This window comes from Lissotriton vulgaris, chromosome 1_1 (assembly GCF_964263255.1).
Source record: "Lissotriton vulgaris chromosome 1_1, aLisVul1.2, whole genome shotgun sequence".
Taxonomy (NCBI): Eukaryota; Metazoa; Chordata; class Amphibia; order Caudata; family Salamandridae; genus Lissotriton; species Lissotriton vulgaris.
Window position 1 is genome coordinate 1,704,814,775 of NC_141685.1, and position 144,179 is coordinate 1,704,958,953.

Consider the following 144,179-nt stretch of genomic DNA (forward strand, 5'->3'; position numbering starts at 1 on the left):
CCGGAAGCCGCAAAGGATTGAAATAACAAAAGTAATTTAGGGAGAAGAAGGGAGGAAAAGTGATTGTAGAACTCAATGGTAAAACCATCGGGCCCAGGTGCTTTACCTCGACGAAGGATAGAGACTGCATGTGAGATTTCAGAAAGGGTAATATCCAAATCTAATGATTGGAAGTCAATATGAGATGAGTCCGGAGAGGGGATATCTTGAAAATATGTAAGAAGATCAATAGGGTCAGGATTAGATTCGGGAGTGTAAAGAGTTTGGTAGAAAGAAACAAATTGAGCTAATATGTCCTTGTCCTTAAATAAAGAAACACCAGCCGGGCCTTGTAAGGATTCAATTTTTGTTCTTTCTTTTCGTATCTTGAGATAATTGGCTAGAAGTTTGCCCATTTTATTCTGTCCACCGTAATAGCGGGAATTGCATTTAAGAAGAGAATTTGAGGCAGCATTGGTGGTATATTTATTAAAATCAAATTTGGCGGATATAAGTTCACGAAGAGAAGATTCAGAGTTAGAATTATAGTAGGCATATTCTAGCTTCTTAATTTTATCTAAAAGTTGAGTTGATTTAGAGATTGATTGCTTTTTCTTTTGAGAAACGAAAGTAATGATAAAGCCCCGTACAGCCGCTTTAAATGAATCCCATACCATGGCAAAGGAAGATTCTGGAAGATGGTTAAGTGTAAAAAATTCAGTGGTAAAATGTTTAAATTGGGTGCAAAAGTTGGAATCAAGGAGTAAGGAGTTATTAAATCTCCAGCGCCCTGAGTGAGGGGAGAAGGGGATAAGGTCAATATCCACAAAAACGGGAGCGTGGTCTGAAATTAAAATGGAGCCTATGTCTGAGTGAATGGCAAGTTGTGCTAAGGGTTTGCTGAGGAAGAGGTAATCAATACGGGATTGGGAGTGATGAGTGGGGGAATAGAAAGTGTACTCTCTGAGGTCCGGATTACATAGCCTCCAAATGTCAACTAGAGCATTGTTCTGTATAGATGTGACAAATTGGGAATGCATTTTGGAAGGAACAAATTTAACTTTTGAATTCCTATCTATAAAGGGATCAAGGACTTGGTTGCAATCACCGCCAAGAATAACATATTGTTCATTGAGGGTAACAAGTTTGTCAGAAATAGCAGGCCAGAACAGTTTATCAACACCTGTAGGAGCATAAATATTGAAAATAACTATAGGTATTTTATCAATAAGAAGATTAATGAGAACCCAACGACCATTAACATCGCATTCTTGAGATATAACTGAAACAGTTAACTTTTTATGACACAATATAATTGTACCATTTTTCTTACCTAAAGCAGGAGAGTGAAAAACGTGACCCACCCAACAACGCTTAAGTTTGGCAGCCTCCGTTTCTGTAAGGTGGGATTCTTGGAGGAGGGCTACATCGGCTTTAAGTCTGGTCAAATGTGTTAAAACTCTTTGACGTTTAATGGGGTTATTTAACCCCTTAACATTCCAGGTAACTACTCGGAATATAAAGTATCAAGAGAATGATATAAAAGAGAAGATGTAGTAGAAAATGAGTCGAGAAGAAAGGAGAGAAGTAGTAAGAATGCAAAAAAGAGTCTGTAAGAGAAATAAATCAAGAGAAAAAGTCGAGAGTAAGGTAAGTGAAAGGTTGAGAAAAGAGTAAAGAGAGAAAATAGTAAGAAAGAACAGTAGAAAAAATAGAAAGAATAGAGAAAATAGAAAGGAGTGGGAAAAAAAGAGAAACATACCAACAAATACAGAAGAAGAAGGAGGGGTGACGACGCCAGAAGAGGACGACATCGACAACGGAAACTCACGCCACCGAACACTTGAGGAGCCAGCATAGGAGCAATTGAAGGGAGCAAAAATACACCAGGGTGAAGAACATGAGGAGAGGATCTGTAGGAAGACAAAAATTGAAAAGGGGATGTTAAAGAGACATAAGAAAAACCAAATATGTAAAATGCACAATACTAGGCACAATAAACTAGGACTAGGTGTAATCACTAGGATGGAAGAAACAAAAACTAGATACGGTAGGATAACAAAGAGATAAACACTTTAGTCAAACAGGGTAAAAACATGAATATTTAAACAGGTCTTGCAGTGTCCATGTTTTCGGCTTCATGATGACGGAGAAATTCTTCAAGGACGCGTGGTTCTTCGAAAGTTGTGGTCTTATCTTTGTAGGTCACCTTGAAGATGCAAGGATGAAGCAAACCAAACCTGGCACCAAGATCCCGAAGTCGTGGACGTAAATCAAGGAACTGCTTCCGACGGTCAGCTGTTACTTTAGCTACATCTTGAGAAAGATATAAACGATGACCTTCCCACATAACTTGTTTTTTAGCTTTTGCTGCTGAAAGTACTTGAAGGAGGTCAGTATATTGCAAGAACAGCATGATGACTCCGCGGGGTTTGGTGGAAACTTTTGGACCAAGTCTATGTGCACGTTGACTGTTGAGTGAAGAAGAAGGAGGAAGATCCAGAATTTTCGGTAAGAAGGTTTGGAAGAAGGCAGTTGGATTTGACACTTCTGTGAGTTCCGGAAGGTTATAAAGGCGTAGGTTATTTCTACGATTTCTATTTTCCAACTCCTCTGTCTGCCTTCTTAAGAGAGAGACATCCTTCTCCAACACCGAAATTTTTGCACAGGAAGTTTGAAGAGACTCTGTAGATTGCTCCACCAAAAGAACCCTTGATTCAAGTGTAGACCATTTGTCATGAAGAAATTGCAAAGTTTTAGTGGTTTTGGCCATGAAGGGTTTAAGCGCACGAAGTTCTTCAAGGATAAGATCCATGGACGCTGAGTGCGACGAGGAACCTGGAGAGGGAGGATCTTTTTTCAGACGTTTCGTAGAGCCAGGTTGCAAAAGCTTGCTGGAAGTAGTAGTTTTAGGAATTGCCCCATGTGTAACATCCGGTTTAAGGGGAACTGGATCATCCATGGTCTGCGTCGTGGAATCAGAGTCTGAGGATTGACGAGGTTTGGTCTCGGAAGCAGTAAGCTTGAGGTTGCGCAGTTTCCCCATATAAGGCAAGGGAGAAATACAGCAGTGCTACCACAGAATCCAAGAAAAAAGGTTATGTAAGGAATGCACTCTTTGAAGTGATATTTTAGAATAACGAACAAAGATTGCGTGAGTCAAGGAACAAAAGTTAGTTGTATCACATAGCCTCTTATTGTAAGAAATCCTCTTCAAAATAAATAAAAGAATAGAGAATGCGCCAAAAGCATGAATGCAGTGAAAAAAGGCGCCAACCAAGATGAGAAGTCATTGAGGTGAGGAGGCAAAGTTAGTGAGAACAGCGTGTGACCTTTAAAACATAGGAGACAAAAATTGCAGCTTTATAGGCATGTTGCATTAATATGAGGCTGATTGAGGAGGAGAATTCACATTACAGTCTCTGTGAAGGGAAAACGAGGCTTGCATAGGCGAAAACCGCTCGTGAAAAGATCGCGGTAAAAGAAAATGGCGGCCGCCGGAATAGCGGACCGCGTCATTTGAAAAAAGAGCGCATTCCGGCGGAATTCAGAGACAGGGAATATGGCGTCCTGCTCACCTCACATTCCGACTGCAGATTCTGTGCTGAGGTCCAGGGAAGTCCCGGTGTATGCCGAGAAAATTGCCGGCGCTCACGTCCTGTCAGCGGAGCCTCGCCGTCAAGCCGCCATCTTGTGCGGCGCTCAAGCCACGCCCCCTCTGCTGTCAGCCATGTCTGGCGAGCGGTTTCGTCCCTCGCCCACTTGTAATTGCGATTGGCTTGCCTCAGTGCCTTTTTGCTTAGTTGGATTATTTTGCACCGTGGACTGGGTTGGCAGCACGCCCTTTCCTTGAGTTCGGGCTGATTCCTGATTCCTGGTTTTGTGTCTACTAGTAAACGGTGATGCTCTGGGACCAGGTTTGACTATTTCGCTGGTATATTCCCTTCAGCGAAGTCGCTATACAGTGCAGGCCAATTCTTTTTCCAAACTGTCAGGCTGGATGTACTGATTTTATTCCGCTTCAGTCGGCTTAGGATTGTATGGATTTCCTCCCGGGTGGATGCACCCAAAGGTGTGATGCAGCTTAGAGTAACCGATTGCAGTGATATAATGGTAAACAGTGGAAGGTGGTCACTAGTTAATTGTACTGCCTTTTGAAAGTCCGCCAGAAAATGTAGTCTATGGTCACTTTGGGTTTTCTCTGGGGGTCTCTCGGCGTGTCGTGGTTTGCGAGTGGTGCCTCTTGCGTGGACCTTAGACTGTAGGTGTTAAGAAATCTGTTAAACAAATTATTGGTGCAGTCCCTAGTACAAGAAGTATCTGTTTCTAGTCCCTGATGATATGCATTGTAGTCACCGACCATTATTATCCCGCTGTTTGGGTAATTATAGAGCAATGCCTCCAGTATATTGACCAGTTCTTCAATCTTGCCGTATCTCAGGCTGTCCTTGCAATTGAAATAGATGTTCAGCAGGAAGATCAATATGGGGGATCCGTTCAGTTTCAGGCCTTGCAAGTATAATGTTTGAACCATGTCCGTACTTATTGGCGATTTGACCGATGTTATAGAGATACCCAGGTTTACAGATATGGATAGGTCCCCTGATGGCCTTCCGAAGACCTTGAACTTTTTTGCTGTATGTAATTCCTGGAATCCTGGTACAATAAGGGGGGCAAGTAACCAAGTTTCCTGGAGACACAGCAGGTCCCCCTTCTGTAGGAATTCAAAAGCGTCCCAGTTCTGTAACATTGTTTTTATGGTTTTGTTGAATCCACTTGCAAGCTCATTGAGACTTTTTGCACTAGGAGCAGTTTGGTTGCTAATTTCTAATTTCTAATTTAAAATATTTCTAGAGCGCAACGTACACCTTGCGGTTTCTTGGCGCTAGGGGGATTGGCAACTGAGGGAGAGAGACCAGAAGAAAGGAAAGGGGGAGGTATTTAGGGGAGTTTAAGAAGGGAAGGCCTGGCTGAAGAGGAACGTTTTCAGATCTCTGCGAAAGGAGAGGTACTGAGTGGCAGAGCGGAGGTGGTCAGGGAGTGAGTTCCAAAAAGTTGGAGCCAGGGTGGAAAAGCTGGCCCCGCCCCACTTTTTACGTGTGAAGCGAGGGGTCTGAAGAAGGGACTTGGAAGAAGACCGAAGTTCTCTTACAGGTACATACGGGTGGATTAATGAGGAGATAAAAGCGGGGGCGGTGCCCTGGCGGGCCTGGAAGGCCATACAGCCGATCTTAAAAAGGGAGCGTTCTTTTACAGGGAGCCAGTGAAGCTCCCTGAGAAGGGGGGTGGAGTGGTGGTAACGAGGGAGGCCATACACCAGCCGGGCTGCCTGGTTTTGAATAATCTGGAGTCTACGCAAGCTGTACGCGGGGATACCATGGTAGAGAGCGTTTGCGTAGTCCAATCGCGATATCACTAATGCGGCCATGATGATCTTAAGTGCCTGGGGGGAAAAGAAACGGGAAATAGAGCGGATAGTGCGGAGGGTGAGGAAACAAGAGGATACCACGGAGCTGATTTGTGAATGAAGAGTGAGCTGGCTGTTTATTTTAACACCGAGTGTTTTGACCGAAGTGGAAGGGGTAGGAGAGGGACCAAGAGAGGGGGGCCAAAAGAGAGAGTTCCAGGGGCTGGATGAACCACCCGTGAGAACCAGCTCGGTTTTATCCGGGTTCAGCTTAAGATGGTTGTGGTTCATCCAGTCCCTGATGAATGTCATAGTTGACTGGAAGTTGGAAACAGAGAGAGGAGAGGGGGACAGATCAAAGATGAGCTGGAGGTCGTCCGCGTAATTATAAACGGTGACCTCCAGCTGCTGGAGTGCGAAGATGAGAGGAAAGATATAGAGATTGAAAAGCAAAGGGGAGAGAGAGGAACCCTGGGGAACACCGCAGGTGACAGGAAGAGGAGTGGCCGTGAAGTCGCCTAGCCGAACCGCCTGAGTGCGGTCCCTCAGAAAGGAGGAGAGCCAGACCAGTGCTGAACCCCCGATACCAGCCGCCTTGACACGGGTAAGTAGGATGGTATGGTCCACCGTGTCAAAGGCGGCGGAGAGATCAAGGAGGACCAGTGCCTGGTGTTTGTTCTCGTCCATACCCTTTCTGAGATTGTCTAAGACCGCGACCACGACTGATTCGGTCGAATGCCTGGGGCGGAACCCGGCTTGGCGGGATGCCAGTCCTCCATTTGCCTCAACATGGGCGCTGAGTGCCGCGGTGACGTGGCGTTCCATCACCTTGCCCAAGAAGGGTAGCAGGGAGATTGGGCGGTAGTTGGCCGAGATGGAAGGGTCCGCGCCAGGTTTTTTCAGGATGGGCACTATTGTAGCTGCCTTTAGCACAGAGGGCACAACGCCCTGTGCCAGAGAACTGTTGAGGAAGGCGATGGGGGGGTCAGGGCAGCTGGAGTAAATTTGCTGCAGGACTCGTGCCGGGCAGACGTCCGCAGGGGACCCTGACTTCACTTTGGGGAGTATCTCCAAAAAAGAATCCTGAGTGAGGGGAGGAATGGAGGTAAAAAGGCATAGGACGGAAGGAGGGGAGGGATCGACGAAGGCAGACGAGGGTGGTGGGATGTTGGTCTTGATAGTAGCAATTTTCTCTACGAAATAGGTGTTGAGTTGATCGCAGAGAGGCTGGGAAGGAGGGATTTGGGACGAGGTTCGGTCTGAGAATGCCAGGTCATTCACTATGCCGAAAATTTCCCTGGTTTTGTTTTCTGCAGAAGTTATTTTTGAGGAGAAGTAGGAGGTTTTTGCATCCAGGATTGCTGTTTTATATTTAGCCAGTGCTGATAGGAAGTGGGTTTTTGATAAGGGGCTGTAATTTTTCCTCCATTGCCTCTCCGCCCGTCGGGCGCTCAGTTTAAGATCTTTTAGGTGGTCATTGAACCATCTGTTGGAGTCCTTAGGTCGGCGGATGGAGATGCGGCGTAAGGGCGCCACTGAGTCGCAGCCTCCAGCCAGCCAGGTGTTAATGGCCTTGGCTTGAGAGGCAGATGGTAAACCAGTGGGAATGGGAGCGGAGTTGCGGAGTGAGGAGGTCAAGGAGGGATAATCCACTCTGTTCCAGTTCCGCGCCCAGGTGTTTTTGGTGTGCGGAGTTTTGGGCATCAGGTTTCGGAGAATGGAAAAGGAAATAAGGGAATGGTCGGACCATGGGCACGGCGAGACAGCAGCCGAGGCCACAGGGAGGTTAAGGGACCAGACCTGGTCCAGTGTGTGCCCATGGGAATGAGTGGGGACGGAAATGTGTGACACGAAATTAAGGGATGAAAGGAAATCGGTAAATTCTTTAGAGACTGAGCACTCATGAGGGTCTGAGGGCAAGTAATTGAAGTCCCCTAGCACCAAGACCGAGGCATAGTTGACCACCAGGTTGGCTAACAGGTCTTGAAATGCCGGCAAAAATAAAGGCGAGGGCTGAGGAGGGCGGTACATAAGGAGGCAAGTGATGGGGGGGGGAAATGAAAGAGAGCGGACTACCAAGAAGTCAGCAGGGGGAATAGGGGAAAAAGGGAGAGGTTGGAAATTCAACTCCGACCGAGCGATTAAGGCGACCCCACCACCAGCCTTGCCTGTCGGCCGGTCGGCCCGCAGGGCCACATAGGAGGGGGGTAGGGTGGCCAGGAGAACAGGAAGGGAAGAATCACAATACCAGGTTTCGGTCAAGAGCAGTATGTCGGGTTTCTCTGAATCGAGTAAGACAAACAGCTTGTGATGGTGCTTGACCGCTGACCTGGTATTGAGTAGGAGGACAGACAATGCCGAAGAGTAGGGGGGAGGGTCAAGGGGTGGGGGACGAGGTGACGGGGGGACGTGCTGCGGGGGATCGGGTGCAATGGGGGAAGAAGGAGCAAGGTCTAGTGAGGAGATCAGACTGCGGATGGGATCCGGGAGTGGCCAATGGCCCTGGAGGGCAGTGAGGTCCTTGGTAGAGTAAAACGTAGGTTTGGCATGGAGTCGTGCCCCTGGCCCCGTCCGGCCGCGGACGGGCGCAGACGGGCTTGCCTTAGGCGCGCCTTCGGCGCGCAAAAGTCGCGCCCGCTGCGCACGTCCGCTGCGCTTCCTGCCAAGACACATGCTTTATGCTGGCGGGTGAGGAAGTTGGGGGGGCGTGGCCAGCCGAGGGGGCGTGTCTCGCCTCGCCCTCGGGAATGGCGGGAGAAGTAAGGGGATCGTTGCAGCGAGTAGCGCTGTTTGTAGCAAGCCAGGAGATGCAGGTAAGTGAAGATGCCTGGTTAAAATACACAATAATCAGTGACAATGAATTTTTAAAATAAATGGCCCTGCTCCCGGCTTTCCGCCTCAGGAGCCAATCAAGAATGCGACGCCTGTCAGCGGCGCGCTCTATTTATAAGTCTGGCGGGGGGCGTGGCCAGCCAAGGTGGCGTGTCTCGCCTGGCCCTCGGGAATGGCGGGAGAAGTAAGGGGATCGTTGCAGCGAGTAGCGCTGTTTGTAGCAAGCCAGGAGATGCAGGTAAGTGAAGATGCCTGGTTAAAATACACAATAATCAGTGACAATGAATTTTTAAAATAAATGGCCCTGCTCCCGGCTTTCCGCCTCAGGAGCCTGCAGTGGCAAGGTTGATACTGCTTTATCCTGGACGTATGTATGCGTTGTTGCTTTTCCTCTTTCTATAACTTTACGTGCAGTAGCTCCTGAAGTAGATGAGGGGTTTATGCTCAAGTCTGAGAATGATATAGGATGGATGGCTTCAGAAGTGCTCCTTAGAACGGATTTTAGCTGTGTGAGGCCACTGGTGGCTGGATGGCTGTGGCTCTGTTGAGCCCCCTTGCCTTCCTTGCCTCCTGGTGAATTCCCCTGCCTTTCTCTCCCACATGCGCAGCGCTCCCACTGCAAGCAAGGACCGGGCACCCAGGGCTACTAGCGCGTGTGGGGGCGTAGAGGTGCAAGAGGCGATGGGGCAAGCAGGCCAGTATGTTGTCTCAGGAAGGAGATCCAGTTACCTACCAGTCTCCCCAAGAGGCCGCTGTTTCTCAATGGGGCTGCAGTACACCAGCAATCACGGAGCCTCCTTCCGCTGCTCCGGACACCTCTGCACTGATGTTTCCTGCTGGGGCATGCAGTCTAAACCAAAGGGGATGAGAGATGGAGTGTTGAACATTGCAAGCACTCACCCCCAGTCAACTGATCTGGGTTTAATCCATCATCATTCTTTAGCTCACTCCACCGCCCCAGTTCAGCCACGGCCATATCCAAATCAGTCTGACCCTGTGCCTCATGGGAACAGTCCAGCCTGAACTGCCTAGCCATGTCTTCTCTGGACTGAAAACAAGCATCCTGGGGCCGGTTTCTGGCTAATCAGCCGTCATCAGCCAGGCTAGCTTGAATCCAGTGGTAAAGTGAGCAAGGGACCCACGTCTGGGCATACCCTGCCAACTTAGGGCGAACAAAGCAAAACCAAAGGGGATGATGGATGGAGTGTTGAACATTGCAAGCACTCAACCCCAGTCAACTGATCTGGGTTTAATCCATCATCATTCTTTAGCTCACTCCGCCACCCCAGTTCAGACATGGCCATATGCAAATCAGTCTGACCCTGTGCCTCATGAGAACAGTCCAGTCCGAACTGCCAAGCCATGTCTTCCCTGGACTGGAAACAAGCATCCTGGCACTGGTTTCTGGCTAATCAGCTGTCATCAGTCAGGCTAGCTTGAATCCAGTGGCAAAGTGAGCAAGGGACCCACCTCTGGGCATACCCTGCCAACTTAGGGCGAACAAAGCAAAACCAAAGGCGATGATGGACAGAGTGTTGAACATTGTTATGTTATGTTATGTTATGTTATAATATGTTTATATAGCGCACGGCTACTCAAAAAGAGTGTCCCGGAGCTTTCCACATGCATTGCAAGCACTCACCCCTGTCCACTTCCCGGAGCCATCTACAAACGCGCTCTGGTGCTCAGGTCTGTGTCAGGGCCTGGAGCAGCGCAGTCCCAGGCAGTCTGCGGTTCTAATCCTGCTGTTCCGCGGCTGCCTCTGTGAGTGAGAGTCAGGAGAGACAACAAGCGCACCTCTCCCGGCCCCCAGCGCTTGACCTCCATCCAGCACCCTGTAAAACAGTGCCAGCAGTGAGGGCCAGGAGAGGGGCCAGCAGTGGGGGCGGGGGCATCCTCTCTGTGCTCTGTGATCCGTCCTCTCCATGCTGCCCGAAGCTGGAGGCACGTTCGCGTCCAATATGCGGCTTGCTGCTCGCTGCCCAGTGTTCCTCCTCAACCAGCTGGGATCAATCGAGTGCTCGCAGAGGTAATCACTGACTGCCATAGGGATTAGCGGATTCCATGGCACTTTGGTGAGCAGATCTCTGGTGATTTAATTAGACCAAAAAATCAAGAGGGGGGAGGTAGAGTGCTGATCCATTCAGTCTCCTTTGTTTAACAGTAAATCATGGGGGAAGGATCACTTGTCCTGCATAACCAGGGTATGCAGGTTGGACCCTCATACACATGTATTTCAGATGATCGTAGAGGTATATGTTGTCTCCCCGCTTTCATACACGTGTGTGCATAATCCTTGGGTCAGTGTTTATGCAACCTCCGCCTGGGGGATTTACCCTTGGTTAAAAACAGTAGTGATCGTGGATAGGTAAGTGCTCGGGAAGTGAGTTAAAATACCCGGACAGCCAGATGTCGGACTTTATTGGGTCTGGATTCGGGTAGCCAAGTAAGGGAGGGTAATTGAGTATTGTGCCGCTTTGGAATGATAAGGAATTCAAGCGCACTGCATGACTGACCGTTCTTTAAAACACATCATGCAGTGCGCTTGAATTCCTTATCATGCCAAAGCGGCACAATACTCAATTACCCTCCCTTACTTGGCTACCCGAATCCAGACCCAATAAAGTCCGACATCTGGCTGTCCGGGTATTTTAACTCACTTCCCGAGCACTTTCCAATCCACGATCACTACTGTTTTTAACCAAGGGTAAATCCTCCAGGCGGAGGTTGCATAAACACTGACCCAAGGATTATGCACACACGTGTATGAAAGCGGGGAGACAACATATACCGCTACGATCATCTGAAATACATGTGTATGAGGGTCTTTTAATTTGTGAGACACCACGTACCAACCTGCATACCCTGGTTATGCAGGACAAGTGATCCTTCCCCCATGATTTACGATTTAATTAGACCACCAGAAAAAAGAGCAGACCCTTGCTCACTGAGCAGACACATGTGCTTTAGAGACCTTGTAAGCATTCGCAAACCCTAAGTAATTGAGCAGTTCCCTTGTTTGCTTATCAAACCCCTCCTAATTAAAATAGGATTTCATCTGTTGTATTAAAATTATGAAGTCGTTTAGTCGATTTTACACTCAGTGTAGGACTTTTAATTCCTTTCATTGATAAGGCATATGATGCTTCTCTCAGGGAGTTATCAGAGTAAGAGGTCGTGGGCTGTCTGTTCCTTGTTCGTAGTTGAGGGGCAAAACTGAAGGTTGTGGGAAAGCAGCCATACCAGGTACCAGGCGTTTCCCCTGGAGGCTGGAATGGTGGGGTCTGGTTTTGTTGTTGGGGGCTGGTTTTGCAGTGGTACTGAAATATCAGCTCCCAGCATCAACTGCACCAAGCAAGTGATTCCAACCTACCGGGTCAGGTTGGGCTTCCCCAGCGGCTGGTCCGAGAATATTGCCAGAGCTGCTTTTGGTTCCCAACCCTGCCCTGTGGAAAAGATGTGATTGAGATGAATAACTTTATTATTATGTAATATAGAATGAGAGAACATTTGCATAACAAGGTAAGATGATAAAAGGTGTTATGTGATTACATAACATATTGCAAAAGTTGTTTTCCTTGGAATGGATGGTTCGTGCTCCAGTGGCGTAACGAAACTTGAGGGGGCCCCCTGCAAACTACATGGAGGGGGCCATCCTTCGTGCCAGCCTAGAGCTCTCAGGCCAGCGACCCGCCATACTGCAGGGCGATTGTTACACCACTGTCACCAATACAGCCGTTATAAGTAACACTGAATGGTGGAGTTAAAGGTTGGGCCTAGTCTGCCAGCAGGCTATCATAGGTGGTGGTCCATTCATTACAGGGTCCCTGCCATCAGTACGCCAGGGAAGTTTGCCTAATTTTAGGTGAGTTTCCTGATGCAGACTCCTGTCATGATATACATCGGGTCCACTAATCGTTCAGTTTTGACAAAAGTGCATCCACTGCTCCTTCTCAGTTCCGTTTTAAAATATTAGACAAAGCGACAATGCAGTATTTCAAAAGCAGATGTAACTACAAAGAGCACATTTTGATAATACATTTTTATGAGTAGACACTAGCAATCTTAAGAGGCATTACATAGCTTCATACACACTATGACCCCAATTCCATCACAGTCTCTCTCTCTCTCTCTTTCTCTCTCTCTCTCTCTCTCTCTCTCTCTCTCTCTCTCTCTCTCTCTCTCTCTCTCTCTCTCTCTCTCTCAATGAGCCAGTCTCACTCTTTCAGTCAGTCAGTCTCTCTCTCTCTCTGTCGTTCAGTCTCTCTCAGTCAGTCAGTCTGTCAGTCAGTCAGTCTGTCAGTCTCTCTCTCTCTGTCAGTCTGTATGTCATACGTTCTCTCTCTCTCTGTCAGTCTCTCTATCTCTCAGTCAGTCAGTCTCTCTCAGTCAGTCAGTCTCTCTCTCTCTCTGTCAGTTTCTCAGCCAGTCAGTCTCTCCGTCAGTCAGTATTCAGACTCTGAGTCAGTCAGTCTCTACTCTCTCTCCACTCTATCTCTCTCTCGACATTCTCTCTCTCAACCCTGTCCACTCTATCTACACTGTCTCTCTCTCCACTGTCTTTCCCTCCACTGTCTTTCCCTCCACTGTCTCTCCCTCCATTGTCTCTCTCTCCACTCTTTCACTCTCTCACTCTCTCTCCAGTCTCTCTCCACTCTCTCTCCACTGTCTCTCTCTTCGCTGCCTCTCACTCACTCCCTTCTCTCTCTCTACTCTCCCTTCTCTCTCTCTACTCTCTCTCCACTCTCTCTGCTCTCTCTCCACTCTCCACTCTCTCTCTCCCCACTGGCTCTCTCCACTGTCTCTCTCTCCACTGTCTCTCACTCTATCTACTCTCTCTCCACTCTCTCTCCACTCTCTTCCTCCACTCTCTCTCTCTCCACTCTCTCTCTCTCTCCACTCTCTCTCCCTCTCCACCCTCTGCACTCTCTCTGTCTCCACTCTCTCTCTTCACTCTCTCTCTCTCCACTCTCTCCACTCTCTCCTCTCTCTCCACTCTCTCCTCTCTCTCCTCTCTCTCTCGCTCCACTCTCTCTCTCCACTCTCTCTCCACTCTCTCTCTCTCCACTCTCTCTCTCTCCACTTTCTCTCTCTCTCCACTCTCTCTCTCTCTACTCTCTCTCGCTCCACCCTCTCTCTCTCTCTCTCTCCACTCTCTCTCTCTCTCCACTCTCTCTCTCCACTCTCTCTCTCCACTCTCTCTCCACTCTCTCTCTCTCTCTCTCTCTCTCTCTCTCTCTCTCCTCTCTCTCCGCTCTTCTCTTCTGTCTCTCCACTCTCTCTCCACTCTCTCTACTCTCTCTCCACTCTCTCTCTCCACTCTCTCTCTCCACTCTCTCTCTCCTCTCTCTATCTCCACTATCTCTCTCCACTCTCTCTCCACTCTCTCTCCACTGTCTCTCTCCACTCTCTCTTTACTCTCTCTCTACTCTATCTCTACTCCCTCTACTCCCTCTACTCTCTCTCTACTCTCTCTAATCTCTCTCCACGTTCTCTCTCTATCCACTCTCTCTCCACTCTCTCTCCACTCTCTCTCTCCACTCTCTCTCTCCACTCTCTCTCCACTGTCTATCTTTCCACTCTCTTTCTCCACCCTTTCTCTCCACTCTCTCTCTCCACTCTCTCTCTCTCCACTCTCTCTCTTGTTACACTCTCTCTCCTGCTCCACTCTCTCTCTCTTGCTCCGCTCTCTCTCTTGCTCCACTCTCTCTCTTGCTCCACTCTCTCTCTTGCTCCACTCTCTCTCACTCCACTCTCTTTTTTACTTCATCACCATCCCCCTTGCACTCTTCTACCCTCTGCCTTGCACCCTTCTCGCCCTCTCCCTTGCACCCTTCTCCCCCTCCCCCTTGCACCCTTCTCCCCCTCCGTCATGCACCCTTTTCTACCTTGCACCATTCTCCCCTCTGCCTTGCACCCTTCTCCCCTCTGCCTTGCTCACTTCTCCCCTCTGCCTTGCACCCCTCTCCCCTCTGCCTTGCACCCTTCTCCCCTCTGCCTTGCACCCTTCTCCCCTCTGCCTTGCACCCTTCTCCCCTCTGCCTTGCACCCTTATCCTCTCTGCCTTGCACCCTTGCACCCTTCTCCTCTCTACCTTGCATCCTTCTCTCCTCTGCCTTGCACCCTTCTCCCCAATGCCTTGCACCCTTCTCCCATCTACCTTGCACCCTTCTCCCCTCTGCCTTTCACCTTTCTCCTCTCTACCTTGCACCCTTCTCCTATCTACCTTGCACCCTTCTCTTCTCTACCTTGCACCCTTCTCCCCTCTACCTTGCACCCTTCTCCCCTCTATGTTGCACCCTTCTCCTCTCTACCTTGCACCCTTCTCCCCTCTGCCTAGCACCCTTCTCCCCTCTATCTTGCACCCTTCTCCCCTCTGCCTTGCACCTTTCTCCCCTCTGCCTTGCACCCTTCTCCTCTCTACCTTGCACCCTTCTCCCCTCTGCCTTGCACCCATCTCCTCTCTGCCTTGCACCCTTCTCCTTTCTACCTTGCACCCTTCTCCCCTCCGCCTTGAACCCATCTCCTCTCTGCCTTGCACCCATCTCCTCTCCACCTTGCACCCTTCTCCTCTCTACCTTGTACCCTTCTCTCTACCTTGCACCCTTCTCCCCTCTACCTTGCACCCTTCTCCTCTCTGCCTTGCACCCTTCTCCCCACTGCTTTGCACCCTTCTCCTCTCTGCCTTGCACCCTTCTCCTCTCTGCCTTGCACCCTTCTCCCCTCTGCCTTGCACCCTTCTTCTCACTGCCTTGCACCCTTCTCCCCTCCGCCTTGCACCCATCTCCTCTCCGCCTTTCACCCATCTCCTCTCTGTGTTGCACCCTTCTCCTCTCTACCTTGCACCCTTCTCCCCTATGCCTTGCACCCTTCTCACCCCCCTTCCCCCCTTGTGAATGCCCACATGGTGCTTCTAACACGAGTGCTTACCTGAGGGCACCATTTTGCTGCCTCATCCCTTCTCATATGAGCTTTGCCCTGGAGAATGCTCTCTCTGGGGGCCCCCACTCCCACCATTGTCAGGGTCCCGAGCAGTGCTCTGTGCTGCCTCCTGCTCTCTCTCTGGGGCCCCCACCCCCGTCCTTGTCAGGGTCCCGAGCAGTGCTCTGTGCTGCCTCCTCTCTCTCTGGGGGCCCCCACCCCCGTCCTTGTCAGGGTCCCGAGCAGTGCTCTTTGCTGCCTCCTCTCTCTCTGGGGGCCCCTACTCCGACCCTTGTCAGGGTCCTGAGCAGTGCTCTGTGCTGCCTCCTGCTCTCTCTCTGGGGCCCCCACCCCCGATCTTGTCAGGGTCCCGAGCAGTGCTCTGTGCTGCCTCCTCTCTCTCTGTGGCCCCTAGCCCCACCCCGTCTTTGTCAGGGTCCTGAGTAGTGCTCTGTGCTGCCTCCTCTATCTCTGGGGCCCCCGACTTTGTCAGGGTCCCGAGCAGTGCTCAGTGCTGCCTCCTGCTCTCTCTCTGGGTCCCCCAGCCCCCGTCCTTGTCAGGGTCCTGAGCAGTTCCCTGTGCTGCCTCCTCTCTCTCTGGGGCCCCCAGACCCCGTCCTTGTCAGGGTCCCGAGCAGTGCCCTGTGCTGCCTCCTCTCTTACTGGGGCCCCCAGCCCCCGTCCTTGTCAGGGTCCGAGCAGTGCTCTGTGCTGCCTCCTCTCTTTCTGGGGCCCCCAGTCCCCATCCTTGTCAGGGTCCTGAGCAGTGCTCTGTGCTGCCTCCTCTCTCTCAGGGGCCCCCAGTCCCCATCCTTGTCAGGGTCCTGAGCAGTGTTCTGTGCTGCCTCCTCTCTCTCTGGTGCCCCCAGCCCCCGTCCTTGTCAGGGTCCCGGGCAGTGCTCGGTGCTGCCTCCTGCTCTCTCTCTGGGGCCCCCTGCCCCGTCCTTGTCAGGGTACCGAGCAGTGCTCTGTGCTGCCTCCTCTCTCTCTGGGGCCCCCAGCCCCGTCCTTGTCAGGGTCCTGAGCAGTGCTTTGTGCTGCCTCCTTTCTCTCTGGGGCCCCCAGCCTCCGTCCTTGTGAGGGTCCCGAGCAGTGCTCTAAGCTGCCTCATATCTCTCTGGGGCCACCAGCCCCCATCCTATTCAGGGTCCCGAGCAGTGCTCGGTGCTGCCTCCTGCTCTCTCTCTGGGGCCTCCAGCCCCCGTCCTTGTCAGGGTCCCGAGCAGTGCTCTGTGTTGCCTCCTCTCTCTCTGGGGCCCCCAGCACCCCCCCTTCCTTGTCAGGGTCCTGAGCAGTGCTCTGTGCTGCCTCCTGCTCTCTGGGGCCCCCACACCATCCTCTTTCCGGGCCTGGCACCTCTGACTGAAGAGAAACTGAAGAGAAACTGAGGGCCATATTACCAAGGGCTAGTATCGCCGCTTTCTCGGCTGAAGAGCTGAGGGGGGAGCGGGCCCCCTTCATTTAATGAAGAGAGTGGGGCCCCCCGCACTGCGGGGCCTGTGGGGGCGTTTGGTACACCCCTGCCGTGCTTGTAGCTTTAATTCAGAAGAAATTGATTGGACAGTGGATCTAAGAGAGACGAGATTTGCTTAGTATCAAGTGGACATCTGGATAAAATATGTATTCTCTGGAAATGATCCAAACATAATCATTAGCACAGTGATAGCATGATTTGAGAAGGCCTTGTGCACACCCAGCAATTAAATACTTAATGTTGTAGTGTTGTTGTACAACAGTGTTGTATTGTTGATTATTTCAGTGATGATGTATATTTAGGTGAGGTCTGAAAGTCACATCATTTGTGACGTAAATAAAAGTGAATAGTAGGCTTATGGCTGCCAAACTAAGCATAATTGGAGAATTTCCATGGTTTTAGGTTTTGAATGTTAATCATATTTTTTCTTCATCTAAGGTAACAATAGTGTTTTGAGAACAAACAGAGAGGTGGAGACTAAATGAAATAGAAGTTAAACCAGTCCAGTGAAAGAAGACCAGGTGGAACTTCTCTGCCACCAATGCTCAAGCACCTATTATCATTTCATCATTCAGGAGATTTTGTTAGGGTATTTGATGTTATGTTATGTAGTTTCATTGTACATCTCGTTCCTATGCCTATGTCAACACACATGTTTCTATGGAGGTTTTGTGAATGTATTTCCTACATCTCTTTATACATATTATGATTGTGTAGCACCCATTAATATAATCTCTGCGACAAAATTATATAATGAATACAGTAGGTAATAAACATATATATTGCATTGAACAGAGAAGTGAAGTCTTTGAGACCCTTGCTACAGTTTCAATGACAATGTTACTTACTATACGGAAGGAGCTACAAATCTGAACTTCAAGTAGGCAACATTAATAAAAATTTGTATTTTCACTATAATTAAACATGAGCTAAATTCTTTCTCTTTAGGGTGGCAATAAATCACCACTGTCCTGAATAAATAACCAAATAAATCTTGGTATCCATATTTTTCTCCACTGCAATTTACTTTCAATCATTGCAGGCTAATATGACCCAAAATATATTGAAACCATTATACAAGACAGCGAATGAGTACATATTTTAGAGTTTTAGCCTAGTTTTTGCAGTTTAAAAAGGGATTCCTTTGGGAATGGAGACTGAGCAATGCCATTGATTTCCCTTGTAATATTTGACATACCTTATCACTAGTCTTGTTGGCTGACGGAGAGCGCGCCTCGGCATGCACAAACGACTGTGTTAATCCATAACGTAGTCTTATCAGTTCTCCGTCCTGTGCATGACTTCTAGAGGTCACTGAAGGCTTTGACACTTTTTGTCCTCAGGATCATTCACCCATGGGCTATATCCCATCTTTGCAGCCTCATCAAGTGTATTCAACCCATTGCAATGATGATCTGAATGCATGAGATGTGCTTTGTCTTTACTGGGTGGTGCACTGTACAGCATTGTTGTTGTGCCCATACAGTACTGTTGGATGCATTACTTACATGCCACCAGACAGGATTATTTAGGGTCCTTCCTGCGTTCTCCTGATACAGTTGTATACTGAGTGCACGAACTCTATGCATGTGCTTATGCAAGGGGTGGGATTTATGAGCTATGTTTAATGTAAGAGTGCCTTGGTGCTTTGTATTGCAAAGGGCGTAGTCAAGCACTCGCTATATCAGCTTAAGTGAGGGTGCCTGGGACAGATTTTACGGCTCTTCATAATTTTTAGCTCGGGCTCACAAATCATTTCTACTCCGAATGAGAAACTAATAAATAATAGAAGAATGAATTGCGCAGCTCTAGGATGGTGGACCAAAGAAGCTTACAATGGTGACAGAGAGAAGTTTTTAAAGTGGGAAAATATAAGGAGGGAAATGAAGTGAGCCAGCACGAAGGAAGGGAAAGAAGAATGTAAATAAGGAAAAAACAAAGCAAAGTTAAAAGGAAACAGGATAGATCATGGATACCAAAAAAGAATAGGCAGAAGTAAAGAAGGATGAAAAAAGGAATATTAAGGGAGAAGGAAGGAAATTAAAAAGTACGTTTGGAAAAAAGGGTAGTAAGAAAAAAAGGAAGGAATAAAAAAGATAAAGAGAAATAAGAAAAGCAGAAAATTAGAATTATGAATGAAGCTGTAAACGTATAATTTTGAAGACTTTCTGCAGACATTCCACAGGGATACAATTCTACAGGCCTTCATATAAAGGGTCAGGATCTTTCGATTTCCTTGTGACATTTCGTGCGGCTTAAAGTGGGGGTCTTGTATTTTTCTGGCCCCTCCCTTGTTGTGTAGTGTATGCACTGTAATATTTCCGACTGGTTAGATAGAGGATGCCTTTGTTTCCTCTTATAGATTAACAATATAGAGCAATGGCTTGGTTTATGAACAACAACAAAGGACAGTAATTGTGTTAGTGAGAGATCATAAAAGGTTCAGAAACCAGGATCCCAGTTCTAAGTTGGTGAGCTCCTGCCCGACGCAACTTGCAGTTCCCAACCCCAAACCATTTAGAGATAGAAACCACAGACTGAGCACCTGTGAAGCCTATACTGGATCCTTCAGTGCAGAGTGATTGGTGGGCAGCCGGTAGGGAACCTGTAGATCCGCCATATTTTCAACAGTTTTCAGGATGCAGATATTCCCTGCCTGGGTCCCACATGAGAGTTCTCGCTTACTCTGACCAGGAAAACCAACAATGGCCTCATGCACATAGAGAAATCTCCCTGAGAGTAAATGCTATTCTTTTTTTAATACATTTTAGAAACAAATTCCCACTTTGAGGCTTTATTTCTGAAAAGTAAAAAGAAATGCTAACCAGGCTACACCAACACGGTGGCCATTTGCTATACACATTTAGTGAATGTACTTCCACCTGGAAGAAGGGAGCACTCACACCAAAACAATGCATGCCTGCCTGCCAAGCAGCTCTCAAAATGGAGGTCCTTCACCAGGAAGGCGCAGATTAGGGAATAGGTGGGGAACTCTGTTAATCAGGCAGTCTAGCACAATGACCACCAGGGTAGATGATCTTCTACTTATTAAACTTTTCAACAGAAAAATTTAATTAGCACTTAACTATTTTCTAAATGAAGTGCAAATATATTTTTAAAGCATTACCATCATGTGTTCTTGTGTAGTGTCGATTATTTCAGTGGTAATGTGACAAGTCATGTCACCAGTGAAGCCATTGATGATGCATTTTAGGATGAGGTCATAAGGAACATCATTTGTGAGGTCACGAGCTGTCAATGTGGTGTTTAAGGCTGCCTAACTAAAAATAATTGATGAATATCCATGGTTTTTGTATTTTGAATGGTAATCACATCCCTTCAACTAAAACTGAGCTGCACCCAGTGAGGTGTCAACTCCGAGCTCAGCTTCCTTTTCCTCCAAAAAAATGTTATATGTTCTCTAGCTATACCCAAGGCTCGGCACATGACCTGGCCATACAATCTATGCCCGACCCACCATAGCAGCTCCGTTGGCGTTACCAATAATGCACATCTCATGTCATCTGTGACATCATTATGAGGTCAAGAGCAGTGCATGGTAGGTTGTTAACCCTACCTGATGCATTTCAGTGGTTTTTAGGTTTTTGCACTGACACCATGGCATCTCATTGGATATTTTAAGGAAATCTCAGTCTTAGCTATATTTCCAGAGGTAGGGCCATAGGGAAAGGTTACGTACACTCACATAGTCTACCAATTTGTGCACATATCTATAGTGGCAATAAAGACTAGAGTAAGTATGTGTCAGAACCCCTTCAGAGGGCCCCTGGGCACGCAGGGGTCCTGGGCCCAATCATGATGGTTAAGACCTCTTACTCCTGATGACACAGGGCCCGATCTAATATGGATCCAGAGCAACTCGGTCAGCTACCCCTTCTGCACTTGACTCTCAGTGGTAGCTGTGGACTAACAGTCAAAGTCCAATCAAAGTCCAGTCAAATATTGTTGTAAGCAATAAAACTATCCCCTTGAGACCGGGTTCTAGTGTTTGTCAGGCAAATCCCTGTCCCACCCTCTTCCTTGTAATGGGGTTGGGAGTTTTCCCCATTCTTTGGTGGCCCCAATCAGGGAATGCTCACTAGTAGGCTGTACTCAAGAGTTCCCCTTTGACTCTTAGGAATTTGCCAAAAGTGGCTATGGCACCTCAGCACCTTCATGCAGCGAGTCCCCTGGGACCCAGCTGGCCCAATTCAAATCTTACTCATTCCTGCAAATACACACAGATAATGGACGGAATGCAGAGTCAATCAAACATTCACCCCAGTCAATAGATCTGAGTTAAATCCATTGTTCTTTTGCTCACTATGCCACCCCAGTTTAGAACCAGCCATATGCAAATCAGTCTTGAGCCTGTGCCTCATGGGGACAGTCCAGACTGAACTGTCAAGCCAGGAAACAAGCATCCTGGCATCACCCCTCATCAGCCAGGCTAGCTGCAGCACGGAAGCATTCATTGTGTCAGCGGGTGCCTTGACTGTGGGCTCTTGAAAGCTCTGATCCTGTTCGGTGAAGTCAGTCAGGTGCAGGCTCTTTCATGCGTGGTGCTTTTGACTTTCCCTAGTGATTCAAGATGCTCACAGTTTGCATAAATGCTGTAAGTCAGTCTTCCCCACATGGGAGGGTTGGTTTTCTAGCTCCTGACCAAAACCCAATGAGGGTGCGACATCTTCCTCTTCACCTTCCAAGGTCCTTGGGGGTCAATCAGATGCAGATCTTGATGCACTGGGCTCAACCAGTAGGTTGCAGCCTCACTTCTGTCCCAGGCAACGGCCCAAACTCTTCCGCATTTAGTACAGGCAACCCCTCTTGGCGTACAGGGTTGCCGCTGTACCTATGGACACAATACAGATTCCTCTGGTGCAATCAGCAACATCACTGTGACCCCACCTTCAATACAGGTTCACCGCTAAAGCATTCATGAGGCCTGGTGTGCTGATCGCACAATTTCTTCAACGGTGGCCCCCTCTGGCATGTAGGCTCACCACAATGAGGCAGTACAGGATTGGAACTCCCGCCCAGTGCCTGATGCATGACTGAGTCCACAGCGGCCCTCTACTGGCATATGGGGGGTCATTGAATCTATCATGCATATTGGCAATGACCCAATCGGTGCAGAGACATATCCTCATACCTGTCACTGCAAGTCCTCTAAGTAGGGCTCTCACTGGAACTCGCTCCCTCAAACTCTCTCTTCTCTTCCTCATAGGGCACACTGGTCTAGGCAAGCATGCCGGCGCTGGTGCTCTAGGCAGGTGGTCTTGGATTCTATTGGTAATGTCCCCTCACCCAGCATGGAGACTTGGCGCTCAGTCCTGATCACAGCCATAAGTCTTGTAGATCTTCCACTTCTCATTCAGCCCGTCTGCTTGCTTGGCAGATAACTAATTGTGTGGTCTCAACCTCCCTTTCTTATTGCCCAATTCCAGACACTAAGGGGCCCACTATGATGTGGTCTATCGGGCAGCATCTTAATGGGCCCTCTTAGTTTCCTTTCTAAACCTCTCCTTATAATGGAGGCGATCGGAGGCGCTCAGAAAAGAAACCAGCCGGTCCTTCCAGCTGGTGGAGAAGAGTGGCTCAGTGGTTAGAGGCGGCAGACCCGGAAGCTGAGATCGGCTGTGGACCAGGGTTCGATTCCCCGCCTCGGCGGGTCTCGGGCTCAAAAATTCCATGGAGTGGTGCCTATTCGACTCACGGGGTCACACTCTGCGACTCTGGGCAATAGCTTGCTTAATCTCCACTACGGCCCCTCGCGGCGGGATGCCTGGCTTTCGCCTTGTGGATACCCGGCTGGGATATCTCACAGGGGAATACCAGGACGGGTTCCCTAAGCAAGCGCCTTGGGACCCCTGGGTTAAAGTGCGCTATATAAATCGAAACACATTTACATTTACATTTACATTCCGGCTGGCATCCAACGGGCTCAGAGAGCCTGTCCGCCAGTCGGAAGCCAGACAGTAATCTCAAGGGTGGGCCTTTACGCCCTTGAGATTACGATGAAGGTTTCCGACATGGTTTCCATGCTAGTCTGTCCGGTATGGAAACCATGTCAGAAAGCATGTTTGGGGTCCACAGAAAGGCCTCCTTTGGTATATGGCTCCCGTTGGAGGCCAAGGGGGCACCTACAGTGCCCCCTTGTTGATCCCTGCACCTTGTAGCAAGCACCTTGCGATGCCTTCCACGGGGTGCAGGGATGAACTGCACCTCCCATTTCACTATAGGAGCATGCATTATGGCCGGTTTATGGCCGTAATGTATGCTCCCATTGTGAAATATAGGAAAGTGACTGAACAGTGTTCGACGGCATCCTAATGAGGCGGTTGGGACCACTGACTTGGTGCCGGTTAGTCCCAGGACCAAGTCTGTGTCAGGCTGAAGGAATTCTGCCATAATCGACAACAGGCCCTAAATGTGTTTTTGAAGTTTTGTGTTGGGATTCTGTTCACTTTTTTCTCTTCTGTCACAGCAGGAAAGACTACGAAGCTGATTGTCCCAGTACACACATGCCATGGAAGTGACTAGAGTTCACACCTGGATGTCAGCCACAATGACATGTGCATCAAAAGGTTAATCCGGGTCTCCCAGACCTACTCTTTCAACCCATCTCCTTCCTAAGATGTATCCATGACCCTTTCTTGTGATCTGTCACTGAATCAACGAACACCATTTTGAAGTGTAAAGGAGAGTCTATTTTCTCCCTTCCTCCTATGTGCCCCACCCAGCTCACAGGAATGCTGCAATACACAAATCTATCTGGGGGATTCCTCGACTCATGTCTTCACCAGGCAGTCCTGGGCTTTCAAAAGTGGAGCCCAGGGTTATCCATGTAATATACCATTGTTTGCACACTTGCACTCATTGGACATACACAATACACATACTGTCCAGCACTGTTACCTCCATGTAATGTGCCACCACAGACACATACATTTAGCACTAATATTCCATCTGCGTGCTCTGTTTAGTACTGTAGCTTTTCTGTATTGTACCAGGGTGTGCTATTTACAAACATACACACTTTCAGCATGTACACTCATCAGGTGTGTGCTGCACAATACTTCATCTTCATCTTCATCTTCTGCACTTTACGCAAGCACATATACACCCACCACATGCTTTCACTGAATACACATGGGACAGCACTACATCTCTCATGGAATATTCCTCACAGGCATACATACATTCTGTAAATGCACTAACCATACATGTACTGCACAGCACTGCTCAATCCCTGTGCTGTACCCTTTCCAAGCACACATCCATCCACTGCAGAGTCACTACTCCTGTTCTGCACAGCATTCTACATCAACCTGATGTGGACCAAAGGTTTATTAAGCACACAGGAGCATAACTTTCATAAGCTGAGTGAGACTGTAAGCCTCGCTCCAGTGGCATAGGGTCAAAAGGACCTGTTCACTACTACTGATTTCTACACAGTATGCTGCGCAATCAAGTTCACGCTGCTTAACTCTTGGAGAAGACAATAGCCTTCCACCGCTATGCGGGTAGTGCTTTGGGGGCCCATCTTGGTTCAGAGGACTTGAATCCATGAGACTGTCCTATGACATGCCTAGGACAGCAAACATCAGCATTAGAGCTCCAGACACCAGTACTGTGGGGCATGTAGGGCAGGGGTACATGTCCTCTACCATGCAGAGGGCTTTTCCATCCCAACAGTATGCATTATGGAGCAAATGTAAAAATACTAAACCACTCTCAGGTTTAAAGAGCTGTAATGAAAGAGTTTTTTTTTACGTAGAAAGCTGGAGATGGAGTACAAAATGAAACAAAATGATTTAAAGCACATCAGCAACACTTTGGTCTTTCAAGGCAAACAATCCATCTGTGTGGGTGTTTCTAACAACTAGATTTCAGGGAACTGTAAGAATTGGGTTGTTGGTTGACTGGGTTATGAGCCCTGGTCAAGCAGCAACCACAATCCTTGCCAGGGTAAGGAACAAGCAAACCCCAAATTAACCTGTGTTCAACCCCCTGGTTGCTTGGCACAGAACAGTCAGGCTTAACTGAGTGACAATGTGTAAAGTATTTTTGAAACACTTCAAACAGTAACACAGTAAAAACACACCACAAAAAGGAGCCCACAGAGTTAGGAGAATAGAGTAATTTTTAATAAATAAATCGAGACCAAAACTCCAATTGGTAGAACCTGAGATATTGGATTTTAAAGGTTTTTAAAGTAAAAAGAAGTGGGAATATGGTGATGTTGGACCGGGACAAAGTCATAACTTCAGGCTGACGGTGATTGAGAGGGGGAAGGGGACGGCTACAGGGATCTAGTTAGGCCAGATGAACAAAAGTATTTTCAATCCTGGTTTGCGAAGCGTTGCGTGGACCCATGCTGAAGATGCATCGAGCAGCTCAGGCGATACGTTGGTTCCGAGATCCATCGAGGCTAGGGTGTGAAGTTCTGTTGCATCGGCGTCCTGGATTCCAGGATTCCATTGATGGGGTTTGCGATGTGAAGTCCAGTGTCAGCGATCCGACACGTAGTCAGGACAATGCATCGGTTCTGAAGAGTTTCAAAGCTGTAATGAGGAGTAAGGTGGTGTTGCTGAGTCTGCTGCGACCAGAGATGCGAGGGCCTGTGCCACAGATGCATCATTCACTGACGGTTCTGAAGGAGATGCTGGCTGTGGTGGATATAAGAGTCTTTGTGATGGGTCCAATCAATGAAGAAGCAGCTATCCGTTGGTCCTGCTCATTTGTGTCATGCAGCAGAAGAGACACGTTGGTTTTTATTGATCCCCAGGCTCGCAGAGCACTTCAGGCCGACTTTCAAGGGTACAGCACTGGGGTGTCACCTCTTGGCAGGTTAGACTCACAGATGGCAGAGTCCAGGAGCAGACGCAAGGTTGCTGTAAGCCTGATATGTTTTAGGCTTCAGATAAGGAGGCCAACCAACTAGCCCTTGGAGTCACTCTGTGTTCTGGTTTCAAGAGATGCAATTCCAATCCTTCTGATCCAGGCAGGAGGGCAGCAGGTCAGCACAGCAAAGCAGGAGTGCAGCAGAATGGCAGTATTTCAACAACAACACAGCAGTGGCTCTTCCTTACTCAGTATACACAAGTCCAGAAGTGTACTGAAGTAGTAGTATTTCTCCGTTATACCCTGGTGCTCATGTGACCAGAGACAGGCTGCAGGCCCCAAATGGTTAAGGCAAGAAAGGCCAACTGTCTAAAGCCCAACTGCCAACTACACCCAGTCATGTGACCAGAGACAGGCTGCAGGCCCCAAATGGCTAAGGCAAGAAAAGGCCAACTGTCTAAAAGTGGTATTGTCAGAATTGCAATTTAAAATCCGACTAAATCATAAATTTGGATTTAAAATTGTGATTCCAGAGACACCAAACATCAAACGGTTAGCTCTTCCCATTTAGAAATTACACTTATAAAATCTAATATGACAACTCCAATGTTATCCTATAGGATAGCTAGACCTTGCAGTAGTAAAATAAAGTACATGTCCTACTTTTTAAATACATTGCACCCTGCCTCCTGGACAGTCCAGAGCCAACCCTAGAAGTGAATTATATGTATTTAAAAGAAAGGTTTGGGCTTCGGAAAAGGTTTACTTTCCCAGTGTTGTGTAGTTCTCACTAATCTGTAGGATCTGCGCATGGGTTGGACAACATAAGCTTTTGTTGAGGTACCTAGACTGATTCCAAGCACCAACATATGCCCTCCTAACCTAGACAAGGAGCTAATGGTTTCTGGCTACCATTGAACATCACAATCCTGACCCCCCAGGATCATGGTAACAGATCAGAACCCTTTCAACTCAGTCACTCATGGTCTTTCTGTTCTCAGAGAAATATACAAAGAATATACAGTAGGATGTTTTAAATCTACTTATTGAACCAACTTTATTCTTTTATAAATATAAAATACATGTGCTGCGATAATCAGTAGACAGAAGCAAATAAAGTGATTACAAGCACCAAAAGAGTAAATAGCAGATATAGTACCACCTTTGTGCTAAGACAGTGAATATATGCAGGAATATATGCAGGCATATAAGACAAGGTAGTCTTATATGCAATCCCTACTCTGTGTGTGTCTACAGTGTGTCTAGGTGTAGAGCCAAGAATCTCCCTCAAGGGATGATCCAACCTCATTACCTGGCGAGAGTAAATGTAGGACCCCGTCCTAGTCACCAACTGGACACCCCTCATGGAGATGTCAGACAACTGCATGGTGAAGTCTCAGCATGCAGGGACCCTGGGTGTCAGATGAAGTGCCTCCTCTGCTAATCTTATGAGATGCTTATTATTTATAATTAAGGCTCCCTGTTTTCCGTTTTTCCTGATTTTTACCGATAAATACAGACAGAAAACCATTATTTTCTTGTCTGTGTTTATTTTTAAATCTGGAAGGATAAAAACGGAAATTGGGTGCTTTTTGAGTGATTCTAAATTCACGTTGCCATGAGTGCCAGACCAATAACTGTGTGGATTGAGAAGTACGCGGTTTAAAAAACAAGAGTTTTATTAAAGAGGCTTAAACAGCAGATATGCACAAGGTTGATACTGAAATGTGCATATTTTCATATAAGTGCATTGATTTATCTTCTGCGGGGGTTCATGTCACTGAAACCTGGCAGGCATTCAAACATGACTGTTTATTTATTAGTTAAATTGATGTGTAAATATACAATTTTCAACTATATATTTTTCACAAAACCCATAATAAATATGGATAAATAGATAAATTCGATAAAAAATTAAATATGGATGAATACAGATGGAAATGTAAAAAAATATAAATATACCATAAAACAGTGAGCCCTATTTATCATAAATAACATCCTTGCGATGTACATATAGATTAGCAATGTTATGGATATGTAGATAGCCCTTTTGCCCCATTGATTAAGATAGTATGACATTTGTACATTGTGCCTACAGGCTTTAAACTTGGTGTTCGAGGCATTGTGATAATTTGATGTGACGCCAGATGTACGAACAGATGAAGTTTCAGAGAAACTAATCCAACATTCTCAAACATGAATATGAGCAAAAGGTCACAGTAGTAATTTATTGTGCAGAAAGAGGACAATGTAAGAAAATGTTCAGCTAAGTTACATGAGCCTAACCTGGGCACAAAACACCAGGTTAAAATGGCAGTTTAAAACTGCACACACGCTCTGCAATGGCAGGCCTGAAATATGTTTAAAAGGCTGCCTAAGTAGGTGGCATAATCAGTTCTGTAGACCCACTGGCAAACTTTTATGTACAGGCCCTGTGCACAGGTATTGCCACCCTACCTGCTTCGTTGCTACCCCCACGGTGCGGAAGAATTCTACGCGTGCGCGGTTCGGATGGCCTCCGCCCATCCTCCACACTAGGGACTTAAAAGTAAATTAAATATAACAATTGTGGCTATGACACTATTACCTCGTTTACAGGAGAAAGTACAAGCACTTTAGCACTTGTGGTAAAGTACGCAAAGTCTTAATGCCAGCAAAACAAGTTCAGAAATAGCGGACGAGGAAGGCAAAAAGTTGAGGTGAAGACCACTCTAAGGCTGATAGGTCTAACTGGTACATTTCAACCACAATAAAGTAGAGTCAAATTTCTCACTAGTAAAGAAACCACATGCGCGTGAGAAGTGAGTTCTAGGTTAATAAGACAGAGACATGAGTAAAAGTACACATGAGGTATGCTTGGTTAGCTGTATACTGCTTCCCACAACAAGTCACAACTACAGAGACTTACCTACTTCGACCAACCTAGACTGCAAATTAAAATGTTTACCTTAATATTTCACAGATCTCAAACTGAACAGCTTCTCATCAAAAACAACATAAAACACTTTCTGCAATGCTATCAGCCCCAGACGTACCATACTCCCATTCACAGAAGCACTTCACCAACAGTTAACAAAGTACAATTATACCCTGTACAGCAAGAAGTCTACCAAGACATCAAGACCCCAAGAAGACCACCTGACACAGATGATATAGGGTGGATGGGGAGTCAAATGGCACTGTAGCGTCTTCTCAGCTGGCCTACCCGCCAATGACACAGAGCTAAGTAATACAAATCTTTATTCGGCTGTGTGTAACTGCGTACTCAACATTCTGTAGCAACTTTCACTGCAATACACTTTATTCATTACGTCATAGCTCTGCAGAGTTCATCAGGAACCAGAAGTGTTCCATAACTGTTAACATGTAAGGCACTACATCTCCCCCTCTGTTAAAACAAAAGGTTACCAATTTTACAAAAGATATACACATGTATATATTTAAGTGTCTTCAAATAATCTCTTTGGTGCTGTAATCTTTAGACGTGACTATGTCGTGCGAAATTGGGACCTGCAACCATCATGATCCAAGATCTGCCGGGATGGTGAAAAGGCAGCAGCGTTCACTGGTGTGGTGTGTTATATCCCTTGTTTTAGTTTTCTCCAAATTTATGTTGCATCTAGAGAAGACAGATCCAGCCTTGTATGTTAAAGAAGATTTATTCTTAAGAACAAGTACAGCTCTCAAACTGCCAGAGTGTCACTCTGTCAAGCTCCAGTCTCAATTGAGCAGCAAGAGCCCCAGCATTCCAATATTGCTAAGCAACAATGACATACATAGGAATGGCCTGTAGCAAAACATCTTAAAAGAAAACACAATATAAACCAGATAAACACTAGGGCAGATAAACTAAAGAAAACTAAAACAAGGGATATAACAGTTTCAGAATCAGTCTCTCCTTCACCATGGAGAACTATGAATCAAACGCCTTAAGTGAGAAGAGTCTCTGGTAATAGACTTCACAGAGCACTGGGCAGTCACCATATGTTCTTTGCTTGACACTACCTGAAAATGTTCTCCATGAAAAGGAGCATCAGATTTTCTTTTCTGCATCTACCATGCGAACACTTTTTCGCATGGAGTCCTTAGTCAGAATACGTTTTCTCCTTTTGTTTCTCAACCAAGTCTCTCGTATGAGTGGCATTCTCATCTCTTTCTCTCTGATTGGTCCACTGGGGTATGTTAGTTGTCATTGCTGCCTTGAATATCAATGTTGCCAGACTTTCACAGGTGGTGGAGTGAGGTGTGGAAGGGTACGCTCGCAATGTAGAGATCATGAGGTGAAGTCTGTTGTCGAGTAGACTGAAACATTAATGGCTATTCTCTCCCATGCATGCTTCGGGTATTCTGACATGTTTAGGGTGTGTTCTGTAACTTATGTAGATAGACAGATGCATAGATGACAGGCCTTTAATTCCTTCTAAACTCACTCATCGAGATATGAAAACCAGACTCAATCTTAGAGAGCCTGTTTTGTGACAATGATTTCCCTTTGTGGGCCACTTCAATCATTTTCTGCCGCAGACTCTCCAGAATCAAGATTCTCGACCCTTGCAATATAACTTCCTCTTGAGTTATAGACTGTTCATCTATGACATTTCTGTATTTTTGATATTCACCCTCAACGGTGAGAGGTTGAAGGTGATGGTTCCACAACTGATGTGTAATTATATCTGCAGCTTTAGCAGGTCACTATAGTGATAATCTGGGCTAACGAAATGCAGCTGAGGTGATTCATTTTACAATTAAGTTGATAGAACCTTCAGCTGACTTGAATGGAGTGCATGACCTTGAATGGGCACTCTGGAAAAGTAGTAAGATTCTTTCCTGGATGATGCTCAATGTTGAAATTGTATTCTTGTAGTCATAGTCCCCAGCGTTCAATGGGAGGAGGCATCTCGGCCTTTGGATTGCCAAATATTGTTAGTAAAGCTTGATGATCAGTCACCAGTGTAAAAGGCTTTCCATACAGGAGCACATGGAAGTGTTCACATGCCCACACCATGGCTAAACTTAGTTTCTCAGGTTGTGAGTAAGCACGTTTTAGTTGGGACAAACTCCTTCTTGAATATGCCGCAATATGCCTTTGAGCATTCGAGTTTCCACAATGCTGTGCAAGGATAGCAGCTAACACAACTGGTCTAGAGTTAAAGACAACTACTGTATGAAGTTTCGGATTGAAATAAGCCATTTCAGTAGAATTTTCAATGGCTTCTTAGATTTTCATAAAATTGTTCTCACAATCATGTGACCACTGAAATGAAACATTCTTTTTCGTCAACTCTCTCAATGGAGCACTTTCAGTGGCAAAGTTTTGTATATATCTAGAACAGTTGTCGGCCATGCCAAGAAATGAACGCACCATGGAAACACCTTGTAGGGGATCACCATTTGAGAGCACTTGTGCTTTAGCAGGATCTGGTGTCATACCCCCATCAGAAAAGAAATGGCCATAAAATTTGAACTTTGCCTAATGAAACTCACATTTATCTGCATTCAAAGTCAAACCTGCTTCAGCAAGTAAATGATATACTTGTGTAACAGCTTTATCATGTTATTTTTGTGTACCTCCAAAAACCAATATGTCATAGCTGTAATTGAATGCATTCATGACAGTCTGTATGATATGTCGAATGATGTCTTGAAACAGTTCTGCAGCTGATGGCACACCAAAAGTTAGTCTTTTATATCAAAACAGAACAATATGTGTAGAAAAGTTTGCAATGTACCTGCAATCGTCTTTGAGTTCCAGCTGATGATAACCTTTATTTAAATCAAGAAGAGAGAAGACATTTGCACCATTTAGTTGCTTTATCATGTTAGAAATGTGGGGATCTGGATGTCCTTCTCATTCAATTGTCTTGTTTGCCTGATGCATGTCAACGCATATGCATAGCGCTCCTTTACTATCCGGGTGCGCTTACGCCGTGCGTGTCACGCGGATGCGGCTACGCGATACGTCACGATCACGTTTTCGTTCGCGATATGGGCGCTAACGGGACGCTCCCCGGTACGCGCCCTGGGGCGCTTCATAATACTACGCTTTCGGGGCGCACCGGGAGCGCTCCGAGAAAAACAATATATATATATATATATATATGTATGAGTGACTATATAGAACTGTTGGTGAATGAGTGGATGTGTATATAGATGGTGGAATTACTGAATTGGTTGTTGTAACTGGTATGGATATATCCACTTTTTTGAAAATGTTAGTTTCTATTTTTGAATATGTGTTTCAAGGGTTACTTTTCATTGAAAGGAGGTCTGCCACTTTGTCACAAGCATAGTGTTATCAGTGATGTCATGAGTGATGTCACTGACCATGTCATGAGTGATGTAATATGTGATGTCATCAGCAGTGCATTACACGCGCAAGTTATAGTGAGTCCAACTAACTATAACGTGGAATTTCATTGGTTTTATGTCAGTAAAATTTCCAGCTAACTATAACTGGTGTGAAACCTATGTTTTTTTCAGTGAATTTATTAGGTTTTTTAATGCTAATTCCTAACTATAACTGGTGTCAAACCTATGGTTTTTTTCAGTGAAAATATATATATATATATATATATATATATATATATATATATATATATATATATATATATATATATATATATATATATATATATATATATATATATATATATATATATTTTTTTTTTTTGGACACGGAGGAGTCTGAAGTTTTGGAAGGGGAGCAAACTGAAGGAATCAAAGAGACAGCAGCAGCAACTGAAAGTCCTTTTTTCGACGAGTTCGAGGTCATCAAGGAAACTCGTCTACGCCCCCAACAAAGGAATCACCCGCCAGCACCCAAACAAAATCAAAGAGGAGGACGCGGAGGGGCAAGAGGGGCAAGAGGTGGTGCTCAACAAGCAACGGCATCCCCGAGGGTCACGAGGAGTGGATTGAACCGCAGGAGATAACAGACAAAGAAGCAAACAACGTAATAAACCTTTCAAAGAGGGAATTGACAAATGACAAAATCTCTATCCTTAAGAAAGGTTTAAGCTTCTGTCCAGCTAGTGATTTCGATCCAGTCAATGTACGGATTGATCTATTCAAGTACATCAGGAAAGTGAAGTTTAAAAAGATCTTTCTTTTACAACCTCCGAAAACTACAACTATAGAACCGAGGACTTTGGTCTCAACAACAAATCAACATGATGTACCCTCATGCGAAGAACTAGCGGATACACTCCTTAGACCCACACAAGAACTATTGAAAACAACCATGAACGCCGAGGTGACGGAACGGATAGTCACCAACCAAAAGAGAGATCCTAGCACGATGAAAAATAAATCCAAAAAGCTGCCAATCACCAATTATGATGCCATTGATCTTGTCAATGAAGCGGTACTAGATGACTTGGATAAAATTTCCATCGGAACAAAAATTAATCAAAAAAGATCGAATATATCTAAAAAAGAGTGGGAGGCAATCAGATCACTCAAAGAGGACAAAACTATTGCAATCAAACCTTCTGATAAAGGAGGAAACATTGTTATCTTTGATCGAGAACATTACCTCTCAGAGGCACATAGACAATTAAGGAATAAAGATTGTTACACTCCCATACAAAAAGCTGAGTACAACAAAAGTATTGCAATATTTCACAACATGCTAGATGAGTGGCAGAGAGACGGTATGTTCAGTATGGAGGAGTACCTTTTCCTAAAATGTGAGGCACCAATCGTAGCAACTTTTTATCACCTTCCAAAGGTGCACAAACATTCCAAGAAACCCCCGGGACGCCCAATTGTGTCCTCCATGGGAAGCCTCCTGGAAAATACTTCTAGATTCATTGACTCATATTTAGCACCCTTCGTGAAAGATCTCCCCTCCTACCTAAAGGACACCCAGGACTTCCTGAGTATCATGGACAATATAACATGGGACTCTGATATGCTACTAATAACGTTAGATGTAGTGAATTTGTACACCTGCATCAACCACGAGGAGGGTCTGATTGCCACTAAGTGGTTTTTAGACCAAAAACCCGAGCATTTCCGTAGTCACAGCGCCATGATTTTGGCCATGATAAAATTCTGCTTATACAACAACAATTTTTTGTTTGATGGGATAATGTACAATCAGAAGAGGGGTACTTCCATGGGTTTATGCTTCTCCCCCAGCTACGCGAACTTGTTCGTGGGCTGGTGGGAGAGGCATGAGGCATGGAAAGATGCCAACAGTGAATGGACGGAAAAGATCCTAATGTGGACCAGATATATAGACGACTTGTTTATTATCTGGCACGGTGATCGTCTAGCTGCAGAGAACTATATTACCATCTTAAATACCAACAATCTAAACCTGAAATTCACCAGCACTATCAGCGCTACCAGTATTAATTATTTGGATCTGGAAGTGTTTGTGCAGAATAACATCCTACATACCCGCCTGTACAGAAAACCAACGGCGGGCAATGCAATTCTGCATGCTGGCTCATACCATCCCAAGAGCTTGGTGAAAAATGTACCATACGGTGAATTTCTCCGCCTAAAGAGAAATTGTTCTTTAGAAGGAGATTATTTGCAGGCTACCATCGAAGCCAAAGAGAGGTTTGAGAGGAGGGGGTACAATAAAAACATTCTCAAACAGGCCAGTGTGAAAGCCTCAGGTATCAATAGGAGGGCTCTCTTAATACCTAAACCAAAAGAAGAGGCACCTGATGAGGTTAGAATGATTATGGAGTTTAACACAAAATCAGGTGAAATTGTGAACATTTTCAAAAAACACTGGCACATACTCACCTCTGATAAGATCCTCAAAAAGAATCTGCCACAAAAACCTTTGATCACGTATAAAAGGTGTCCATCACTGTCTGACCATTTGGTCCGTAGTCATTTCAATAAGGCGACCCAACCCATCAAACTATCCAAGTCAATTGGCTTCTTCCCTTGTCTCAAATGCAAGGCATGCAGATTCAGTAGCAAGGTGTCAGAATATCCAAATCGCACAGGCGAAAGTAAACCCAACATAAAGATCAAACAGTTACTCAACTGCAATTCAGAGTATACTGTGTGTTGTTTAACTTGCCCCTGCAAGCTGCGTTACATTGGCAGCACGATAAAACCTGCAAAACTCAGAATCCTAGAGCATATGCGGGCAATTACCAATAAGGACAAAACATACCCTATTGCCCGCCATTTTGCCGATTGCCATCAAAGTAACTGGGAGAAACTGAGTTTTTATTGCATTGACCAGGTACCTAAACTAGAACGGGGCGGTGATAGAGACAAATCCCTACGCATTTTGGAGTCAAAGTATATCATCAGTCTTAAAACCATGACTCCATGGGGACTCAATAATAATGAAGAACTTTGGGTTCACCTCTGATATCGATGCAAAAACTGACTCCTATTATGTATGACTACATTTAAGAACATCCTAGAGAAACAGTCCATTCTTGTCCTGAACTGCAAGTCACTATCTGTCTGTAAGGGCTGTATATGCAATTGCCCATCCAGGGCTAAATGACGAACATCTTGCTGTAAAAGAAATTAGTTCTTTTACAACTCTGCATCATATAGGGAAAATACCTATTATTGACAATGGTAACATAAATCCCATATGAACTAAAAGAGTACCATAATTGCTTATAATGAGATAAAAGAATTGCTGTGTTTACAAATTATGAAATAATTGATTCACGTTACATGTTTTTAATTGGCACTATGCACTTTATCTTCAGTCACTTTGTTTTAAGCCATGTATTATGATGAAATTTGCACATTATAAGATGGTGTCCATGTTAATAGCCCTTTTTCTATTTCCTTGACATTTTTGATCTGGCTAATGGTTTAAAATGGTGACTGTCATTATGCACGAACGTAACACTGACGAAGCCTGTGAAGGCGAAACGCGTCTGTTGGGGTGAGGTGGGTTTGGTGTGAATAAATTCTGAATTGGGATACCAGAGTGCCAGCCGATTTTTTTCCTTAACCCGTGGATGCAAGGAGAAATGTGCAGCGATATATATATATATATATATATATATATATATATATATATATATATATATATATATATATATATATATATATATATATATATATATTATATACAAAAAGTCGTCACCACCGATCACAAACCCTTTGGCAGGCAAACAATGATGAGGAGTAGACCCAGAATTGCTGGTGCAAAGATTAAAACAAGTTTATTGTGCCCAGCGCGTCTGCCATAACACGTTTCGCTTCAACCAGACGCTTGATCACATGACATTCTACGTGTAGTTCAGAAGGGCTTTTAAAAAGTGACAGTGCATGAAAACAATTGCTCATGTGACACATGACTCCATATATATATATGATTATATAATGTAAAGTGTCAGGAAGATCGCTCAGATGGATAGTAAATCTATCCAAGGTGGGTATATTGAGTACCATCAATAAAATAACAGTAACATCTGAAACTTTACAGTGTTTTACTTAAAGCTAGATATTGTCACTATAACATAACAAAGCAAATATCAAATTATAGTCTAAAAATTGCCACCCTGAAAGACAATCCTGCTGAGTCTTACCCTTTTCGCCCTCAATCACTAATGTTCATATCCTCCTAACTGTTAACTGCACTGCTCACAGATGACAAAAGCAGTGTTCTGAAGGTTGTTTGAATTCTAGCAAGCCAGATTCAGTCTTCCATCCTTTGGAAGTTGGTAAATTGAGTACCATAAATTGGTTAATAATAATATCTCTTGTTTGCAGTACTTACAAACTGTAGATGTGTAGTACAAAGCTCTGTAAAACATGTTATTATTATTGTTGATATTTGTAACCTCATCATTGTTAACATTAATATTGTATTAACCACATCATCCCTAAAAGTAACCCTACACAGTTTGCTACACTTTCCACCTGGATTAGCCTTCTGGGGTAAACAATAACAATGATATTCAACTTGTATCTGTGGAGTAGTAAAATAGATCAAGTCTAACCTCCTAAAATCGTAGATGAGACCTTCAGTTTTTATTTCCAGGCAGTTTGCCAAGTGAGTTGATGATTGTAAAGTAGGGTTCTCACGTAACAGAGCATGGGCCATCTAGGCTATTCACACCACCATATGCAGAGGTCCAGGGTCAAGTGAGCTATCCTACAATGCACCTTACATCTGAAAGTTATGAGTGATATACTGGTTGTCATTTTCATGTATGCTGTCAGTGTGGGCTTCGGTGCTTCCCTCAGGTCAGGTGAGTTGCTCTTTGCCACCCAAAGTGCTCTCCTGTAACTACCTGAGAGGTGCATGAAGCTTCAGGAATATATACATTTACTACGCATGCCTTACATCGCATGCTATTACAACACGGCTGTTACAATGACCGAGTTGTTACAACACAAACCATTGCATCGCAAGTAATTTCAACAACTGGCTGTAGGGGGCGTGCTGGATTTAAGAAAAGCCTAATTTACTATTCCTACTCCAGTTTGTGCTGCAGCAGGGAAGGTGTTGGGTTATAAATCCAACACCTTCTGGCCCCTACAGCAAGTAGTTGTAATGACTTGCGATGTAATGGTTCACATTGTAACAACGCGGTCATTGTAACGACCGCGTTGTAATAGCATACGATGTAAAGCATCTAATCTAAAGGCTGTTTCCCAAGCTTCAGTATGACATGTTGAGAAGAGGTAGTTTATGTTTGGTGTTCTCTGGAAAAGGGTGCAAGGGTTTGAAGTGTGGGGCAAGGACAAGTCAGTCTGTGGTGCTGTTTCCCTCAAGGGTCAGGTTTGAGAGGCCATTGATCACGTGAGGTAGTCAGGTGGTAGTCATTGTCAATATTTGGCAACATGTTTTCAGCTGGCAGAAAGTGCGGGAGTGGTCTGGACCTGTTAAGACTTCAGAGTGCTTGGACACCACTTTTTTCAGGATAATGAAGCTCGGTGACAAATGGGGTTCATAATGGGGGCGTTACAAGGCCTGGGGTCCCCCAGGTAACTTTAGTGGCGGAGTTCACTTGGGATTGGTGATGCATGTGTTAGGTTTTAGGGTACTTAGAGGAAGCATAGTATTAGATTTGCTGAGTGCTGGGATGTGGAACAGGTTAAAATCTCCATTTAGAAAAGCTCACAGTTCATCCCACATCCTGTGGGATTCCCAAGCGTAAACCCGTTCCGCTGACATGAAAACATACGATTTGATGTTTCATATCATGGTAATGGTAACTGGACATGGAATTTCTGGCTTGTGGCATGCTACTACAATGAAACACATGGTTTTCTGGGGTGGAAATGTACTGCTGTCTGGGTAATAAATATATCTTCCCTTCGCACATAGCACTAAATGTGATTAGTTGTATCAGGGGTGGCTGCCATCACCTTTGGACAGCGATAGAGTTATGCTGATGTGCAATTTTTGGGTGCGAGAGTAGTTTTGGGGGGTGCTGTTTGTACTTCAGTGGGATTGGTTTGCATTGCATCCTGTGGAGAGCTTAGAATGTATTCTTGCATGTCTTAGGCTGGTCCATCCTTGTCTCAGCTGCCCTAAGGAAAGGCCTTACAATCTCATTCTGCCGTATTCAGTTGTCTGCAAACATTGTAAGTGTTATGACAGAAGTGAAATTTAGATAAAGTGCTATAATCCTGGGAGTCAGGAAGTCCAGCCATGGGTGACAGGAGAGTTTAGTCAGGGCTGGGAAATTTGGGCTGTCAAGGTCTCAGGGCACCAGCGGGAATGGGGAGTGAAGAAGGACTAGAAGCCAGAGCGAGCCTCTGCTCCTTAAGGGCCCTCCATACTCGCCAACCTTTATTAACCAAAAATTGCATTTCATTGGTCTCAAAACTACTAATTAGCATACTGATGATATCTAAAGAAAAAGTGTATGGTCTCTCTGGTTCAAAAATGACATCAGAATAAATCACAGAATGTTATCTGGATCAGATAATTTGATAATGTCTCTTCTGATCCCGGTAGCATATTGAGCAATATATGACATGACATAAATAAATGAGATTTAACTACTCTGGTTAGGCTTGACTACAGTAATGAGGTGCCACCTCAGTTTCAGCACCAACACCACTGGGTGTATGTATTTTGACCTTATTGGCTCTGGTCAGGTAGGTATCTCAGAGCAGGTAGGATGAAGGCACTTGAATTGAGAAAGGTACTATAGCCGAGCATAAGAGCAAGGGTATCATAAGTGCAGAAATAGTTTTGCCGCTAATTCTCATACCTCTCTGTCACACAAATATGGGCATTGGATTAGGCAAGTCTCACTGGGCACAAGAGGCTGATGGTGGATATGGTGTTTTCATGAGGGTTGATTCTAGATTCACTGCAAGTATATTATCATCAGAGTGTTTTTTGTCCTGGCATGGTTGTACTACTGAATATCAACCCCAAGATTTTTAAGGAGAAACTATTGAGAGGTAAGTGCATATCAGGAAATATAGGGGCTTATTTACAAGGACTTAACGCCACCAATATGTCACTTTTTGAGATGTTCTGCTGGCATTAAGTCCTTAACAACACAAGCAAGGTCACGTAAGGGTATATAAGTCATCACAGACTTGTTTTTTGGGGCGCTTTTTTCAGAGTGTGGGTTATCAAAAGATTCTTACACCGGGATTGGAACAATGACACCACGGCAGACACAACCAAAGGAAGCTAATCTCGCCTTGGGAGTTGTTATGAATCTATGATGAGGACAAAGCACTTGGGGCTTGATTACAATGGCGGATGGACTTTAGGCCGTACGCCATGGTTTCGCATTTGGGACCGCCTGCCTACAATGCGGCGGTCCTACAGGGCAAATTTTGATGTGACCGCCGTTGTGGCAGTCACATTGCCCATGTTTTGTATGGCAGCACCCGCCGCAATACAAAACAGACACCTCACACATATCCCTGCACTACATGGCAGGCACCATGAGGTGCCTGCCATATGGTGCAGGATTATTATTATTATTATTATTATTATTTTTATTATTAAATGAAATTTTTAAAGCGCACTGACACCATGGGTTTCCTGGCGCTATAGAACCGAGGTGATACACAGGCTGGGGGTGTGCAGGGTTTTGCAGGAAGGCGGGAAGGGGAAGGTTTTGAGCTGCCTCCTAAAGTGGAGGAGGGAACTGCTGAGTTAATGATCAAGGGAATAGAGTTCCAGAACTTCGGAGCCGCGAGAGAAAATCTCCGTCTGCCGAATTTGTTGGTTCTGGTTTTGGGTACAACAAGCGAATGAAGATGGGCAGAACGTAGATTGCGATTTGGGCGGTAGGGGTTGATGAGTGAGGTGAGGAAGGCGGGGCTGGTGCAGTGGAGAGCCTTGAACATGAGGCAGCCCACTTTGAAGGCCACCCTCTGTTCTATAGGCAGCCAGTGCAATTTGTGCAGAAGGGGTTTGGCAGATTGCCATTTGGGAGATTTAAAAATGAGGCGGGCTGCCTGATTCTGGACTACCTGAAGGCGGTGAAGAAGAGATTTAGGAAGTCCGTGATAGACAGAGTTGGAGAAATCCAAACGGGAGAGCACAAGAGAAATGATTACCTGAATCAGGGCAGGTGGGGGAGCAAATGGTTGACCTTCCGGATCTACCGGAGTTGGAAGGAGCAGGATGAGATCACGGAGCTGACTTGAGAACGGAGGGAGAGTTCGGCGTCGATGGTCATGCCGAGACTCTTTACAGAATTCGCAGGGGTCGGTGGAAGGCCCAGTTCGGTGGGCCAAAACTGGGTTCCCCAAAAGGAAGGACTGGAACCCGGGAGGAGCTCCGTTTTTCCAGGGTTCAGTTTCAGTTGGTTGGAGTTCATCCAATCCTGGATATGAAGCATGACAGAATGGAAATTGTCTACCGCGTTGGGGGAATTAAGTGGAAAGATGATCTGCAGACCATCCTCATAATTATAAACTGTAATGTCCCAGTTACGGAGCGAGTGGAGAAGGGGGCGGATGTATAGGTTGAACAATAAAGGTGACAAAGAGGAGCCCTGGGGAACTCCACATGACGTGGGGGTTATAGGTGCAGTGTAGGGACCCAGCCGGATGGCTTGAGTTCTGCCAGACAAGAAGGACCAAATCCAGCTGAGGGCAGAGTCCTGAATGCCAGCCTGTTCAACACGGTGAAGCAGGATGTTATGATCAACCGTGTCGAACGCGGCCGATAGGTCCAGGAGTACAAGGGCCTGGGGGGTCCCTGAGTCGGTGTTCTTCCTCAGCGTGTTGAGAACAGCTAGGATAACAGCCTCAGTGGAGAAGGACCTAAAGCCAGCCTGATTAGGCTCCAGATAGCAGGAGGTCTCAATAAAGTTGGAGAGGCATCTAGCAGCGTGCGCTTCGAGTAATTTGGAGAGATAAGGCAGAAGCAATATGGGGCGGTAGTTGGACAGTTCAGCTGGGTCCGCATCCGGTTTCTTCAGTAGCCGGACTATGTAGGGGGACACCATAGGACCCCCCCCAGGTCCAGGGTCTTTGGGCCAGGGGATAAAGAGAGCCCGCTAGAGGCTACCAATGTCCCTTTCCGACAGCCTTTTCATGGAGGGTTCACCACCATGAAAGGGCCGGCGTAAAGGAACATCGTAATGCCTACAGCAGTGAATGGTAGGCCATGCAACAATTGTAGGCAATACTCATCCTCTCTCCTTGAGCCCATCTAATCCGTGGCGGCCGGTCTTTCTGACTGCCACACAGCCGCCTGCCATCCAAATGTGGCGGGCAGTGAAGTTGTTGAAAATGGCGGGGAGTTCGCCGCCAACAGCCTGTCGGTGGCGGTCTCCCCGCCATTGTAATCAGGCCCTTGGTCTTGTTTTTTGTGGGAAAGAAAAAAGTATTTAAGATATACCACGAGGTATACTCAAAATATTGCTTTATTTGTTGAGTACCTCCGGTGTGTTTAAAAACCTTAGAAGGATGTTGGTCAATTGGTGAGTTGCAATGAATCACTTGACCTGAGATCTTTCCATTACCAACATGTTTCAACCACTATTCAAGCCTAAAAAGATCTAGGGTTTTTTCAGGGAAATCAAGCTATGGTATGATTCAGACCATGCCACAAGGGTAAAAAGTGTAACCCTACCAATCCCTCTGCCGATTCAGTTACACCTGCAGAGAAGGAAAGAAACAAGTGTGAGGGACAAGTTAACAATCGATGTGACCCTCTGTTGTACAGATGCATCTTTTATTAACTGAAAGTATTTATTGGATATTAATTTTTAAATAAAATTTGAACCCATCTTAGAGCACTCACCGATCTTATGACTATATATGGGGAGATCACCTAGACTATTTCCAGGGGAACCTCATAACACTATTTGTTAGTACTGGCCCCTGAGGTAGATGATGAAAACGGTGCAGGGACAGAATATCGACATGGAAATATTGATTTACATGAATATCGAGTCACAAAAAACAAACAGTATTTGCAAAGCGCAAACTACCCACACTTACGGGTCTCAAGGCTCTGTTGGCTGTTGTGCAAATTAAGTGACCTATTGCCCAGAGTCACATGGTGCTGAGCTGATCTGCCACCGGAGCCAGGGATCGAACCCTGAGCCCTAATTTCTGAAGTCAGCTGCCCTGGCCACTGCACCACCTCGATTTTGTAAATATCGATGCAAATATATACTTTGATTATATCGATTTTTTTTGTTTAATGTTGGTTTTCTTTTTTGTTTATTTTGTGTTAGTTATTTTAGATTTTTTTATTTCTTTTTTTATGTTAAAATGTTTGTATTTATTGTTTTTTAATTAAGTTGTACTAGCGGGATGTTTGGTTTATAGGGGATAAGAAGGGGGAGTAAATTAAAATAATTTATTAAAAATTTAAAAAAAAATGTAATTTGCGGATCAGGATGTTGGGTTTATAGGAGATTTATTTTCGTATGGATTTGTCTTTTGATTTATCTACTATGAATTTATTGGTTTTCCAGGATCATCTACTGCTACATAATTGTAGGTTATTTGTATTATTGTGGGTGAGAAATGTTTTTTGTTACATTGGTTTATTTGTTTCTTTTTTCTTTTAATAATTATATTTTGTCATATATTTTTGTGTTCGTTTTTGAATTTTAAGTGACATAATTATAATTATTTCTTTAAAAAAGAGTAGTGCTGTGTTTTTTAAATGTTTTGTCATTTAAAATGTTTATGATGTTTACTACTGTTTTTATTTAATGTATGGTTTTAGCTATTATGTCTAGGTGTTCTAGCCCTTTGGTGTTTGGAAATAGTTGAGTTTTGTGTTGTAGGTACATTGTTTTAGTTTGTTTACTGAGCTTAGGGACGCATTTAGTTAGGGATTGCTCTAGTCTTAGCTCTTGATAGCTCTGTTCTTTTTTGATAGCTTCTATACGTTTATGTAGGGTTGGTTGTCCTCTTCCTATTGTGGCTTGGAAGGCATTATGCCATCCCTCCACTGCGTTATTCAGTCAATTTATCTTTATTCGACTTAATAAAAAAGTCATACAAAGAAATTTAAAAAAACATAGCATACAGGGAATTTTTAGGAACATTTCATAGATATTGAGATGTGACAATAAAAATTAATTACATTTCATACATATTAAAATACATCCATAAAAACAAACACAGGCATACAAAAGTTAAAAGGAATAACAAAGGAGCTAGTGAATATGTTTTTTATCCTAGCTGCAGCTGCCAGGAAGTTCGCTATACAGAAAGTAATGCGCGGGTTAGTCATTGATTGTAGAAAGAGCAAGGCAGGTCTCACTTGCGTGAAGCCTGCCTCCTTCAGGACTGGAACCAAATATTTTTTCCTTGGCTCTGAATAAAACCCGCAAAACATAACAAAATGCATAGTATCTTGGTCTGCAAAATTATCACATCTGCAGGGAGGAGCTAGTTCCGGTTTTCCCCATGTTTTAAAAGAGCCTAAATGAAAATGTAACAAATTAAACCTAAATTTTGTTAAAAGAAACCTATGGAATGGGATTGTAACAAAACCAAGGTAGGGAGCTAAGGAAAATGAGTTAACAAGTAAATAATAGCCCCTAACTGCTGGTTTCACTAACTCCCTTTCCTCTCGGGATGCACGTGCCCTCCCCCAAAAATTATTTTTAACGAATTCAATGTCTTGGGCCTTAATTTCTTGGGGGGCAATAAAGAGCTCTGGGCGCCCCAATTCTGTGAATGCCTTCTGCAAATAGGCCAACCAAGGTATCTTTTTAAAGTGGTCTAAAGACAAAACATCAGACATGATCTTATGATTCAACGGGAGATCCTCGTTTAGCCACGTCTTTAACCAAAAAATCAAGGGGGCCATGTTCTAACCATCAGATAGAAAATCTAAGCCTACCTCCGTATGTATAGAGTAGGTTGGAGTTGACTGTGGCACGGAGAGGAGTGACCGAATAAATCTGTTCTCCGCTCTCTGGATTGGGTCCACGTTGACATAACCCCAAAGTGGGGAACCATATGAGGCAATGGCAACTGATTTGCTCTTGTAGATTTTTAGCAACGCTTCCATTGGCCTGGCCCCCAACCTGCCCGCGAAACCCAGGAGGGCAGACGATGATCTAATAACCGCCAACCGCTTCGCCCTCACCTGGGGGCCCCACGTTCCTCTCTGGTCAAATAGGACCCCCAAGTAGGGGAACGTTGGGACTCTAGAAACCATGTCCCCTCTGCACGTAAAGGTTTTTGATCTCCTCTTACTACTTGCTCGACCCACAACCATGGTATGTGACTTGGTAACGTTTATTTTTAAGTCGAGCTGATCCATGAATGTGCCAAACGCGTTTAGGAGGCGTTGGAGGCCGACACCCGTGCGAGCAATTAGCACGGCGTCGTCCGCGTACAGGAGCGCTGGAATCTTAACTGCTCCTGCACGCGGAACATCTGCTTCCTCCTCCTCCAGATGTGCGCCCAAACCGTTGATATAAATGGTAAAGAGTAAGGGGGCTAGGATGCAGCCCTGCCTAACCCCCTTAAGGGAATTGAAAAGGGCCGTGCACCTACCCTCATTTGTGACCCGTACGGCCGCAAAGAGCTCCTGATGTAGGGAAGCCATGAATCGTACCAATGCCTCGTCAATCCCCATACTCAGCAGTGTCGTCCATAGCTTAGCCCTATTCACCAAATCGAAGGCCGAGGAGAGGTCCATAAATGCTAGAAATAAGGACCCCTCCTTGGCCACCGTATACTTTGCTATGAGCAGGTGCAAATTAGAGCATTGTTCGATTGTGCCTTTCCTTTCTCTAAACCCATACTGGATCTCTGACAACCCTCCACAGCTCTCCACATTATCCCTCAACCTGGACAAAAGGACTGTGCCTAAGATCTTCACTGAGGAGTCCAAGAGCGATATGGGCCTATAACACCCGGGGTCATCCCGCTGACCCTTTTTAAAGATAGGGACAATAGTTGAAATGTTCCAGGAAGGTGGTGTAGGGTTGTTATTAACAGCAGAAAAAACATTAGTCAGCACCTCTGCCCACAACTTTGGGGAGTGTAAGAAGAAGTCTGCTGGCACCCCATCAGGGCCCGGGGCCTTATGCTAGGTTGTGGCCAGAATGGCTTTCTCCACTTCTGTGCTAAGAAAGTGTATTGGGGTAGCGTCCAGGGATGCCAACGGGGCGGCTTGGATTACCAGGCCGTTATCCCCATACACATTTTTAAAATGAGACAACCACTTGTCATCTGTAATGACACAGTCCATGGCCTCATTACTTTGATCAGAAAAGAATGGTTGTTTGATTATCTCCCAAAATTTCCGGCTGTCCTTCAGGACAGCCGTAGATAGGAGAATTTCCCACGCTTCCCGTTTAATACTGTCCTTTCTAGTTTTAATGGCTGACTTGTAGATTTTCCTTAGTCTAGCGATATCGCCCTTTGCCCTTGTCACTTTTTTCAGGGCTACCATCAGCGACCTTTGTGCGTTGGAGCATGCAGTATCAAACCAGCGCTTCTTGGTCGGTGCTCCTTTCACTGGCTTCGCCGTGAGGTCCAGCGCCACCTGTCCACAAATTAACTCAAAGGCCCCTATTATCTCACGCCCCGGGGTACGCGGATTCTGACACATCTCTACCTGTTCCTTAATTTTTGGGTAGATCTCCGCATAAAAGTTATCTGGGGCCACCTTGGCCCACTTAACCCTCCTACCCTGATCGGTGGTGCGCAAAGTGTGATCCGATCTCGCTTTCCCCGGGTTAGGCCCCATATAGTCTCCCCAAGCCACCTCAAGTACAACAGGGTTGTGATCACTGTGGTGAGATGGCACGGTGCTATAGGAGATCACCTGGTTTAAAATTCCTTGCGTTATGAAGATATAATCAATTATAGTTCCTGGGCTAGTGCCAGTGAAAGTAGCCGTTCTTAATCCACCCTCTAATTCAAACAAACCAAAATTTGCCAAAAAATCTTCCAGCTCCTCTCCTTCTACTGTATGTTCAAAGTGAGGTCCCTCAAAACCTTCACCCCATTCCTTATTTTTTGAACTGCATGCTAACGTGCAGGGATGAATGTTAAAATCACCTAATAAAATATACTCTGTGTTAGACTGTATGTTCTGACTGCCTGACCCCAGTATAATATCTAGGATGGCAATATTACTACCATTATTGTCCCTATTCCCTGAATTATAAAAATTAATGTATAGAGACCTCCTAGTAGGGCTGATCTCTCTCTCTACAAGGAGGATATTATGCGAGTCTGTATTAATCTGTTTTAAGGAGCCCTTCAGATCTAGGGAAAATAACATTAGCAGGCCTCCCTTGGCTCTGCCAGCGCGGCTAGGAATAGCTGCCTTGGCAAAACTAGTGAAGCCATCCCACCAGAAGTTAGTAGTGGTATCCCAGGTTTCCTGGAGGGCGATAATATTATGACTTACAACAAAACTTGACCACTCCTTATCGTTACGTTTGGAATTGAGACCTGCTACATTCCAACTTAAAATCTTGCAAGTTTCTACAGTATTCTTCGCCACATATGCAGTCAAGGGTACCCCCTCCACTACTCTTAGATGCGGGCTTCCATCAGCCAGTGGCTTATCCACTATCTCTGCTACCTTTGTATGGTCATTGAAGATACTAATATTCTTATTAAGGACGCCACCAATGACCTCGTCAAGGATTTGATCAGGAACTATTTCCCTTTCAGTGACGGCTCGAATTGTACAGCCTTCCACCCTTATATCCTCATTCCTTTTTATATCATTGCTGAGCCCTCTGTCCCTATTTCGCAAGATGTTGAAAGACGATGAAACTACAGAATTCACGTGGTGATGGAAATGAAGTTTGTCATCGAATATAACTCCCAAGTTTCTCACTTTGCTGACTGGTTCAGGTGGAGTTATCATTAGCGTTACTTGTTATACATATGTCCCTTATTCCATTTGATGTCATGTTTGGGCAGCCCGTGCGTCAATCGCAATCGTTTAAGTTTGCCAGGACCCCAAACCTATTTGCTGAGCCAAACCCCCAATTGTAAACTGGTGCCCCTGATCCCCAACCATTTGTTACTGCATTCCACCCAGGTAGTGGTGTTCTGGGGCGCATTGGGAAATGCTCGTCAGCCAACCAGGCTCCAAACCCATTCCCATAATTCCCACAGTCATTCACCTGATCACCCGGGCCCCACCTATTTGTTGTATTCCAGTGTAATCTAGGGGACCTAGCAAATAGCACATTCTGGTGGTCACCTGGCCCTGTGCCAACTCTATTCACTGGGCCTATGCCATAGTCATCATACAAGGCTCTAAAACCCCCACCCCTTCTGTGATTTCTTGTGGTCCACCATGATCTTAGGCCATTTGGCTGGATCGCATTTTGCTGTTCACTATAAAAGAATTTAAGGGTAAGAGGGATTATAGAGCCACTTCTTTGTTGGGGTGGCAAAATGTTTGACAGGACATTTGGGAGCACATCTGCGTTTGAAAAATTTAACACTACGCAGCCCCCTTTAAACTTATTTTGCCTGTTCCCTATCCATGTCATCCTCCTCGCCATTACAATTTCCCCTGCCAACTGGTCTTTCCCGTGATATGTCGTCTTCGTGTTGTTTGTCAACCAATATAACGCCTTACTTGTTAGGGATAGAATAGATTCTGTCTGACCGGGGATAAAGTGGGTACATTAGCTAGAACCAGTACCAAAGGTGATGCTTCCATTATAAATTGTGAAGGATCATCTCCTAGTGGTGGCGGTGTTGGAACAGTAGGTGGGAGTATGGGAGCCTCACTCACTACTTCTTGGGTGAGTGCAGCTGTAGATACCTGCCCAGGCGGGATGGTCTCTGCCAGCCCTTCCTCTGCTACCATCGCGCCCCCATTAATTCCTATCATAGTGTCTGCTGGTTTAGAAACAAGGGTTACAACATTCTCTAGTTCTTCTACCACCTTACGTTGCTCCCCTCCCATCCTTTTCACTTCAGCAGTAAGCTTATCAATTTTCCCGATCAGAGGTTTAATGATGGTCTTTATCTTTTGATCTATCATGTCCGCAATCCTATTAAATAGGTCGTCGTCTATGATTTGTCTAAGTTTATCTTCCTCATGTTCCAGATTTTTTCCCTTAGACTTTTGTGGGGAGGCAGTCCTTTTCCTCCCAGTGCGTGGCCACCCCGTTCGGCTGAATTTTCCTGCAGGTTCTCATCGCCCTAGTCACTGGCGCGGGGGGTGAGAGTTCCTCTGCTGTAAGTTCCGGTTGAGGCTCGTGGTTGGACTCAGCATTAGCCTCCGCGTCAGCCAACAATTCAACACTTAGATCTTGAATTCCATTGTCAGTAAGGTTGGTATTTAGGGTATTCATACTAAGATCTTGCAAGGGTATGTCCGACATTTGTGTGCTAGTTGAGGGGCTCGCTGTGAGAAGGACGGGGGATTGACTCAAGCCCAAAGATTGCCTCCTTTCGCTGTTCATTTTATTTACCACTTGGACCATATAATTGTCCATGGTGTTAAGCGACTCTGGAGGTACATTAGCCTTCTTCTTTGACATCTTCACGGATAAATTTGAGCGCTAAAAAACAACACAGACTAGTAGCAACCTGATAGGAAAACGCTGCTTACAGTATCAGAGTAACAAACTTTTTATAATGAGTAGTATGATCTTACTTCAGACAGCTTGCATTAGATGTAACATGGACAGAGTGGCTGGCCCAGTCCAGTCACGGCCAGTCTCGGACTGCCTAAGACTGTCCTGCCCTTGTCCCGGGCTTCTCCCGGGCACTTCCAGCGCGCTCCCGCGCAGCGGGGCTAAGCCGTTTAATTTGTATGGTCCAAGGAAGGAGAGGGAGGAGCCTGCAGGGAGAGCTGCCCAGGTGGCTTCAATGAGGGCGGGCAGGCGCTCCTGGGACAGGTAGTCCTGCGCCTCCGCCTGCTCGCAGCCCTGTAGGTTTGGTGAGCGATATTCTCCTCCGGATACAAGCTGTGTTAAGGTGACTTTCCACACGACGCAGGACCCGCCTAGCGGGTACCGCAAGTTGCTGACACAAACGAGAGGGAGAAAGGTCAGTTCCGCTGCCACAAACACGCTGCTGCCGGGAAAATGATTCACAAGGTTTCCCTGCGTTATTGTTTTTATCTTTTTGAGTTAGTGTGCTATTGTAGACGTTCCACCAGGGGAATTGGAACTTGGTTTGTCTACGGTGCCCTGACTTATGTAGCCTTCCAACCCAAGTGTCTTCAAAGTGGCCTAAGACGGAAGTTAGTTTAGTTTGCCTGATAGAAAGGGCTTTCAAGAAGTATGTAATAATGGTTGGCTACTTCACTTGATGGTACATAGGCCAGGGCATTTAATTTTTTTATTTGGTAGGCAAACTTGCTATTGATGGCGTAATCTATACATAAAGTACATTTTTGTAGGTATCTCCAGATACTTTGGTTAAAGTGGTAATAGCAACCTTGTATTGCAGTGTGTGGGTATATTTTTTTAATTAATTGAATCATTGCTTTTTCAAAGTCAATGATTATTTTTTGTGGAAAGTAGTTGTCAGTGTATTGTTTAATTATTGTTAGGAGCGCAATGTAGGTGGTGTTTTGTTTATAAGGGAGTAGTGCGTATATGAAGGGGGTGTTAGTTTCTTTATTTTTGCTGTGGATGGTATATAATTGATAAAAATGCTTGGGACAAACGTTGAATGTGCGATCCATCATTCACGTTTCAGTTTTTTAGTTTTGGTAAATTGTTGGTGGTGGCAAAGATGATAATTCTTTTTTTCATGACTTTTATTGTTATAAAGAAGGAATTTTTCATATTTTTGGGTGATGGTGTATTCTGGTAACATTTCTATTTCTGCAAAGGTTTGGGAGTGGGTGGGATTTGAACTGTAGCTCTTTTAGTTCTGGCTATTAATCTTTTCAGAATGGGGATAGATGATAGTTGCCCTGTGACATGTTCAGGTACCCTAGTTAACACGTTTTTGAGTATTTGGGTGCTGGTCTGTTGGGAGCTGGTACTTGCTTCTCTTATTGTTTCTAGGACATCTCTGACTTCGATTTCAGTCACATTGGGTGGATGGTAGGTGTAGCCCATGTAGCACAGAAGTAGTTTTCCCATTTGTGAAGTAATGAATTTTACTCCTTCTGTCATTTTATGTGAATCTGTGAATATATGTTTATATATATCTGTTAATTATACCATTTTAAATAGTAAACATGTTTTATTATTATTATATTTGAAATGATACTTACATTTGTCTTGCTTTAATTTTCTTGATTGTGGATGTGTATTCACCTGCTTTTTTTCTGTTGGTTGAAAAGCAAAATGTTATTTTTAATAAAATGTTACATTGATGTTATTCCGTTTATTTTGTTTTTAATTTTAATTAGTTGAGAAAAAATACTTACTATTTTGAGTCAATAAAGTTTTTTGTTGATGTTGTATTTTGTAGTTTGTAGTAGATGTGGAGAAAAAAATATTTGTTAGTTATATTTTTTTTTCATTTTCTTATAATTTTTATTAGCTTGTTATATATGTTGGTTAATTTACCTACTTACTTTGATTCATATTTTTCTTTAAAGGTGTTTTTGTCTTTCTTTTCAATGTTAATCCTTGATTTGACTTTTTAAGGTGGAGTTCTGTTGAAGTGTAATCTGTGAAATGTGAAATAAATGGTTATAGTTTTAGTATATTTGTTTATATTATTGTTTTGGTTTCTTAATTTATTTAATTGAAGAAAAGTAAAATACTTACTAATTGTAGTTGATGAAGTTTATTTTGTTGATGTTCTTGTATGCTAAAGTCTGTAAAAGCTGGGAAGAGAAAAGTATTTGTTAGTAATATTTTTTTTAATTTAATTTATATTTTTTTGAATAGGTAGCTCTATTTGTTGGTTAATGTATATACTTACTTAGTATCATATTTTTTTATGTTGATTTTGTACTTGTTTTCTAAATTAATATTCGTTTTGAGTTTTTTTGGTGGAGATATTGTGAAGTATATTTTGTGAAACATAAAAGAAAAAGTTATAGTTTTGGCTAATTGGATTATTTTTATTATTTAGTCTCTATTTTTTATTTGTAAATAAAAAATATACTTACTTTTTTAAGTTGATGAAGTGTCTTTTGTTGATGTTGTAGTTAAGTTGATTAATGTAAAAGGTGTTAAGAAAAAACATTTGTTAGCTATGTTTTATTTTTTATTATATGAACTACTTTTAAATAGTTTATTTTATTTGTTGGTTAAGTCATATTCTTATTTTCTGATATCTTTTTTTATAATGTTGATTTCATTATCGTTGTATCCATAAATCTTTGTGTTACATTTTCTAGGTGGAATTTTAGTGAAGTTAAATTTGTGATATGTAAAGAAAACCATGTTATAGGTATTTTTAGTACTATTTTAAATTATTTAGTTACAAAGATTTGTGCTTACCTTCATGGAGGGATTTTCGGAATAGCTGTATGTGTAGTTGTTCTTCATTCTGTGGTCTCTCTTGCAGAGGTTCACTCTTTCTTCGTGGTTATCCATTATATGGTACATTTTATGTGAATTAATTGATTGGTTTCATGGTGTTCATTTAACTAGTTAGAGTTTTCTATTGGTTTGTGTTGGTGTAGTGTAAATTTATGGTCGAGATAGCTTTTTTGAATTTTTTAGCTGTTACCATTTCATTTGTTTCACATTTATTATGTTTATTTATTGTTTGTTTTATTTTGTTAATTGTTGGTATTTAAATGATATGTAGATAAATGTGGTACATTATTTATACATGATATATTTGTGTTTATTTTCGGTACTAGTGATATATTTTTAATGTGTATTGTTTGTTTATTTGTTTGTTTTCGGATTTTCAATTTATTTGTTTTAATTAATGTTATTATTTATAATTTATTTCAAATAGTTGGTATATTTTATTTTATTATATTGTGGCAAATGGTATTTTTTTTATGTTTAAATGTAATTTTTTATATAGTTTATATTTATTTTCTCGATGTTTGTGTTGTCGATATTGTTTATATGGATGTTTTCTGATGCAATTTTAATGTTATCAATACTTTTGTTCTCTTTATTTTTGTTATTGATATTTTTGTACTTGAGATTTTTTTAGACAATATTTTTTTTGTGATGTTAGTGTCATTTCTTTTTTTGTCTATTGTGTATCAATATTTTTGTATACAATATTGTTGTCTCAATATTTTTGTAGTGCAATGTATTGGGAGTCGATGTTGTATCAGTGATCCAGTGAAAACACCTTCATTCTAACCAAAGCTATCTGTAGCATTTTTTTTAAAGGAAAGAAGGATAAACAAATGCATATGCCAATGGAGGTGAGGGAATTTATGGTGTGTACTAATATTCAAATATCAATATGAGACTCCTTACTCAAGTGAATATACTGTCTTCCTTTGGGGATTTAGATGTACACCAATTCACTTCTGTTGTGGGTGCATGCAGAGTGGCATAATCACTTACCCTAGTCATATTCAACTGTGGGCTCCATGGCAAGAATGTGGGGGAATCCTCCATAGTCACACGCTGACGATAAACAAATGATAGTAAAAGAGACAAAACATAATTTGTATAATGACATAACAGTTCACAAATGGTATTCCTTCACTCAGGTGCCTTTAAATTTTGTAGTTTAAGGCTCAATTTCCATGAGACTCTTACACAATATTTATAACAACAGTGGCTTTGCTGTGGTGTCTTATCTAGACCCCTTTTAAAACATGCTCAAAAACACACCCAGCCGTCAGTGCTCACTGTGTTGATATGCCAATCACTCATCATTCATACATGATCATGGATGGGGTAACCAACAGGCATGGGTGCAATTTTAGGACAGTGAGTGCAATAATTCAGGTCAAAGGGGCAAAATTCAGGACACAAATTCGTGACAGAAGGTACGTTTGCATACAAATCAGAGGAAGTCGCGCAATAGTGCATAACTATATAGACAACCAACTCAAAATAAGTTTATTTTAGGTTGAGATAACCTTGCACTCACTGTATCTGTTGTGTATGTGAGTTAAACAAACATGTGTTTGCATATTCAAAAAAAAAGAAAAAGACTAAAGCTGATGGCTTCTCAGATCTTACATGACCCTCTCCCCCACTGAAAAAAAGCACCTGATCCCAAATGCTGTCACTGGGCAGAGAGGCCCATTATCATTCTATATGTGATAATTGGGCCAACATTAAGGTGACCAACCGTCTGTAAATTTCACGGACTGCCCATAATTTGGGCCTCTTGTCCGTTGCTCGTAAGGGTTTCTTCCACGTACGCCTTTTGTCCGTAATTTCAGACATTGGCGTGAGCTGCCCCCTGCAAATAGCCTGTAACTCTCACTGCAGGGGCCAGTTCACGCTCCTGCTGTGATCTGTGGCCTGCAGCAGCCCCGCCCCGAAGACTTTTCTATTGTAGACAGTGACATAAGTCTGTCTATATATCGAGCTCCATTGCAGCTTTTTCCAGAAATCTAACTCTACTCAGTGTAATTAATACTGGTGAACCGAGAGGTAAGAGTGGAAACCCCACAGTCGGAGCTCAGTGAGTTAACGTTCTGCCACTGACCCGACTTTGTGGGAACTATCAAGACTTACTTCATCAGAAAGACAAGCGTGTGGATGTCACCTATCGAGCCCCCAATCCACTGCCATAATGTGGGACAGAGGTTCTGCACCAAGGCTGACAATAAATACGAGAGGGCAAGATGATGACTCGTCTCTCGCGCCCATTAGCACTGGGTATTGTAGTTCGCCACCACAACATCCGTAAAAGTGATGATGTTGTGGCGAAAGGAGCTTGAACATATGCCTCAGAGTTTAAAAGAGACATGTTAGTATATTCTTATTTGAGATTGAAAGGATTGATAGCTAGGTGAACAAACAGGGAGAAGGCGAGAAAGATCATGTAATAGAAGAGAGAAAGGCCGTTGGACGGTGAAGAAATGAAGCGACATTTAAGACTGGGAGATTACTGTTTTGTAAAGTTTGAAATGTGTACGCATAGGTTTTGATGTGTTTACGATTCAAGTAATATTTGTTATTCGTTCCTTGGATTTGTATGATACCAGATACTTTTAAAGTGGATTTAAAAAACTTAGGGGCATATTAGCAGCAACTAGTGATATTTATCGCTAAATAAGCTTAGCGAAATTTTGTTTATCGCCGCGCATCGCCGGATTTTATTGCAGAGATAACGTGCTATTAGCAACGTTTATCTCCAAAGCAATAAAATATCCGGTGATAGCGGCGAAATGCGTGAATATCACTGGTAATTCAGCGATATTCAGGCATTATTGCTAATAGGGACTTAACCTGAATATCCACCTCCCATTAGATATACAGGCTAAGAAGTGGTCTGAGCAGACGTTAGGATTTGGCGATATTCCCGCTTAGCGCGAATATTTTAATCGCTACGCCTGCGTTGATAATAGGTGATATGGATGTTAGCAGCTGCTTTCAGTCGCTAACAGGTTGGGTACGCCCACTTTGCATGTCAATAGCGATACATATCGCTGACATGCAAAGCAGGCCCCAAACTGCTCGCTAACACCTAAAAGCTGTCGCTAACTGATGTTAGCGACAGCTTGCTGATAGGGCGATGAAATTATCGCCGCTTTGCGGTCGAAAAATGGCCGCAAAAGCGGCGATAATTTCATTTCGCCAGCCTTGGTAATATGCACCTTAGGTCGCAGGTGATGAATGACTTCCAGCAAAAGGAACGCTAATCTGATCTGATTATAATTTAGCATGTTAAGTAGTTATTGTACAGCACACGAATGTCTTTGCTATGGCCTCATAGCACTCTAGTGCGGTTCATCGTTGTCTTTGTAAATTCACTGGGATCAACACGCCAGACCTTGATGATTTTGCTGCAGCGTGTTGTTTGCTGCATTGTACGGAACGTCGATGTGTTTGAGAGAAATGTCATGCTATTACCCATTGCACAGATATTCGTGCGACTTGCCACTTATCTCAGCGCTATACATTTTTGATGTCTATCCTGTGTGTATGCCTCGTGGTAATGTGGTGCTGTAAATGAAATATGAAAATATGTTACATTTAAGATATACTGCTTCGCGTGTTTCCTTAAATATTTATCCGTTGCCATCTGTCAATCAGCAACCCTGATCAGTTGGAGTCAATTATTAGGACCTCACACTTGTGTATAGGCAATTCTATGGTGCAAGAGGGTAACACCCCTGTACGGATAAATCAACTGAGTATAGAGGGTTTAACTTTACGTCCAGAGCTACCGACTTTGAAACTCTAGAGCCAGGTTCAAGTCTAGGCGTCGGCTCGTCATCCTGTGTTGCTGTGCAAGTCACTTAATCTCCTCGTGCCTAATAAGAAAACGCCCCAAAAAATGAATATGACCGTGTGCAATGTAATTGTCGCTCATGTACAGAAAGGGCTACAATATCTTCGGGTCGAATTACCTGCATAATTACAAAATTGCAAAAAATCTTGTGTTAACCTATAAATCCACTAGAGAGCAGTATAATCCCAAAAATGATACAAATTGAGCCACAGCCTTCTAACCAATATAGTGTTAGGTACTAAACAGAGGATTTGGCGAGGCAATATGTTTTTTTTATTCATCTGGAGATTCAGTATGGGGCGTACAAGGCCGAGGGAAGCAGAGCTACTTACTGTACATCAGAGGCACTATCATGCCGCGATGAACATAATTAAAAAACATTTGTTTTTATACTTTATACTTTTAAGGAACGGCAAAAGCGGCGTAACGCCAAAAAATGCCCCCCCCCCCCCATCCCCCCCTGCAGAATGTGAGGTGGGGCCTCCTAAAGAATTTGATGAGGGCCCTTGATCGTGCGGATATTGGTATTGGGCTCAATGGGGGCATGCAGGTGGGTTCGGACCCCTGGAGGGTGTAGTATTGCTGGCTGTACTTGGCAACACTAATGTCTAGGGGTAGAGTTACGCTCTACGAGTGCAGGCCTAGAAATGATGACGACAGCAGCAAAACTTAAGCGACACATGGGGCCTCATTTATGAGGCCGTGCGTCACTTTTACTTCACGGTGCGTCACTTTTTGTGACGCACCAGCAGCGTAAAAAATGTGCCTCGTTGCACCATATTTACAAAGTGACGCATCTATGTAGATGCGTCACTTTGTAAACCCCTGCGCTACATTATACCTACGCCAGGTATAATGTATGCAGGGGGGGGGGTTCTGACGCAAGACTGGGTCATAGAAGTAACGCAGTGAAATCTATAGGATTTCACTGCGCCACTTCTCGGACACAAATGCGTCAATTTCTTACGCCTGCCTCACAGCAGGTGTAAGACTGACGCAGGCCCTTTCACATGGGGCTTGCCCCATGTGAAAGGACACATTGCTGGAGTTTAGTCACTTTTGTGACACACTCCAGCAATGCGTCACTTTTGCACCATACAGATACGTCAGAAATACTCACGTATCTGTAACTTCTAGCGCCATGATGCGTCATACTGTAAATATGACGCATCATTGATCTCGCAGGGAGGGCACAGTGAAAAGTGACGCATTGCTGTTTTCACGCAGCGATGCGTCACCTTTCATAAATGAGGCCCATGGAGTCAGGGCACAAGTCCTAAAAAAACGTGGGTGGACTAACCAAGTTAGGCAGTATGCAAGTAACATCATGGTGCTTGACATCACAGCATCACAGGACATCTCAACCATGACCTCACAGGAAGTAACATCAGGTCTTAACACTTCACACGTTTCGCATGTCTATAACGAGTACATTTGAGTGCATTATGCAATTTAACACATGGTTTTTGCATCCGGGTTGAGCCAAAAAATTGACGCAATCCGACGCAAAATGTGGACCTCAATTTATACATTGAGGGCCTCATTTACAACTTTTTGGCGCAGCGCCACAAGGCTTCTTGCAGTGCTGCCTTGCTTCAAAAGGAAAGAGCAGGAATGTGCAGGATAAATGAAATCCTGAACATTCCTTTCCTTTCTGCATGTGCAGGTGCACAAATTGGTACCTTGCACCAATGCAGGCACCCTTGAACCATGCTGCACAGATCTTTGTGGGCCCAGTAAATGCCAGGTAAGAAAAATAATGGTAAGAATAACTTTGGAGGATATTGCATTTGCTGGAGAGACCTGTGTTTTCTCTAGTTAAGTTTTGACAAAGTAGGTAGAGGGTTAATCCATATCCCGACAAAGCACGTTATTTAAAATGTAGATGACAGACTTTTATTTTATCTAGCTAGGTGATTTAATGCTTTTACAACAGATACCCTTTAGTTACTTGCACTACATAAATTGTAACCCTTGTAATATAACACAGTGAGCTAGGAAGGACATGTGACGGCTTTACCTTGTAGCCCTCACTGTCTTTTGTAACATATTTTGTACAGTCATTTACACATTTAATGGATTTCATTAATGTATATTGTGCAGGTGTGATGCAAAGTGCTCTGACACCCTTCACTGGAATGAGTAGTGCTATAAATGAAATAAAACAAAATAGTGGTAAATTGTTATTTGTGTACATACTGGAGCTGACCACTACATCTGACTTTCTTGCAGTGCATGCATCAGGACTTGAGCAGCGTAAAAAGCATGTCTCTCAAGTGTTTGTGAAGCGATAATAATCTGTATGCCTTTGTTCTCCCTCCCTTGTATTTGCATCTAAGTGTGAGGCTCAGGTAGCACGGAGTCAGGATAGTGAAACAAAAATAGGCCTGATGACCCTTAAATTCGGCCTTTCATATTGGCCCAGCGGGAGTCTGAAATATGAAAGCCCCCCTCCACGTCTGCTGGTTGCTGCTGGAAATAAAAAAATGACAACATGCAGGTGCTGCTGAATCTGTCCCGGAGGCTGAAAATTACTCTGGGGCAGGTTCATCATAATTGAGTGGGGCCCACTTCTTGCAGGGTGGACAGCGTCCACCCTGTAAATATAGTGGGTGGATGCTGTGGACCTGCGTGTACTCCCGACTTGTGTCCTGCATGGAGGGCTGTCTCAGCTGGCTTGCTCCGCAACTCCTCCACTAGCAACTCCTCCACTAGCCAAGCCTAGCAGTCTCCCTCTCATTTATTACCTATCTCACTTGACCCTGGGGAAATGTTCCACTCTCTGTGGATATCGAGGGGTGCTTTTACAAATAACCTATGGTTGACACATAGGGGCCCATTAGGATGTTGGGCGGATCGCCACCACCATGCGGGCGGTGGCGATCCGCCCGACATCCTTGTCCGCCCGCCACCCATTTCCCCCCGCCATATTACTATGGCGAGGGGACTGCGTGGGTGGAAAGACCGTCCACCGCTTTTCCTCCCCGGTCGCCTTGCGGCTGTGGTGGAAAAGGTTTAATATGGTGGTGGTGTCTATCCGACACCGTTAGCCATATTAGTATGGGCTTGGCGAAATGCCTTTCCGTGGCTGCAATGCCACCACGGAAAGGCAGGCCTTCTTCACTTTGGGGGCCCCCTGCAGGCCCCCATGGTGAAGGCGAGGTGGGGGGTGCACATGGGGGGTACCTGTGGTACCCCCCTGCATTTGCATACTCAATGCGGCAGGCACCGCATGGTGCCTGCTGCTTTGTGTATGCAAATGCAACACATGCATTTTTAGCATTGTGGCAGGGGGTGGCCCGCCACAATGTTAAATATGCAGTATGCGCCCGCCACTGTGGCGGGCGCATCCTAATACCCCCCACGGGACCCCCACCCTTATGGCGGGCGGTCCCATAATCCGATAGGATGGCGGGCGGCCTAAGTCCACCTGTCATCCTAATGACCTCCATAGTGTCTCGGCCCGGCGCTCCAATTACGTCACTGGAGCAACATTGCCTTCCTCCCCAAAAACAAAACAAACTGACAACTTACAAAAACCGATATATCCCACTCTTAGTACTACATTGGTTGACTAATGGGTGTGCAACACATAAATCGTACAGCCGTACAGTGATATTCCTTAATAGAGCCTGACCACCTTCTAGATTATCGGAAAGAAGGAAAGTAAACACAAAAGTGGTCAAATCAATCTCACTTATCTTCCATAGGTACTTATCTGCATTATGATATGATCTCTCAGCATCTTCGATGATCCAGGGTTTTCTCTCAAAAGCGTAACAGGTGAGAGTAGTGCAACTTTCGGGACACTCCGGGGGGCTCAAGCAGTTGCTAGTTTCTCGTGGGGTCAGACTTGGATCACTATCACATGGCTCTGGTGGGGCTGACGCCGGGCTGCCTGACTCCGACATCACGTCTTGCTCAAACAACAGTGGATCAGTGCCACCTTAGTGTTAGGGAATCCTGGTGTCATGATGGAACTGTAAGAACGCCAACACGTTTCTGGGGATTTCTTCTCTTCCCCTCCGAGCGGTGATCTTCGTGCCCACCACCCGTGTGACTGTCCATGGGCGTACCTCAAAGGACATTCTGAACTTGCTCCCCAGGAATCAATGTTTGGAGTTTTCCCCCGCAGGGAGTGACTCGCTTTTTTCATTGGTTTTTCTGCACTTTTCTTGTGCTTGCCGATCGTTGATTGGGGCGGATGTCCACCCGAGGTGATGAGGGAGGGTGTCTCTGATCATTCTAACAATGGACTATTGTCCGGGAGAATGTCCATTTGTGGAGTGTGGGGTTTGACTGTAGTCTCGCAAGAACAAGAAGATAACAAGATCGTTTGTTAGCTGATTGGCCAGAGCGATCCGGATCACCTTGCATAGTGTCCACATGAATCATTCCACTTCTCCATTCGCCTGAGGCCAGCGGGGTGTGATTCGTCCATGGGATATATTTAGTGATTGGAGGTAGGCTGCTACCTCTTGACCTTGCAACGGCGGTCCGTTATCAGTCCTGATTACTTTGATTGGCAATTATTTTTCCTGTTTAGGTATCACTTCACTCGCACTTATGAAGAGATTATCTCTACTTCAGCATAGCATGAGTAATCATCAATCTGACCATGGTGTTGTAGTGTAGTTCCTAGTTTCCCACTAGGCCCTGCGCATTGGAATAACATAGACAGTAGTATCGACGTGGAACTGCGGATATTCCAGGCCTCCACTGACTATGCTAAACTTAATTGGGTTGTGTTACCAACTAGCTCAGAGGTCACTGGAAACTTTCTTCTCTGCATGGGAAGTGATCAGCTTCCCTGGCACAGACAAGAAGGGATTCAGCTTTCCAACAACCGTGCAACATGACAACTTTGCTCCTCAGATCAAGAGTCAATCTCTAGGGTCGTGTGAAACAATAGACATGTATTTCACTCAGTCAGTCTAGTGCAGTTTACTTTCACGAGATGTAGAGAATAGAGAGACGGGCGTTTGTCAATAAAGGTTAACATTTATTGAACAGTCTTTCTTCTCGTACAAGAGAAATGTATTGCCACAATTGCAATAATTGTTATTATAAAAAGTACGTACAGTAAGATAAGTATTGGGAAATAGAACTGTAAAAGCATTGATATGGTTTCTTAGCCATACAATGGTTTAAAAGTAATAAAACATATATGCAGTCATATATACATTAGGCTAACATACTCAACTGGTGCTTCTAACTGTGCCTACCCCAGTGTGCCTGACCTAAGCCTAACACGTGGAAGGGGAGTAAGTAAGTAGCTTTAAGTTAAGTTGGTTTTGCCAAGGTTTGTTTCAAGAATTCTCGTCTAAGGGTTTAGTCAACACCATACCTCTGAATAGAATGATGGAGGATTGGTATCTCCTTCAGGGGTCTCTCTCGATATCCCAGTCACCCGCGAGGGTAGACCGGAAACGCCGGAGCTGGATTTCTCTGCAGGAGAAAGGCAGCGGCTTCTCTTCAGTGCGTCGAGGAAGGAGGGGGGACAGCGTCCGCGGGCAGCTGGAATCTGCTGGATGTCTTCGCAGAGGACGACTGTTCAGCTCCTTAAGCGTACTGCACCATAGTTCGCGCTTTAGCAGCGATAATGGTATCAGCAGCTTCACCACCACAGGGACAGCAGGCTGCAGCAACAGAGTGCTAGATTTACCAACACGGGGTCTTGCAGGCAGCTGGCATCAGCAACAGTAGCTCGCATTGCTTAAGGCAACGTTGGTAATATTTATACCTGACAGGTGCCGGGTTTGACGCAAGTTTGCTGGACATAAGACGTCAATTAAAGATGTCACTAGGAAGTGATAGTTATCAGTTGCTCATTAGAGTTCCATTACTAATCAAAACATAGCAAGCGGGGATTTCCAGGTTTGCTGAGTTTTTATCTTGTTGAAGAACTCGGAGTGTTATCTAGGAATATCAGATAGTGACTACTGCTCTGTCATTCCACTAATTGGTCGCAAAGGAAGTGGCAGAGAGAACTATGCTGGAATGTGGCTCTGTTCGTGTGAGGCCAGAGATGACTTTTCAGAAAATCGCACTTGAACGGTTATGCCAATATAGGGAATAAATGGATTTATAGCCGAATAGGGGCATAAGGTCACAGTATCGATCAGGAACCTAGATAAACACGCAACACCCACTCCTCGGGTTAATGTCCATCAAAATTACTAAAACTAAAGCAATTAGATGTATGTGTAACATTGCCCACCCCAAAATACATAAATGCATTCGAAATAGGCGTACTTGTAATACATGAATTTAGGTACTGTACGTTTTTTAAAGCATAGAAATCATTCAAAAAATTATTGCATATGAAATCAATGAACGATTATGCAAAAGGAATTACACATGAAGTATCTCTGACAGAAGAAGGGCGAGATAAATCATCACATAAAAATGCATTGTAATAACATGTGCTAGAGGCTGGTGTAATGTTGTTATGTCTCTAGATGTGTTTAGAAATAGAAGTGTGAAGCTTCTGTTCTCTAAGAATAGTTTTTACGTTAAGCAAAGAATTGTTCGTGCCAAAAAAGGGTCAATATTAAAAAAATTGTCCAATTCAAAGAAAATAGATTTCCAAAGCTCTTGGCAGTTTTTGTTGATCAAAACTGAAGGCCGAATTCAGAGTTCATGGGAACACTGTGTGTCGGAAAGCTTCTTAAAAGTTATTGTTTCTGTACGGGTGAGAACATCGTATCAGACAGGCTCTCAAAGAATTGGTCTACAAATTCAGGTGATAGTTCAACCAAATTAGATAGCGCTGTAACTTGGCAGGTGTGAGAATGATTGCTGTCATCATAGTCGGGACCAGCAATGCTCACAGAACGTTGTACCTGGATGATGTTGCTTTTGTCACTTGCTCCACTGTTACCACTTGGCTGTAGTACAGGAGTCTCCACGAATGCCGTCATCAGGATTGGTAGCCGCTGGGGACAACACAATGCGTGAGCCGTTATTGGACTGAGCAAAGTATCGACGTCCATTGGTACTGCTGATGGAAGTGAAAGACAGATGTCCAACACGCATTCATCGCCGCAAAGCATACACCGTAGCACAGGTAAAATGCAATTTTGCCATATCGGTCTGAATGAAAGGAACCAGGTCATGTTTAGATCTCTCAGCCTGGCCAATCCAAGGACGTTAGTTATCCTGTCCCGGTAGCGCATTGCTAGGATTGTCTCTTCCATTCCCATGGGAGCTATGTCTGAGCCGAGGCTTGCCATAACGAAGCAGGAGGGTCAAAAATAGAACCCCTGCGACGAGTCCCAAAAATAATGGTATGCCGCAAAAAATGGAGTGCACAAAATTAGAAAAGATTCCCAAAATTACCTGGAAGGGTGTTAGCAGTCCCGTAAAGACTGTCTGAAATATGCCTGGGATGCTTGTTGCACTAGACATGTTAAGGAGTTGGCTGAACATTTCTACGAAATGCACGGGGCAATTTGTTGATAAAAGGTCATGAACTTCAGTAGCTGTCCTTGCAACTAGAAGATCATACATCTCTTTAGATGACGTTATAGGCACTGTTGTCTGTAAAAGTACAGATTTCATTTTGCTTAATGTATCAATTCGTATAGAATAGAGATTCAGACGAGGCCAGATGGGAGTCACTATGTCTGGAGGCCCACTCGGAAACAATGCTTGCATACAGCATTTGACCATGGATGTTACTTCTACTAGATAACTTTTCCCTGGCACGAGGCCACAACATCTGTGATCCGTTCTAAGAATGTAACTCCTGTTCGCGAGTTGCATAAAGAAGGGCTCTATCTGAGTTGCAGGTGTGACTAGCTGGTGGCATGAAAGGTTGTTTGAATTTCCATCACATGCTCCGTGTAAATTAATACCCTGACACAAAAGTATACCGCTTAGTAAATGTTTACAATTCTCACCACTAAGAAATACATTTTTGTTGCTGTCACTATAGCAAGAATGAGTGTATGGTAATTTCCATTCAGATCTTACATATCCTTTACCCAATTGTTCATACTGGCCAGCAGGTATGTACTCAAGGCACTTTTTAAATCGGAAAGTTGTTATCGGAAATGTGATAATTCCGTGTATTATCCATTCAATGACAGGACTCTCTGACATTGTCAATGGTAATCTCTCGAGTTTTTTGATGCTCAGGATTGTATAGTCTGCTCCTTTCTGTGCCAAACTGATCTGTTTATCAGTAAGGTTAAAACTGGAAAATAATGACGTTGTGTTGATTAAACGCCAAGGCACATAGCCTGAACGAAGATTTTGCAGCGTCCAGCCCAATTCTATAATAGAGCGTATTTGAGATTGGCCATGTTGTAACATTAGCAAATCTCTGTCTATCACATCAAAGGCAGAGGATACAATATTGTCCAACGAATATATTCTGGAAGACAGAGTCATTAACCCATTGTCTACCACAGAAAGTGATTTCTCCAAATTAATACGATAAATTTCTCGTATTTTTTCAGCAGTTTCAATTTGCTTTACTTTCCAAGCCTCGTTGTAAGCAGCATAGATACTGGTCGCTATGAAACGCTTTTGACGCTGTTTGCGTGGTCCAAGAATGAAATCGCGCAAATCAGCACCATCTTTTAGTAAAGACAAGTGTTGCTTAATTTCAGCCAGTGTGGACGAGGTTAGCCATTCAAGGCAGAGTTTCCCTACACTGTATGTTGTTATAATCTCTGGATGTTGTCTCTGGGAGTATCTAGGGTCTAATCTGGTCATTTTTAACCCCTGTGTTTTATTCAGGAATCTATCTTGACAGCTATTTGTGTCTGTAGGCCAGATGAGGTTCTGTGACAATTGTAAGTGGTGTTTTCGACTCGTACGAATATGGTCGAGTCAGGTATCTACGAACCGCAAATGATGAGTTATGTAGGTGTGCGCAGTTTCGCTGTGCTAACTTAAACCGTTCGTTTGCTACGTGGGTTTTTCATCTGTACCCACGGGTTCCATCTTAGATACGGCATCCATTTTGTCTCTTGCCCTCAAGTAGCCAGCGAACGGACGCTGTCCGCTTCGCGACCCTGGGACTCCCAAGATATTTGCGGAAGACACATGTCCTTTGTAAGTGTCTTTATGATGAGGGGGATGATACTGTAAGGCAGATGGCCCCACTTGAGGCTCATCTTGCCGTGCTGGTTTATTGTCTTAGCCGTGCATCTCATTAGGCACGTCCCTTTGATGCCTGTAGCTCGTGTTTCCCGATACCTCCCCTTTTACACCCTTTCCAATCTCCCTACTGTTTCCATCTTCCTCTACACCTGTCCCTGTTCCTATTTCGATCTGTTTTACTGCTGATTGGAATGTACTAATGGTGGGAAGAAGGGTTTTTACAGTTGGGAACCGCCAAATGTTTCCGCACTTATGTTCCGGACCTTATGAGTATCAAAGTGACCAAAGCGACCCCTCTCGGGGATAATTGTGGGAACCGGGTTGTAAACCTTTGTCTGCTATGCAAACCTATGGGAAAATCGTGTATAAAAGGAGCGATCCACAGAACCAATTTGAAGCAGTCTCCCCAAGTTGCACGTGTTGTACTTGTCGTGACTTCTGTGTTCCCTGCAGTAAATAAACCTTGAATCTTTGACGCCGAAGGAAGTGTCCCGTGTCTCTGTCATTCGTACGCCAGAGCAGGTTACCCACGAAGGTTTCAGGTGTTGTCCCCTGGCACCGCTGGGTCTTAAAGAACCCAGTCCTTCACAGATTAACCACTTTTTCCAATCAGGATGTGTTCTGTTGAAATGTAAAATTTGTGACACGTCTAACTCAATATCTGTGGTTGTATTCTCAGGTATTGGCTTTGGTATAGACGGTGTTTTAAGGTCTTTGATCTTAGCTAGGCCAAGACAAGATGTTTGGTGTATTGTGTCATTTAAAAACAACATTTGTTCTGGTATCATGCAGGTTCTAAATAGTGCTTCTATGCCTTGCACCTGCCAATCTTTTGTACCCAAATTGTTTTCGTTTCAATATTATTTTTCCAATAATCAAAACCAAATGTCATCATTTTGTCATAAAATGCTTCTGAATATATCAATTTAGAATTTGTCAGCATCGTTTTCATTCCTGTTTTATCTAACAGTTTGTATTAAAACGTTTCTGCATCACTGGTGTTAAACCCTGAGAAGTATTTGAATTTCTCAAAAAATGCTTTAGAACTGCTTTTAGGTGGTGTAGAACAATGTTCCCATTGATTATACATAAAAACATTTCTAGGCTGTGCAGATTTATGCAAGTAGTGAGCCCCATAGTGGGTATAACAGAATAACTGCTCATAACTAGATGAACCTTGTAAATAATCATGATCTGTGAATCTAGCTGACATTACTAAATCAGACATCATGTCATTAATACTGTTAAAGTCCCAATCATCAGAGAATGTACTAGGTGTCACAAAGTCACTTAATGAAACCTTTAGTTGATGAGGATACTTCAGGATTTCGACCGGACCATAGATCTCATAGTCTGTTTTCTCCCATACTATCCCACCAGGTATTGGAATTGCTGTGACATTTACTGTTGACAGTTCTCTTTTCTTCACGTGGGATGATCTGTGTGGTTTCAGGACTAGGTTGATGTTCTGACTTGCTGTGTCCATTCAATTGTAATAAACTTTCCTAAAATTAAAACTAAAATTAGGCATAGTAGGAGTATGAATACCCCTGAGATAATCCAATGCTCAATCAACGGTGAATCCAGATATAGTTCTTTGATTTGTTGAAGGAGTCCTGTTGTATTTTTTTTTTAGAATACTTTTTTGTTTCCGGCATCACTTCGGGGTCGTTTAAATCTTCAGAGAAGTTGTCGAAGTTGATGAAATAACCAGAGGCAGTTCTGTCAATTGATGGGATTGTTCTTTCAATCTGTCTTTCGGTAGCACTTTCTGATGCCACATCATTGTAGACTATTGTTGTTTCTTGACGAACTGTTTCAATCTGTGTTTCAAGAGGCACGAGTTCCATGGCATTATTGCATAGTCCTTCATTGTGCACTGCAGGCTGATCGAATGTGATTAGTCTTTCAGTTTGAACCTCTTGGATTGTTGCAAGTTTGGGTATTCTGTTGTTTCTTGGGAGTCCACTGGGCCTACTGTTGATTATAGGCCACATGCTTGTGGTTTTACCAGATCGATAGACACGACTCTGTTCTCCTTTTTACCAGCAAGGGGCGGTAGCACAACTGATCTTGTTCCGGTGACTGCTAAGACAGGTACTGCTTTTCTGTAAGAAGGCCCAAATTCCTTCTTAACCGCGATCTTTTCTCTGACTAGATCCCCGATCTTTGGAATCCAGACAGGCCTTGCTGGGGCTGTTGCGGGTGGTGCCTCGTCAGTGGTACTTGGCTGTTGCTTTAACTTTATGTTGCTTAAGGATTTTCTTGTTTCATTCAGTTCCTGTAAAACAGCCAAACGATCTTTGATGTCAAAGTCTGTTGTTTCTTCTTGTACCACTGACATCTGACTATCGAGGTCCTGAACTCGCATTCTAATTCCGAACAATAGTTCGTATGGGCTGAAACCTTTTAGAGAATTTCTTGGCATGTTGTTAAGACTAGTCTGGACACTTATTAAATGTTTGACCCACCCAGCGCCTGAACCTAGTACCTTCGCTGTTATAGATTGCTTTATGTCACGGTTTTTTCTTTCTACCACACTATTCCCTTACGGGGTATGACGGACAAGAATACCGCAACCCAATTCCCATGCTAGCCATGGCCTCCTTATAGGCTCGAGAGCTGAAAGCAGGACCCTGGTCAGAACGGAACGTGGTAATTGCGTATGTGCCGATATTGACTCGCAAATCTTTTATAACCGTTCTAGCGTCAGCCGAGCGCTGGAGGCCTCATTTTTTAAGTGCTTTTCGTCTTAATTGTGTACACTGGGACGCGCTTCTCTTCTTTGATTGCGCAGATAGACCGCCTTATGCTGTCTAGAAGGGATCCTGAAACTACACTGGCCTGTTCATTTCTGCGATCTCGGTTGCAGTTTTCACAATTTTGAGCAAAACATTGAATATCTATACTCATTCCTGGCCACCAGTACTCTGATTGTAATTCTTTCAGAGAGGCTTTGATTGTTTTGTGTCTCAGACCCAACCCCATGTGCGCTTCCAGTAAGAGGAAGCCCCTCCTGCTCCTGTTTGGAATTACTCTGTCCCCCACTCCAGGGATTCGAGCAAAAGGAACGAAGTTTGCATCGATTATGTATGCATAATTGAGTGGATAGTTTACGGGTAGTGCTGCACAGTCGCCTTTTACGGTCGTTTTTACTGCCAACATGGTTTCCCCGTCTATGTACTTATCTGTACGCTTTTTTGTGGCTACGGAAGCCGGTTTAGTTGCTTCCGCTGTGGCTGTATTAGCCAATTAATTCCCTGCAACGTGAACGCCATCACGTTGAAGACTCTGTGCGTGAATCACGTGAGTCTTTTGTAGTTCTTTGTGTAAAAGAGCTACCTCGTTCCAGAGCAATTTATGCTTTATTGTGGCACCTGTGTCATCTTTGTAGTCGTTTTCGATCCAACTCTGCAGTTTGTTATTGTAAGAGTTAACGCAAAAATGAGAATCGCACACTATAAGTGTCGGGAATTCACGTTCTGCATTTTCGAGCGCCATCTTTAAAGATCTGATTTCAGTTCTTTGAACCGAACAGTTTCTTACAGATTCAGTTTTTGTTACTTTCGGTCTGAATTTACCGCACAGCCAACGACCTTTAATGATCGCACATGCTGCATCGTAGGATTTTCTCTCTACGTTGAAATGCTGTACAGAGCTATCTGTATAGATTATACAGGCATATAGTGGGAGAGGCAGAATTTCGATTGGCAGAGGATATTCTTCTTCATACTCTAAATCATTCAGTTCTTCAAATTGCGGGGCGAAATAGTATTTCACGTCTTCCGCTCCTAGAGAATCTATGCACTGTATCCATTTCGGATCCAGTGACACTGTAGGCAGATTTACTGGGCTGAATAGCGCCTCGAAGGCGGATTCCGCTGTAAGGATATTAATCCGTTTGCCGTGTGCTAGTTCTCGCTCATTTGCTAATGCGATTTGCACTGCATTCACAGTTTTTTCTGCGTGACTGAATGTTTTTTCTACTTGTGTGTAAAAGTGAGATTTAATTGAAATTGGTACCTTTTCTCCCTCATTAGAGGTCAGGTATGTGAATCCGCATCTTCCTGGGATGACTCGGATTACAAGATCAATCGTGTTGTCACGTGTATCTAATTTTGTTTTTGCTAACATGTCTGTTTGCAGTGATCTCAAAATTTCTGTGTGTTTTTGAGTCCAATTGATTTGTTTAAAATCAGGTTTAATTAGTTCGTAGAGAGGTTTAACCCTCTCTGCGTAATTTAGAATGTATGTTCTTCCGAAATTCAGAAAACCTAGTATGGATTGTAAATTCTTCAGCGTTTTTGGAGCTTGGAGTATAGCACACTTCTCTAAGAAGTTGTCCGCTAGGCTTTTCCCTTCACTTGATAATTCGTACCCTAAGAACAGTACTGTCAGATGGGCAATTCGAGACTTTTTAAAGTTGAATTTGTAACCCTCTGCTGCGAACCCCAGTATAATGGTGTTCACTCTTTTCAAGTGAGTATCCAAGTCATCGTCTGTGAGATAAATATCATCTACGTAAGATAATGCTTCATCATCATAAATTTGTAGTAACTCTGTTACCCTAGCTGAGAATAGTCCTGGGCTGTTCTTGAACCCCTGTGGGAGTCGACAGAATTTTTTCTGTGACCCAAATGCAGAGAAAGCGGTCAAATATCTGCTTTCTGGTGCAATGTTTTGACAAAAGAAGCCATTAGAAATGTCTAATGTCGTTTTATATTTTTTCCTAACTATGTTATTCATTAGGGCTGCACTATGCGAGTTTTGTACTGCAAAAGTTTTGCAACATGTAAAAGATGTCTGTAGTCCAAAACTAGACGATATGAATTGTCTGGCTTGGAGACAGGAAACAAGGGATTGTTCATTTGAGAGGTGCATGTTTCAATCACCCCCTGGTACTCAAGTTGATCTAAGATCTCCCTGACCTGTTTTTTAGCTTCTTGCTTTATGGGATACTGCCGTTGGGCAGTTGGTTCACTTTTTAATTGGATTTTGTGGGGAGGTGAATCCTCATCCCATCCTACATGATTTTTATATAATGCAGGTGCCTGGGCCACTGCCCATTTCCTTGCATATGTGTATTTTTTGTGAATCGGAATGTGATTCGAGAAGGCAGGCATAATCACTTCTTCGCCACGAGGGCACTCCCTGACAAACTCCGGGGGCCAATCTTTTTCAGCTAACAGAATATCATAGCCTTTTGAGAGCTTATCCCAAAATAGACCCTTAATTTTCCTAGTCTTATCACCCTCTATACGCAATGTTATTTCATATATTTTATGGGGCTCGCTAAGTCTGGCGTCGGCAGTTTCAACCTGAATGTATTCATTCGTGTCCACTGTCTCCAGATGACTCATCAAGATCTTGCGCGCTATACTGATTTCTGCTGCACTGTCCAACATTGTCAATGCCCACTCCCCGTTTTTCAACTGTGTCCTCAGTATTCTCAGCATGGTTGATTACTCTAATACTGGCTACCTTCTTTTTCTGAAATTGAGATTTTTTATTTTGAGCAGGTTCCTTGTCTTTGGACTTGGTGTGCTCTCCTGGGTCTGACCGTCCTCTTCTTTCCGAATTCTGTGAAAAAGATCGAGAGGGACGTGTATCAATACTTTGATATCTATCAGGTTTTTTCAGATTATCCCTATTTCTAAGGTTATATCTTTTCTCAGAGGGCTCCCTCTGGGGAGACTGGCGTTCTCGAGTCGGAGTTCTTTCCCTCCGTCGAGGAGACCTTCCTCTGGACTGGAAAACTTTTTCCTTGGGAGTGGATTGTTTATTTCCATCCCAGCTCTTTTTAGGAGTGTTTAAATTATTTTTAATAAATCATTTTTCAGGATTTTCGAGCAGTTGGGGCTTTACCGGTTTCCCACCCAAGCTGTCTCTACCTAATTCTTCATAGCATGTTTCTATGATTTTTGCAAGCTCAACAGGATCTTTTATATCTGTTTCCTTCAACTTCTGGCGAATCGCCACAGATGCTGCTTCTCCTCTTATATTGGCTAATAATATAGCCGAGACCTGCTTGAAGTCTTTCAGTAATTTCATACCTAGATTTAAAGCGGGCTCTGGACCGAATTCATTTTGAATCTGTTTTAGCACTTCTGGTATTACCGCCATAGACGGAACACCGTGTGTTTTTGTGTAAATGGAAGCAAAGACTGTACCCCAAGTGTCACAGTCCTCCACGTGTGGTGCGATTCCCATAGGAAGGCAGATGGTCAAGATTCTGTGTTTCTCTATAGGGGTAGTATCAGGAAATACTGCCTCTATTTGAGTGATTTTCTGTGCTAACCAGAAAGGAATTTGTTCCCGTTTTACGGGTGTTTTACCAAGACATGACTGTATGTTCTGTGGTGTAATTTTATTTGTGTTCCCCTGATGAGGGGTCAGCTGTGGTGTATTAACAGCTGGCTGGACTGTTGCAGTCCGCATTACATATTGGACTAATTGCCTATGTATTTTTATTAATGTGTTTAGCTGTACTAACAGCTCTTCTCTAGACATTTTTACAATGTCAGGATGTGGTGTGTAGCTGGCTAGAACCGGCCACGTGGCTCCTGGTCTACCTAGTGGACCGAGCCTGGTGATGTGATCAGTATGTTTTAGGGCGCCTTTAAACCAGAGCAGGTGCTCTTGAAATTTAAGTGGAATTTCAATCTCCTCAAAAGGAGCGTACTCTTCCGGAGGTTTCTCTATTTTGTAATAGTGAAACTCTTTTGTTATAGCGTTTACCGATGGAAAGTTTATCCATGAATAGAATACCTCTGTCTGCCGATACTCGTGAGCCTCTATCACGAAAATTACTATACCACCTTGAGGTGTCAGTCCGTTTTCTATAAGTTTTAAAGTTATAGATCTTCTTAAATGGACCGGGATGATAATAGCATCCGGGTCTGTGTATTCGGGACCTTGCTGAGTCGCATCTGCTGCGGCCCCAGAGGTTCCGTTTTCTGGCATTGTAAAAATGCGAGGTTTGCAGAGTAGGTCTCCAAGGAGACAAAGATTAGGTGCACAATATTTTGGAACACTGTATCCTTCAACGTTGAATAAACCAGAGCTTTACATAGGAATCTCTTCCTACTAAGGTCGGGCGGATTTTAACCTTTCACCCACTCCAGACGTCTATTGGAGTATTTACGGGAGAAAGGGGTGTGAAATATGCACGACTGAGTTACTCTACAAGTCTTGCGTTAGTTTATCGCCTTACCAAACGTTTGGGCGCCATGTAGTGTAGTTCCTAGTTTCCCACTAGGCCCTGCGCATTGGAATAACATAAACAGTAGTATCGACGTGGAACTGCGGATATTCCAGGCCTCCACTGACTATGCTAAACTTAATTGGGTTGTGTTACCAACTAGCTCAGAGGTCACTGGAAACTTTCTTCCCTGCATGGGAAGTGATCAGCTTCCCTGGCACAGACAATAAGGGATTCAGCTTTCCAAAAACCGTGCAACATGACAACTTTGCTCCTCAGATCAAGAGTCAATCTCTAGGGTCGTGTGAAACAATAGACATGTATTTCACTCAGTCAGTCTAGTGCAGTTTACTTTCACGAGATGTAGAGAATAGAGAGACGGGCGTTTGTCAATAAAGGTTAACATTTATTGAACAGTCTTTCTTCTCGTACAAGAGAAATGTATTGCCACAATTGCAATAATTGTTATTATAAAAAGTATGTACAGTAAGATAAGTATTGCGAAATAGAACTGTAAAAGCATTGATATGGTTTCTTAGCCATACAATGGTTTAAAAGTAATAAAACATATATACAGTCATATATACATTAGGCTAACATACTCAACTGGTGCTTCTAACTATGCCTACCCCAGTGTGCCTGACCTAAGCCTAACACGTGGAAGGGGAGTAAGTAAGTAGCTTTAAGTTAAGTTGGTTTTGCCAAGGTTTGTTTCAAGAATTCTCGTCTAAGGGTTTAGTCAACACCATACCTCTGAATAGAATGATGGAGGATTGGTATCTCCTTCAGGGGTCTCTCTCGATATCCCAGTCACCCGCGAGGGTAGACCGGAAACGCCGGAGCTGGATTTCTCTGCAGGAGAAAGGCAGCGGCTTCTCTTCAGCGCGTCGAGGAAGGAGGGGGGACAGCGTCCGCGGGCAGCTGGAATCTGCTGGATGTCTTCGCAGAGGACGGCTGTTCAGCTCCTTAAGCGTACTGCACCATAGTTCGCGCGTTAGCAGCGATAATGGTATCAGCAGCTTCACCACCACAGGGACAGCAGGCTGCAGCGACAGAGTGCTAGATTTACCAACACGGGGTCTTGCAGGCAGCTGGAATCAGCAACAGTAGCTCGCATTGCTTAAGGCAACATTGGTAATATTTATACCTGACAGGTGCCGGGTTTGAGGCAAGTTTGCTGGACATAAGACGTCAATTAAAGATGTCACTAGGAAGTGATAGTTATCAGTTGCTCATTAGAGTTCCATTACTAATCAAAACATAGCAAGCGGGGATTTCCAGGTTTGCTGAGTTTTTATCTTGTTGAAGAACTCGGAGTGTTATCTAGGAATATCAGATAGTGACTACTGCTCTGTCATTGCACTAATTGGTCGCAAAGGAAGTGGCAGAGAGAACTATGCTGGAATGTGGCTCTGTTCGTGTGAGGCCAGAGATGACTTTTCAGAAAATCGCACTTGAACGGTTATGCCAATATAGGGAATGAATGGATTTATAGCCGAATAGGGGCATAAGGTCACAGTATCGATCAGGAACCTAGATAAACACGCAACAGTGTGTCTTCCATCGGGGAGGCTCCCGAGATCAAGGCTCGCATTCACCCACGGTTGTTGTGTTCCCTTTTCAGTGACGACTGGGGATGGCGAGCTATGGTCACCTGCTTCTAACTTCTCATCCATTGGGGGAACCATACTTTGGTCCGTAGACAGCTTTTGGTCTTGATAGTTCCTTGCTGGCCAGCATGGGCTAGTTGAACTGCCTGGTCAGTGAGGCTTCCAGGGATGACTAACAGATGTTTCTCAGAAGGCAACCCTACGGGTAGGCGCTTAACTCCTGTCAAACATGGTAAAGACTTTTCATAATGCACTGGGCTTCCAGGGTGAGGTGCACCCATTGATTCTTGAATGTCGCCCACTGGGCGGTTCTTACAGCATTTAGTGTTTTTTCTAAACACTAATCCTCATGTGTTGCTCGCATAATAGCTTCGAGGGAGAGCGGGTAAGGGGCGCAACCGTTCAGCTACATATCACACATATTCTGTAGTTTAGTCTGCCTCTTCTTCTTCTAGAATCGTGGCTGCTCAAGTATGTCTTGACAAGTAGTCGGCAGGTATTTGGGAGCCCGGGCGGTATTTAACTTTGCAGTTGTATTCTTGGAGTTGAAGCATCCACTTTTCAATTGTTGGAGGCGGCTTGGAGGTTGTGCTGTTGAACAGCGATATGAGGGGTTTGTGGTCTATTGTTACAGTGAACAGATTTCTGTAAACGTATAGATAGAAATGTCGGCATCCCCAGTGTATGGCGATTGCTTCCTTCTCGATTTGTGAGTATCCTTGTTCTGTCGCCATGAGGGATCGACTGGCAAAAGCCACTTGGGTTTACACTCCTTCTTCTTCTCTTTGCATCAATGCTGCACCTAGACCTTTCAGCCCTGCTTCTACCACTATAGTCATTTCCTTCTGAGGATCAAAGTAGATGAAGGTGGTGTCTGCTGTACGGTTCTTCTTTAGTACCTCGAAAAACTTGTTCCTGTTCGCCGCCACACGACCAGGGGTTTGTGGTCTTTGTGAGATCCCTGAGCAGCTGGGGGAGCTTAGTGAGGTTCTTGATGAAACAGCCACAGTAATTTACCATGCCTAGAAAACTGCACAGTTCTGTCACTGTGGTTGGCGATGGGGTCTCCTTAATGTCTCACACTTTCTTGGGGTCAGGTGCCACTCCTTCAGCCTAAAACACATATCCGAAAACCTGCAGTTTTGTTGTAGGAATTCAAACTTGCTGCGGTGTAAGGTGAGTCCAGACTCTTCTATCCGTATGAGCACCTGCTTCAGTCACTGATTATATTAGGGAATGGTCTTCGTATAAATGAGTATGTCATCACTGACATTAACAACCCCGGGAGATTGGCTAAGAGTTCTTGTATCACATTCTGGAATACTTCAGCAGTGCTTGATATTCCGAAATTCAGCCATCTATACCACCGTAGTCCTACATGGGTTGAAAAAGTTGTGATGTAACGGGATTCCTCTGCAGGGACCAGTTGGTGGTATCCTGACCATAAGTCCAGTTTAGAGAATAGGCAGGCCCAGCTGAGCTCTCATATTAGGTCATCTATTATCAGTGTTAGATGACCTTCTCTTTTGATAGCCAAGTTGGGCATGCACATGTCCACACATATCCTGACCTCTCCGGGCTGTTTAGGTTTTCTGGTGACAACGATTGGCATGACCCACGGGGTGGGCCCGGTCACTTTTTAGGTCTCACATAGGCAGAGCAAGCTGCCTCTCTGAGGCATAAAGTAATAAGTATTACTAGTGAAACTCCACCCATTGAGTTTCTCTTTATTTTGCAGCTTGCCATGGGTGTAATCAGGCATTTCTCTTCTTATCTTGCTCATGGTTGGCTAGTGGTCCCATACGTTACTTCAATTTTCTCCCGTTTCTGGAGGAAGCAACATTGACCAACTACAGTTAATTTACGCTGCAGGGAGGTATCTTTTAATGTTGGGACTACTTTTTCCATTACTGCCTAGTGTGCGCCCAGCGCTCCTTGTTTATTGTATCAGCGGGCACGCCTTATGTTTTCCTTTTCAGTTATACCCAGAACGCATAGAATGATGTATGAATAACACGGGTGCACACTTTTACCAATGCGACTGTCGCTCTCAGCCTGTCACCCCCATCCCGCCCCCGTGCGCCGAGCTTAATGTGTCACTCGCCCGCCTCCTCGTCCGCCTGTCCGGAGGTTCACAGTCTTGGCAGCTGCTGCGATGGCGGGTTCGGGATGAGACACAGGCAGGAGAGGAATAAAACCAGGCAGCCCTGGGCCAGGCAGCTCAGAGAGGGAGAGTGCTGCCGGCTCCTGCAACATCACTGGCAGAGCACTCCTTGTGCGGGCAGCAGAAGCAGCTACTTAACTTGCCCCTCTTTTGGGTCAGCAGAGGGTGAGGCTTGCGTACACACCTCCTTGTCTGGGCAGCAAGGCTCCAGTACTCAATTCCCTGTCCGGGTGCAGCCAGGGACAGGGACACGGCTGTCTGACCAGGCACAACATTCCCCCCCGGTCCACAGAGGTTCAGGGACGGCTCCCAGTCAGAGGTGTGCGACGGTCCAAGCGGGGCACAACCACCCCGGGGGTTTCTGTTCCACAAAACTGGTGCAGGGGTGGGTGTCCGTCATCAAGCAGAAGGGCTGCCAGACCACAGCAAGGTGTATGGCTCTATGTGCAGGCCCCTGTCTGTGCACTGTTCCAGGTGTGTGCCCGTGCAGTGCCGGTCTCTGCACTGCCTGAGAATTGATAGTACGGGCAGGAAGTTGTGCAGCTGGGAGTCAGACCCTACTACCTGGAATGTGTCTGTGTCTCCGACCCTCTGTGGCCTGAAATAAATAAGTGCTGGCAGTCGGGCCTCTCCTTACACACACACACCCGAGGCCATTTGTGTCGGAGGTCAGTTCCTGGTTTTTGAGTACTCGTTCTCCAGGTGCTGTCTGCAATAGTGATTCCGCTGACAGGCTTCAGGCCCCTCGGCCGGATCTCCTCAGGGCATCTCTTCACTCAGTCCCTGATCTCCACTCTTCTTAGGAGTGAAAATGCAAAGAATTGGCAAGATCATTGGAAACAAATTACAGCATGTCAGGGAATATCATCATTGAACATTTTCAGGAAATAATGCCAGGTAAAAAATACATACTCTGTTACATTTATTACAAGACATGCCAGTTAATAATAGCTTCATGGAAACATATATCAGTTTGAGGAATTGTAACTGACTTTTCGCTTCTGATGCTACTTAAAATATGACATGCTCCATATTTGACAGAGGCGGGAAAGAACTGGGCAGTACTGTATTAGGTTGCCATTTGCTTGGTGTTTATTGTTCATCATATTTGCTCTTTCGTTATAAAAACTAATTTGAATATAACTTATATAAACATTCCCATAAAACTGAAATTATTCTGAATGTATTGACATGCTAATCTGAGTTTCAGGACCGTTCTGATCTGTATAGCGCCCCCTCCTTTTGGATGTGCTTTTGAGCAGTGGCGGTTTCTCCATGGGGGCGTTTGGGCGCCCCCCCCTGCTTTCTTGCCGTGCGAGAAGGCAGAACAAAGGGTAGTTATCATATTATATAACTACCATTGTTTCTGCCTTCTCGCACGGCGAGAAAGCAGAACTTCCTGGTTTAGAGTGGGGGTGGGAGTGGCTTGGGGGAGTGGCTTGCCCACTGTTGTTAATACTGACTGTTTGGGCAGCCTGAGGCCGCCCAAACAGACAGTATTAACAAGAGTGGGAAAGCCACTCCCCAAGCCACTCCCCCCCTGCCCTCAAGTAACTCTCCCTGTTCTCTTTGTATGCTGCAGCAGCAGCATACAGAGAGAAAATGACGTAGCCTGGGGCAGCCAGCCGCACCAATGAAAAACGCGGCAGTGGAGAGGGAGGCTGCCTGCCGCGCCGCCTTCTTGATGACGTGCTGGTGCTGCCTGCAGGACTTGAAAGCGAGGACGGCGGGAATCGGGACGGAATCTCTGGAGTCTGCTGGACGGTAAGTTTACTTTAACTTAATTAATTTGTGTTAATGTGTTGTTGTACTTGTTTCCAAACCCCTCCCGCCTCCCCCCTCATCCCCTCAGGTCGTCGCGACTCGAGTGTGACCCCATTCCAACCCCCACCCCCGCCCGTAATGCCGGCCACGACTGAGTTTGTGAACACACTTTACTAGATTATTTTGTAGTTTATAAGGAGACAAGTGTTGCTGTTAGTTGCTTCTGTCTGTGCGCGCTCTGCTCTCGGGGCCTGCATATTCATGAGCGATTTCCTTACCTTGAAAAGCAAACATGGTCTGTCCACCCGCCCACGGAAGCCCCCAGCAGCAAAGTCCACCGTGCATGACCAAGTACTTTTCCCTGAACTCACAATCTGGAGTACTGTAGTACAGTTTATCTGAGTGGTTTGGATTGATTTTGAATGAATTGCAACTGCAACCTTCACAACGCTGTATGGTTTAGATCGAAGCATCATTGGAGTTCTAAAGCATGCTTGTCCTGTGAATGCAGTCAACAGTCAAGTCATTTCCGAAATGTCCGTGTGCACGTTTTCTCCCATTTTGCTCAGCTGGTTGTGGGGCACTTTGCTCATAGTTACGCCTGTGCTCAGATCAAAACGGTTTAGGTTTTCACTGATATTTAGTCCAACCCGTGAGAGCCTTACTGGCAGGGACTGAGGGACATGTAATAAACACGATCATTATGGTGTCGCAGACTCATCTGTAATCACGGGTCAGTCTCTCTGAGCCTCTATCTAATATATTTTCCGTGTAGATTTAAATGCTCCGGCATGTTAGGATAATGAGTCGGGCCCCATGGGGATTGAAAACGAGCGTTTAGTAGCAGAGGATGCTGGATTATGTCCCTTGCCTGCAGGAGCTTCACATTTGTGTGCCCATCTTGCTCTTGTGCACCCAAAATTACAGCAATGTTATTTCCTCCTGTCACAAAAGGGAATAAAGTACTACATTATAGACACTGACCCCAGTCTTCCAACGCACTGAATCACTCGGATGCCAATCAACCACTCATCCAAAACTTTTACGCCCCCCACTTTCAAATGTCACCAGCCGCCACTGCTTTTGAGCTCAGCTCTGTGACCTAAATCATTTTGAATTCCAAATTAAATACTGGCACATTCAAGATAATGGAAAATCTAACCAAAGCGCCTGGCTTACTTGCCGAATGTTGAGTCTGGTTGATCCCTCCCACTTCGACCACTGGGTTAGTAACAGGTAAACTGGCAATAATTACATAATTACATAAGATGTTATCATATCATTTAACTGGCTTTTGTAAATGTAAGAGATTAAACGAATAAAAGAAAAAGCTAATTGTCATTTTCCTAATTGTACTCATGGGGAACGTGCCTTGTTTTGTTTGCGCGATAGTCTGTGCCTTTTCAGAGACTGGCAGTGCTCCATCCCACAGACCTATGTCTTCAATGTCTAGCTTAATTTTCTAGGATCAAAGTATGCAAGAATATGCAATGAAATAGGTCTCGCATTTGCTAGAGTTTGAGCTATTGGCATTTTAAATTACAATGCTTTTTATTTATGTGTGGTCTTTGAAAACAAATAAATAAAAGGCATTGTCATTACAATGCCAATAGCTTAAACTCTGGCAAATGCGAGACCTATTGAATTGCAAATGCTTGTTTTATTAGGCCAGCCCCTTCCAGTTTGTCTAGTTCTTTGTCTACCAAGGGCCTTAGGTGGATTGCAATTCATCGGTGGCGGAGTGCTATGGGTTGCACAGAAGTGTCAATGTGTACTTTGACCTTCTTGTCTCCCAAACATCTGATCCCGTCGAACAAAGTGGGGAACTTGTCTAAGATGTGAGTGATTGTTTCCTGATATTTGCCAAATGGGAAACAAACAATTCCTAGTGCTCCTGCAGCTCCGCGTCCCAGTAGCATTCCATGGCCTTCAGCAGTAACATAGATCAGCGTGTTTATTGACTGCGGTCTGCATGCTATTGTTGTTTGGAACTTTCCTCTTATGTTTAGTGGCTTGCAGTTTAAGTGAATACTTTGATTGTTGTCTGGCACATTTGAGGAGATGGACGCATTGTGTGGTACATTTCAGAGCACATAATGTTGATGGATGCACCCGTGTCTACCACTGGGGTTATTGGGTGGCTCCTGATGAGGACTTAGCATCAGGGAAGCTGGTGCTCTCCTTGAAAGGCAGCGCCTACTGCAAAGATGGAGTTAATGGTGTGTTCTTCACAGTCATCATCGTCGCTGCCCCTTTCTTTGACGTTTGGTATGGCATTGATCGAGGTGTAGTGGGCCTGTCTTTTGCCAGAGCGACACACTTTGAGAAAGTGGTTGAGCTTTCAGCAGCCAGAACATTTCTTTCCCCTGGCCGGGAATTCAGAGTCTGTCCGCTGGGCCTCTGCAGTAGCCACAGGTTCTAGGGGTCAAATTGTTTATCTTGGGTCTGCTGGTGCTGGGTGTCGAGGCAATTGCGTTGACTTGCTCGGGGGCGTTGAGAACGGCTTCCATGTGGGAGGCACGTGCCTTTGAAAAGTTCTTTCCTGCGGCCCATTGTTAGGATTTCTGCTATCGATCGTCCAGACTCGTCTAGGATACGTTTGCAAAGCTTGGTTTACGTACATCCTTGAATGACTTGGCCACATATTTCTTCATTCTCATCAGCGAAACCGCATGTGCTGGCCAGTTCAATTAGTCGTGTGTGGAATGCACCAATGGATTCTTCAGTGTGTAGTCAGGCTTGGCGAAACACAAATCTCTCATAATCTTTGTTGGCCATAGGCTAAAAGTATGCATTTAAACTGCTGAGGGTAAGGTGTGTTTTAGGCACTGCTTCTGTCAGGGTCTTAGATATTCTGTGTATTTTACACCCCCCCCCCCCCCCCCCCCCCCCCAGATGAATGAGCATAGCTCTTATCTGGATATTGTGAACTTTAGTATTCCTCAAAGAACTGCAGTAGGCGTTCAATCAAGTCTTTCCATCTGGGTGCTTGAGCTGAGGGGGCCCCTCCAATGATGAAATCTTATATGGGAGGTATTCCAGCCATGGTGCAGAAGGCAGCATGGTCAATTGCACCTGAATTTTTAATTAGATTTTCAATTAGATTTTCTACCTTTCTTTTATTAACTTTTTTTGTTGAAGTCGCCTGGAGGGGGTGATTTATGATGATCGAGTGGAGAGATGTGAGCCAGGAAGGATTGTCACCACACAGAGGTACCTGGTGCAGAGGGCATGGTCTGGGATGGTATGAGAAAGGCGGGGCCGGGATCGACCCCGCCACAAGTATGGTGGGCGCACCGACGCCCACCCCCACCCTATGAAGGGGCGAGCCTGTCACGCCACAATATCGTGACAGGCGCGCCTCAGTGCCGATTAGATCCCGGGTCTCCCTGTGACCCGGAGGCGATAGAATCAGTTCCGGGTCACCAGTGAGCAAAAGCCAGGCCGGTTGGAATCAGCCTGGCATGTAAGGGGTTAAAAGGCCATGGAGCGCGGGAGTCTGCCTCTTTAACTCCGCATTCCACGGCCTACCCCTTCAGCCTCTAGAGAGGATGTAACTCCTTTTCTTTTGTTTCCTTTCTTCAGGTGGGCTCGAGGGCTGTGGTGCTCGACGTCAAGGACTCGGTGCGGTGGCGGCGCGAGAGAGATCGACTGCGCCTCCTTTTTGTCACGCTTTCCCCTTTTTGCAGGTTCTCGGTGTTGGCAGCATTTCAGGTGGCTTGAAGGTGGAGCGGCGATTGGGAGCACGGGAGGAGTCAGCAAGGCTCACGGCTACCGAGACACGCGCATCGCATAGCGGCACGCCGAGAGTGAGAAGGAGTGCATTGTGATATCGAGAAACGCCCTCCGCCTTTCTCCGAGGTATTCGGGGAGGGCAGGCCCGCATTCAGCGCAGAACAGCCAGCAGCCTGGTGCCTCCCTTTTTTAACCTGACGCAGTTAGGAACAGCCTGCTTCCCCCACATGGTTCTCTTTCAGGCCAGCATTCGTTCCCTTTTAAAAGCACAGCGGTTCTTTCAGAGCTTTGCACCGCTTGCCTTGGAGTCGCTGTTGGGGGTAGGAGGGTTTCTGATCCCGCTCAGGATGCCAGAAGGAGTATGCAGGCAGGGACATTTTAAGGATTTTGGGGGCCCTGGGCCAAATGTACTTTGGGGCCCCTGTTTAGACCAGCTTTGAATGTATAATCCAATTTCACCTCTTTCTTGCCCTCTTTGGCCAGGTCACTGACAGTGCACTGGCACACTCCTCCAAGCCCTCAATGCTTTTATGTTTAATAGTCAGTGATAGAGAGGTGTGTTTTCAATCTTTTAACACAGCAGCAGCTCACTAAAATTACTGCAAATAATGTCTGAGACTCCCTCCCATTTCTCAAGTGTGAGGTCCTGTTTGTATTTAAAAGACACTTTTTTTTATGGATGTTGCATGAAACATAAACACATTTCTCTTCAAAATGTCTGTAACAGACTCCCACATTAAAATTAATTAAAGGAAAATTGTATTTAAAACAATTAGGAATTATTCAAGGTCATGAGCGCAAGACTCATCGCAGAACAGAGCTGGCAGGTGGCCCCCTGAAAGTTTGGGGCCCTGGGCCAGAGCTCACTTTGCCTATGCCTTAAAACGTCTCTGTATGCAGGGTGTTTTTTGTATAGTGCAGAGGGGTACTTAGTGCCACCACAAAAAAGTTACAGTGTCTAGTTGGACCAGGGGTGCACAATTAAAAACGTGCTCATGTAAATGCTAGAGACACCTTGCAACGCAGGTGTACTATAGATATAAAGCACTCGATTGGAAGCTCTCTATTGTATAGTTAGGCTTTAGTCCACAGTGGGGAGCTTGGTCTGATTTCCTTTTTAAGGTGATTGTTGCACTGGTGGGGTGGCTTGTTTCATTACACCTACAGCAAGGACTGTAGCTGTACTGTGTGCAATTGTATGAAACACAATTTTTGACATTTGAAGAGAAATAACAGACTATTTGTCATAAATTACAGAGTTCAAGTACCCAAAGACTATCCGCACATGGCGCAATGGGGGTCACAAGGACATAACTCATAGAGGGCACAGACAGGCGTGCATTTCACTGCTTCTGTTGGCCGCACAAGCTTGAAATTACTCGCCCTACACCCAGGTTAGCTGGTGCCGCGCGGTTCCAGTTGTGTGGTGCATATGGCCGGTCTGTGTACCTCCAACAGCACAGGTAAGGACCTGGACAGGTTTCCAGGCCAGGCAAAAAATGTTGTGGGAGGCCCTCAGTGAAGAAAAGCATTGAGGTATAGATAACATTGTGTTTGCGGTGTTATTGTTCCCAGTTATAAGTGATCTAGCAAGTGGGGGGGCTCAGGTGCTATGGCCAGTAAGCCTGGTTTGAAGCGTTCCCGCATGGAACACATGATGGAGTCCATGATGTGCAGGATGGTGACAATGGATAGGAGATGGGGAAAAGTTGAGAAACTAGGGCAGAGCCTGGCGGAACTCAGAGAAAGAGTTTAAGGACAGAGTGAAGTGGTTGGGAGGCCAAAGCGAACCATAGTGCCACCAAAACCCACGGGTAAATCAGATCCACTCCCCAGGCCAGCTAGGCCCAAGAAGGGGAAGACCCAAGAAAGAGCCCCCGTACCAGTCACTCATTTAGGGGGGGTGGGGATAGGCCTGGTCCATCGGGTGAGGTTCCTACGGGCGGGGGTCCCACTGGGGTCCCTTTCACACCGGTCCCGGTGGTCCACACAGCTATCCCAGTGATCCCCACACATACCCCATTGGCTCCCATACCTATTCCAGTGGTTCCCACGCATATTCCAGTAGCTCCGATACTTGCCCCTACACCAGTTTCAGTGGTCCCTACATCTGCCCCGACGGTGAGCAGTAAATTTAAGGTCCTTAGAGGGCGGTGCCATTCTTGAATGGGGTCGCCCAAGGGGAGGGAAAAGTGGTCTCTCCAAGAACTCCAGGGGCAGTACAGCCTGCTGGCTAAATGGGTGCGGGGGAGGGGGGAGTCACGCTTTCTCTAGGCTGGTTGCCCACCCTGCACGTACGCAATGGCGTCAGTAAACGGCGCAGAGATGCAAGTGCCCCCTTTAATGGAGTTAATAGAGAGTATGGGGTAACCGGGGGGTGGGGGGGAGTACCCTCATGGTAAACGGGCCCTCTGCACATGTGCTCTCCAACTGGAGGGCTTGGTTAATTGATAAGGATCTGACACCAGTTAGTGACCTTGCAGTAGGCCCAAATAGGATACACAGAAAAGTAATTACTGTATGATTATGGTTAATATGTTAGATTAGGATAGGAAATACCTTGTACTAGAATTATGTTAAGGTTAGCCATCTGATATCTGTATTTATCAATTGTAATCAATGTCATGGAAAGTTTTCTGCGTAATCATGTAAATATTGTTTATTTCAATTTTGTTTATTTGTATGTTTAATAAATACGGCAGGGGGTTGTACGACCCCCGCTTCCAAAGAAATCCCTCTCATGTCACGTTAATAATGTTTGATAAAGTAAGGGTGGGGATTTTAGGCAGTCCCAGGCCATACGGCCTCCCTCAGGTGTGTCCAACATAGTTAATAACGAGTGGACCAGTGCGATGCTCAGGAGAGGGGCCAGTGCACTCCTACCAAGTATGGGCTGCTCCAGCAGCGGGAACAGAGAGCGTCATCCTACAAGGGAGCACAGAAGCATACAGCACTTCTACTTCCCCCGTCACGGCATTGGCGTCTTGATATATACTCTGGAACTGGCAGGAAGAGGGACTGCAGGATGCCAGTAATGCTGCGGTCCGGGTTGGCTCTTATCACTGCAAGCTCTTTCACTGAGATGCCAGGGACAGCGTGCGCAGAACAAGCCCTGTGTGTGAGGACACACAGCCGCTTGCAGCACGTCGGGGTAGGGTATATGAACCACCCTAATTGCCAGTGTAGTGTTGCTGGCTGTATGTGGCAACACTCAGGTCTAGAGAGCTAGGCTCTACAAGCTCAGGCCTAGAAATGATGAAGATGACAGCAAAACTTAAGAAACACATGAAGGGCTCTGTCAGCTGGCTTGCTTTGCGACTCCTCCACTAGCCACTAGCCACGCCAAGCAGCCCCCCTTTCATTTATTACCTATCTCACGTGATCCTGGGGTATGTTCCCTTTCTGTGGATGTCAAGGGGTGCTTTTGCAAATAACCTTTGGTTGACACATAGTGTCAGGGTCCGACGCTCCAGTTACGTCACTGGAGCGACATTATTGAGGGTTGGGGCCCTGTCTGCTGTGGAGGGACTCCAGGGTAGTGGTGTAACGTAAAATGATGAGGTCCCCTACAGAACATGAAGAGTGGCTCCTGAGTCTCCCAACATCATAGATCGTTCTTTTCCTGCTTGCTGCTAGGTGGCCGCCTGCGTTGCTCATTGTTCGCTTTTGCCGCACCAAGTATACGCACTAAGGGCACGCACAAAGTACATTCTTCGACAGCTACTGTTGCTTAAGACGATTATGATCTTGCTTGATGCCTGGCGGCCGCCCGCTTTACACCCGCCTCACTGCACTGCTTCTGCTGTACCAAATATATACATGTACTAAGTTCATACTTGACCAAATTCTGGAGCTTTTACTGCGTAATCTGTGTATCAGTGGTGGTACCTTGTGCAAGTATTGCGACAACACATTTTTTTGCCATAGCCTGCTGCTTTTCAGCATGTGATGCTTTTACTGTGGCATCTGCACAACTGTGGTGTTTTGTATGGCTATAAGTTTATGCTGGACCTACATAGCCGCTTCATGTAATAACTCTGCAGGGATCTTGGCCCAGTATGCCACCTGCCTGTACACCTGTTTTAACTATTGCATTGGCAAGTAAAAAGTAAGGTGTTTTGCAGTCCTGAAAAGCACAGTGGATGCAGTTACAAATAATAACTCAGCAAACCATTATAATCCTGCATGCTATCTAATGGCTGCCTGCGTCACTAGCTACTCACTGTTTCTGCCGCACCTTATGGTGCTTTTACTGTAATAACTATTCAACAGCCGGTGGAGTTTTTACTGAGACAATTATTTAGCAGCTGTTGCTAGCCTGCTCCCTGCTCATGGCACACCTTTTACTGTGACGATTACCCAGCGTACACAGCCGCTAAAAGTAATAGCCTTTGTGCCAATATCGACAAGTGAGCAGCTTGTAATTCTTGCAATACTTTATGACCACTCAATTCTACCTCTAGGAGTCAGCATAACTGGGTTGTGTATAACTGGGCATGCTTTGTGCATGCTGAAGTATACTTTAATCAATGTTAGCTCACTGATGCAGCATAGCCATTCTGCCTATTACTTAACTTACTGCAGTAAAGTGAAAAAGTGTAAACTTACTGCATTCAGCTTATCTCCTGTTCTGTGCTTAAGCTGCCTAAAAGCTGTATTGTAAATCTCTATATATTAGCGGAGTGGGTTGTGTCCTTGGCCAGGGTTGCAATTATTTATTTTCCCAGTCTACTGTGCAGGGGACTTGTGGCCGACATGGGGAAGGCAAAGGCTAAATCACAGGATTCCTGCTTAATCCCACCAGCTTCACAGCAGGAGTTATCTGACTCAGAGTTGTCACCTGACATCTCTGTCCATAGCTTGCAGTGCACCCTGGACAAGATTCTAGAGGCCATTGAAGAATCGAAGTACACCCTTTAATGGGAAATAGGGAAGGAATAAGTCAAACTAGGCCTGCTTCAGGCTGACCACCAGAAGTTGACTGCTAGGGTGAAAGACAATGAATCTGTCGTAGCAAACTTGCAACCCTCGCACAATGCCACGAAAGTCCAAATTACTCACCTTATGGATTGAGTGCAGCGAATGGAATATTGGGCTGAAGATGGGACTCTAGCGAAGGGTTTTTAGTTGCCAGGGATTGTAGGCGCTCTGCTGTTTAATGCAAATGTGCATATGCAAAATATCAAATGGTGCTACTAGGAGAGGGGATGAGCCCTATAACCCCTCAATGTTGTGTGGGAAATCCCTCACAATTTCTAAATTGCTGTCTAAACCTAGGCACATATCAATGTAATTGAACAGTATGTATATTACTACAAAAACTTAAATATAATCAACACAATGATCCATAATCATAAAGGTGCTGTGTTGCTTTGTCTTTAATTCAGGTTTTATTGAGCCGAAACAGAAACCAGCCGACACGTGTTTCGTCGCATGTGGAAAATAATTCCACAACTTCCTCAGGGCTGAATGGTGAATTAAGAATCTTTGTAATCGCGCTGTCAGTGATAATTCCAGCCCAGCTGGGCTAAACAATTTCAGTGGTTGATATTCTCTTTAAAAACACTGCGCTGCCGGTTAAGTTATGCACCGGCTAGTCAAAACGAAGTCCTGGAATGATGGACTCAAATGGTAAGAAACCGCGTTCCTGGTAAATATATTCCCCGGCTAGCTAAAATAAAGTCCTGGAGTACTGGACTCGAAGGTTAAGAAACCCTGGTATTGGTTACTTCTATGATGGAGGCACCGTGAGGGAGATCCGTGTTAAACGGCGATCGTATTCGGTGTAAGATCTGTGGTGTGTACTAGAAGCTCTTAGCATACACACCACAGCTCTTATACCAAGTACTTCTATGATGGCGCCTCCTTCATAGAAGTAACCAATACCACGGTTTCTCAATATTCGAGTCCAGCACTCCAGGACTTTACTTTGGCTAGCCGGGGAATATATTTACCGGCAGCGTGGTTTCTTACCAATTCAGACCAAAGATCTAACCTACAGGGGCAAGACCTATACACTCAAATCCCACACCAATTGTAATACGTCTAACGTAATTTATTGGATTAAATGCCCATGCGATTTGGCGTATGTAGGCCGAACCCAACAAAAGGTTAAGGCCCGCATCCTACAACATGGTAGCGGAATTAGATGCGGAGTACAGGGGGCCCCCTTAGTAGATCACTGCACAAGAAAAGGCCACACCCCAGACACTTTACAGTGGGTAGTACTGGAGAAAATCAATTTGGGACCCAGAGGTGGCGATATTGCACATATCCTCACCCTGAGGGAATCCAAATGGATGACAACCTTAGATACCATTCGTAATGGGCTGAATGAGGCTGAAAGTAGTCATGCCCAACTGGCTAGGTTTGGCCGTTGAGCTGCTCAATATAAAGATCTTCACCCTCATGTCTGAGAGGTGCATCTGTTTAAACAAATTACTGTTTTGTCAGACTAAGTCCTTATTCTGCACCAACAATGCACTATTAAGAGAACTATTTATTTTGACACGGTTTGATTGAGCCATCTTATAACACATGCTAACATGCTTCCTTGTGGATCAAATCATTGATGTATCATCTTTCATGAAATGTTTCTCAGTATATTATAAGTGCCCAGTCACGTATCTGGGGTTCTATAATTGCTGACTAATTTGCTTAACATTGAAATACTTTAATACATTTTGCCTTTTCACCCTCATTATTGGTATGCTGTTTGCAAGAATAATTTAATTTGCTTGACCAATGTTGTCCATTTATGAATTTTGATCATACATCAGGCGTATGATAGGGCCCTCTCCGAACTAAATGCAATAAATAGTTTTGCTTATTCTTCAGCTAAGATCGCATCGGTGCATTCCCATTAATATGACTCGATGCGTTTGTTTACATTAGCTCATGACCCGGAAATGATCTTGCGGCTATTCCGCTGTTGCCTGGAGCAACGACCCGGATGGGCTCGTAGTCCTCTGTCTATTTTTGGCAACACACCCACTCCCTTAGGGATTGCAGATACGAAGAGGCTGCTCTCTCGCTTTGGGAGAACTGACGCCAGTACTAGGTAAGATACGCTCTAGACCCATGGTCACTCTATGCCTTACCACGCTTGCCCCACACTATTAAATATCATTATTGCCGCCCACAGATACGGCGTTTGGGTGCGTTCGTATATGACGCATAGTCCTTGTTTACCATGACGGGATAACGACTACCTTGGCGACTGCAGACACCAAGAGGCTGGGTCATAATTAAGGAGAATTTTACGCTAGTATTAGGTAAGACTGGGCTCATTTAAATCTGCCTTCTGATCCTTTATCACGCTTATTCAATATCACTGAGAGTCACAATTACCACCCTACAGATACGACGTTTGTGAGCGATCGGCCTTGATGCGATCCCAGTTCCTGCCGCAGGTATGTGGGCACTATGCTCCCTTATAATTAATGGCCTGTTGTCACATTGGAGGCCTATTTAAATTACATAGCCCCTCCTGTTTACCCTTGCAGGTTGTCTTATATCTTTCTGACCAAAAACGTAAAGAATAGTACACATCTTCGGTGTTCCTTGCTGCAGGTAGGCCAGCCCTAATGCATGTAATATCAGAGCTTCACTTGATCGATACTCCAAAGAATTTCATACGATATGATAACCATATCAACCTCCTTCCTCACTAGTACGAATAGGCTCATGCCCATACTGTCCAAATGTCAACCTTGAACATTTTAGAAGTTCACTTCTTAATATCTAATGCAATGATCTTCACCCATATTATGTTCTAGAATATTAATCTTGTTATTGACAGCATTTTGGTTTCTCCTGGTTGAGACAGGATTGCTTGTGTTTCTGTTCGTTGTTTTTAACGTGGATAAGTTAGGTATCATTCATTGAGCTAGAAAAGTATTTATTCAAGTACCTAATAGTGCAAAATGGATGATTTTTCATCTCTGGTGATCCAAAGACAGTAATTCATTTTCTTTATTACTATAAGTAACTTTTCTTTAGAACCATGGTAACATTTGAATTGTTTTGTTTACCGCTCACTACGGTAACTCGATATTCACTGTTTACATCTTTACAGAAATTGTAGTGCACCCTGTATATACCCTGTCCTAATGAAGACCCCGATGTAAGGCAACAAGTACGCCTACAATTGTAGCGTGGGGTCGAAACGTCGACGGCTACCTTCTACTTTCCTCAGTTGACACCGCCGGCACTAATTTGGATATTTTCATACCAGTGTCAACATAGACAATCTTAAGAAAAATGGGATATGTGATGATCCCTCACTTTGGCTCAGGGATCTGAAGCCGTTGAATAGTGTTTGTATTTCGAATGAAATTGGAAATTTTTTATTTGTCACAACTACTACCCTTTCACCTTCTTCTTCCTTCCACAGCATCACGCTATCTCACTCCCTTTCCTCTGGGGCACTGTCATTTATCAATTGTATTGGTTTACTCATTGTGATTAATTTACAGTGCGTTGATTGTTTTACTACTTTTTCCTTAAATACATTTAAATAATGGTACATCAGTTCACAGGGACCCCTCTTTTGTACATCGCATTGCACTGATTGAAGTAGTGGCATCCAAAAAAGAGATTACCAATAGCTCAGACCACCAGGAAGACTCCCCTCACTCAGATTTGATACATATAGAGAATGCTGGGCTTCCAGATGTGATCCCACAAACTGCAGACAAAATTATTTGATTAATACTCTTTTTTACGGGTTACGTAATAATTACTACTCTGGAGATGCAGCTGCACATTGCAAACCTGTCTTTGCCTTTCCCCCGCTATGTGTTACTAACTGTTGACCAGTATAGTTTGGGTGACCAGACGTTACATGGCGGCTCTAACGATGGGGAGTTGGGAAGACTGTTTTTTGTTATTGTCCTATGCTATCCTGCCGTTATATGCATGGATTGTTGGATAGGGAGATGACTGGGGAGAAGTCTTTTGTGGGATTGCTATACGGCTGGCTCTATAGTTAACACACATGGCGATTGCAAATTAATGACATGGATCATATGTGGCAAGGGTTCTACGATCAAATGTCATAAAATCTTGATACACCTTTAAAGACATGGTATGCATATCGCCCTGCTTCAGGAGTCGTGCATCACAGTGGCTGAAGCCGATCGCCTCCGCTGGCAATCGTTGGGTCAGCTACATGCATTACATTCTCAGAATTTGCAAGCGAGGGGGACATTGCTCTGGGTGGGGGCGGGAGTTCCTTTTGAGACATTCACAATTGATATATATAAGAATGGCCAATATGTCTTGGTGATGGGATGACTTTGTGGGAGACCCCTGGTGCTGAGCAGTGTTTATGTGCCAAATCAAGACCAGGACTCATTTCTTCACACCCTGTCAGCACAATAAGCTCGTCTGACACTGGGGCTGTACCTCATTAGTGGGGATTTTAATTGTATTTTAGACACATCCTTGGTCCTCTCGATACCTCTGTTCCCGGGGGCGGTAGCCCATTGAGCAGCTGCTGTATTAGCCCCTTGGATTACTCACTGGAATATGGAAGACCCCGGGCCTACACAGCAACTGTTTGACAGGGATTACTTCTTCTTCTCAAGTCTATATTAGGTCCATTCGAGGATTGATCGCTTTGTATGTTCTAAGTCCATAAGTAACTGTATTTTACATACAGAATATTTTGGTCACATCCTTTCAGACGATAGTCCTTCCCTTTTAACGCTGAATCCAGTGAATGAATGCCCACTCATAACTTCATGGCATTACATTCATACTCCCTGGAGGGTGTTGTCCTTAGAAAACAAGATAGCAGAATACTTAACTACTAACCCAGGCTCAGCATCGAGTTGGGGTCTTGAATGGGAGTCTGTTAAGGTTCTGGAGAGGGGACACCGCCGGGGACAATCAGTGGGTGAGCGATGTGACCTGGAGAGAGACCTCCAAAGATTGTATGATCTCCATGTGCGGGATAATGATCTTGGTGGTGTTCAGGGAGTGCTTCCACGTTTGCTGGAGACACAAGATCTGTATAATATGGCTTTGCAATGGCTGCGATGCAATGATTATAAAAACTATGTAAATCAGGTACATGATTAGGAAGGGAAGTCAGGATGGCTGCTTGCCTGGTTGATTCATGCAGAGAATCAGACGCCCCAATTACTCACCTAGTGTTGACAGGGGCAATGGTCATCTTCTTGCCAAAATAAAAAAAATTATGCATACAGGTCTATGTGACCCTCTATTATCTGTCGGAGTTGGGCCTCCCACAGCATTGGAATCCTTCTTAGAAGTACTCCCACTTCGGTCTCTCCCATAGGTGGAACAAGTGATAACTAGGAGCCTTAGTGTCAGACGAGGCGGTGAGAAATGCCATTTAAGATATGCTACTGGTGAGACGCCTGGTGCAGATGGACTCCACTTGGAGTTTTACAAGGTGTTCACATGTAAACTGGCACCTAAGTTACTGGAAATGTATGCGGTGGCCTATGAAATGGGTATCCTTCCTGCAACAACAAGAGAAGCACTGGTGGTGCCCCTGCCAAAATCTAAATAGTAGGATGTGGTGCCCTCTGGCTTTCGCCCTCTCTCTATGTTGAACTCTGATTTCAAGATTCTCATTAAGCATCCCGGCTGTTACCCCATATGCAGGCCCTGACCCACGAAGACCAAAATGGTTTTCTACCAACCCGTAACACTTCTCACAACCTCCGTAGACTATACTCAATTCTATATGCCCATGTGCAGCTTTCTGATCCTGCTGCAATGATTGTATCAGTCAGTGGCGTAGCTAGACCTTTTGCCACCCATGGCAGTCGGGGCGTTTACCACCCATGGCAGCTGCAGGTAAGAGTGGGGCGGGCGACAGTCCCTGCATTTGCTGCCCTTCACCGGCCACCAGTAAGAGCCACCCCGAAAACTCGTGCTGCCCGGGGCGGACCGCTCCCCCCCTTGCTATGCCACTGGTGTCAGTGGATCTCAAAAAGGACTTTGACCCAGTGCGTTGGGAATTCTTGGAGGCCACTATGTATCGTATTGAACTCTGTACTAATTGGGTGAGATGGGTTAGATTGCTTTACACTCACCCAATGGCTAGGGTTAAAACATGGTGCACAATTTCAGAAGCTTAGGAAATATTTAGGGGAACTCAACTGGGTTGCCCCTTGTCACCCCTCTTGTTCACCCTGGCTGTGGAGCCACTGGCAGAAAGATTTTGAATGGTGGGTATGGGTCAGGGCATTAAATTAGATGACTCAATCCATGGTATTTCATTATTTGTAGATGACCTGCTTATTTACCTCCAGGATGGTGTGAATGATATTCCCTGGGCTCTGAAGCTCCTTTAGGGACTTGGAAGGTGCTCGGGCATTTGTATAAACTGGAGTAAAACATGTGTTTCCGGTAGTTGTTGTTTTGGATTGCCTTATTTCTTGCCTACCAGACATACTATGGGCTCCGCATACCTTTAATTATTTGTCCATCCAGGTCTTCCATGGCCTGTATGACCTCCATGAGGGGAACTTGGGGGGGGGGGGGGGGGGGGGGGGAAGGCGGGGTGGATCATGAAATGGCTTGATGGAGTGAATGTATGGGAACTCGGTCAATTGGGCACTGAACCCAACCAGGGTCTAGTGAAGCTATTGCGCCCGGCACTTCGGATTTCCCGCCCCAGTATCCTTTTGTCTGCTGGCCTGAGCTGCGGCGTACTGGTGTGGTGATCCCCTATGTCCCTGTTCTCCCATTGGTGGGTCTCCCCCACAGCAATCCTTTGAAATTTTCTAGTGCAAGGCAAATGGACTCCTGGACTGGGGCAGGGGTAGTGACTCTGGGAGACCACTTCCAGACAAATGTCTTAATTCCATTTGAAGAAATGGTGGAATAGGCAGAGCAGCCAATGGGACAATGTATTATCTATGAAGCACTTACTCATGCTCTAGGAGACCTGTGGGGGGATGCGGGAGCGGAACATCCCACCCATACAGTCCTTCAACTACTACTGGAAATGCGATTCGGCTCTTACCTAGTCTCACGGTTGTATAAGGCTTTCACTTGTCTGGCAACAAATCCTTTGGATGTACTTGGGACTGCTGACTTGGGAAGGGACATGTCTGACACTGAAATGGGGAAGGTGCTTGCATATCCACAGAAAGTCTCTCGCAACTCGTGTCGTAAATACACACAATTTAATTAAACTCATAGAACGTACCTTACTCCTAATAGGATTCAGACCATCTATAGCAGAGAGCTTAGAGTTTGTCCTCGCTGTGCGATGTTGGATGCTGACTTTGGGCACATGACTTGGGGTTATCTTGGGCTTGCAGGGTTCCTTGAGGGGGTCATTTTGCTTATAAATAAGACCCTGTCAGGGTCACTCGTTAATACACCTGCTGTTTGATTGCTGGGCCTTTTCTACAGGCCAGGCCCCAAGAAAGTGGGGAACAGATTTGTAGACTTGGCCCTGGCTCTGGCCAAGCGAAGAGCGGCCATGGCCTGGAAATTACCCTGGGGATCTAATGTGGAAACATGGGAGACTGAAGTCACACACTGGGCACAGTCAGAGGAAAGGGCGCTTCAGAGACAGTAAGCAAGGTGTGCCTATCATAGTCCCATTGAACTGCTCTGGAGAGAAATGGTTGATGACAGTGATTCCCCTGGGGCAGGGGCAGTGGTTTATCCGGAGGAGGTGTTACACCCAACTGAATTCAGCTGCCACATAGCAGTATATGCTGTCTGCAAAGCATACCCATAGGCGCTGGATCGGCGTCATGTGACGCAGTTCTATCGTCTTGCCGCCGCTGAGATAAATGGACCACGATACCCAGCAGACAAGGTTTGACCCTCATTGTCGCTCAAGTTGTAATGTTGGAGTGAAGGGCCCTAGGCCCGCATGTTAGGAGCAGCAATGATGGACACGCAGACACCAGATGAGGGTAGTGGGAATGGCCGTGAGCACGTGCGCCCGGCCCCATTTATTGGCAGCGTCATGTGACACCATGACGTCTGTGGTGGGTGGGTGTAAAGTAAGTTACATCACACCTGAACACTAGAACGTGTCCATGCTAGGACACTACATCCCTCCCATTTTTTAATTGCAAAGACCCACATTCAGAAATCAACCTGTGGGGAAAATAACATGTGGTCAAGCAGCTGGGGCGCAGGAGACTGGAGGTGAGTGCTCATAGGTGACGTAAGGCTTCGCTGATAATGGGAACCACTGGCAGTAGTATACACTGCTAGCTAGTTAACTAACGCTCTCCTGGCTGTTTTGTTCTGTTTTGTTTTAAATCCAAAACCCAGTCTTGACTATTTGACTCATCCCTGATGCCTCACCCCGCCGACCCCTCATGTGGCAGTTAGTTCTTAACTATTAGGTGAGTAGATAAAGGGAATGTCTGTTGAACTTTGAATCCATTAAAGTAGTAGGGGCAGTGCATTTGCTAAGGTTATAATCATCATGGGTATGAACCCAGCTACACTATAGAGCCTGGTTAGCTACTGCATGTGACTCATTACAAATCCCTTGTTTTAAATCCACTTCCTCAAACTTCACAGAAATACCCACTTCACTCACTTTGTGTTTGTTGAGAACGCCATACTATAGATAGGTGGCATACTTAACCACTAAGGCATGTATCGACTGTGACTTTGAACACAAGTACACCTATAGCATGCCACGCTTGCTCACTTTTCTTTCCCATTGGCGTGACCATATTGTATAAATGACGCATATTGTTTTAACTATTGTTGTTTTATCTCTCTTCTATACTTAGGCATAGGACAACCAACACAGAGGTAATACAAACACAAACCCACACATGACACCAGCATGTGGTTTAATCACCTTTTTTAGGTCCTGATGAATCGCGGGTTACTACAGCCCACCGCGAGAAACATGTCGACCGTTGTACACTACTAGCCTCATCTAGGTTCACCTGAATTTACTCGTTGTCTCCTAGTGAGCTAGCCCCCTGTTTTTAACTGCAGCGAGGGACCCCCTGAATAAAGTTCGTTCTAGGTACCCTTAGCTACATTTTAATATCCCTTTTTCACCACCACACACCACCCTGCCCACACACCCGCACCTCACCATAAGGCAGTTGGAAAAAGATCTCCGCCAAAGAGCCCCTCTTTGAGGTGAGCCCGTCGGGGATTGCACCGCCTCCCCGACGAGGAGCAACCGCCGATGATGAAGCATGACATCCTTCGGGGTGTGTGAGGCCAATCCATCCAACAAAATGGATGCCCTTGGGTGTCAAATCCACACCTTTGGTCACGCCAACTAATCTTCCCTCTAGTCACGCTCAGGAACAGTCCAGTACCCCCCTTGTTGCAACCAAGGGAAAATAACATGTATCAGGATGCAATAAAGTGTTCAGCTTCCGCAGTGTCTTTCCATCCGCCGCTGCTTGGAATCACAGATGATGTTCAATCTGCTGCGGGGAACATCAGTTCACAGTGGCACTGGTTTGTGGTGCTCGATGGAAACAGTCTGTTGACGACTCGGCAACCAAATTGCCCTCACAGTCTTTCTTTTGTTGACTTCCGTGGCGACGGGTGCAGTTAGAGTTCTTGTTGTTCGCTGTGGAATGATGTTCACATACCGGTCTCGGCCTTGGTTTCACTTGTGGTCTTTGTCTTACTTTGCAAAGTCAGATCTGTTGAAAGGCATCCCTCTCACTAGGATGACTTCTCTCGTCGGTGTTCCCCTGCCACGGGATATCCTTGAGGTCCTCCTTTCTCAGACTTGCGCTCGGCTGGATGTGCCACATCAGTTGCTCTAACGCCGCCGTCAGTGGGGGTATGGAGGAGACAATGTGCCTCACCTCAGATTCCGCAGCCTCGTCCCGAAGGTAGCTGTTAGTCTCTGTCTTTGCTTGCGATGTCTTCGCCCTCCCCTGACCTTTCGGATGGGCGTTGGATGACCATCTCTCGTCGCGGGGACTGTCGTCCCGGAGGCCTCTGCCCCTGGGCCACCACGGCTGGCATTGTCCAGTGTCCGTGTGACCCCAGAGGTGGATCTCACAAACGGTCTCGCTTGCCCCTCTCCGCAGATCCTGGGTGTGCGGAAACATCGTCGGTCAGATCAGCTGGTCTTTGCCACTGGTGTTCTTCCGGCCTTGTGCTCCTCGCACCGTTGTCCTGGCACTTGTCGCCTTCCTTCTCTTTGGGAGTGTGAGAGGTCTTCCTGCACTCCTCTCTCTTTCCTTGGTTGGTTTACTGTGGGGACGTTGCTTCGCACTGACTTCTCCTTCCACTCTTAACTGTGGCAACAGGCCACGTGGATATACTTCCTTCCACTCTGGCAGTGGCAGACGTGCCACTCTGATCTCTCCTTTTCTTCCTTCCTTTTCGCGGTGGCAGACGTGCCACTCTGATCTCTCCTTTTCTTCCTTCCTTTTCTCGGTGGCAGACGTGCCACTCAGATCTCTCCTTTTCTTCCTTCCTTTTCTCGGTGGCAGACGTGCCACTCAGATCTCTCCTTTTCTTCCTTCCTGCTTCGCGACATCACTTGGTCCGATCTTGTGTCTTCTCTCCTGACCTTGCTCCTCCATGCAGGGCGCGCCCGCTGCATGTGTACCCCTGGTCTTGTCCCCGTCGGAGACACTTTCTCCTTCTTCCTCAGCAGCCAGAGTTGGTGTCGCGAACTCTCTTCTCTTGATTCGGGTTGGTGACGTTCGTGGGTCCACGTCCGTAGACCTTGTCTTGGTTGAACGTCCTGGACCGTTTGGCGGTCCACTTCTGCCGATGTCTGGCAGGTTATCTTCGGTCGTCCTGTCGGACTTTGTGCTTTGACAATTTTTTTTTGTGTTTGGGGACCCGTCACGGGTCAGCACTTGGTGGGCGATCATTCTGTGGATCGGCTTCTGGGAGGCGCCACGTCTTGTAGTCGTCCGCGATAACTGTTCTGCGCGGTGGCGCTGCCTGCGCTCTTCTTTCTCCTTGCGGTGGCTGTGCGTTGCCACGTGGCGCTTTATCTGCGCACTTACTGTTCAGGGCTCTTGGACACCTGTTGCGTGTCGTTGGGTACTTGCTGCTTTGGCTGTCGTCAGGTACTTGCTGCTTTGGCTGACGTCGGGTACTTGCTGCTTTGGACCGTGGGCGGGAGTAGTTGATGCTGCGGTGAACACCTGTGGCCACTAGGAGTCACTGCTCTCTCCGTCTTCTGATCGCGGCAGTCTTTTCCCTGGGCGTTCTTCCAGTACTTGGCAGTCGTTTCCTCCAGACGTTCTGTCAGTGCTTGGATGCTTAGTGAGGCGTTCGTGCCTCTTCCTACGTCGCGCTGGAAGTGGCATCTGCCGACTCCTTGCTGGTGTGTGTGGGTGTCTTCTGCGTGGTTGGGGCGTTACTCAGTCTGTTACCCCTTGCTGCTGCTGATTTGACTGGTATTGTGCGATGCTTGTTTTCTTTCTTATTGATGCAGGTGCACTTTTCCTTTTGGCCACTAGACTCCGATTTGGCAGCAGCCTGCCTTGTGGCTCTTGTCTTCCCTGTGTTGTGGGCTCTACTGTCTGTCCCTCACCGGCTGCACACAGGGGGGCTGGAGCTGCTGCTGGTAGCTGGCCCCAGGGACTGGACGCCACCTCTTTGCTGGTAAGTCTTTTCCCTGAATGTACTCCTTTTTAGGGCAGAAAGGCACAGGCTCCAGTTCGAGTTTATTGCCCTTGTTTCTTGTTCCTGGGAGGCAGGATGGCCTTTCCATGTGGGTGAGCACTTTTACATTACTGTGCACATGGGAGCAAATGCTCTGGTCATGCCGGGTGCACCGGCACTTCCATTTATTTCAGTGTCCCGGTGGGGCTCATTTGAACTTTTGGCAGCGCTGGCCGCATGCAGGCACTTTTCTTATTCTCCTGCTGTCCCCTCCCAGCCCGCGGCAGCCTCGGCAGTCCTCACGCGGGCGGGGGGGTGTTGATGCTTCCCTCAGGCGGGGGAGCGCGTCGCTCCTGTCACTCTTCCCTGGGCGGGGGCGCTCGAGGCAGGCCGCGGGTGGGCTCCTCCGGTTCTGCCTATTGAAATGTTGGTAGATCTCCAGCAGGCTCCGCTCTTCACGGTCTCCCGCCGCAGCAGCCTCACCTTTCACGCGCTGCGCGGCGGAGACCAGCCATGCTCGTGGCAGGCCGCGGGTGGGCTCCGCTGGCTCTGCTTTCTCCTTCCTTGCTGGGGGTGTTTCCGGCGGGCCGCGGGTGGGCTCCGCTGGCCTGTTGGATGTTCAGACCGCGTTGCGAGGGGGGTCGGGATGCGGTTAGCTACTCCGCCCCCTCACCCTCGTAGTTCACTTAAGGTCCGGCCGCACACTCCCCACGCAGTCTACAGTCTCTACCCCCACCGCCTTCACTCATGCATGCGGCGGGGACAGGGGACACCTCGGGCAGGCCGCGGGTGGGCTCCGCTGGTCCTGCTTATAATTGGGCATTAGAGTTGATGTCTATAGCGGGTGGGCTCCGCTTTGATGCACAGTCTTCCGGGGGAGTCACCTCCCGCTCCCGGCTCACCTTCGGCCGACGGGCCAGGTCCTGGGCTGCGGTCGTGGCGGGTGGGCTCCGCCCGGCCGGTGCACCTCTCCGTGGGGTCACTGCTTCGCGGCCCTCTCAGTTGGGCACTGGGCGGTCCGCTCTTCCCTGGTGGCACTGGATGGTGGCGGCCGACGCGGGTGGGCTCCGGTCGGCTCGTCCTTCAAGGCTGGTGCGGTGGGCCTCGCGGTCGCTGCAGGCTGTGGGGCTCAGACGTGCCTACCGGCTTTCCGGCGCTTTGCGCCCTGCTACAGGGGGTGCCCTGCAGGCGGGCAGCTCTCTTCCCCTTTTTCTTCTGCTGTTGGGTAGTGGCACGCATGGGCTGCACTACCGACCTAGTCACCAGTGTAATGTTGGAGTGAAGGGCCCTAGGCCCGCATGTTAGGAGCAGCAATGATGGACACGCAGACACCAGATGAGGGTAGTGGGAATGGCCGCGAGCACGTGCGCCCGGCCCCATTTATTGGCAGCGTCATGTGACACCATGACGTCTGTGGTGGGTGGGTGTAAAGTAAGTTACATCACACCTGAACACTAGAACGTGTCAATGCTAGGACACTACACAAGTGACGACACCGTAACCTGGACGATAAAAGAATCGTTCCGCCGTCCTTCACTAGCTGCGTATTTTGTGCTGAGATGGACCCGTTCATTGCAAGAGCATTTCATGTCTGAGATCTGGTGATAATGATGTAAGGGTGACAGTCACCATTCTGAACTGGTACGCCGGGGGTAAACTTTTTGCTTTGTTTTCTTGAAGCCTTACAGCTGAGCATCAAATGCCTTGATTTAAAAGAATAATTATTTCGGAATATGGAGGGGGGTTGCCCAACAACTTCATAACTAATACGGAACGGTGTCTTCAAACTTGCCACAGAACAAAGTCAACAGGGAGAAAGCTCCTGATATGGAATAACATGCTTACATACCGTGATTCATAACAAACTCATTTTTACTGTGAATCAAATTTTCTTGACACATGCGCTATCGCAGTGGATTCAATCTCATTGTATACATTAACTGATGCGAAGGTTAACATTAGTTACTCGGTATCTTTCAATGGAAGGGGCATGAGTGTAATAATGCCTTTGACAGCCGGATATTGGTTGCTGTATTCAAGCATGCCGAATAAGGATTTCCTTTTTCTCAGAAGGGGTATTTGGTGTGCAACTTGAAGTAACCTCCCCTGTGATGCACAGTAGTCTGATTTATTTGGTGGGTGAAGTGAGTGAATGGCTAGGAACTCACCTTTCACATTATGCTAATGGTTTTCCCTATTTGTTTTAGGAAACGCATATGTAAAGAGACGAGCTTCCACTTGAAGGAAGAAGCTCTTCTATCTGGGTGAAATTCAGATCAGCTTTTGTTTTTTTCTAGGTAATTGGAGACCTATACAAACTAATAAGGTGTTTAGTTGAGGGTAGGAAGAAGTTGTTTATTCTCTTCTTATGATGTCTTTTGTTTTATAGGTCTCCCTCCCTGCTGTCCCATCCATTCTTTCCCACGCTTAATCCCCCCAACCTTCTGTGCTATGATAGCCTTCAGCGAGTGGGGTGAATGAGAGGTGGACCCATTTGAGCATTGAACCGATCCAGGAAGTGTGGAATAAAACCTTGACAGGAGAAGTGAACTGTGTGGTCGAGTATTGGCAGCAAGATTTGAGCCAAAACTGATTGGGCTGCGGGGTGTGCAGATCCTGGAGCTGCAGTAGGCAGAGTGGATTGTCCTCCTCTGACCCCCCTCGACCCCCCTTCTTTGCAATTGATGTTGTTCTTACATCCTATGATAAGGCTAAGACATGTGTGGGCACAGTTATATTTTGTTTTTTGAATGTGTATTACTATTATCTAATGGCATCTAATGCTCCTGAAAGAGCGACCATATCCCCATCCCATGATGTGGGTGTTTCCTTGCTCCTGCTTGTACAACGTGGTCTAATAATTGTAATCCCAGGAAACTGACCTTTTGTAAATATTATTCGGCACTGTTGTAATCTTTGAAATGCCAATAAACAAAAGTATTAATATAATAATAACATCACAGATATTCACTGGCCTTGGGGAGGATAGGGGCCCCTCTGAAGGGTTGCGGCCCCCTGCACCACAAGGACTGTAAGTTCCTTTGTACGGCCCTGGTCAGTCCAGTGCTACCTCTTTCCCTCTCAGATACGCAGTGCTTTAGGAAATACACCCTCACTGAGGGCTCCTCTGCCCATTTCGAGATTGTCCTTGCAGACTCTGCTTGAAAGACAAGCAATTATTTTGTTTTTCAGTCCTGGGTCTATACAGTGTGAGCTCAGAGCATGGTGCTAATAGCAGCTGCTTTGGAGAGACACATCACAGACAAGGTGAGGGGGACCCCCTTCATGTACTGAAGACTGCCCCCCCACAATGCCGAGGCTTCAGGAGTCTTTGTCAAGTCCCTGCTGAACGTTCTGCATTATGCCCCTGACCGGACACAGGTATCAATGTTACAGCGGGAGAACTTTTACCAGGTCCCAAGAGATTCTTGAGCCCACTGATTACAAGTAACTTAGACTATACAAGAAGGTGACTGAAGGACCATCTTCTTTGCTTACACCAGTATTAATGAAACCGTGCTACTCCTCTGCAAATACACGGATTAACAAGGCAAAGAGCTAACTAGACAATAAATCGTCACTACCAAGTAGTAAGTGAACTATCCAGTCTAATTTGATGATGCATCACCCTTTTATGGGAAGCCAGCTCATTGAGGAGTGCACTGGAATAATGTGGTTTAGTCATTTGCTTTGAGGTCCTGTTCAGGAGTAAGGCACCTGGGCCAGATATTCATAGCCTTTTTGTGTTTGTACAGGTTCTGAGTCACAGAATCGGATTGTTTGCAACCGCAAAAAGGCCTTTTATATGTACAAAACAATTATGATTCTGTAACACATTACAAATTCGCAATTTAGATTTGTGATTAAATACCAATTAGGTGCTTAAAAGGGGTGTGTTTACGGTGTCCCTTCCATATACCGAATCAATTTGGTATATATTCATGTTTTGCCAAATCCAGTCACAAAACAATAATACTTTACGGACTACAACCATGTAGTGGTAAGCCGTAAGCAACTGATCCCTCCCCATTGAAAGTGTTGAAAAAATATGTAATGTGTGTACTATATATATATATATATATATATATATATATATATATATATAAAACATATGTATTTTTCAGAAAGACACACATTCACTGGATGGTGTCATCAGTGATGTCATGAGTGATGTCACTGACCATGTCATGAGTGATGTAATATGTGACGTCATCAGCAGTGCATTGCCATTGCAGGCGCGCAAGTTATAGTGAGTCCAACTAACTGTAACGTGGGAATTTCAATGGTTTTATGTCAGTAAAATTTCCAGCTAACTATAACTGGTGTCAAACCTATGGTTTTTTCATTGTATTTAATAGGTTTTTTAAATGCTAATTCCTAACTATAACTGGAGTGAAACCTATGGTTTTTTCAGTGAATTTCATAGGTTTTTTAAATGCTAATTCCTAACTATGTAAGGCCTGAAACCTATGTTTTTTTCAGTGAATTTCAAAGGTTTTTTTAATGCTAATTCCTAACTATATAAGACCTGAAAGCCCACCAGGAATCTCCAGTATGCGCCAGGGGACTGCATTGCAGAGAGGTGTAATGAAGCCATGCCCCTTTTTACACCTCTCTGCAACGCAGCCCCAGTGCATGTTTGAAGAGGGGGAACTAATTCCCCTTGCATACTGGGGGCCCCTGGGGGCCAACTAGCCCACCTGGAACCTCCAGTATGCACCAGGGGGCTGCATTGCAGAGGTGTAATGAGGCTATGCCCCTTGTTACACCTCTCTGCAACGCAGCCCCCTGCCGCCTTTTGCAGAGGGGGAACTAATTCCCCTTGCATACTGGGGGTCCATGGGGGCCAACTAGCCCACCAGGAGCCTCCAGTATGTGCCAGGGGGCTGCATTGCAGAGAGGTGTAATGAGGCCATACCCTTTTTTACAACTCTCTGCAACGCAGCTCCCGTGCATGTTTGAAGAGGGGGAACTAATTCCCCTTGTATACTAGGGGTCCCTGGGGGCCAACTAGCCCACCTGGAACCTCCAGTATGCACCAGGGGGCTACATTGCACAGAGGTGTAATGAGGCTATGCCCCTTTTTACACCTCTCTGCAACGCAGGCCACTGGCGCGTTTGCAGAGGGGGGACTAATTCCCCTTACATACTGGGGGTCCCTGGGTCATGAAAAAACTACCGTAGATTGGGGGTCTGTAGGGATGTTTTGTAGACCACTCAGTGTGCGTTCCCAATTATAAGCTCAACACTAAATTGCACACCTGTAGTCTCAAACATATGTGTGTGAAAACATGTGCTAAGTTATCTCTCTCAAAACCGACGTACAACTACAAGTGAAATGTGACTGGGGGAGACATCCCTTAAGGATAAGAACCCTCACTCACCCATGGGTGACATGCTTCATCATATGGGTCCTCCTTACCAGTGTAGAAAACCAAGTCAACACTGGGAGCTACTACTCCGGTGTTTAAGGGAGGAGCTCAGAGATGTTTTTTTGGAAGGAAGGATGGTAATCCCATATGTGAGGGAGTTGGTGTAGTTATGTTATGTTATGTTATGTTATGTTATAAGGATATTTATTGCGCGCACAATTACTCAAGAGTATCCTGGCGCGAAACATAACCACAGAGAAATCGAGAGCTGAACAGCCGAACAAGCAATTTTAATAGGCTATTTTAAAAAGATGGGTCTTAAGGAGCTTCTTAAAGCAACCAAGGTCTCTGGTGTCCCTGAGAGTGAAAGGGAGGGAGTTCCAGAGGGCAGCGGCTTTGAACGAAAAGGATTGACCGCCCAGTCTGGTTCGGCGGAAGCGGGGCACTACCATCCTTCGTTGGGAAGCCGACCTTAGGTGGCGGCTTGGGACATGAAAAGTCACTCTTTTCCTGAGGTAGGCAGGACCAGTATCATGAAGGGCACGATGCGTGAGTACCAGGGCCTTGAATTGGACTCTTTGGGCCACCGGCAGCCAGTGAAGAGTAGCCAATTGATGTCTTATGCTGTTTCGTCTAGAGATACCCAGCAGGAGTCTTGCGGCAGCATTCTGGATAAGCTGAAGTTTATTAACCAAAAAGGAAGGGGAACCCAGATACAAAGCGTTGGCATAGTCCAGGCGGGACAATATAAGGGCCCTAGCGACTGTTTCTTTAGCTGGCTGGGGTAAGAGAGGAAAGAATCTACTCAGAGATCTGAGGGTCCCGAAGCAGGCACCCGTCAATCGCTTGATCTGCTCTGCAAACCTCAGATCTGCGTTAAACCATATGCCCAAGTTCTTAGCTGGGCCACCTTCAGAAAGGGGACGGGGAAAATCAGGTGGCCAAATTAATTCAGTGAATTGGCTTGGAAATTGACCGTATAGTAAAATCTCTGATTTTCCCTCATTGCATTTGAGTTTTGCATGAGCTAACCAGGTGAAAACGGCTGCCAGGCATTTTTGTGCGACATCAGTTTCTAATGTCGAGTTGCCCCATGTAAACAGGAGCTGGGTGTCATCGGCGTAGGCCATAATTTTTGCACCCAGCTCCTCGGCCAGGTAGATCAGCGGGGTCATGTAGATGTTAAAAAGAAGTGGGCTCAAAGTAGAGCCCTGTGGGACCCCGGTCTGGACAAGCCTGGCCGAGGAGGAGTACGGGGGCATCCAGACTTGCTGATAGCGGGAGTCCAGGAAGGATTCTAGCCAGGACCACACAGCCCCAGTGATGCCTATCTCAGTGAGGCGGGCCAGGAGGAGTTGGTGAGGAACCGTATCAAAGGCGGCAGAGAGGTCCAATAAAATTAGCGCCGCTCTGCCACCCTTGTCCGTGCACTCCCTAATGGCTTCCACCACCTCCACCAAAGCTGTCTCAGTGCTGAAGGATGACCTAAAGCCCGACTGGGCTGGATGTAGCGCACCTGACTGTAGTGAGGTATGCAGCGCTGTGTGAAGGATAAGTGAGTGAAATTTAAAATTATCTAAGTGGATACACTATAGTACTTTATTATTGTGTTCCGCTTGACAGGGTTAAAAAGAAAACAGCACAGTGGTATGGATATAGAGCCACTGTCACTTAATGGTCAACATGTTTCAGCCTATTGATCCAAACAGTATCATCGGCTTTCTTCAGGACCAGATCATAATGTGAAAACTGCTGCTGCAAATATGCGTGACAACAAAGTAATTCTAATGAAATAAAGTGAATTTTTTATACTACACCGGTATTCCTGCTTTTTATTTTGTTGATCAGGTCATACCCAGGTATCTAGAAAAAACACAAGTAGCAAACAGAAGGAAAAAGAGAGAGACACACATACACATTGTTTAGTTTACATATGTATTGTACAACAAACTGAGTAGGTTCGTCGCTAGATTACTAGTGTAATAATGCTTTCAACTAGTAAGGACTTACCCTCATTAGTAGGAAAATCCTGCTCACCTCTACCTGGCTGGCTGCTCTGGGAGGAGGCCCCGCGCTACAGGGAGAAAATGTAGGTGTCTAAAAGAGTACACCATAAAGACGTCCAAAGCTAAGTACTACAGAAAAACATGGCCACAAAGTCACTCTTAAGTGCACTTAGTACTGCCCCATGATGTATACTGAATTATAAAGAATTAAATTCAGAATTTAATTGTGAGGGAAATATATCAAACTATATCAAACTCACCAAGGCAGAGAAACCTTTAAAAAGTGTTCCATCCCTTCCAGAGCCATTAACCCTTCGATGCTGATGACGAGCTCAGCTCGTCATCAGCCGCGGTGGTCGTGTGCGGATGACGAGCTGAGCTCGTCATCTAACGCGGCTTTTAGAAAAAAGCCGCGTAGCGGTAAAATAACCGCCGCAGCGATGCGGTTAAAAAGGAGGTACAACAGAGTTCAGGGAGTAGTTAAATGAGTAGTTAAAGTCTCAACAGTCTTACCTGTCCGTCGGTACCTCGTTGCTCGGTAGAGCTAACCCCGGGAGGTACCGATCGGCAGGAAGACTTGTTCTATAAATAGCACACTACTGATAGACGGCAGCTGTGAACAGGGGGTCCTGCCGCTCTAAAGCCGTCTTCAACATTGCCTGAATCAGTACTGCGCATGCGTCACGGGCGAGTGGTAAAGTCCCGCGCATGCGTTTTTCAAGGAAACTGACTCCGGTGTTTTTACCAATCTGCGCATGTGACGGGGAGCGCAACTAGAAACCCGCACATGCCCCGTTTGTCAAAATACGAGAACAGCGTCCCATCTAGCGTTGCTACGGGGGACAGACATAATTTGCAAGTTTTGACGCCTTAAACCAGTCTGGGAATATTATAAACAAGGTGTGCACTGTAAAGAACATGACAGGGAGACTCGGCGAGGTCCCCAGTCAGAGAGAACAACCAAACTTATTCTGAGGGAACAGTGGCCCTCATACCACTTACAATACGGAATGATACACATAGAGCATTGTGTAGGGTACTCTGGTGTGTGTTATGATCGATTTTTGAATAAAAGGGTGATTTGTATTGAGTCAGTGAGATGGAGGTCGATATGTTTATCTCACGTAGGACATCACAAGTGAATCACATACCTCTAAGATTTATGTAGTGTCTAAAGTATCATAAGCTACAGAACATAGTATTGACCATTTACTTTGGAGAGTAATCTGTACCGTTAAAAGTCAATCTGAATATATATACACAATTGTGGGTGATATGGAAGGTAAGTATGTGTATATATATCTCACTCTCCAAGATATCAACCCAGTAATGTAGTTGAAGATCGCTAGAACAGCCATTCAGTTATGTCCTCATATCGACACCCAGGGTATATCATCATTAAGACCTAGGGTGTCTGTTTTCAGTTTATACACCCACTGTTGTTCTCTACGAAATAGGAATTTTGTAGGGTCTGACAAATGTGGAGGTATCCATGGTTTTTCCAGGACCACCCAAAGTAAATCAGTGTCCTGATGTCCTTTGTCAATGAAATGATTGGTCAATTTAGTTGACCGTTTGCCGCATCTAATAGTGCTTTTGTACTCTTGGGTCATATCTGCCCAAACACCGATATTCCGAACGATTGAAAATGACTTTTCTTGAGAAACATTTGGATTTGGATTATCATGTCCTATACTTTGGAATTTTTTAAATACTGACTTTGAGGATGCTATAAATTACTCAAGTCTGCCCAAATTGTGTGGGTAAAATTGATACCTAGTCACTTTGAATAAGAATGTACTTACGTCTCGTCTAACATTTGGAAGAAATATCTAGTTATATGACAACAGGATACCGACATAACTTGAAGGAAATAAGAACGCCCTGAAGAAGTTCTGTTGTACAGAACGAAACGTTTCGGCTAAGCGTGGTACATAAACTTAAGGAAAATAAAAGTATTTGAATATACACCAAGATTCAGCGCTTCAATAAGGACTCTAAGTGATATGATTTGAATGGACGTATTGTGCAAGTGGTGCTGTGCCAAACTTTGGAATATTCTCCACTACTCTCTACTACTTACTCTCTCCTACTCCACTACTCTCAAATACTCACTCTCTACTACTCATTCTCTACTACTCTACTACTCTACTACTCTCTCTCTAGTACTCACTCCCTACTACTCACTATCTACTACTCTCTACTACTCACTCTCTACTACTCTCTACTACTCACTCTTTACTACTCACTCTCTACTATTCTCTACTACTCACTCTCTACTTCTCACTCTCTACTACTCTCTACTAATCACTCTCTACTACTCTCTCTCTACTACTCACTCTCTACTAATCACTCTACTACTCACTCTCTACTACTCTCTACTACTCACTCTCTACTACTCTCTCTCTACTAGTCTCTACTACTCACTCTCTACTACTCTACTATTCTCTCTCTCTGTTACTCACTCTCTACTACTCTCTACTACTCACTCTCTACTACTCACTACTACTCACTCTTTACTACTCTCTACTACTCACTCTCTACTGCTCTCTACTACTCACTCTACTACTTACTCTCTACTACTCTCTACTACTCACTCTCTACTACTCACTCTCTACTACTCTCTACTACTCGCTCTACTATTCACTCTACTACTCTCTACTACTCACTCTCTGCTACTGTCTCTACTGCTCTCTACTACTCTCTGCTACTCACTCTCTACTCTCTATTACTCACTCTCTACTCTCTACCTCTCTACCTCTCTCTACTTCTCTCTCTACTAATCTCTACCTCTCTACCGCTACCTCTCTACCTCTACCTCTCTACCTCTACACCTCTACCTCTCTACCTCTCTCTACACGCACACATATGCACATATATATATGCATATATATGCATACGCATTTATATATATGTATGTGTTTATATATATATATACATACATATATAAACATATATAATCTGTATATCTATATAAATACAAATAGAAATGCATGCATACATATACATATATGCATACAGATGCATGTTATTTACATGAAAGTTAAAAAACACTAATAAAAGCAAAGCTAAAAAGCCACCTCATTACAAACAGAATGGCTTTAACTTAAACGACGCCGAGATCTATTGCATTTTCAATGCTTGTTTACTTTGGTTCCATCAAGAAGGCATTCAGATGTGTCACACATTTGCTATAAATTCTGAATGTTAGCACTCTAGTTGCTCATTAGATCACCGTAGTAAAGCTACTGCTCACCAGGGAAGTCTGCTGCTGGTATTCAAAGTGCATGTTTCAGTCTGCATGTCAGAATTTGTTTAATGAAATAGAAGAGGATTTGAGAAGTCACTCAAAACGATCCTAATTTTTCTTTCTGAAGCACTAATCATACTTTCTATGGCAAAATGAACCCCCTCATTTTGTTACTTTTTAAATTAAATGTTTTCAGACTTACCACTTCATTCCAATCAAGATGGCTTCTGGTGTGCCATACTTTTGTCATAAGTAAGACTGTTGGCGCTCTAGTTGTTCTTTAGAACACTCTGGGACATTCTGTCTTTGGGCTACATCTGGGTGATATTTGGGCTACATTTATGCTCTTTTGTCTCTCGTGGCCATCTTGGGAGACTGTATGTGAGAATGTTTTAATGAAATTGAAGAGGATTTGAGAAGTCACTCAAAATGTGCCCTAATTTTTCTTTCTGCGGCACTAATCATACTTTCTATGGCAAAATATACCCCCTCATTTTGTTCCTTTTTAAATTAAATGTTTTAAGAGTTACCACTTTATTCCAATCTAGATGGCTTCAGGTGTGCTATACCTTTGTAATAAGTAGGACTGTTAGCGCTCTAGTTGTTGTTTAGAACACTCTAGGAGGCTGCAGTAGAACACAAAGGAATCAACTGACAGTCTCTGTCCTTGTTGGATGTACATGTTTTACTGAGAATGTCAGACTTCATTCTCACATGACTGAGAAAGATAATGTGAATTTACAGAAAATATGCTTTCAGTTTAGCTTATAGATCCCCTTCCAAACCACTGTGGGAAAATCATGAGATATTAGTTTTCTTTCAAACATGATTCATGATATCACAGCAGAAGGCTTTTTCACATGGTAAAATCACCTTAGAACACACCACAATTCCTAAAATGAGTATGGTACCATCAACAAATGATTTATAATGTAACTAAAGTCCTAAAACCCTCCATTAACTACAATGCTTTTTAATGAAGTGCTATCATGTATATTGGTCCCAAGATGGCTGTCAACACTTCTTGGATGAAGTGCTGACAGCCAATCAGATCAGATCTGTGGCTAGGCTCCGCCCAGATATATATATTTTTTTGAACCTAAATTACTCAAAATCCACTGGAGCACATATCTTGAGACATAGCAAAGGCACATCGGGCTACCAGTCCCTACAATTTTGCCAAGTTTTGTGGATATCCATTCAGCCGTTCGGGCTAAAAGTGAGTCCAACCGCCCTATGGAAATTAACATGGGGAAAACACGTTTTGGGACCCCCCTTATATCTCAACCCCTGCTTGACGAATCCCCCCCAAACGTTCAGGGAAGGAGCGGAGCGCAGCGAGGCAAATTTAAGGAAAATTACAGGCAGATTCCTCCACCGGCGCCAAAGTTATTCCCAATAGAATGTTGCGGATTTCATAGAAAACAATCCTAACTATAACTACCTTTATATATATATATATATATATATATATATATATATATATATATATATATTACCTACTGGCGGTCGCCAGTAGGTAGTTATAGTTAGGATTTTTTTCAATGCAAAATCTCAAAATTCTATTGTGAATGTGCCGGAAAATTTCCTCAAATTTGCCTCGCGGAGCTCTGGTCCTTCCTAGAAAGTTTGGGGGGAATTTGTCAAGTGGGGGCAGAGATAAAAGGGGGGTCCCAAAACGTGTTTTCCCCATGTTAATTTCCATAGGGCGGTCGACCTCACTTTTAGCCCGAACGGCTGAATGGATTTCCAGCAAACTTGACAAAATTGTAGGGACTGGTAGCCCGATGTGCCTTTGCTATGTCTTAAGATATGTGCTCCAGTGGTTTTTGAGTAATTTAGGTTAAAAAAAATATATATATCTATGGCAGCGACCCGGTATGCGCTCCGGAGAGCGTTCTGGGCGTGCCACGCGAGGTGCGCACGGAAAGCTGATTGGCTCTCGGGTGTCTTTAAACATTCGAAACATTCCGGAGCGGCCGCCATCTTGTGTCTCGTTAGGATCGAGACACAAGAGGTGGGAAAAACAAAGGGGGAAATGACCATAAGGGGGCAGAGTAGACCCCCCTTTACCCCCTAGGTTCGATGTGGGGGCTATAAAAAAAAAATTTGATTTGCGCGGGGGAACACCCGGTACGCGCACCGCGGAGCGTACCGGGGAGCGTGCCATGGGGAAAAATGAATGATAGAGTTTTAAAAAAATGTAGCCTTTTTTTTTAGAAATTGGAGGTAGTTCTAAAAAGAACTGTTTTTTTCTTCTTTTTGTTGTTTTATATTTTTTTAATGTTTTTTGAACATTTTGTACTTTTTTTGGCTTTTATTAACTATTTTGTATTTTTTTTGGTTATTTTTATGGGGAGAAACAAAAAACAGGGAATTGAAAATGGCTCAACATGAGCAAAAAAAAATCAGGAAAAAATTAGGGTTTTTTGGGGCAATTGTGGTTGTCACCAGCAAGGAGGATGAGCTTTAGGCTCTGCTCACCATAGGAGATGGTCTTACCACAAAAAATACAGGTGACCCTAAATTCTCCAAATCGTGGGTGAATGCAAGGGATTGTCTCCCTTGTCTCTGGTCCCGATGGAGTGGGTTGTTTTCGTTTGGAGGTGCTCGGTGTAGATTGGTGAGGGTTGCTGGCCAGTTCTCTCATTTCTGCGGCAGCATAGTAGTTAGGGTGCTTGCGCTGCATGTGCCTTATCATGGTATTGTTCCCAAATGAATATTTTGTATTTGGGTTACCCCTTGAGAGTTCTGTGTCACAGATAAGGCAAGTCACCTTTGCCGCATTCACTTTCTTTTTTCCCTCAGGGATGGAAAAAAAACTCCCATACAATGTGTGGCTTGGGTTGGTATGGGGTATTGTGTTCTTCCAGCCACCTCCTCCTCGTCCCCTCCTCCTCTTCCTCCTCCTCCTCTTCTTCTTGACCACCAATGTGATGTTGTGGTGGTCCTCTTGGTGGTGGTGGTGGTGGTGGTGGAGATGCTCCAGCTGATGCTGCAACTGTAGCCATTTCAAAGTACAAAATATACCTAAAAGATTTCAAAACAGGTCTTCCTCAGTCAAAGGACAAAGTCAGAATAAGGAAAAAAGGTGGGGTCTTTCATCATTTGGAAAAAAATGTCCTGAACCAATAAGAAGTGTTATTTTCAGGTCACAAGACTAGGGATTTCATCATTATGAAACCAAAACTGTTCTGCACCAATTAAAAGTGTTATTTTTAGGTCACATGACCCAACGTGCTTACGCACCGCGCCCCGGGTCGCGTCGCGTAAGCGCGTCGGATGTTTACATTGCGCGATCGTATTCGCTCGAGTGCTTCCGGGTGCGCTTACGCTGTGCGTATCACCTGGACGCGGCTACGGGATACGTCACGATGTTGTTTTCGTTCGCGTCAATAGCGCTAACTGGACGCTCTCCGGAGCGCGCCCTGGGGCGCTTCAAAAGACTACGCTTTTCCGGGCGCTCACCGGGGCGCGCCCCGGGAGCGCTCCAGGGCAAAAAAAATAAAGAAAAAAAATACATATACATTAAAAAAATAGTTTTAAATACAAATATAATATAGGATTCATTCATTTTCGAAAATATTACATTTCATAGCTATAGACATTTGCTATTTACAAAATTTTGAAATTTACTGAAAAAAACATAGGTTTGGGGCCTTATATATAGGTAGGAATTAGCATTTAAAAAACCTATGAAATTCACTGAAAAAAACATAGGTTTCACACCAGTTATAGTTAGGAATTAGCATTTAAAAACCTATTAAATTCACTGAAAAAACCATAGGTTTCACACCAGTTATAGTTAGCTGGAAATTTTACTGACATAAAACCATTGAAATTCCCACGTTATAGTTAGTTGGACTACTATAACTTGCGCGCCTGCATTGCACTGCTGATGACGTCACATATTACATCACTCATGACATGGTCAGTGACATCACTCATGACATCACTGATGACACCATCCAGTGAATGTGTGTCTTTCTGAAATATCAATATGTTTTATATATGTATTTGTAAAGGCCGATGGACGAATAAATGTTTAAATAAGTGTGTAAATGGAGGTTTATTTTTAATAAAATATTGATTGGTTAACTGGCTTATAAAGTGTATCTTAGTGAATACATATATTAGCAAATAATTTTTAAATTCCTTCTCCAGAAAGAACAACGCTGGATATAAAGACTTTCTACCCACACAATGGGTCTTAACAACTCTATTCCGTGGAATTCCCTAAACCTCTGAAAATGTCCAAATCTGAACCCTTCTGTCTCTCTCACAGTGTAACCCAGCCTTAACTGAGTAAACCCCTGCCATATCACAAATGCCAACCAAAAAACTATCAGTAAACACACCACTGCACTTCAGCATAATGTATTGGGTCGTGTCATGTCCTTTTAAATAACAAGCGCTTAATAGCGCTTCACTTTTACCCCACAACATCATCTCAATCAACCGGTGCACATGCTCCAGTCTGCTTAACAATAGACGAACTGCCTCCTTGTGGAATCAATAATCGGGACTATTTAAACCCGACCCACGGGCCTCCTTTACTCGTTCTGGGCACCGCAGAAGGACAACAGGTCCAAGGAGGATATAGACCGGCAATTCCGTGAGTAACGCAAATACACCGCTGCAACAACTGGGGTAAACTGCCAAAACCTTTTTTTCCCTACTGGTCAGATGTAAACAATTATCTTTACTACCTCTTTTCATGGTCTCTTTCTCTGCCAGGTGACCCAAGGAAGCTTTTTACAGCAAATAGCCTGTGTGAAGATAATGTACTTTTACTTACCTGTACCTCACCGTGCTAATATCCGCTGTTCCAGCTCACCACTACAATCGGTTTTAAAAATAAAACCCATGCAGGTCATGCCTCTGACATGACCACACCCTAGCCGCATATAGGTCGATCACCCACCTTACAAGTAGGCTGATTGATGTGAAAATTACCATGTCATACTAAAATGACTCTAACCTGTACGTCTGTCCATGTCCTTTCTATGTTATATGTAGTAAAGCCAGAGGGAATCCCCCTCTAACATATAAACACACCTTAGGGAGTGCGACACATAGCCAACAAAAATAACAGAATCACTATAATTTAGTATTTTTATTTAAATTGCACCTTTTCACATACTCACTTGGTCCTGAGGAAAGCCAGTTTTAAATTAAAAAAGGCCTAGCTGAAACATGTAGACCACACAGGACGCTGGAGGTCTTAATTCGTACTACTACACGTCCGATTGCCTTTTTAATAGCTAACAGGGGCCCAGTTATTAAATGTTATCCATTTACCCTCGGGTACTGGGACCCACTGTATAGCTTTTTTAACTTTCACCTTCTCACTCACTACACTGCACACTCAGAGAACATACCAACTCCGCAGTAACCTGGCGTCGAAGCACACCCGGGACACATTCGGTGTCACTGTGGTGGGCCCGATGATGAAGCATGCCACCAACTAGGTTGGTGGGTGAGGGCTTCATGAACAGACCAATTGGTTTGCCGGAACGCATACTTATTTGAGTCCCCCTCCCCCTAACATAGCTAGTCCTTTTTGATTATGACACTCTCTTGTTTTCCCCATTACCAGGTGATCATCCTGGAATATGAGTAGATTTTCGAACCCATTGAAAACCACCTGCATAAGTCTTTGAAACATCGCGGCCGCTGTGGCCAATCCAAACTGAACTCTTTTGTACTTGAAACAACCAAAGGGTGAAATAAAGGTGGTGTATTTCCTACTCTCAGGATGTAGGGAAACCTGGTGATAGGCTGCAGTGAGGTCGATGGTAGAGATTAGGAACCACATCATGTTTTTTGTAAGACTCAGCATTTCACTGATTTTAGGTAGTGTAAACTGGTCTACCAAAATGCACTTGTTTAAGTCACGTAAGTCTATGCATAATCTCAATTTGCCATTGGCCTTCCTGGCTACGGCCAATGGTGCGACCCACTCTGAAGACTCAGTATGTTCTATGACCCCAGCTTTGAGTAAACTTTCTAGTTGTTGTTTTACTTCTTCTTTCAATGAAAATGGTATGTTTCTCACTTTATGTATAACTAGTTCTGTGTTGGTCTTAACCTGTATTTTCTACTTGAAGCCTTTCAACCTACCCATAGTACCATTAAACACTTTGGGGTATTTTTGCAAAATTCTAGAACCTAATTCTACATCATCTTGTGCTACCAAGACAGGTTCAGGACTATTGGGGTTAAGGGTAATCCCTAACTTACCCTGGTCCTTCCACCCCAACACTGATGGACCTGTAAATGAAACATAAGGATAATACATGGTTTCTCTATTCTTAAACACAAAGTTCAACTTCCTGTATCCTGCTATTTCGATCGGTTCTCCTGTGAATATTTTCAATGAGATGTCTGGAGCACACAAATCTCTACCCACAGCCTGGATACATTTCTTGTCCCATACTTCCTTATTGATGATAGTGTAGGGTGAATCAGAGTCCGCAACAATTGAAATGTTGACTCCCCCAATCGACATCCCGCATTTTGTTTTCTTTTTCCCTGATTCTTCATCCATGTCAACATTAAGCTTTTGTCTATGGTCGAGTACATACATGTTGAACTCTGCATCACTTGAAGAATCTGAATTCTTGGCTTCGGTTTGCTTCACCAATTTGACCTTACTCCCTGTTTTAGTCTGACAAACTTTCTGGAAATGCCCAAAACATCCAAATTTTGAGCATCTTTGATTACTTTCCTGACATCTTCTGTAGTACACCATATGTCTTGAGCTACCACATCTGTAGCACCTCTTCAGGGAATATCTTGTGTTGCTGTACTTATGTTCACTTTCACTATTGTCTTTATTTTGTGCTGAGTATTGCATTTTCATCTTCGCTTCATTTACCTTGTCAACAACAACCTGTTCTTCCTGTTTACTTTTGTTCTCTGCAAGCACTGCTTTTGCGCATCTTCCTGTTAATGCAGCCCTTTTAACGATACTGACTACATACTGTAAGGGTTTCTCCCTGTTAGCCCATAGTGCGTCCTGTATGGCCGGATTGGCTGCTCGCATTACTATTTGATCCCTAATAAATTCATTGTACAAGTTCCCAAATCTGCATGTGAGTGCTAAATTTTTTAGGGCTGCAACATAATCCTCGATACTTTTTTCTTTGCCATTACTGCGGTTGAAGAATTTGAATCTATCCACCGCCACACAAACCATTAGTTTATAGTAGCTGTCTAAATCCTATAAGGCATTAGTGAATGCATCACTATCACATATTCTATTGTTTATGCGCGTATACACTTTCGTGCCACCAGCACCAAGACAATGTAAAAGTATTTTCTTCTTTTTTTTCTGCTGTCATTTTATATTCTTCCTCATCAAAAGCAGAGATGTCATTTATGAAATACGGTCGCTCTACTAGCTGTTGGTTTCCCGCCTCACCACTGTTGGTTACTTGCCTCTAAGGGACACTTGCTGCCGGGTGTGCTTTTGACTGGACCCTCACGCCGCCCTACCGCCACCATCGATGAGGTCGTCCCACTGGTGAAGACGCGGGAGGTCTCGGACTACAAGTCCCATCAACCTTTGCAGGCACATTCCCGCGATGTTATTTAGAAGCACTAGGAGGCGCTTAAAAACACGCTGAGCCTCCCGCAGCGTGGGGCGCTCTACTAGTTGTTGGTTTCCTGCCTCACCACAGTTGGTTACTTGCCTCTAAGTGACACTTGCTGTGCTTTTCACTGGACCCTCACGCCGCCCTACCGCCTCCATCGACGAGGCCGTCCCACTGGTGAAGACGAGGGCGGTCTCATACTACAAGTCCCGACAACCTTTGCAGGGGCATTCCCGCGACATCATTTAGAAGCTCTAGGAGGAGCTTAAAAACACGCTGAGCCTCCCTCAGTGTGGGACGCTCTACTAGCTTTTGATTTCCTGCCTCACCACTGTTGGTTACTTGCCCCTAAGTGACACTTGCAGACGGGTGTGCCTTTCACTGGACCCTCACGCCGCCCTACCACCACCATCGACGAAGCCGTCCCGCTGGTGAAGACGCGGGCGGTCTCAGACTACAAGTCCCTACAACCTTTGCAGGGGCATTCCCGCGACGTCATTTAGAAGCGCTAGGAGGTGCTTAACCCCTTTACTGCTAAGGCAATATTTGAATGCCCCTTTGTTTTCCATTGAAATTAATGGAAAGTCCATGACGAGTTACCCTTGTCATTAGCAGCCAAGAGGTTAAAAACACGCTGAGCCTCCCACAGTGCAGGACGTGCGCAGGCGTGCCAGGACGCTGCCCGGGCCAAGGGCGGGCTTGTCCGCACCTGTCGGAGCCAGGAGGAGGCTGGGCTGGGCCACCCCTCTTCATGTGAACTTTTAGCGATCAATTCTTCTGTGGGTAGTACAAATACTTACTTGGTGTTACTGACTTATGTGATTTACTGATTTGGTTTAAACGTGTGTCTCTTAAACCACAAGCCTTAGTATGTCTAAAGTTAATAGGAGGGGAGTGGGGGGACCGGGGGTTGTGGGCACATTAGATGCTTTTCTTTCACGGGCTGAGTCGGTTCTCATACATGAGATACAACTTACTGAAAATAGACTCTCCCTAGATCCCCAACCCCAATCGAGTCTCAATAGGAGCACGTACATCTAGTCCCCCCCCATGATGTCCCAACTGTAGACCCTATCCACTTGGTGACTGCCCAGATACATACCACAGAAGCGAGCAACCATCCATGAAATAGAAGTATTGTATCTCTTGATCTTTCCCCCTCTCCTAAGATACTCACATGACAACAAAGATCGGAGCAGACAAAGATGGGGAGGTTCATAATAAAAAACGGAAGGCCCGTGTACAGCCGCAAATTTGGACTCGTGCTAGTAAGGTGGCTAAATCAAGGAGTAAATGCACAGATAATGAGGGGGCCCAGGTAGTTGTTTCCTCAATACCCAAAAATAGCTTAACTGGAGACAAGGAAGAGGATAGAGCCCACATTAAACATGTGCTCATGGATTTTGAGGAGGCTCTCCTTTCCAAACTGGGTGGGAAAATGGTGGCTTTGTTTGATCCCCTATTAACTAAACTATCAGAAATAGACACAAGGTTGTTCAAGCTAGAGCAACATCTATTATTATCAACGTCAACTCTGGGTAATGTCACAAATGGCCAGCCGACTGTATAAAGCCTAGTTGCACAGCAAAAGTCAACCCAATGAGACAGACCGTAGTAATCGCAATGATGGTAGGATAGGACCAGTTTCCAATGCCCTGGCAAGTAGTACATACACTATACCCAATGGCCTGGTATGCACTAGGGAATAGCAATGGAGTCGCGATCTGGGTACCACACGGGGTAGGAATATCACACCTAGCAGTACACTCAATCTTCCTCCGGAAGCTACACCTAATACCATTGTCCTTACCAACGTACCAGTATTATCTGCAAATAACGTTGAACACTGGGAGTCGATAAAGAATAAAGCTCTACATATGTTAAACAACAGAACCGGGTTAGGCAGTTCCCTGTTTCGAGAATTTAAAATGGTTCGCAGAGCCTCATGGGTAGGGCACAACCAGAAACATTTTAAAGGGGATTGTGTGGTCCTTAATTTTGGGTCCCCATCTCTTGTACAAACAATCCTGGAAAGGGCAGGCACAAGGGTTTTGAGTGAAGATAGTATTCATATCTTGCCCTTAGGCTTTTTCTATCTGGCTTTTTTACTGCCCACTGTAAATAGGGACTGGGTAAGAAATATTGCCCAGGCTTGTGGCCCTTATGATTATGTAGTCCCAACATTAAATAGATTTGTGTTCCTCTCCACCTTGGAGGATATTGATTGACTGCAATCTGCTGTAGAGTGTAATATGACCCCTCACTCACCATCTCACTTCAAGAGGGGGGATGGGGTTCCACTATGCAAGAAGTCAGGCAACATACCCCAAGCACCGCTAGTAGGAGAGGGGCTTAGGAAAGATGGGGGAGGGTCAAGAAGGAACATAGGCAGGGTTGAAGTTAGGGGTCCATTCGACAATTCTATGCAGGAAGTACCTGGTGTCACTGGGATGGTGACTGATTCCTGTGATCAATTAGGCCTTGGTAACACTCCCTGTGATGTGACAGGTCTTAAGCTAGTTTCCTGGAACATTGCAGAGCTTTTACAAAAAACAAATTCTGTAGACTGGTCTAAATTTGTCGAGCAGGCCGACATATTGTGCTTCCAAGAAACGTGAGCTACTGATGCAGTATTTCGTCAAGGGTATCTAAACTTTGCCAAAGCTGCGGAAAAAGGACAGCGTGGTAGACCCAAAGGTGGATTGTCCACTTGTACAGCCTGATAAGTATTCAGTTAAGGAGCTCATATTGACTCCAGGGACATTTTAATAGTAAGGCTATCAAGCGTAACTGTCCCTGATATTTTACTTATTAATGTTTACTCGCGAGGCTTGCAAGGGGGAAAAGCTTTCCCTATTGTCACCTCTCCGGATTTGTTTTTTATCAGATCACAGAGCTGGTAACAATGTTATAATAGCTGGTGATTTTAATTGTACGTTTGAACCCCTAGACATTCATGACGTTAATCTTGGCACTGAGGAGGATGCCGAGTGGTCCATCCCCCAGTTAGACATTCCTGCTATTAAAAAATGGTCAAGTGCAGCTCTCCAATTAAAGGAATTCTGTTTGGAGATGGGATAAGGGCTGCCAACGGAAGAACCAAGTCAGACAAATTAGGTTCCCATACATTTAACAATGGTTTACACACCAATAGAATTGACTTTTTTATGTTAAATAAAGAGCTATGGTGCAACCTTGTAGATATGGAGGTCTGTGAAAGAACGGAGAGTGACCATAATCCTCTTTTGCTCTCTGTATTAGGTTCAATGTCAGTATGTGGAGCTAGTTTAGCTCCTCGTACTGACTTTGTTGAGGTTAGACTGACCAATGACACTAGAAGTGGTCAAATGTTTCTCAAAACGAAGAGCCTTTGGATGAAATGAAATGTCTGTTAGTTGATGCCATTGGCAAATTACAGACTTGTGTCATGCAGGGGGAGTTGAATGGTAAAATTGAACATGTTCACGGGGAATTGTTTTTAAAGCTCAAAAGCTATTTTATTAAGAGAAGCAAGAATCCCATCCGTCATACCGATTCTAAAGCAGCACCCTGGTACGGCATTTTATGCCGTCAGGCATATCGAAATCTTGCGGCTGCAATTCAATCCAAGGATAGGGCTGAAATTCGCAACGCCAGGTCTGATTACAAGAGTGCTCAGAACTATGCCAAAAGCGTGGGGGAGATTTGCTGGAAGCATCCCTAGGGAGGAATATGTGTGCGTTTAGGCATTTGGTGAGATGGGGTAGTGGTGTTCCTAATAATGTCCCCCATAATTATGTGGAGCCCGATAGGTGGGTCTCCTACTTTACAACACAGTTTTCAATTGCAGGGGCTAACTCAGAATTCCTAGTCATTCCACCTCCGGATATTAATCTACATTTCACTAAGCTTGAGGTGGAAACTGAACTTCAGTCAGTACCAAGAGGAAGGGCTCCGGGGCCTGACTGAATCCCCGCTGATCTTTTCCTCCATGATATATCAAACTGGGTGGCATACATACAGCTCCTAGCAAATGCAGTGGCTAGTGGTGCACCAATGCCAAGTACGTTGGCAGGAGCGGATATCATACCCATATACAAAAAAGGGTATCGCACTATTCAAGGGAACTATAGGCCCATTAGTCTACTAGATTGCATTCTAAAGGTCCTGGCTAGAATGATTTTAAACAGACTTCAGTTGTGGTTGGAGGAATACAACACCCTGTCCCACCTGCAGGCGGGCTTTCGGTCCTGTACAAGTACCATAGACCAGGTGTTCAGATGTATACTTGTCTACTGGCGTACAGTGGTAATAGGGGGAGGCACCTTATATGCTGTCTTTGTCAACTTGTCGGCTTTCGATCTTGTTCCCCGACCCAAGATGTGGCGCTGCTTTTTGCAGTTAGGCATGCAACCTGAGATCCTGGTTTTGTTGGTCAAGTTACACACTGCAAGCTACGCGCAGGTGAGATGGGGTGAACAGGGAAGTCTCACCCATAAGTTCCCAATAGAGAAGGGGGTTAGGCAGGGGTGTGTATTAGCCCCGATGCACTTCTTGCTATATATAAATGGGGTGGTGAGTTATTTTAAGGACTTTCCTACCGATGCACCTTCCCTAGCGGGGAGTAGGATCCCCCTTCTTGTGTTTGCCGACACCCTCATTCTATCAATAACTAGAATGGGCCCTCAAAGAGCCCTTTCTAGATTCGAGGAGTTTTGTAAGGACCATGAACTAATTGTCAATGTGGACAAAACTAAGTACATGGTCCTGCACAAACGAAAGGCGATTGTCGGCAGAGTCGAAATGAGGGGCGGTGCATTGGAACAAACCGATATCTTTTCCTATCTGGGGGTCCATATTGATTGTAATGTATGTTTGAAACCCCAGGTGGAACTCCTCACAGTTAAGCACGCCCAATTGTCAGGCACCTTGATTAAAGAGCATAGATCCTCTTATACAAAACCGATAGCCCCTGTCCTCCAAATCTACCATTCTCAAATTGGTGCCTCAATCCTTCACGGGGCTGAGCTGTGGGGCTATGCAAACCAGGATTCTTTGGTTTTAACGCAAAATATGTTTATGCGGTCTTTAATTGGGCTCCCACAGTCCACCCCACTGTTACCATTGTTTTTGGATTTGGGCCGCCACTCCATTAGGGATGTGGCATTGTTTAGGCAAGTCGCTTATTGGAGGAGGATCTGGGCAACTCTAGAGTTAAAACACTATGCACTGGCATTAAATGATGTGAAGAACTCGGATGTCTCTAACAAAATGTCATGGTTAAGGTGTGTGAGAAAAACATTTAGTAAGATGGGTATAAGTAGGTTATGGACCAACCCAGCGGACATCGTCTTTCCGTCTAAGGCAGAGTTAAAGGCGGCATATTGGAATATGGTTGCAACCAGGTGTTATGCGGCCCATATGTGCCTTCTCTGACTAGAGCATTTCTTCACGGAAAACACAAAGCCAAGTATGAAGGCTATTGGGATCTAATTACCACCCCTAAATAAAGGAAATTATACCATCAGTTCAGGGTGTGTTCCCTCCCCACTAATGTTTTTACATCGAAATGGAACTGTATGAATACTAGTGCCTGTCCCTATTGTCTAGATGTGGCAGAGGCAGTGATCCATATTCTAATTGCTTGCCCAACCTATCACAAGCCCAGGCATGGATGGCTGAAACCTGTTTGTCAGAGCATGGGAACTGGGTCGAGCAATGAGGCTGTTAGGATTTCATCTACATCACTGGAGGAGCCTGTAGAGGTCGCTGTTGTTAAGTTCTTGGGATGGGTGTGGGTTATTCGTCTGAAATCTATTAGCCCATGTTAGATGACAAGACTTTTTCTTGTACCTGTCCTTGCATATGCACTTTATAATATTTGCACTGTGCTACTCAAATGTAGTATTGGTAGTACTCTTGAATTTTTGCTGATGAAACCATCAATTTTAAACGATTTGTATATTGGGTTTGTGCTTCGTTTTTAGATGGTCTTAATGTGTCACCTGTATATTTATATTCACTTTTGATTAATTGTTTAAATTGCAGGAACTGATGAATATTAATTATGCATTGAATTTTTAGAGTCTTTTAAACCTCACCGCTAAAATATCATATATCAACTTTTGTGATTTCTAATCGAATTAAAGCTTTTTGAACTGAACTGAAATACTGTCACCAAATTACCCATTCCATTTTCGGTCCCCCCCTAATTTTCCAAAAATGCTTGTGGTGGTGATAAATTGTATATGTTGCCTGATGCCATTTTTGCAGCTTGTGTATTATGACATTTTTGCAGCCTTTGGTTTGCAACGGAAATAACTTCTGTATATTCTGGGTTTTTTTTTAGTTTAGTGCATAAACTTTTTCTGGTGACGTTGTTTCACCCTGTGGTGCATTTACTTTGAATGCGCTATGTGAGCAGTGCTTGTCAATGTGTTTTCTGTTGGCTTAAATGTGCTGTGACAGTTCCGATTAAAATAGGTGCATGCACGCTGAAACGCAGCGCTGAGTTCCAGTGAAATGCTGCTGAATTTTGGTAGGTCTCTCATATGCTCTGTCGTGGGGTCAAAATAGCGCTGGGACACTCCCTGGAGTAGCCGTGCGCTCTACAAATACCCCATAATATACCAAAGCATAACATAACATAACATGACTGCAGGCCTACTATTTTCAGCCTGGCTGCTGCTGGTTTAAATTACAATTTCAAACTGTCAAAATAACTCTTTTTGACAAGTCATAACAATTCTTTTATACATTATAAGGCACACCTATGTAGGCCTTATTGCCCATAAGACAGAGTGCATGGTATGTAAAAGTAGGTCACATAAAAAGGTTATGTTGAACATGTACTTACACTAAAAAAGCCTCAAAAGCTATTTTCACTCAGGCATGGCTGGCTGTTCCGTAGGAAAATAATTGAACATTGCTGATTTCAGTTAGGAAACAGCTAGGAAATAGATTAACATCTGTTTTTAACCACATCAATGCTTATGACATTCATCGTCAATGCTGACATTTTTAAAATCCCATTGTTCATGACGAGCTCAGCTCGTCATGAGTGTATGGAGGTGTACATCATGACGAGCTGAGCTCGTCATGAGCGTCCAAGGAGTTAATACTTTTGTAAAATCCAATTAAATGGTGGTCAGATTTTATATAAATATTAAAGAAAAGGGTACTTTAGGAAAGTTACCTTTAACCTACCTAACACTTCTGGAGGCTCATATTTATTTGCTCTTCCACTTCTGCAATCCAGCAATTAGCATGTGAACAGGTGTGAATGGGGGTAAAATGCTTTCAAGGGAAAAAACTAAAGTCTCACCTGAGTGAGCATATATGACCCATCTGAACCTGACAGAATATGTAGAGCGGGGATGTGGGCCTTCTCTTTTGATTAGTGTCAAAAACTGCTTCAGTGCCAATTCCAGCTGGACAGGCCTGCTAGGGTTTTACTTATACCACTTCAAAGGGCAGAAACAGGATGCCAAATCACTTGTGCATACACTGTATGGCTGCTAGAAAACCCTGAGTTGTTCTAACAGACTACTGCCTCTAGATTTATTGGAGGGACATTAACTGCCCCAAACTGAGATCCAGATTTACTAAGGCTCTGCATGAGGGTTACATCACTTTTTTGATTCAGCCCGGACTCAAAACCTTTTCATGGCTTTGCAAAAAACAAAGTAGCGCAACTCAGTGAATAGAGCTGCCTTGAGGTACCTTGCATCAGAGTAATTTTACATGGGTGGAGCCTGGGCACCCTCATGCATCCACACTTGTTTTCTGATGTAAACACATATTTACTAAAGTCGATAAACATGTGATGTTATCTTATGTTATGCAGACTTGTAGAGTGCACTATCACTTGGTAGGGTAATCTGGTACAGAGTAGTTGTGAATCCAGGTACACCTAGGACCTATTTTGACTACTCATAAATCCAGGTCTTCAGCTTCTTGCAGAATCCAAGAAGCGAGGAGGAGACTCATAGGTGAAATGCAGGTCGTTCCATGCTTTAGGAGTTGTTTTTCTGTATTTGTGAGATTTGTGCAAGCAGTAGTCTGGAGGAGCGGAAGTGTCTGGAAGGTTTATAAAAGCAGATGCGATTGTTGAGGTATGCTGGGCCAGTGTTATGTAGTGTCTTGAAAGTGTGGTTGAGGAGTTTGAATTGTGTTAGTGAATGGGTAGGTAGTGGAGCTTCTGCAGATGTGGTGTGATGTGAGCACGGCATGAGAGGTTGAGGGTAATTCTGGCGTCCAGGTTCTGAATGGTCTGCTGCCGTCGGGTGAGTTTTTTGCTGATCCCAGCACAGCTCCCATAGTCCTGCTTGCTTGTGGTCAAGCTGTGCATTACAGTTTTCCTGGTACTGATTTGGAGCAATTTGAAAATCTTCCTCAGCATCTTCAGGGTATGGAAGGATAAGGCAGTGACTGCATTGACTTGGGTGATCATCAGTGGTGGCCGGCACAGGTAAGAGCCTGGGGGTGGTCTGGGGCTAGGTGGGGGTTGGGGTAGTCAACATACAAAGGGATAAGTTATATTCAATAAAAAAAACTTACCTGGTGCTCGGCGATGCCACAAGCACAAGGTAAGTGGTTTAATTTTTTTTAATGTGATTTAACTTATCCCATTGAATGTTGAAATCCCTGAACCCCACCCCGCCCTTCTCTCATCCCACATCATCGCTCTTACTGTGCTGGCCGCGAATGGTGATCAAGTTGAGTTTGTTGTCAATGAGGATCCAGAAGTTCTTGATGAGGCTGGTGGAGGTGGGTGTCAGTCCTCACTATGTTGGCCAACAGGTAGAATTCCACAGTGATGTGCTCTTCCCGAAGAGCATGATTTCGGTCTTGTAGTTGCTTAGCTTTAAATAGTTTCTCTACATCCAGTAGGTGATTTCAGTCATGCAAGCATTGAGTCAGATAATTGCCGCCTTATCCTTGAGAGAGAATGAGTTGCATGTCTTCAGCATACTGGAGGACTTTGATATTGTGAGAGCAGATGACAAACATGGGTTTGTGACTACTAGAGGCTAGTTTAATAAGGGGAAATGTCTCTATTTCTCCTTGTTACTTTCTCTTTGCATTTGTGTTGCATTTTGCAGCATACATCCAAAGAATGAGCCTCTAAGAATAGTTTTTGTGCAGGAAGGTGTTCCTTCCAGCTCAAAAACTATCCTGACCATAATGCAGGTACACTTGTGTTAGCACTTTGCAGTAAAAAGTACACTAGCGTTATGGGAGAGCAGAACTGGGCCATACCTTGGCAGATATGGCATGTTTATTTTCTCTCCTGCAGTGTAGCTAAGCAACTTCCCTTTCTGAATAGTGTTGCATCAAAGTTTAGTAAATGTGGGCTGGATTTTAGAGTTAGATGTGGGAGGACACTAGGATTGGCATAATGCAATTTCCACCAAACATCTCGACCTCATAGCCCACATTCAGCATGGCTGAAGAATTCTGCCATTTTGAAAATGCCCAAAGTTGGTAGGGTTGGCCCTGGAACTTTTACTTAATTTGTTATGGTGTACCCAGGAGTCATCCCAATACACTAGCTCCTTCCAGGCATAAATGTGGCATCTCCAGGCACCCACTTAAGAACACTTCTGGAACTCTGGAAGATCAGAAGAGGACTGAATCTGCTGTCTGAGGCATGAGAAGAGCCTAGGAAACTGGATCTGTCTGCCCTCTTGTACCCAGAACAAAGAAGTAGACTCCAAGGGTCATGAGGCTGACCTGCTGTTGAAGTCACAGGGACAATGTAAGTCTTTTCCTGCAACTTCCCAGCTGACCTGTGGCAACTGGCCTTGGACTGGTCCCTGTTGTGTGACTTCAGCCTGACACCCTGTGAGTCTCTAAGTGCCTCCCCTGAGGTTCTGGGGAGCCTGAGAAGTGTTCTTCTGTGGCAGATAGAGACTTAAAGGTCTAACGTCAGAAGGCAAAATCTTTGCCCAGGATCAACCTGGTTGGTGTATTCAACCCACTGTCATGTTGAGGTATTACGCCCGATAAGAAACACCATTTTTCATGCTCGTATTCTTAGATTACCTTCTTTCCCTAAACACTGATTCCTGTTTACCTCATGCAAAGGATTCTGTCTGGCTCTACACCAAGCCGGGCAGCTTGTTGACACTAACCCACAGGTAACATTGAGTTAGATCACTCTACAGGGATTTGGCAAATTCACTCATCCTAGATATCATAGAATAGAATGCGCTAGGTAGTAGTACACTATATTATAGTACTTGTAAGCAAGAAGATATTCTCTGTAATAAGCAAAATGGTTGAACTGATAATTATTTTTACGATTCTCATGATGCTAATAACATTATTTCATTTCCTTCTATTGATTATTGAAGCACAAGTATTTCACTCAAGAATCACAATGCTTCAATAAATCTTTACTGTATATTTCTTTGGGTATGTCTAAGTAACTACGCAAAATAGTTCTAGATCTGTTACCATGAGTTCACTGAGGATCACGGATGTCATGTTATGAGGTTGTACAATCCATTTGTAACCCTGTTAGGAGTGCACTGCGAGCTAGCTGGACTTCGGCCAACATATCCGAAAAGAGTGTAAGGAATAAGTCTCACACAATTCTGATGGTTATTGTTAGAAATGGGGGTCTCTAGTTGGCAATGGTTTGCGACTTTGTCCAAGTAGGGACCCTTCCTTCTAGTCAAGATAAAGGGGATACACTACTGAAATATCCCCCTTGGTAGATTGGCATGAGCAGTCAGGTTTTGCACATAACCAACAGTAATACAGTGAAAACCCTACAAAAGGACACCATACCAGCTTAGAAATATATCCAATATTTTTATATACTTAAGACAAGACCAAAAATTATAAAAATCCACAATACAGTACTTTAAAATCATCAGTTAACAAAATATGCATGAAAAACAGTTCCTGGAAGTTGATAGCAGAGCGGAACATTAAAAATCCAACATACAGTAATTAAAAATATCCACTTTGCAAGAATAACCTCAAAATGCAGTTCCTTGAACTCGGTAGCTCCGTCCATTGCTACTGTGGTGCTGAAAACTACAAAATCCAACAGTTCCGGCCGACCGCGTTAGTGCAGACCGGCATTAGTGTCAGCAGACCTTTGATTTTGGCCGGCCGCGTCGGTGCGGGCCGGTCGTGGCAACACTCGCAGTTGTGATGTGAAGGATAGTGGTGCAGCCTGCGGTGCCCTCAAGTCACTGTGCAGGCAGCGGCTTGGTGACGGTTGTCCAGCAGCATTGGCGAGATCAGAGCTGCAGCGCGGAGTGAGCTGCTACTCGTGGCAGTGTTGACAGATCATGGTGCAAGCGACAGTGCCAGTTGGTCGGAGCAGACAGCGGGTTGGGAGGGGTGGTACGTCACGTGACTTACGAGCAGTGCCCCAAAACCACAGTGCTGTCATGGGTGTTAAGGGCAGCGTGAAGCAATGTTGTCAGGGAGACCAGGTCAGTGGCGTGAAGCGAGGCTGTGGTGCCCACTGGTTGCGGTACAAGAAGCGGCTCAGGTGTGGGCAGTGGTGGTTGTCCTCGGTGGGACCAGGGTTGGGGCGCAAAGTGCAGCAGTGCCCTCTGCGGTACCTTCAGGACTCAAAGATCGCAGTGGTGTCGGTGATGGTGTTGGCCACTCTCCTCCTTGGAACTGAAACGGCGGTTCCAGAGGAGTTACCCAGAATTAGGTGAAGTCTTTGCTGCCCCTGAGACTTCGCGAATAGGAGGCAAGCTATAGTTCAGGCCCTTGGAGATACTCATCAACAAGTAAAGAAAGTTCAGTCCAGTCCTTTCACTGTCCAAGGCAGAAGCAGCAACTGCAGGCCAATCCAACAAACCAACAACACGGCAACCGGGAATACTCCTCCTGGCAGTTCTTCCAGCTCTTCTTCTTGGCAGGTTCCTTGATTCCAGCGAGTTCTAAAATTCTGGGGTCGGGGCCCCAATATGTATCCTCAGTTTCTCTTTGTTCTTTTGGGCAGAGAGTGTCTGAGCCCAGCCCAAAACCAGTTCTGTCCTATCTGGACAGGCTTCCTGGCAGGAGGTGGAGGCAGCATTGTCCAAGGCAGACCAGGCCCATGCAGGTGCAAAGAAATCTTCTACCACTACTCTAAATGCAGCCCAGGTCTATTCAGCCCAGCCCTAACTCATCCATGAAAGGTAGGACACATCTCGACCCCCCCAGTGGCTGTCTGAAAAGACTGTCACTCCAAAGCCAGACAGTCAATCCACAAACTAAGCAGAGGCACACAGGATGGCTAAGCAAGACAATACCTCCTTTCTAAAAGTGGTATTTTCAAACACAGAACATAAAAAACATCATTACTAAAAGATGCATTTTTATATTCTGTGTTCAGGCATACTAAACCTCATTTCTCTTTCTTGTCCCAGTGGTAAGATTTGCTTATAAGATGTTATAAGTAAACTCCCATTCTATACTATGGGACATATAGACTTTTCATAGTGAAAAAGAAATCCACTGTAATTCACTACCAGGACATGTCACACATAAGCCCAGGAGGATACCTCCCCTCTGCCCGTGGAGTGTGTGGAGATTTGCCTCTTCAGCGGAGAACGTGGAGAAGGCAATTATCTGCACACTCCGTAAGCCCAGGGGGATACCTCCCCTCTGCCCGCGGAGTGTGTGGAGATTTGCCTCTTCAGCGGAGAACGTGGAGAAGGCAATTCTCTGCACACTCCGTAGTGGAGTGGAGTTGGCCTTCCCCTGTCTCTACCCCCCCCCCATATTAACAATTAATTCTACATTACTAAACATGTTATTAAAACCACTTACCTGTACTGCGGCGTGCCCGGGCTGCACTCCTCCTCTTCCTCGCCGCCTGGATAATCCTTAAGAAAACTGTGCATGCGTGAGCAACCGTGCATGCCCTTTTTCTCACAAGAAATTGTAGAGCCCCTGAAAATCTGTCACATTACTGCCCTTCACCCAGTCATCCACTGATTTGCAAAAAGAATCTACACTAAGTGTGTGCATCAGATTTCCTACTGGACCTCAACTGATTCCTGTACTTTTCAGGAGTGAGACCTTACCTGGTGAGAAAGACCTCCTTCATATATCACACTGGTAGCATCCCCATAAACGTGGGGTATGTCTCCGAGGTACAGGTTAAAGGTGCTCTGTACAGCGCTTTCTCACTTGCAGAGAGTCAATGTATTCCACAAACTTTTCAAATGTTCATATCAATATATATTGTTTTCTTCACAATACTTTTCTTTCATTTCAGAAATGGACTTCCACTCCCACAATGCATTATTTTGGAGTTGACATGTTCATTTCTCTCCCAATGCATTTCGGCCCACTGGCGTTCGGCTGGGGAGTATCGATTTAATCAATACAGCGTGCTCCTCATCCTACAGCTGTTCAGCGAGTGTAAACAAAACACCGAACCGCTGCAGGATGAGGAGCACGCTTCCTAGCAGGAGGTGGAGTTAGCATTGTCCAAAACAGACCTGGCACATTCAAGTGCAAGGAAATCTCCTCCCACTACTCTAAATCAAGCCCAGCTCTATTCAGCCCTGACTCATCCAGGTGAGGCAGGACACACTTCGACCCCCCTAGTGACTGTCTGAAGAGAATGCACATCCCCAGCCCCTGTCACTCCAAAGTCAGACAGTCAATCCACCAACCCAGCAGAGGCACACAGGATGGCTAAGCAAGAAAATGCATACTTTCTAATAGTGGTGGTATTTTCAAACACAGAACATAAAAATTATCTTTACTTAAAGATGCGTTTTTATATTCTGAGTTCAGGCATACCAAACCTCATTTCTCCATCTTGTCCCAATGGGGAGATATGCTTATAAGATGTTATAAGTAAACTCCTATTCTATCCTATGGGACAGATAGCCTTTCCATAGTGAAAAACGAAATACACTGCAATTCTCTACCAGGGCATGTCACACTCACCAGTATATGTCCTACCTTTAATATACATGGCACCCTGCCCACAGGTATACCTTGGGCCTACCTTAGGAGTGACTTCAATGTAAGAAAAGGGAAGATTAGAGCCTTGCAAGTGCACTTGCCAGGTCCACATGGCAGTTACAAACTGCGCACAGACACTGCAGTGGCAGGCCTGAAAACCCTTTACAGGGTTGCTTGTGTGGGTGGCACAACCAGTGCAGCAGACCCACTAGCAGTATTGGATTTACTGGTCCGACACCTTCTGTGTACTTTGGTAGGGACTTACTAGTAAATCAAATATGCTTTATCATGGAAACATCAATCCATAGTACAATTTACAAAAGGAGCACTTGCACTTTAACACAGAACAGCAGTGAGAAAGTGTGCGGAGCCAGAGACACTAAACTAGCAAAAACAGAGTGAAAACTAGGAGGCCAGAAAGCAAAAAGGCTGGGGAAGCACGCCAAACAATGTCAGGTCTAACAGTTATGTTGTCCAGCAGACGCACAGTTTTGCTTGAAAATGTATAAGCCGTAAGACATGGAGCGTCAACGTTCTAGTTTGGATTATTATTTAATTGATCGCCCGAGTAGTTTTCTTTTGTATACCCAAAGACCCCTACACATCTCTTAACCAGAGAAGTTGGTGGTGTTAGGGAAAAATCCTTCTCAGTTGAGTAGGTAAAACCTATGTACTGGCTGTAGGTTGTTCAAGCTTGAACCTTTCAAAAGATCTCCCCATAGATGTACCCTCCCTTACTCCAAATCAGACACTGGCCTCAGACCAGTGTAGACGTCACCTTTGTGATTGAGGCCCACGAGGCATTCAGGACACTGGTATTCTATTCATAGGTCACGTTCCCAGCATCTAATACAACTACAAGACAATTTCACACATACACTGCAGATACAGGGGCCAGATGTACTACATATTTTTGAATGCGCAAACAGGTCCGCTGCCTGTTTGTGCATGCAAAAATACCTCAGGCCCATGTACAAACCCTAATTAGCGAGTTGCAATTTATTTGGGATTTGCGACTCGCTATTAGGAAGGGGCGTTTCCTAATAGCGAGTCTGAGCCCAAAGTATGACTGTTTCGCAACCGCAATTGCTATCGCAAAACAGTAGCAATTTACCACCTACTTCAAGTAGGTGGTAAAGCATTCACAAATGGGAAGGGGTCCCCAGGGGACCCCTTCCACTTTGGGAATGCATGGTAAAATATTTTTTGAGGGCAGGCAGTGGTCTCAGGGACCGCTGCCTGCCCTTAAAAAATTAAAAGAAAGCATTTCTTTCTTTTTTTTAAATGCATCCGATTTTCCTTTAAGAAAAATGGGCTGCATTTAAAAATTGAAGCAAACAGTAGAGTACAAAGTTCCCCAGGGAAGGTGTGACAAAAAGGAGGGAGGAGTAGTTATCAAAAGTAGGGGGACTGGATGGGATCCCTTGTCGGAACTTAGAGAGCCTCACACACCCAGAGTCTTAGGTGTGAAACACACCCTAACTGGAGGGTGTCCAGTGTCATCATCGACTCACTGCCCCTCGACAGACCGGCGCTGCAATGTCTGTCGGAGTACCCGGAGGCACTCTTTTGGCGGTGTTCTTTTGTTCCTTGCCGACGGTGGGTGTGTGTGAGGATGAAGGAAGTGTAGTCTGTGCAAGTGTGGGTGGAAGTTAAAAAGGGTAATCAGTCCACACTGACTTTTATTAACGTGGCTAATTCCCTGGTTAAAAGGGGTGAGAGGGGAGCTAGAGACCGTATAAATGTACAGCAGACTAACTCAACTCCCTGATGTGGTCAACATGTTTCTCGCCAACCGGCGATTCGGCAGGACCTCAACAAAGTACTACACAATAACACATGCTCATTCACTTTGAAGAAGGCAAATACAACCTCTCTGGGTCGATGAAAAAGAGGACCAAGGGGTCCTGCTCTATTTAGGCGACCTAGAGGTAGGGTAAAAAACGTAGGTTAGAAAAGAACAAGTCAAATCTCACTTAAGTGACTTTCCGTTTAGAAACATTCACGTGACTTTGGTGATAACTCTCCACACTGTGAGGGGTGAGGGGGGGTTGTGTATATGTGAAGGGAAACCAGTCGTACCGAACATTGGGTGTAAGTTCCCTTGTCAATCGGTCTAATAATGGCACGATTCATGTCTCACATTGGAGGTATCCCAGAGTGCTGTTAAAACACATACTGAGGTGTGAAGCCAAAACTTAAAAGAGGACACCCATTCCTAGGAGAGAAGCAGGTATATTCTTACCCTAAAGGAATAGATTAGAGCCTCGCAGCATACTCCCGTGAGGCCAGCGTTGTTAGGTGAGTTGAACCTAGGGGGTATGAAGAGGGAGGTAAGGGTTGGTGTAAAGTCCAGCAGGGTCGGGTAGAGATGATATGGTGAGGGAGGCTAGATGGAGAAAGTACCCTCCATGGTAAAACCCTGGTTAACGTGAGGTATGGGTGTCAGGGTAAATGCCAAAGGAAAACGATCACATGTCAGTAGGCCAGGACCTGGAGGGGGTGTACAGGCTCTATCACAATGCTCACTTTGCTGGGTTCTGATTCTAGGATATAGACTGCAGTATTCAGTCTCCAGTGTAATGCTAGAGGGGGCGCTTGGGTAAAGGGATGCAGACGTTCTGGTCACCGCCTATTGAGGGGAGATAGGGGTGAGTATGGATCATACAGCTTCGTGCATCACGTGGTTGATGACATGCATTGTGTTTTGAGAACCACCCGCGCTAAATACGCTTTAAGGAGGTACACTGAACCCGGGGGCATAAGAGACTCAGGGGGATAAACGGAGAAGGGAGGGGGGGAGAAAGAAGACACCCCGGGGTACTACCCTCACTCCTTTCGGTTACCAGTCGTGCCTCGTGGACTGGTGGACCGGTAATGTTGAGGGTTTGTGCGTAAACTACGCTGCTGGAAGGACTCTGTGTTGAAAGGAAAGGGTTAGGGAGACTCTCAGTGGACCTCGAAAACTCGCCGGGAGCCATGCTGGGTGCTGTCCATCAGGCTGAGTTTTGGACAACTGCCCGAGCCTAGAAAATCCGAGAGGGCGCTTACCTTGAATCGGGCGCTGGGTCGGCGGACAACCTACCCCTCACGCTCACGGCACCTGGTCAGGGTGCGGAGCAACTGGTGAGGTAGTCCATCTGGTGACCGCTTATATCTAGGTCCTTGGAGTGGGAGCTGCAACAGTAGTATTGCGCCTGTCGCATATCATGCGCGTGCGCAGACCAGATGCGATGGCCTAGACCGGTGTCAGAAAATAGGATGGTGTGATTAGGGGGCCATCTTGGAGGGAGCGCTAATACTCGGGAGTGCGGTCTGTAAGGCTAGTGGCACACCAAAGGGACTGGAGTATCACGAATGGAATACAGGAGGTTATACATTAAAATTAAGACCCAGGTAGGGCTGTATAATATGATGTGCCTGTAGCGCGACCTGCGCGTGCGAAGGAACAACATAGTGGCCTTGGCCTGTCTCTGGAACCAGACGGCCTTGTATAGCAGCCATCTAGGGGAAGCGCTAATACCAAGGGGGGGTATACGTTGATAGCCGCCAGGACAGGAGACGGGGGAGAGCAAAAGGGGTGGAGTGGAGTGATTGGAATTAATGTTAACGGCAGGGCGGTGTGCCGTCGTGTGGTTTGTAGCCCCCATCAATCACAAGGTAGACCCCTCTGTATGGTTGGCTGGAATACTGCATGGGACGATCATGTGTCAGTGGGGCCCCAGGATGAGGACAATATATTCCTAGTGGGGCCACAGTTGTCGATTGTTGATCTTCTGTGAGGAGATTGTTAATCAGAACCGGGAGCACAATTTAGGGCTGGATGGATACTGGGATAGCCTCAGGCGCTGGCCAGGGAAGTGATACTGAGGTAAGGTCCCTTTGCCAATAATTGATAGGCCCTGCGATTTTTACGATGTCAAAGGGGATATGATCGTGAGTCCAATTGGCATGCCTCAAAAGCGCTAAGATGAGACGGTTGATGCCTAGGTGTGTCATTTTATCTAGGACGGGGGACAACAGGACAGAGGTGGTGGGTAAGGGGATATTATCTTGAGACGGTAGGCCATGGAATTGCATCATTAAGCCCAATTGTATCCAGCTGGAGGCGGTGAACCCATCTCTGTTCAAGCCTGAACAGTGCTTGCTTGGTCATGGCTGGTTGGGACTCAAGCACTAGCCATTGAATGCTATCAGCAGAGTGATTGTGTAGTTGGTAGTGTTCATACAATCTCGTGTGGGTCTTTGAGCATCGTATGTTACTTTTGTGCTCCGTTATCCTAATCTTCACCTGTCGCATGGTCATCCCTACGTAGAATTTATCACAGGGACAAATCAGTAGATAAATACACTTAGAGCTATTGCAATCCGTGTGTCTATTGAGTTTCCATGTGAAAGACTCAGTTAACTTTATTTCTTTGCATTGTTTGGACTGAGGACAGACCGCACAACCCCCACATGGATAGTGTCCAACAACAGGAGGGAGGTCCCACAGTGTATGCTGTCCAACAGTGGGTTGTTTTTTAGGACGTGTATGTATCAGGGAGTCTTTTAGGTTAGCCGTGCGTTTAAAAGCGAACCTAGGCTTAGGTAAATCAGTGCCCCCTGCATTGAGGATGTCCCAGTGCTTGTTCACTGTTTTTTTGATGAAGTTAGAGTTTCTAGTGAAACTTGTAACACACGTTATCAGGTTATCACGCTCTTTTTGATGTACTTCAAGGAGGGCCTCCCTATGATTGTTCAGGGCTCTCTTATTAGAGTCACGTAACAATTTGGTGGGGTACCCTCTATCATGCAGTTTGTGTTGTAGGGTGTTCGCTTCATGTCTGTAGTCATTCCTAGACGAGCAATTTCTACGGACCCTCAAGAATTGGCCAAAGGGAAGATTTTTGCGTAGTGCCCTAGGGTGATGACTGTTGAACAGAAGAAGACTGTTTCTGTCCGTCTCCTTACGGAAAAGAGTGGTGCTCAGACCGGCTGGTCCCAACCGTATCGTGAGGTCAAGAAAGGGCAGGGCTGTTTCTGACATGGTGCCTGTAAATTTCAAGTAGGGGTTCTGTTGGTTGATCCAAGTGCAGAACGGAGTGCAGCTGTCACGGTCACCCCTCCAGAGTACCAGAATGTCGTCGATGTAACGACGCCATATGTTAGATGTTGTCTGAAGGGATTCGAATCAGGATAAATAAACTGGTTCTCAAAGGACGCCATGTAAATGCAGGCAATGCTGGGAGCAAAAGTTGAACCCATTGAGGTACCCCTGATTTGATGGTACAGCTGTGAGCGGTATTGGAAAAAGTTTTCCGTTAGGGCAATGTTCGCACAAGCCATGATAAAAGATATAGGGGTAGGTGAGGACCATTCCTGCTGCATAAGGGCAGATTCAACAGGTTCTAATGTGGCTGCTTGGGGGATGTTAGTGTATAACGTTTCCACATCAAGCGTAAGGAGTAGGTCCACCTCTTCTCTTCCTTCAATGGATTCTATGAGACGTAGGGCATCTCTTGTGTCCTGTAGGAAGGACGGTATCTTCTTCACAATGGGTTGGAGAAACACGTCACAGAACTTAGACAAAGGCTCTAGTAATGAGCCAATTCCCGAGACAATGGGTCTCCCTGGTACTGGGCTGGTACCTTTATGAATTTTGGGCAGCGTGTAGAAATAAGGGACCACTGGGTCCGTTGTCAGAAGGAACTCTGCCTCATGTTTTGAAATCCAGCCGTTCGCCTCGCCTTCAATGATAAGACTAGAAATGTCTGTGACGAGCCTGTTGGTTGGGTCAGCTGGAAGGGGTCTATAATGGGTGGTGTTAGCTAGTTGGCGCTTACACTCTGTGTCATAGTCGGTGGCATTTTGTATGACAGTGGCTCCCCCTTTGTCAGCTTGTTTGATGACGATAGAAGCGTCATTACCCAGGGATGAGACCGCCTGTCTTTCATCTCTGCTGAGGTTATTGAAACTACTGGTATTTGGTTTAGACTCCAAGGACTTGAGTACTGCCTTCTCAAAGGTCAGCACCTCCGGAGGGACCATCCCATCCGTGGGAGTAAAATTAGAGGGATTCCGTAGCCCTGTATCAGTCTTTTCAGTGCTTGGCTGATCTTGGAAGTAGGCCCTTAGGCGTACCTTGCGAAAGAGCTGTTTGATCTCGCATATTTCGGTAAAACTGTCCGGAGTGGGGGTAGGGACAAAACCTAAACCCTTTTCTAGAGTAGCTAATTCAATGGGAGTGAGTACTCTGTTGGAGAGGTTGACTACTAGGCTCTTCTCCCCCTCGCTGTACTCCTGGTTTCCATCGGGGCGGATGTCGATGGCTGATCTTGCCACTGTACCCCTCTTGTGCCGCTCCGCTTGCGCCCTTTTCCTCTGCCCCAACCTCTGTCGTGAAAAGGGGGGTTCTGGGGGTAGAATTGCGGGGTCCCTGTGGGTAGAATGGGTATTGCCAAGGGGGCAGCATTTGAGGGGGTCCATGAAACATGGGTCCTTGATGGTGGACCCATGTTCCATGCATTTAAAAATGAAACCTGCTTTATTGAAAAGCAGTTCCAGACATGGTTTTCTCCTGCGCGCAGCAGGCCACCATTCCTGGGTCGGCCAGCCATTCCCAAAGTGGTCGCAAATTGCGAGTGGCTCATTAATATTCATGAGCCTTGCATTTTCCGACCTAATTGGGAATGGCTAACAGTGTCTCTGATACTGTTGTACATTGGCTTTTGTGACAATCAAATTGCGACTCCCAATTTTTCGCAATTTGTGAGCCGCAAAAGCCAATGGTCCTACATCTGGCCCACAGTTCCTAAAAACTGCACAGCTTATGAAGCACTAGAATACCACTAACTTACTAAAAACATAATATCGGTGTGAAAGCACCCTATCACATACAAGCATTAATGGTAGACTAGGTCCACTTAGCAATGAGGAAGCAACATGGCCAGTCTTTGCCGGGTACCTACCATATCCAGATATAGACAATCTGACAGCTCCAGAGCTATGTATGCTATATAAAGATCTGGTTTATTCATATTAATGTTTAACAACGTTTGTCATGTGAATCAAACAATAAATCCCTAAAGGGTAACTCAAGCTGCACAACCATAGTTGGCAACACCTGGAATTAATCCACAATCAATGTAGTCATGAGTAAAATTTCCATCAGACGGGAGTACATTCCGTTCAGGATTTCACAAAAAAAGCCAGCTTGAAGCAGTGTTTCTCCATATGGGACTTCGGGAAAACCACAGAATTCTCACCATAAGTCTGGGATAACTCCTCCGGTGGATGACGGTGCCACTTGGGGTACAGTCTTTGCTGCAGTGTATACTAGGGCACACGATAAACCCTCATTAGCTGTTTTGCCAGAGGTGCTTAAACAGATCCAAAATGAGTACAGGGCAGCCCCTACCATGGACTTGGGGATGAAACTGATGGGCAATGGTGATGAAATATCTTCCATTACCTAAAGTAACATTAAAGGGGAAGCAGCAGCATTGGCCAATGACTTACAAACTTGACTCAGAGAGAACAAGAGCCTGGAGTTACCTGAAATTATTGAGGAAACCTATGCAACAATAGGTAGAGATAATTTGAAAGCCAGACCAAGTAAACCAGAAATTAAGAGTAATCCTGAAAAGGATAACTCAATGCAGGCATCAGATTCTTCCTCAAAGAAGAAGTGGGATAATAAGAAACATTAAGAAACATAAAGAAAATACTAAATTGCGGGTGGTTCTCCTCATCGAGAGGCCAACAAAAATGCGATATAATTTACTTAACCATGATAACAATAAAACACCTGGCAGGCATCAGGATACTGCTACAAGTTCATCTCATTCCTTTCAGGAGTCATCTGAAACATGTTCATAGAGAGGTGGGCAAGCAGAGCTCAGATCAGAGGAGTGTGTGAAACCCTAGATGGGCTCAAAATGCTCTTCTGACTACATAATAAAAAAGGAAGATAAACTGACACAGTCCAAATCTCAATTCAAAAAGAGGAAGGTGGCTGGCATTAAAGTAAAGCATGCCACGGATATTGAGGACGCTGCTCCTGAGTGGGCTCATCGGGGATGGTAGAAGTTACCTAAGCTTTCATTACAAGCGCTAAGAGACCTATAAGTGATTACGCGCAATATAAGCTACAATTAACATATCATATCATAACATAACAAAGGGAACACTATAAAGCACAAGACACTTTGGGGACAAGTGGCAAAACGCAAAGAAGAAGCTTCAAAAGCAGCAGTATAAACTGTTGCAGGTGCTGCAATTACTCATTCAATTACGAGGATAGATCGAGACATCATGATGGCTGTCAATGCTATGCGCGATGTCACCCACCTGCCGAAAGGCTTTCCAAAAAAATACTCCTACCAATTAAGTGCACAAAATATTCCATGTACTCAGATTTCTGGAGTGGGGGATCGATTGATATCTAATTCAGATCGCATGTTAGGTTTAATTCTAGTAGCACATGAGGGCCTAGCATCTGCTCAAGCAGGGGTAGCAGCTACAATTTTATTATTGCAGCAACACTATTGGTGGCCAGCTCTACACAAACAGACTAAGGATTTGTCCTTAAATGTGAAATCTTCCTGTTGATTTCAGACAAGCCTCTCGCTCGTATTTACTTGGACCTCTATGGTCTTCTACAATCAGATGGTACTTACAAATACATCTTGGTAGAAACTGATTCCTGCTCTCGATTCCTATGGTTTTGGCCACAGCAATTGGCTGACGCCCAAACTGCTATAAAAGATCTGTAAGTCTTTATCAGACATACGCAGTAGCCACATTCCATTCGGACTAGGGTCCGGCATTTGCCTACTGGACTTACAGAGACACCATGGGACATTTGGGTGTGACTGTCCAGTACTTCTCCCCCTATCATCCCAAGAGAAATATGGCAGTGGGGAGGAAGAGCCAGGACTTAAACCAGTCTTTAACAGCGAGGCTATTAGGTTTAGGTCACTGTTTGGTCCATCACCTATATGGGGTCCAGAGAGCCCTAAACAATCCGCCTAGAAAATCCCTAGATGGTTGGACTCCCTATGAAGTTCTGTATTGGGGTTAAGATGTGGGTTCCCAACCAGTACAGTGGCGTCACAAACACCATTTGACATCAATGAACATTTGGATGTTTCACAAGATCTGAACAACTTTCGAGAAGCTCACAGCAACATCCAGCAGAAACATTATGCCACTGGAAAAGTGAAGGAAGCACCAGTGACTCCTGGTTGGATCCCCAAGATTCCTGAACTAGTCTGGGAAAAGATTGTGAACAAGAAGGAATTTGGGTCATCTTACAGAGCTCTTGTCCTGGCCGTTGAAGAACTATACTTCAACAACCACTTACTGGTTGCAAAAACAAGAGATTTTTGTCAATAGATCTCATCAAACCGCTGGTTCTTCACAGTAGGCCAAAAGTGTTCCTAGGTAACCCTGGGTGGAAAAATCCACTCCACTCGCAAAGTTTGCCGATTTTTGGCAACTCCGCATTCAGCTTAGATTGCAGTATATAAATGTGTTTTCTCGTGCGCTGGAGTTACTTACAAGGATGTCTGCGATCGCCGATGAGATTTCTTATCCGTTCGCGAACACCACGAGATTTGGTAGCCGGCGGCACAGTCCCGCGAGAGTGTGCGATTGCGAACACGTCATTCAGACGCACCATTGGACTTCCGGCAGAACTTTTAAGAAGATCGCAATCCTGGAGAAGAATCTCTCTCAAACAGCATCAAAACCTTCTCAAAACAATGAATTGGATAAAAAAACTCCTCAGATTGACATTTGGCTGTACTTTTTTGTGCAAGGAGTCCTTTTTGAAGAGGAAGGAAGTGCCCCAGAGTCTCCAACTTCCTGTTCCTGTCCAGCAGGCTCCTCCCAGTTCTTTGTCCATCTCCTGTTCACTTTTCATTTGGATTTGGAGCTGGAAGGATCACTCTTTGTGTCTGCTGCATCATATATCATTGGATTTGAGGACTTTTGGTTTTGAGATTCCACAAGCAAGTTGGAAAATTGGTGTTATTTGTTTGATTGGGACATTGCACCTACATTTTTCTTTACTTTTCATCGTTAAAAAAAAAGTATTGTGGTGGGTGGCCTGTAGTTTCAGTACTAGAGGCCTAGTTGTTTCTGTGTATGTATTTTTTTTCTACTAGTTCAATTTTTATAAAGGAAACATGTTGCAAAGTTCACCACATTTTCTACAACTTTTGAAATCAATTTGCAATATTTATTTAATGCACTAGCCCACTAGTCAGCCAGTAGGCCCAGAGCTACTCATCATTGGTGCATGAAACACATGTTTCTGTGGTGTCTGTTAAATTTAAATATCATTTAGGGCATGGATGGCATTGGATTGCATTGCAAAATGTTTTTTTGAGGGGTAAATTTCACTTTTTTTGTGTTTGTTAAATAAGCGTCTTTGTTGGATGTGTGTGGTGTGGTTGTTGGGTAACTTGCAAACTTTATTTAGCCTTTTGGTTCTTTGTTTTTGCATTGTTGCATTAAAGCTTTTTTGTTTAGCATACCTCCTTTGTCTGGCCATATAAGCATGCTTAGGTTTGTTGTTTTACAGGCCTCCTGCTTGTTGTTGTGTGAGTGACTGACCATGTGGCTGGTGGTCATTTCGTGGTGGTAGTTAGTGTGCTGCTTTTGCCGTAGGCCTGCATGTCTTTTCTTTGGTCTTCTTGGCTTACTGCTTCTTCTGGTTGTGGCCTGGCCATGTGTCTGGCGGCCATTTTGTGAAGCCAGCCACTGTGCTTTTGCCATAGGTCTGCATTGTCTGTCTTCGCTTTCTTGTTGTTGTAGTGGCCTGGCCATGTGGCTGGTGACCATTTTGCACAAGCAGCCAGTGTGCTTTTGCCATCGGCCCGCAAGCTTTCTTTGTAGTGGCCATGCCTTGCCCTCGTTGTTGTTTTGCATGCAATTATTTTCTTTTTAGCCACCAGAAAAATGCAGGACAGTTCACTACATTTTCTAAAACATTTGCATTATTATTGATTTGAATTGATTCACTTCACTATGTGGCCTAGTCTGCCAAAAGGCCTTTTTAAGCCAGTAGGCCCAGAGATACTCATCATGGGTGAATTAAACAACTGTTTCTATGGTGTCTGTTGAATTTAAACATAATTTTGGACATGGATGGCATGATTGAATTGCAAAATGTTTTTTGGGGTACATTTCACTTTTTTCATGTGTGTTAAATATGCCTTAGTTGGATGTGTGTGGTGTGGTTGTTGTGTAACTTGCAAACCTTTTTTTTTTTAGCCCTGTGGACTTTCTTTTTTGCATTGCTGCATTAAAGCTGTGTTGTTTAGCATGCCTCCTTTGTTGTCCCTATGGGGCCTGCTTGAGTATATTGTTTTACAGCCTCTTGCTTGTTGTTGTGTGAGTGACCATGTGGCTTGGGGCCATTTTGTGGTGGTTGTTAATGTGCTGCTTTTGTCATAGGCCTCCATGTCTTTTCTTTGTTTCCCTTAGCTTTCTGCTTCCATCCCCACTGCCATCTGCAGCTTCCTGAATGATGCTGCATCCCACATGATGCACAATCACATTCACAAACACAATGCCAAACAGGTTCCATTACAGTTGCATTTTTGTTTTTGCTCTTCTTCTTTCCTATCCTTCCTGAGTGTACGTAACATAGTACACCATGAAATCCCTTGTTGTCAAAGTCTCACAAAGGGCTACACTGTGATTTTTTTTATAATAACTGAGTTGATACAATTTAACAATAATAATAATAATACTAACAAGTGTGACTGACCACACACACTAAGTTACATATTATATTTGTTTGTTTGTACTAATAGTAAATTGAACCACAACAATAAATGCCACGTTTTACTGATATTCTTCCGGCTTCTTTGCATTTAGGTGCACAAAAGAGGAGGAGGCGTCATCCCCCATTGTACTGCCAGACAGAAGTCCTGCTGTGCATGACATCATGTGACATGTGACCACAGACATCTCTTCAATTTGAGCATCCATGTGCTGCTGACATCTCAAAAAGATTACCCCAAAGAAGGGTATCAGGTCCTGCAGTACCAAGAAAGTTGCCATTGAGAAGAAGGATGTGCCACTTACCACTTCTGGTGTGCCGACCAAGATCTTTTTTAGGAAACCAAAAATTGTACCTGTAGCAGCGGTATCTGGGGATGAAGCTGGGAGCAGCACCCTGCCTCTGTGGACCCACCCCACCAACCACCTAGGTACAAGCCCAAATCTGTCGCAGAAACAGCCAGTCTAATCACAACAAAGCCAACAAGCAGCGATGTTGAACTTGACTTATTGTTATCGCAAAGTAGTACCCAATCAATGCAGGAAACTCAGATATGTGGACAACAACAGCCGCAACCACTGCCCACAATAGTAGTTGTTCCTCCTGAAATAGGGGCAGTTCAGGAAATCGAGCTTCCTGAAGAGGAAGAAGAGCAAGCTGCTCTTTCAGAAGATCCATTGTCTTCCAGATCCCCAGCAAGGAAAAGGAGGGTAGGTCCTTTGAGTTCTTCTGCAAGGCCCCCTTCCGATGATCTAGATGCCATTTGGAAGCCACCACCTCAGTCTGACAGTGAGAGACGCCACGAGACAAGGCTAGGGAAAAGGAAGGTTCCAGAAAGCCTTAGAGTTATGGAGGTAGATGTAGAAGAGGAGGATGATGACGAGCAAGTCATCATGGACATCAGTCCCACCCCAGTGGAGACCGCCATTACCCCATCCCAGATTGCTGTGAGGGATGTGGCATGGATATCACCAACACAAGTAACACCAACACAACCTCCAGCTTCCATATTTGCATTTGCAAAGGCCCGGCAGTGACCTACATCCAGCACAACTACCTCAGTAGAAGTAGGTAGTGGTAGTGCACAGTCAAATTCCACACCCACCCTCCAGTTCATCAGGCATTGCAAGTGGCACCTCCAGCAACTCCAGAAAGTTCACCTCCCCAGTTTGGGACTTCTTTTCGGTTAGCAGTAAGGAGGAGAATGTTGCTATATGCTCCATTTGTAAACAAGGTGTTAGTCGGGGTAAGCTTGGTACAAGCTATTGTACAGGAGGCCAAACAACCCATCTGAAAACACACCACTTGATCCAGTGGGAGAAACACCTTAAAGGCCAAAAAAGTAAAACTGCCCCTATTGCTGTTGGTGGTGATGAAGAAGTAGAAGATATGAGCCCGGTGGAAGGTGAGCAAGAGGGAGACACTTTCTCTGAAACACAAAGCAGCCCTGTCCCCAGCACTGCAGTGGTACCGCCCACATCCTCATCAGCCTCAGCAACATCTCAATGGCACAAGAATAAGAGTCAGGCTGAGAGACACCAAGGCAACAGAGTACAGCAACAAAAAAAAAAGTGTGGCGTTGAACCTAACAACATCTCGCATCAAGAAGTCACCTGCATCAGTGGCACCAGAAAGGAAAATAATCCAGCCTACCATTCTCAGCATGTTTCGGTTGGAGGGGCAACCATCCAACTGCACTTTTGTACAATGCCAAGCTGGCTAAAATGTTAGCGCTGGACCTTCTCCCTTTTTCTTTTGTGGAAGGGGTGGGTTTTTTTGAATTTGTGGCAGCCATCTGCCCAAATGGAAGGTTCCCAGCGGGTCCTATTTTGCCAGAGTTGCTGTTCCAGCACTAGATCACGACGTGCTGGAATTGCTTGGCCAAGCTTTGCGTTAGAGTGCTGTTCACAGTATCCACATGACAACAAACATGTGAACCAGTTGCCAAGCCACTGATTACACATGCATCACTGCACACTGGATCTTTTTTGTGGGGGTTAGAGACGAGATATCGGCAGGTGTTGACACTGCTTAGATTGTTAATACGACTCGGAAACATGCAACTGTAGCCATGTTTGCCATGGAGTAATCTCATACTGCCCCAAAACATTTTGGAAGAGTTTAACAGCAAGGTGTTTGAATGGCTGCACCCAAGAGGGTTTAACATTGGTTTTGTTGCCACAGACAATGGCAGTAATATAGTTAAGGCCATGGACGATTGTGGCTATTTCAGGGTCCTGTGTTTGGCGCACTGCATTAACATTGCTGATCAAAACTTCTGAAAAAGAATACCGAGTCAGCAACTGACTGACCACCTGAAGAAGAATATGCACACATTTCAGCCATTCTTTTAAAGCCCGGAAGCAGCTGAGGATCATTCAACGTGAGTATAGAGTGCCAGTTTAAGCACTCATTCAGGAGGTGCCAACACGTTGGAGCTCATCTTATTACATGCTTGACCGTTGAGATGGACCAATGGGGCCTAGTTAAATGCCTGACAGCGATGCTTTTTCCTATTGAGCTCTTCACACGTGAAGTCAGCAAGGAGGACTGTACTATGGGCCAAGCTATCTCTTTGTTGCACATTCTACAGTTACAGCTGAAAGGGGTCTCTGCAATGTATGCAGGTGTGGAGAAAAAAACCAAGCATTTGAGTTGGTGGAGAGCTTATCCCATGGCTTAGCTGAAAATACAAGGGTGCAAAGTGAGATTGTGTCATCAAACCATTACATTTCTGCCACAATTCTGGATCCACGGTACAAATCATTACAGAACACTTACACATTAATTCCATTTTCACAAGTGGATGTTTCCAAGTACAAAACTTGGATAGCTGCGGTAGCCAGTCGCTTTGAAAAAGACCGGCTGGAAATTAGAGGCCCGCTACTCCAGCCCACAACAAGTACTACAGGGCAGCCTGCATCAAGTTCAACTTCAGACCCTGAGGGCAGTGCATTTGGC